Source organism: Salvia splendens, chromosome 14, assembly GCF_004379255.2.
Source record: "Salvia splendens isolate huo1 chromosome 14, SspV2, whole genome shotgun sequence".
Classification (NCBI taxonomy): Eukaryota; Viridiplantae; Streptophyta; class Magnoliopsida; order Lamiales; family Lamiaceae; genus Salvia; species Salvia splendens.
The window spans coordinates 23,313,259-23,441,553 of record NC_056045.1 but is presented as its reverse complement, the minus strand read 5'-3'; the positions used below and the strand labels follow the sequence as shown (position 1 = coordinate 23,441,553).

The 128,295-nt window shown below is 37.1% G+C and overlaps 11 protein-coding genes, 1 long non-coding RNA gene and 2 pseudogenes across 16 annotated transcripts; 11 read left to right on the top strand and 3 right to left on the bottom strand.

The window, feature by feature from the left end:
• The first annotated feature begins 827 nt into the window (after window positions 1-827).
• Window positions 828-2,155, top strand: LOC121764716. Its single transcript, XR_006042612.1, has 3 exons — window positions 828-914; window positions 1,702-1,770; window positions 1,869-2,155. It is a non-coding gene; the product is annotated as an uncharacterized LOC121764716 (long non-coding RNA).
• Window positions 2,156-3,524: 1,369 nt separating this feature from the next.
• On the top strand, window positions 3,525-4,379 carry LOC121764715 (transcription factor TCP11-like). The gene has a single exon (XM_042160729.1). The coding sequence runs from the start codon at window positions 3,742-3,744 to the stop codon at window positions 4,264-4,266; it is 525 nt and encodes a 174-aa protein (XP_042016663.1). The 5' UTR covers window positions 3,525-3,741; the 3' UTR covers window positions 4,267-4,379.
• Window positions 4,380-4,594: 215 nt separating this feature from the next.
• On the bottom strand, window positions 4,595-7,197 carry LOC121764713 (serine/threonine-protein kinase PCRK1-like). Its single transcript, XM_042160728.1, has 5 exons — window positions 7,032-7,197; window positions 6,221-6,556; window positions 5,437-5,694; window positions 5,248-5,370; window positions 4,595-5,174 (listed from the first exon to the last, which is right to left on the bottom strand). The coding sequence occupies exons 2-5, from the start codon at window positions 6,548-6,550 to the stop codon at window positions 4,680-4,682; spliced, it is 1,206 nt and encodes a 401-aa protein (XP_042016662.1). The 5' UTR covers window positions 6,551-6,556; window positions 7,032-7,197; the 3' UTR covers window positions 4,595-4,679.
• Window positions 7,198-18,313: 11,116 nt separating this feature from the next.
• LOC121765346 lies at window positions 18,314-19,159 on the bottom strand (annotated as a pseudogene).
• A 995-nt stretch (window positions 19,160-20,154) lies between these two features.
• Window positions 20,155-23,567, top strand: LOC121764693 (translin-like). Its single transcript, XM_042160713.1, has 7 exons — window positions 20,155-20,510; window positions 20,778-20,874; window positions 20,954-21,069; window positions 21,906-21,950; window positions 22,765-22,790; window positions 23,069-23,204; window positions 23,316-23,567. The coding sequence occupies exons 1-7, from the start codon at window positions 20,165-20,167 to the stop codon at window positions 23,417-23,419; spliced, it is 870 nt and encodes a 289-aa protein (XP_042016647.1). The 5' UTR covers window positions 20,155-20,164; the 3' UTR covers window positions 23,420-23,567.
• Window positions 23,568-27,007: 3,440 nt separating this feature from the next.
• Window positions 27,008-41,156, bottom strand: LOC121764965 (isocitrate dehydrogenase [NAD] catalytic subunit 5, mitochondrial-like). Its single transcript, XM_042160999.1, has 5 exons — window positions 41,036-41,156; window positions 30,475-30,517; window positions 29,454-29,563; window positions 29,310-29,382; window positions 27,008-27,370 (listed from the first exon to the last, which is right to left on the bottom strand). Exons 3-5 carry the CDS (start codon window positions 29,525-29,527, stop codon window positions 27,059-27,061), a joined length of 459 nt encoding a protein of 152 aa, XP_042016933.1. The 5' UTR covers window positions 29,528-29,563; window positions 30,475-30,517; window positions 41,036-41,156; the 3' UTR covers window positions 27,008-27,058.
• Window positions 41,157-42,116: 960 nt separating this feature from the next.
• On the top strand, window positions 42,117-43,822 carry LOC121764375. The gene is made up of 2 exons (XM_042160410.1): window positions 42,117-42,845; window positions 43,751-43,822. The coding sequence occupies exons 1-2, from the start codon at window positions 42,117-42,119 to the stop codon at window positions 43,820-43,822; spliced, it is 801 nt and encodes a 266-aa protein (XP_042016344.1).
• Window positions 43,823-45,232: 1,410 nt separating this feature from the next.
• Window positions 45,233-48,724, top strand: LOC121763568 (synaptotagmin-3-like). The gene is made up of 13 exons (XM_042159611.1): window positions 45,233-45,358; window positions 45,462-45,624; window positions 45,797-45,895; window positions 45,968-46,018; window positions 46,101-46,224; window positions 46,309-46,427; window positions 46,728-46,829; window positions 46,953-47,027; window positions 47,189-47,265; window positions 47,367-47,616; window positions 47,733-48,101; window positions 48,191-48,319; window positions 48,404-48,724. The coding sequence occupies exons 2-13, from the start codon at window positions 45,511-45,513 to the stop codon at window positions 48,530-48,532; spliced, it is 1,638 nt and encodes a 545-aa protein (XP_042015545.1). The 5' UTR covers window positions 45,233-45,358; window positions 45,462-45,510; the 3' UTR covers window positions 48,533-48,724.
• Window positions 48,725-57,422: 8,698 nt separating this feature from the next.
• Window positions 57,423-59,642, top strand: LOC121765911 (29 kDa ribonucleoprotein A, chloroplastic-like). The gene is made up of 5 exons (XM_042162197.1): window positions 57,423-57,864; window positions 58,305-58,406; window positions 58,515-58,814; window positions 59,060-59,166; window positions 59,307-59,642. The coding sequence occupies exons 1-4, from the start codon at window positions 57,490-57,492 to the stop codon at window positions 59,120-59,122; spliced, it is 840 nt and encodes a 279-aa protein (XP_042018131.1). The 5' UTR covers window positions 57,423-57,489; the 3' UTR covers window positions 59,123-59,166; window positions 59,307-59,642.
• Window positions 59,643-71,410: 11,768 nt separating this feature from the next.
• LOC121763218 (cytokinin riboside 5'-monophosphate phosphoribohydrolase LOG1-like) lies at window positions 71,411-73,652 on the top strand. Of its 3 annotated transcripts, none has more exons than XM_042159171.1 (7): window positions 71,411-71,710; window positions 72,044-72,141; window positions 72,258-72,288; window positions 72,739-72,838; window positions 72,925-72,995; window positions 73,089-73,232; window positions 73,305-73,652. In XM_042159171.1, exons 1-7 carry the CDS (start codon window positions 71,591-71,593, stop codon window positions 73,398-73,400), a joined length of 660 nt encoding a protein of 219 aa, XP_042015105.1. In that variant the 5' UTR covers window positions 71,411-71,590; the 3' UTR covers window positions 73,401-73,652. The 3 variants fall into 3 exon arrangements, with proteins under 3 accessions (XP_042015105.1, XP_042015104.1, XP_042015106.1); XM_042159170.1 differs by lacking the exon at window positions 71,411-71,710 and adding an exon at window positions 71,741-71,913 and having other exon boundaries at window positions 72,007-72,141; XM_042159172.1 differs by lacking the exon at window positions 71,411-71,710 and adding an exon at window positions 71,749-71,913.
• A 2,577-nt stretch (window positions 73,653-76,229) lies between these two features.
• Window positions 76,230-79,384, top strand: LOC121764374 (annotated as a pseudogene).
• A 19,894-nt stretch (window positions 79,385-99,278) lies between these two features.
• LOC121765749 (auxin response factor 18-like) lies at window positions 99,279-102,727 on the top strand. 3 transcript variants are annotated; one of them, XM_042161962.1, is made up of 4 exons: window positions 99,279-99,406; window positions 100,148-101,335; window positions 101,496-102,358; window positions 102,444-102,727. In XM_042161962.1, the coding sequence occupies exons 2-4, from the start codon at window positions 100,223-100,225 to the stop codon at window positions 102,511-102,513; spliced, it is 2,046 nt and encodes a 681-aa protein (XP_042017896.1). In that variant the 5' UTR covers window positions 99,279-99,406; window positions 100,148-100,222; the 3' UTR covers window positions 102,514-102,727. The 3 variants fall into 3 exon arrangements, with proteins under 3 accessions (XP_042017896.1, XP_042017897.1, XP_042017895.1); XM_042161963.1 differs by lacking the exon at window positions 99,279-99,406 and adding an exon at window positions 99,428-99,531; XM_042161961.1 differs by lacking the exon at window positions 99,279-99,406 and adding an exon at window positions 99,432-99,690.
• Window positions 102,728-108,328: 5,601 nt separating this feature from the next.
• Window positions 108,329-109,979, top strand: LOC121764373 (serine/threonine-protein phosphatase 7 long form homolog). The gene is made up of 5 exons (XM_042160409.1): window positions 108,329-108,686; window positions 108,788-108,986; window positions 109,067-109,154; window positions 109,234-109,665; window positions 109,734-109,979. Exons 1-5 carry the CDS (start codon window positions 108,329-108,331, stop codon window positions 109,977-109,979), a joined length of 1,323 nt encoding a protein of 440 aa, XP_042016343.1.
• Window positions 109,980-119,206: 9,227 nt separating this feature from the next.
• On the top strand, window positions 119,207-120,667 carry LOC121766177 (aquaporin PIP2-1-like). Its single transcript, XM_042162531.1, has 4 exons — window positions 119,207-119,525; window positions 119,602-119,897; window positions 120,094-120,234; window positions 120,337-120,667. Exons 1-4 carry the CDS (start codon window positions 119,234-119,236, stop codon window positions 120,448-120,450), a joined length of 843 nt encoding a protein of 280 aa, XP_042018465.1. The 5' UTR covers window positions 119,207-119,233; the 3' UTR covers window positions 120,451-120,667.
• The last annotated feature ends 7,628 nt before the right edge of the window (window positions 120,668-128,295 follow it).

The following is a 128,295-nucleotide window of genomic DNA, read 5'->3' as shown; positions in this document are numbered from 1 at the left end:
TTTCAGTGATCTGATAAGGAATTGTTTTTGAAATATCTTTTGCTTGTATGTTGGTTTTTTTTTTTTTTTTTTTTTTTATGTTGGTTGTACTTTGTACCTCCCTTTTTAGCAATTTTTTTGAATAAAGTCACCATAGTTCTTTAAAATTGAATAAGTTTATGGATATTACCTAGATCATCCATGTGGTAACTTCAACACAAATTTGTTTTTTCTAGAAATATAATGAATGGAGTTGTCACAATGTCACCATATTTCTTAAACTTCACATCTTTCTACTTTATAGCGGTTGTCCTCTGAAATGTCTTACTATATAAATTGAATAACATGCTGAAAACATTTTGTAACAATCATTACTAATTAACATGTATCAACAAATACCATTCGTCCGTGTTTGCATTATTAGATCTCATGGTACTTAACGTTTTTGAGTTCTTATACCATGTTGCTTGTCTATTTTACAGCTTTTGGTGGAACGGCATCAATCAGCAGCTGAAAGAACGTCTTGAGAACGATCTACTGAGGTTGTCCATTATGTTACATTCTTATTGGGATGAAAAAATCAATATTCATGTAATTTTGTCTTGTTCTAGCCTGTCTTGTCAAAAAGAAAATGGGGAAGGAGTGAGAAATATAGCAAAATAAGATTTGGGAAGATATCCATTCCATCGTGACTAAGATTACAATTTTTTGCTAAACCATTTCTACATTTCAGATTGATATTTGGTGAAATTGCCAGATTGGAGATGTTTGAGTAGTCCTTGCATGTTTCTTAATTATGGGGTCATATAAGTGCATTTGCTTATTGTTATTGATTATCCACATCCTGACAATAACTGATATTGTTCCTAGGAATCTCCTCAAGCAGCTAGGGTGAAAGTTCTAGCAAGTGGAAACGCAACTGAAAGGAGATTCAGGTTAGATTTATTTGCTTATTTATATCTAATTGGTTTTGAATGTATCCCCGTACTTATGGATTTATGCATGATCCAGGAGTTCAGCGATCTTTGTTGGAAATAAGAATCAAATATTTTGCGTTATTTTCAATTATAATTTTATTGGGTTTTGGTGAGTAGGATAAACCTCAAGGGTAGCTCTTATAGTTTCACAGGAAATTGAGTAGGATAAACCTTGCTGATTGCTCACCTCAACTCAAACGAGTATGAGATCCAATGAAAGCAAAAAAAAAAATCTAAATAGAATAACTCATTGAAAGTGAGAAACAGCATTTCTGAATAGTGAACAAATATCTGAATTTGGAACAAACAAATATGAATGAATCCATGGTTATCTTCAAATCAGATTATCATACACAAGTACCAACAGTGAAATTTAGAAAATTGACAAGATGTCAGAGTGATATCTATTTGAGGTATATGTCAGAGTGAAACGAATAAGAAGCAAAATTATGTTCTTTAACTTGGTAATGCCAAGGACATAAACCAATATTCATGCACAAACGAAGTATCGTGGTCTCCAATGTTTCATGTGAGAAATATAGTTCTCTATTTATACACCTATAAACCACAATCCTGTTATATGTTCAACTGTTCCGAAGTAGGAAGGCTAGATGATACCTGTTGTAGTGATGAATTATTGACATACCATTGAACTGAAGACATGATTTCTTGGCAATAGACAGTTTAGTTGAATGACTGCATATATAAACAAGCCGGCACCATTTACTGACTATTGTGGTTACAGTGTTTGGATAGGAGGCAGTATATTGGCATCACTTGGTTCCTTTCAGCAGATGTGGTTCTCCAAATCTGAGTAAGCTCTCACTCTTCACTAACACCACAAACTTCATGCTTCATATTATTTCTATTGTTGGTCTAATGTCAACTGCCCTGCCTCCTCTCCAATGACAGGTTTGAAGAGCATGGAGCTTCATATATTCAACGGAAATGCCCTTGAATATGCAATGCTTTTGGCATATTCAGTCATTGTTTCTTAATTAATTAGCACTTGACTGGATCCAAGTTCTGCATTATTTGCTAGTACTTTTTGCTACAAGAATAGTACCCCTATGTAACACCGGGAGATTTGTATGTATGTATCCGAGTTTCTGCAACATTCGTCTTTCGCAACTCACGGTTCGTTGTGGAGATGTGTATGACCTTGCAATTCATGTTTATTTGAAGTTTATGTTTGAGTAGCGTTTGAATTTTTCCCTTTATTTTTTTTATTAGGAGTATTTTTAATTTAAACTAAAGCAATATAGATTGGAATTTTAGAAAAAGCTAGTATAAAATTATACTGAAATTTGATTAGAAGATCCTCCGAATGTAAAAAGTATTAATGTCATTTGAGTTTGTGTTTTGTTCTCTTGTTTTACCATATCTTAATTTTGTACGTGACATTTAATATCGATAATGAATCATCCCAAGAACAACAGAACAAATGAGATTGGATGGGTTGCAGAGTCCTACTGAAATTTAATTTCTTGAAAATTGAGAATTTCAACTGATTGATCACTGATTTTTTTGTATTTGTCACTATCGTAGGTGAAACACAATATTGGAAAAGACAAAGGAGTAGGTGGCAAATCTGCAACATTTTATTCTCCATTTTCAGGTTGAATTGACGTTGTATAATTCATGAATTACTGTCGACATTCATACTAGTAATTGTTTCCTGACAGTTAATTTAGTTTGATACATTTACAAGTAGATTATTTATGGATAATTATAACTGTATCGAGTGGTTAAAATTTGATTGAGGCATTCATTATGCATATGACCATGAAACAATCAATCAGTAAATGCAATTCCTCTCACTAGAATTTCTAAAATAATTGATGTGTGTAAATTATTTGTATTTTTCGTGTATATTCATCATACTACAAAAAAAACAAATTCATATATAAATGCTTATGTATTGATTATCTTAAGGGCCGGCCGATAAAGTATACCGCACCGAGAACGTCATACCGCATATTATATTGAAAATTTCGGTATGACAAAATATCATACCGATACCATACTGAATTTTCAGTATGGTTAATTTTTTTATAGCGTTACTTTACTGTTATCGCGGTATACCACACTTTACAATATACCGAAATACGGTATGGTATATCGTAATACCGTTATACCAAAAAAAAAATCTAATTTAAATCCAAAATATTTAAAAGTAGGGTTTTGGAGGATTTTTTTCTCTTTAATTCTATTTTGTATATAAATATATTAATAATACTATGATGTAGTAGGAAGTATAATATCTCAATATATACCGGTTTTCGGTATGGAGGACCGAGGATGTACCGAATATATAGTATATACCGAAAATTTAGTATGTTACAATATATCGTGGTATAAGAAAATTGATACCGTTATCAGACCAAAATTTAAATTGTGGTATACCAAAAATTAATATTTTAATATTTTTCGATACACTGAGTGCCGTATTTCGATACTTTTCCCCATCCTTAGATGATCTGAGTAATGACAAGCGATAGCCATCAAATTAACGTTGTACATGTTTCACACTTTGATTCACAATCGAATAAAAATAGCTGAATTAATTGATTTCTTGGTTGACGTAAACCGCATGACGAGTCATTGTAAATATTTTTTTCACTTTTCACCCGTCAATATTCTTTTATGAGTAGGACCCACGGCCCGGCCCCACAAACCCGTTGCGAGGCCTGGCCCGTTTTCTATTATAAAAGGTGGAGTCAATTTCCTTCCACAGTCTCAGTCTCCACCGCCCATCGCCGTCGTCTAAAACCCTAAAAATAAAATGTCCTCCTCAGATATGATCCTCACCAAATTCTCCGGCGAAGACGACGCTTACCACCTCGCATCCCCTCCTCCCGCCGACAATTCGACGAAGAGAGGCGGCGCCGTCGCCCGGACCTCGCTGAAGGACCGCCACACGAAGGTCAACGGGCGCGGCCGCCGCGTCAGGATCCCAGCGCTGAGCGCGGCGCGCATTTTCCAGCTGACGCGCGAGCTCGGCCACCGCTCCGACGGCGAGACGATCGAGTGGCTCCTCCGCCACGCCGAGCCGTCGATCATCGCCGCCACCGGCACCGGCACCGTGCCCGCGGAGTCCGTCTCCAGCTCCTCCCGCGCCCTCCCCCCGTCCCGCCCCTCCGCCACCCTCCAGACGCCGCTCCACCAGGTCACCCTCGCCGCGCAGCCATCGCCGGCTCCGGCCATGGCGTTGGAGTTCCCGATGCACGGCTTCCGCCACATGCCGTTCATGGCATTGCTGCTGCAGCCCTCCGACGACGTCCACGGCTTGGCCGGAGATACTCACTAGATTTTGTACAATCAGTTTCAATTTATCCACCTAGTTGAGATCTAAGTAATTAAATTAACACATCCTATAATTAATTACTACTATGTTTTTATCAGTCTCCTTTATTTCCAAAATAATGTTGCCCAGAAATATGAAACAGTAGTGTTTTAGCAGCTGTGACACTAAAAAAAATGGAAAATGAAATGCATGATCATATATTAAAATGAAAATTTGCTTTTAATTATTTACTACCACACAATGATTGATGTTTCAGTTGAAGAGTGTGGGACCAGCTCAGGTGAAACTTGATATGGCTATTCAAGGATAGAATCCAATCAGAGGACCACAATTTAGGCAAAAATATTATAGATTTAATTTAAAAATATATATTAGCCAGATCTTGACAGTCTTACTCAAATTTAGTGAGTGTTTGATTAAGTGTTGACTAGCTTCCGTGTGCGAGGACGGGTGGGACGAGCAACGGTCCCGGTACGGTCCCTTACCCTTCTTGTTGGCTCATTACGCTTGAAAGGTGGTGCAACACGGCCCGAGCCTGAGCCTGAGCCTGAGCATGCATCGACGACTTCATTGACCATTACGGCCAGCTCGCTCATCTTGGGCCTTGTTTTGGCAGCACGGACCAAGCAGCGATTAGCGACTATCGATAGCTTCATAGCTGATTTAAGGATGTGATTTCCTTCAGCTTTGAGCCTTGGATCCAATATCTGCTCGAATTTCCTTGCATCCGATAGGTGTGGCTTTATCCACTCCAATAGCTTCTGCTCCTTTTTTGGGCGGTTCCGTTCCAACGGCCGCCTCCCTGTGATGAGCTCGTATAGGAACACACCGTAGCTCCACACGTCGCTCATTGATGTCAGATGCCCGGTTCTCACGTATTCAGGTGCCGCGTACCCCATAGTTCCCACCACCTAGTAACATTTCAATTAAACAATAAATTCTCTATTAAGATCATGATTGAAGAAGCTAAGTTGTTGATCATACAGCGGTGGAGACGTGCGTTCGTCCTTCTTGGGGGCCCAGCCGGGCTAATCCGAAGTCCGACAGCTTAGCGTTCCACTGCTCGTCTAGGAGGATGTTCGATGACTTGAAGTCCCTGAAGATGATCTGAGCATTGCAGAGACCAAAAATATAAGCCTAATGCAATATTTCAGTAGAGAAACAGAAATTGACCTGAAAATCCATTTCCTCGTGCAAGTAGGCGAGGCCACGAGCAGCATCTAGGGCAACCCTCAGCCTCGTAGCCCAGGGGAGGGAGTCGGTGGATCTTGATAGATGGTCAAACACGCTTCCATTAGGCATATACTCGTACATGAGAAGTCGTTGGATTCCCCTCTCATCATCCTCCGCGCAGTATCCAATCAGTTTCACCAGATTCGGATGGTCAACAACGCCAAGAAGGTCGACCTCCGTGATCCACTCTTTGTGACCCTGCAGTGGTGGAATCATTTTTCGTATTATAGGAAATGAATCAAGAAGCTCGTGCAAGTGCAACAGTCGTTGTAGTCGAGAAAGAGTAAGATTCTCCAGAAAAAAGGAATCATTTGCATATTATATTACAGCTTACTATTTCCTATATTTTATATCATCACATGTATCCTCAGTCATCTGCAGAAATTGTATTTTTGACATGTGAACATATCTAGTGCAGATGAAACCATCCATTTTAATTTCGTCTCGACCTCCTACACTTATAATCACCACATACACCCGTAAAAACAGATCTAGTGCTATGAAGTAAATTACTAGATTCTCGGATATTATAGGCATTGTAATCTTGTGACTTGTGAGAGATGTATTTAGGTGAAATTGAGCCAAAACAAGTCCTCTTGGTCAATAGAGGAGCTCGAAACAGCATATAACGTCACAAACACGAGTAAGACACTCTAAAATCGTAATTAACCATCAATTGTCAAAGATGAAGAAAGAAATGCTGAAAGAGAAACAGGGAATGCACCTGTTGTCCTTGTTTACCAAGTTGTTTTATAGCCACGGCAATCTTCTTATCCGGATCTTCCGAGCTCTTGATAAAACCCTTAAAAACACATCCGAATCCACCCTCCCCAAGCTTAGCACTATTACTAAAATTCCTAGTTATTTGCTTCAGCTCCAAGAGGGTAAAAACCTTGAGATTACTCGGTCTCTTTGGCAAATTTGGGGGCCGGTTTAGTCCTCTCGACTGAAGACCAGATTGTCTCGTCTCAACTGAGGTACGTACCGAGTCAGGCTTTCGGGTCTTTGGCTCTTCCTCTTCCTCTCCACCGAATAAATGGAAACACCACCTCATTGCCACCTAAATCAATACTGTACATCAGTGTAGTTGCAGTTATGTAGAAATAAACACATACCATTGAATCAAATCTGAAATTAATCAAGATAATCAAATAGCACCAACAATTTTCTGAATTCAGTAGATTTTCATACGCATTATAATAGAAAAACCAGCAATCATTCAATCCCACTAAGATAGACCTAATTTACAGCAATTTGATCTCATTTGTTTTTTATTTACATATCACAAACATAAGAATACATAAAAAATACTCCTGCTACCTAGTAATAATAATATTTATGGAATTCAGTTTATTCTAAACAGAGGATCTCTGTATCTAAAGCAGATCAAAGGGAACATAATCGGAAACAAGCTTCCATAATTTACAAGGCGAAAGGGCAACCAATTTATGATAGCTGAATAAATGATTAAAATCGACAAGAATTGAAGAAACCCAAATCAAAATCTCAATTTGAAATGTAGCAAGAATGCGCACCTCTTTTGTTTGTTGCAGAAATTAGACGATGGGGCGGAGAAAATTGAAGTATTGAAGGGGAGGAGAAAGACTGTTGGAAGAAATAAATCCTACGCGTTGACTGCATGACTAGAAGAGAGAAGACAAGCTACGAAACCTAAATGAATTTGATTGTGTTTGGACATGTGTAGCGACACACACAGAATCTAGTTCTGTACGGAGGGATAATTTCATGTTCTCTATTGCTATTAGCTATTAGTCTGTTATTACCACTTTTCAGAGAAAAAAAAGTTTTTTTAATTTTTTTTAACGAGGAAATTGAGGGAATACAATAATACTAGTACTATCTCCATTCTTCATCATATAATTGATAAAATAAAAAAGAAAATAAAGTAGAGAAATAAATAAAAAACAGTGTAAATAATATTAGTGGATTGTGAGTCATTAAAATTGAAAATTTCTATTTTTAATGAACGAATCAAAATAGAAATAGTTTCTAATTTTAAGGGACTAATTTAATACTATTAACACTATAATTCATAATCAAGATTGACTATCATTCACTGAGTAAAAATATAAAAGACCGAAATATAAAATATAAAAGGCCAAATTCAAGAAAATATATAAGTTTCATTAGAACATTATTGTATGAATAAAATTGTCCAATATCTATACTCCCCCGTCTAAGAAAAATATCCTATTTGCAGACGTCGCATTTAATGAAAAATTGATAAAGTAAGAGAGATAAAGAGAAAAAATATAGATAAAGTAAGAGAAGAAAAGAGAAAAGAGAAAATAATAGGAGAGAGAAAGAGGGAAAAAAGTGAATAAAGTCTTGAGATAAAATTTCAGTTTGTGATATGAAATTTATTTTTGGTAAACACCAATGAGACTCTGTTTTATGGACATGCGAAATATTAATATGTGATAACTAAGACTAATTCACGACTATAATTTGCATTATTATAAATCCAAAATAGTTAAGGATTGTTGACCATTATCAGTCGCACCATTATAAAATTTGAAAAACATTTTATCATAACACTAGATTTACTCCATCATATCATAACATTAGATTTATACTCCTACAACTCATATAATGACACATATTCCTTTTAAATTTTGTTTGTACATCGCGTATCAAAGTAAAGATAAATTTATGAATAGTTTAATAAAATCCTAGTTACATATTTTTAAAAAATTGAATAAAAAATTGTAATGCGCTAATATCTTTGTCCATTGTCATAACGGTGAAATATATTTATTAATTTAATGTTATGATGATACTTTCTCGATCTCTAAAAAGTAATTTTCCAATTGAAATAGTTAATTGTAATGCTATCAGATACGCGACTCAATCTTGTTATCACAACGAGATCGATTCCGGAACAAGAAGAACGAATACTTGATATGAAAATGAATAAGCAAAAAACAATTCTTGGAGAGTCAATGGAAATCTTGTGTTTTATTTGTGTGGAAGATTACAAAACTCTTGGATGAAAAAATTCTCTTTTCTTTTTCCACAGCTCGGCTCTATTTAACTAACACTTATCTAACAACTAGTTCAAACCTAACGGCTTTCATTTAAAGCTAACTAACTAGTCGCATCCGACGACGTGCATCAGTTAATAACAACTGTCAACTCCGAACTCGTTTAAGTTCGGCCAACACCGAGCACCAACACCGAACTCGTTTAAGTTCGGCCAACACCGAGCACCAACACCGAGCACTGAGCACCGAGCTCAACACCGAACATTGAGCTCGGTTAATCCCTGAGCACGACTACAAACTCGACCAATCACCGAGCATGATTGCAGTTCGTCAGATCACCGAACAGCATATCGGTCCCTAATCGCCGAACAGTATATTGGTCCCTAATCGCCGAACAGTATATTGGTAACCGAACTGAACTGATTGTGCAGTTTTGCCCCAATCCTCATAACAAATCTCCACCTTGGGACATAACTGGACAATCCATAGATTTCATCCATCTTCCACAATCACTCCAGCTGAATCAGATTCACCAAATCCATGCAATACTTCAACTTAAGTCCGGGCAACACCTTTGTTAGCATATCAGCTGCATTGTGCTCAGTAGCTACCTTTTCAATCTTCACTGAGCCCATTTCAACTTCATCCCTCACAAAATGAAGCTTAACATCCACATGCTTGCTCCTCTCATGGAATGTCTGATGTTTTGACAAACATATGGCACTATTTGAATCACATAATACAGTCACAGCTCCTTGATCAACTCCAAAATCCGAGCAGATTCCTTTCAGCCACATGCTCTCCTTTACGGCCTCAGCCATGGAAATATATTCTGCCTCAGTTGTTGAGAGTGCCACCACAGATTGCAAACTCGACTTCCAACTTACAGCAGCTCCATACATGCAGAAAACATAGCCGGATTGGGACTTCCTTGTGTCAATGTTAGTAGCAAAATCAGAATCACAATATCCCAATAGAGGCTGTGCATCAAAATTCTTACTTCCATCAAACAGTATGCCATAATCCTGAGTACCATTCAGATACCTTAGTATCCATTTTAAAGCATGCCAATGCTCCATACCTGGATCTGCCATGTATCTGCTCACAACACTTATGGCTTGGCTGATGTCTGGCCTTGTACACACCATGGTGTACATGATGCTTCCCACTATGTTTGCATATGGGATTTTATCCATCTCTCTTCTCTGACTATCATCTTTAGGGCACTGATTTACACTGAGCTTAAACTGCTGGCTCAGGGGCACACTCACTGGTTTGCTTTTATCCATCTGAAATTTCTTGATCACATTCCTGATGTAATCTTTCTGAGTTAGCCATATCCTTTTCTTGTCTCTATCCCTTATGATCTCCATTCCAAGGATCTTCTTTGCATCTCCAAGATCCTTCATATCAAATTCAGATTTCAGATCACCTTTCACTAACTCCACCTCTTCCTTATGCTCTGCAGAGATCAGCATATCATCTACATACAATAGTAGATATGCCACAGCAACTCCACCTCTTCTCTTGATGAAGACACAATGATCATACAAAGACTTCTCAAAACCGATCTTATGCATGAACTCATTGAACCTGAGATACCACTGTCTTGAACTTTGTTTTAGACCATACAAGCTTCTTTTCAGCAAACACACCTTTCCTTCATTTCCTGGTTGGACAAAACCAGGAGGCTGCTCCATGTAAATTTTCTCTTCGAGCTCTCCATGAAGAAAGGCTGTTTTGACATCGAGTTGCTGCAATTCCCAATTTCTCTGAGCAACAATGGCAAGTAGAATCCTGATGGAGCTATGCTTTACCACAGGGGAGAATATTTCATTATAATCTACTCCCTCCTTTTGTGTAAAGCCTTTGGCCACCAACCTGGCTTTAAATCTGATTTGATTGTTGTTGAAGGCCTCAATTTTCTTCTTAAAAATCCATTTACAACCAACTGTTTTCTGATCAGTTGGCCTCAACACCAAAATCCATGTGTGATTTTTGTACAAGCTATCAATCTCCTCCTGCATGGCCAATAGCCACTGATCCTTCTCCGGACTCCTTATTGCTTCCTTGTAATTTGAAGGCTCATGATAGTCCATCTCCTCAGCTATGGCCAGTGCATAGTGCATCATATCAAAATCCTGAAATCTGGAAGGGAGCTTGATCCTTCTTCTGGTTCTGTCTCTTGCAACCAGTCTCTGTGGAGTCTTGATGTTACTTTCATGTTCAGAGGATCCACCAACACTGGTTTCTTGTGAATTTCTCACAGTATCTGGTGGACTTCTTACAGCATCAGATGAGGATTCCCTCTGACCCTCCACCTCAAACTCAACAGTCTGAACTTGCTTCATGAAGAAAGGCATTTCAGATTCCCTGAAAATAACATCCCTACTGATGATAACCTTCTTATTCCCTTCCTCACAGCACCATAATCTGTAACCTTTAACTCCAACCTGATAGCCTATCATCACACATCTGAGAGCCCTTGGTTCCAGCTTTCCTTGTTTGATGTGAGCATATGCTCTACACCCAAATGGTCTTAATTTTGAATAGTCTCCATAAGATCCATACCATCTACTATCCGGAGTCTGATTTTCAATGGCAGCAGAGGGGCATTTGTTGATTAAAACAACAGCTGTGGAGGCTGCTTCTGCCCAAAATGGTTTTGACATTCCAGATGCTATCAACATGCATCTTACCCTTTCAAGAATGGTTCTATTTATTCTCTCGGCGACCCCATTTTGTTGTGGGTTGTGAGGCACCGTTCTATGCCTTTTAATTCCTTTTCTCTTGCAAAACTCATCAAACTCATGGGACAAAAATTCCAGCCCATTGTCAGTTCTTAGGCATCTCAAAGGCTTCCCCTTTTCTAGCTCAACTGCAGTACACCACTCCTGAAATTTCTTGAAGGTCTCTGACTTTTCTTTCATGATCATTATCCAAACCTTTCTTGAAAAATCATCAACAAATGATAAGAAATACCTGCCTCCTCCAATGCTATTTACTGGTGCAGGGCCCCATATGTCACTGTGAACATATTGGAGAGGTTGTGTTGAGTTATGTTTGCCCACTCCATATGGCAGCTTCTTGTTTTTGCCAAGAATGCATTCTTCACACGATCCAATGGCTCTTTGTATCTCTGAATCAGCCATCTGAATAATGCCTTGCTTTACCAGCTGCATCAGCCCAGTGTCCCCCACATGGCCCAGCCTAGCATGCCAATTGATGGTCTTTTGTGTGTTGTTAGCTGTTCCAGCAACTGCCTCAGCTTTCAGATAATAGAGCACATTGTTTCTGACAGCCTTCATGATCATTTGGCCATCCTTTTTGACAAGCATCTCTCCACCAAAGAGAGTCAATTCGTAGCCATTCTTCTCAAGAAGACCCAAGGATATAAGATTCCTTTTAATGGATGGGATGTATCTTACATCAGTGAGAGTTCTGAAAATTCCATTGTCCATCCTCAAACATATGCTCCCAACACCCCTTACATCACACACATGGTCATCTCCCAGCAACACCGAGCCTTCAGATTCCTTTAAATCTTGGAACCAGTCGAGATTGGAGGACATATGGAAACTGCAGCCTGAGTCCATGATCCATAGCCTTGATAATGGGCTATCCTCCACCACATTGAGAGCTCTTGCCTCTTCAATTTCCTCAGTGATAGCTGCTGTACCATCTCCTTTGTGATTTTCAGATTGCTTTTTCTTCCAAGCAAAACAATTTTGCTTGATGTGTCCTGGTTTCTTACACCAGAAGCAGCTTCTAGATTCCTTTTGATCTCCTTCCTTAGATGATCTTGGCTTCCACTTGTCAGATGGGGGTTTCTTGAATTTGAATTGTTTCTTTGAAGTTGCCTTCACATTGAGGCTTTCAGCAGCTTGATCGATTGGCTTGCTGACACATTTCTGCATTGCCTTCAGCTTTAATGCAGAAAATACCTCCTCCAAAGTCACTTTCGAATCCCTTCCAAGAAGTATTGAGTCTTTGAATTGCTCAAAACTCTGAGGCAGAGCATTCAATAACATCAAAGCTTTATCCTCATCTTTCATGGGATCATCCACACCCTCAAGATCATCTATATACTTTCGAAAATCTTCCAGCTGATCCGCCAGATTCTTGGAGTCAGAAAATCTAAAGTTGAACAATCTTTGCTTGAGATGCAACCTATTGGAGATTGACTTCTCCATATATATTTTCTCCAATTTCTCCCACACTCCCGCGGCATCATCCTCTTTCTGAACCTCCCTCAAGACTCTATCGCTGAGGCACAAGACAATCGAGCTATACGCCTTGTATTCCAGTTCTTGACATTTCGCCGCATCCATCCCTTGAATCTCTTTCTTGTCCGTCTTGGATTTCACATAATCCCAGACGCCTTGCTGCATCAGAACAGCTCTCATCTTCAATCTCCACAGGCCGAAATCATTTTCGCCGGTGAATTTCTCAACGTCGAACTTTGCGGTAGACATTGTTGAATTCGTCGTCCTTCTTCGATTCCCACAGACGGCGCCAATTTGTAATGCTATCAGATACGCGACTCAATCTTGTTATCACAACGAGATCGATTCCGGAACAAGAAGAACGAATACTTGATATGAAAATGAATAAGCAAAAAACAATTCTTGGAGAGTCAATGGAAATCTTGTGTTTTATTTGTGTGGAAGATTACAAAACTCTTGGATGAAAAAATTCTCTTTTCTTTTTCCACAGCTCGGCTCTATTTAACTAACACTTATCTAACAACTAGTTCAAACCTAACGGCTTTCATTTAAAGCTAACTAACTAGTCGCATCCGACGACGTGCATCAGTTAATAACAACTGTCAACTCCGAACTCGTTTAAGTTCGGCCAACACCGAGCACCAACACCGAACTCGTTTAAGTTCGGCCAACACCGAGCACCAACACCGAGCACTGAGCACCGAGCTCAACACCGAACATTGAGCTCGGTTAATCCCTGAGCACGACTACAAACTCGACCAATCACCGAGCATGATTGCAGTTCGTCAGATCACCGAACAGCATATCGGTCCCTAATCGCCGAACAGTATATTGGTCCCTAATCGCCGAACAGTATATTGGTAACCGAACTGAACTGATTGTGCAGTTTTGCCCCAATCCTCATAACATTAATTACACATTATTAGCACAGTATCATTTTTATTTATAATTTATTCAATTACACTGCATTACTAATAATGTAGAGCTCCCTCTCCACTTACACTATCATTTATCTCTCTCTTTCTCTTACTTTACTAATTATATATTAAAACTCACGCGAAACCAATTGTTTATATATACGTTTCAGAAACAGGTAGACTATAAGACAACTTATTACAATCATAAGAGTATTTATTTTGTGTTTAGTTTATTATAGGAAATTCGAATTTTAAAAAGGCCAAGGTCAATTTTAGACCATTTAATTTATTTTAAAATCCAATTTTTCTTGTAATGAACTTAAAAATGAAGTAAAAACGAATCTAATTGTTTTCTTATAATCATTGGTGGATTTAGGGGCGGGAGGGGGTGATCGCACATTCCATGCGACTAGTTTTCCCTTATTCGGACATAAAATTGTCATGTCCGCTTCCTCTATTTATCTCCGACACCATCTCAAAAAAAAAAAAAGTCATTTTCCTCCATTTTTGAATCTGGAATCCGCCACTACCTAATTATATAAATTTTTATGTGTTATGCGTTATGCGTTATGCATTTATGAAAATGTGTTGTCTAACGTGAAATATGGAGTAATATTTTAGTCAAAGTCGCCATGGTTTTTTTCGGTGTAGTTAACATGGTAGCGGCAAGACTTTTAAAATATATTGAGTTGGTGCAGTTGGGCCTTTAATATTTTTTACCAAGTCTTGTGAGAAGACCAATATTTGGTAATGGTAGATGTCTAAAATATTATCTCGAAATATTGACATGTAGTATATGTAAAATAAAGAGTGCTGGTTTTGTTTTGATTATGATTTATGCACACTTTTATTTTTCTTTGCACAAGATGCGTAAAATGACTTTCCAAAAAAAGGTGTACTACTTTTTTATTAAGAACCTTGACTTCATTAAATTGAAATTTGACTGATGAATTATTAACGCACAAAATTTGGTTGACCTATAAAATGGCACATCCTTTTTTAGAATATTTTATTTAGTGATCTTTTTAAAAATAGAAATAGTACTCTTTTTAAATTTTTTTCGATGGCCTAATTTTTTTTTGTTCGATGGCCTAAAATCTTGTGTTAAATGAAATGATTGTGTTTTAGAGCATCCATATCGGCGAGCACAAGCTCGTCCGTCCGTGCCAGCGGCGCGGATGAGCTGTCCGCCACTGCGCTCTTGCCGCTAGCACGGCGCTGCTCGATGCATCGAGCACGTCCGTGCCAGCGAGCAGGCGACGTGGCAGCTTCCTATGCCGTTGGCAATTTAATTTTTTTTAAAAAATCAGATTTTAATTAAAAAATACGATTAAAAATAAAAAAAATATTTTTCCACTTCCCAAAAAATTATATCCGTTTTCTACTCACTTTTAATTTATTTTTCAATTTTTTTCCCCCAAAAATACACATTTTCATCTATAAATACCATCACTTCCACACAAAAAATTCACACCACACTACACAATTCTCATCTAAATTCTCTCATTTCCCTTCTCAATTCACAATCTTTCTTTCACTCTTACTCTTACAACAAAACAATGTCCGGCCACGGCGATCACCACCCCGGCTCCCACGGTTGAAACCCCGATTGGTTCGGTTCACAATCGTTTCCTAGTCTGGAAACGGAATATTCGGCCCCTCCTCAAACCCAAGGTTCGGAAGATCCGGGTGGCTACTAGCCTTACCCGATCGACGACCAAGATGCCCCCAAAGGGCAATACGGGTGGACACCCGAGCCTAGAGCGAGGTCGAGCGGCCCCTCCCAAACTCCGACTCCTCCTACTCGCGGTGTCCGCACGCCGTACACTCCGACGGAGATGGAGCAATTGTTCAAAGCGTTCTTGTCAATCTCCGAAGATCCGGAGGTTGGCACGAACCAATCCGGCGATCATTATTGGTGGCGCAGCTGTCGCCGGTACAATGAAAACCGGCCGGCTGGAACAATCGAGCGCAACGAGAGTATGGTGCGCAACGCCATATACAGAGCTAACGAAGAAATCCAAAAGTTCCAGGGGTATTACCTCCAGGAAGAGCGGTCGGCGGGGAGCGGCTGGAGCGAGGTCGACATCATCAGTTCCGCCTTGTCGACCTACCAATCCATGAACTACAAGCCGTTCAAGTACCTCACATTTGGCAGGAGACGCGGTCGCATCCGAAGTATAGGGGAGGGGTAACATCCTCCTCCAAACGGTCAAGGTCGGTATCCCTATCTGACGCCGGCTCCGAAGACATGGCTAGCCAACTTGTCGGAGCTAACTTGGGTAGCCCCGACGCCGGCCCGAGCGGTTCCCAACGCCGACCGCAAGGAAGGAAGAATGCGGCGGCCAACCGCCGTCGCGCCGCGACTCCATCTGCCCCCGAACCGGCTCCCGCTCCCGCTCTCTATGTGCCACCTCAACCCCCCACCAACTCGTTGTGGGGGGTTTTGGCCTAACTCAATTTGGCCGATATGTCAAATATGACCCCCGAGCAACTTCGATCGCATGTGGTGATGATACGGGGTCTCCAAAGAACATTGGGGGTATTGCCGGATGATGACTAGTCTTCCTCGGAGGCATTTTTACGCTTAAAATACGTAATTTTTATTTTTTAGAAGTTTAATTATGTAATTTTTATTTTTTAGGATTTTAAGTATGTAATTTTTATTTTTTAGTATTTTAATTATGCAATTTTTATTTTTTAGGAATTTAATTATGTAATTTTTATTTTTTTTGTAATTTGTAATATTATTCCGGGTATTTTTAATGTATTTTAATTTTGTGGAAATGTTTTTATTTAAATTGAATAATGGAATGGTGGGACCCTTGTGCTCGTCCTTGCGGAAGAGCACAGATGTGAGTGTTGTGCTCTTGCCTAAGAGCAGACAGAAAAAGTGGGGCCGGACCCACATTCGTGCTCTTTGGCAAGAGCACGGATGTGGATGCTCTTAATGAGATGAAGGGAATATTTTTATTCTTTTAATTCGAATATTTTTTAAAATCTTGCATTCATTATTTCTACTGTAATATGCAGTTTTTAAATTTATATTTATTTATCTATTAAAAACAAATAATTCCATACGCCTATTCTCATACAGAATCAATGCTTGGAATTTGGAAATAATGCGTTTTCTCTATTCTAAAGGTTTCACTTTTAGCAACTATACTCAAATAATTTGTTGGAGTATTCTTGTTTTTACAAGCTAGTTATATTATATGGCGTACTATTTTTGTCCACAAAACAAAAAATAATCTAGGTGGTGTTTGACTTCCTAGATAAAATAGTACCAATATAGTACAATTTAGGATAGAGTTGTAAGATTGTTTTTATCATAAGGATCAACTAATTATCTCATGATTATTTATCTAGGATTGAGTTATGGTATTAAATCTCATGAACCAAACACACTACATATTTAATCTCGAGATACAATCTTGCAAACCGAACCCCTAGGGGTGTGCATTCGGGTTTCGGTTCGGTTTTTTGTCAAAACCGAACCAAAACCGAAAAACCGAATTTAGTTCAAAATCCAAACCGAACCGAACCCGAAAAACCGAAACCGAAAAACTGAAAACCGAACTTAAAAAACCGAAAAACCCGAACAAAACCGAAAAAACCGAAAAACCCGAAAAATAAATATAATATTAATATATATATGTGTAATTTATTTTATTTTATATGTACTAATAGAATATTTATATATAATATAAAATTAATAATACATATAATATATATAATATAGTAGAATTTATTAAAATAATATACTATATATGTAATATAATATAATATATTAAATTAATAGAATATATATATATAATTCGGTTATTCGGTTTTTCGGTTTTTTTCTTCTCCCGAACCGAACCGAACCGAAAAACCGAAATTTTTGTATTTTCAAAACCGAACCGAACCGAAAAACCGAAATAACCGAACCGAATTTCAAAATTTCGGTTTGGTTCGGTTCGGATATCCGGTTTCCGGTTTTTTTGCTCACCCCTACGAACCCCCCTTATATTACTAGTTTTAATACTCCTCTCGTCCCATAAAAATATGTGCACTTTTCATTTCTGCCCGTCTTACAAAAATATGTGCATTCTATTTTTGAAAAATTATATCAATTAAATAATGTATGTCCTACTATTCACTAATTCTACTTTAAGGCCATCCACAATAGGAATATCCCAGCAATAGCCCAGCCATAGCCCAGCCACTGCCACATCATCAGCACTAAAAATCCTCCTGCCACATCATCAAAACAAGCAAATAGCCCAGCAATAGCCCAGCCATAGCCCAGCCACATACTATCCACATCATTATTAACAAATATATACAAAATGAAATAATTAAAAATCACACAATATACGGAATTAAATTTACGACACAAAAACGAGAAAATTCACTAATATTAATAAAATATAAAAAGTACATTAATTAAAAAAATTACATAATTAAAAAAAAACTAATGGCGGTCAATCCTCCGTGCCCATAACTCTTCAATTAAATCCTTTTGGAGTCGAATATGAGCCGCCGTTTGGCGCATGTCGGCGTGTGCTTGTAAGAGGCCGGCTTCATCGTGAGGTACCCCACTCCGTACGTTGGGGGCGGCTACGCCGTGGCTTGGACTGGCTTCATTATCGTCGTTGACCCAATTGGTCAGTTCGCTACCTTCATCTTCGACAATCATGTTGTGCATGATAATACATGCGTACATGATATCAGCAATGCATTGGACATCCCACAAACGCGTTGGACCCTTAATTGCCGCCCATCGAGACTGGAGCACACCAAATGCGCGCTCCACGTCCTTGCGCGCCGACTCCTGCCGTGCCGCAAAGTAGGCCTTCTTCGCATCTCCTGGGCATCAGATCGTCTTCACAAAGACGGGCCACCTAGGGTATATCCCATCCGCCAAGTAGTAGCCCATATCATGTTGGTTGCCGTTGGCGACAAAACTGATGGCCGGACCGACGCCCTGACACTGCTCGTTGAAAAGTGGCGACGAGTTGAGGACGTTGAGGTCGTTGTTCGAACCAGCTATCCCAAAATACGCGTGCCAAATCCAAAGCCGGTAATCAGCTACGGCCTCCAGGATCATCGTGGGATTCTTTCCCTTGTAGCCGGACGTGTAGAACCCCTTCCAGGCTGCGGGACAGTTCTTCCAGTCCCAATGCATACAATCTATGCTGCCTAACATACCCGGGAACCCATGCTGACTCCCGTGCATCCGCAACAGATCTTGGCAGTCTTCGGGGGTAGGCTTTCGCAGATACTGATCACCGAATACTTCTATCACTCCCAGACAGAAATTCTTCAGACATTGCAAGGCAGTCGTCTCACCGATGTGGAGATACTCGTCCCACATGTCTGCCGCGCCTCCGTAGGCCAACTGCCGGATTGCCGCAGTGCACTTTTGAATAGGTGTGTGGCCGGGTCTGCCAGACGCATCGTGTCTGAAGCGGAAATACAGATATCGAGACTCCAAAGCGTTGACAATACGCATAAACAGGTTCCTGGTCATCCTAAAACGACGCCTGAAAAGGTTGGCGTTGAACCGAGGCTCCTGTGCGAAGTAGTCTTCGTATAGGCGCTGATGTGCAGCTACGTGATCCCGATCAATCACACTGCGGCGGTGGACCACTGGGGGAGGTCGAGGTATCGCCGGCTGCAAGGCCCTTTCCATCCATTGGTTTATCGCGTTGGTCGTATAGGCGTCCAATGCCTCGACCATTCGACGTTCGTACTCCTCAGCATCCCCTCCGCTACCACCACTACTACCACCAGCATTACTCATTTTGCGTTGTTGATCTTGAACAGAAATTAAGATAGAGAGAGTACTCGTTAAAATAAGTCGTGCGAATGAAAATGACGAACAAAGCGCGTATATATAGTGTTTCGAAAAAAAAATATTATTTTTTCGCGCTAGGCGGTGCGCTGGGCGATCCGGGCGCTGCAATAGCGCCGAACGGACCGCCCAGCCGACCGCCCAGCGCCACATAACCGCCCAGCGCTGCGCGGTTTCTCTCTCCACTCAGCCGCTGGGCGGCTGCAATAGACCGCCCAGCGAACCGCCCAGCGCCGGCGCTCGGCTGGGCGGTCGCTGGGCGCCTATTGTGGATGGTCTAACTACCATTCTCATCATCTCTCTTGCTTTACCATACCATTCTCCTCATCTTCCTTACTTTACTAATTTTTTCTTAATTCTCGTGCTATATCCATCGCTCATATTTTTATGGGAAGGATGGAGTTAAACATAAGAGGAAAAAAAATGAAAATAAATTTGATAAAATAAAACAATAAGCATTAAAAAAGTTTTCATAAATTGAAATATGTCTAATTTTGATAGAAAAATCAAAATGAAAATTGAATAATTTTTTGCAAAAATTTCGATGGACAAAATTTATGTACGATATCGATATGAAATTAGTTATACTAAAAAAATTTAGTATATCGCATATTTGGCCCATACTTTAATTGATAATTAAACAAATAAATCTTGGAAAAGAAGACCGTATCTCCAGTAAACATGAAAACGGCGTTTCGAAGCGCCATTTGTGCAACACTCGCAATTTTCTCCCGCTCTTCCCTAAACCCTACCCACCACTCCCACTCTCCCATTCTCTTTCACCGCAACCGCCGCGCCGCTCTATTTCCGGCTAAACCTTCTCTTTTCACTTCTATGGCAAGCTCCGACGCTCCTCTCTCACCTACCATCCACGTGCTGGAAAAGCAGTTCGAGGAGTTCCGCCACCAGCTCGATGATTCCGGCAGCTTGCGCGACCGTATTCGCAGCGTGTCTATCGAAATTGAGTCCGCCACCAGGCTCATGCATTCCAGCCTTATGCTTGTTCATCAATCTCGCCCTTTACCTGGTGCGATTTCGTTATTTCCAGCTTTAATTACGGAATTTTCAGTGAAAACTTAGGTCTTATGGGAATAAATTTGTGGCGTTGGAACTGAAGTTATTAATAGGTTCGTAAAATTGAAGTATATACTCAGCCCTAAATCTAATGGTCATTCTAATGTTGCTGATAAAAAAGTTGGAACAGGAAAGAAACTTATGAAATTTATCCTGTGTTCTTATTGTTGCTTTAGCCGTTAGTACTGTTGTTGTTGTTGAAAGCTGGTTTGTTAATTAGAGGTGTTGGAGAAGGCCACGGGGCAGATTGACGCGCTGAGAGGACTATTTAGTAAGCTTGCAGAAATTATGCGTGAATGTCCTGGCCAATATTATAGGTAAGATAAAGATAGAGAACTATCACACATGTAAAATGCTTTCTGTTCGGAACTAACAATTATTTTTGCTGAGCTATAGGTACCATGGCGATTGGAGGAGTGAAACTCAGGCTGTTGTATCAGTTCTTGCTTTCATGCATTATTTAGAAACCGAAAGTCTTCTTTTGCATGCAGAAGCTGAGGAGAAACTTGGGTGTATGTTCCTGTTATTTTTTTAACCCAAAACTTTATTGTATGGTGGTGTACTTAACATGCAACTTGCAAATTCAGTCTAGTATCCATTTTGTATTTTTTTTAAGTTACTTGAACTCTTGAAGTAGTTGTGGAAAATTAAGCTAGTTCCGCCTAACTTCTTTTAGGTGATTATGGTTTGGTATTGAATTATTGATGCAACTTAACTTTGGATATTCTTTCCTTCAGAAGTTTTTTTTTTGTTTTTCCCAATTCACAAGATCCAAATCTATGTTTCTTAAGTGCCATCTCTATATGATAGGTGGAGACTATCTTAGTAGAAGAGGAAATTGTGATTGAAGCTGTTCCAGTGGAGAGTCTTTCTTACTAAAAATCTCTCTTCCTGTTGATCTGCAACATACTACCTTAGGCATATGTCCTGAGATTTTTGGTTAGCACGGGTGGAGAGTCATGTTTCACTTATAAATTTATTCTGCAATAGCTGAAGCTGTGGTTGTGTGATTTTTTTATGTTGCTGCTAAATTTCAGTGTATGGAATCTAAATATCTAATGGTTCACTGGTTTAGCTTAATGAGCAAGTCTCCTGCTTCAGTTTTTCTTCTACTGTAAGAACCTGTGTATCTGTGTCCCGTCTTCCTTTAGCAACGAATTTGACTTGTTAACTTTTGTATTTTTGTATAACCTTTTCCCTTTTCGTGTCAGTTTTTGTGAAGATATTCTTTAGGGCCAAATATATAGTGTTTTAGTGTTTAATTGTTTATTTTCTTGGGACTTTGTCTGACTTACCATTAACTCCAAAGACTGATGAAGTTTAATCCCATTCTTTATCTTTTATCCAGTAAATCCGTCAGAGTTTGGCCTCGATACTGAAGACTATCTCACTGGTAAGCATTAAATAACCATAATGTTGTCTAATGTTTTATAGGTTTTAACTCTGAAAGTATTTTATGCATCTTTTCCATGTTCTATTTCCATCGTTCATTTGGGATTGTTTGATTGGATTCTTCTTTGGGCTGAAGTATTTATCAGTTCACTTCACTAACTGATAGCAAACAAAATAATTCTGGTTGAGCCACCTTATGAATTTGTTCTTGTATATGTTAGGCTGATAGCTACTGTATTTCAGCTTAGAACATTGGAAAGTTTATATTACCACATCCGTCCTCATCCTGCTATAGGAGCTCACTTGTATGCATGGATAATGTCTTATCCTGAATTTATTATGAAAACCTTAAACTATTATTATAGTGCCTTTCAGTCTCACTTTTATTGTGTATAAATTAGGGCTTTGAAAGAATGTTGCTGGTATGGACTACATAACACCGAAGATCATCAAAATTGAATGGCTGAAATTTACTGCTCTAAAAGACTATGATATGATTTAAGGAGTGGTAGTTTGAATTGCCCAGTAGAATTAGTGATATGTTTTGCTAGAATTGCTTAGCAATGACTATTTATGAGTTTGAGATTTTTTACTTTCCTTCAACTTGACTTCTACATCATACTGTATGTTTGAATCTCACATAAAATTTACTAGTTGTAAAGCTATCCCTTGCCTACCTCAAAATCACAAATAATAGCTCTTGTTTCAGAGCAAGGTGTTATCCGGAGTAAAGACACCAATATTTCTTATATAAGCATTCTCCTACTGTCTTGTTTATTTCAAAGTTATTAATATTGATTTCTTTCCTTTTGCAGGTATCTGTTTTATGTCCAATGATTTGGTATGTACAGGCATGAAATTATGTTTAAGAATTTGTTTCTATAAGTTTGGCATGCTTGGGAAATAATGGAATCGTGGGTCACCCTATTACTGATTCCGTATTACTGGAAAAATGAGTTTTAGTATTCAGATGTTGTAAGAGGCATTGATTTCTCTATGAAGAAGGAATAGCTAAATGCTAGGCTTATTTGAACAAGAAAATAGAGGAAATGTTGAATAATAAGCTATGTATTGGTGTTAGTGGCCTTAATAATAAGCTATGTCTTGCCTTATTTGCAGCCTAGGTATGTGGTAAACCGGGTGACTGCTGGAGACTATGACTGTCCAAGAAAAGTATTGGCGTTTTTGACTGATTTGCATGCGGCATTTCGGATGCTCAACCTCCGGAACGACTTTTTGCGCAAGAAATTTGATGGTAAGCCAATTACAGACCTTAGGTGTGCAAGGGCCTAGTGCATTTGTTACTTGTTAGTCCAACTATATGTGTGTTGTTGATATGTACCTAACTACCTATGTTTGTTTCCAGGAATGAAATATGACCTTAGAAAGGTTGAAGAAGTTCACTATGATGTGAAAATCAGAGGATTGGCAACAGATGCAGAATCAAAGGGAGATGGAGAAAAATCATGAACTATATATTTCCTTTTGCACGTGGCTTGATTTCAGCCCTTTTTGTAGTATGATTTTCAATGTTTTCATCTGCATGTTCAAAGACCGCATCCTTGATGATTTTAGTTGGCATTCGAATTTAAAAGAAGCCGCATAAGTATATTCGTAATTGTTGGATGCAACTCGATTAACAGTAGGCAAGGTCAAACAAGGTTAGGAGGCTGCTCATCACTGAATTTATGAATTACACAAATTCAACATGCATCGTACTTGAAGAAAGAGAGTAAAAGATGATTTGACATAATCTGATTGAAAAAGTGTGAGTCATTTTTCATGCACAAATCTGCCCTTACAGCACTTATTCCTATTTTGAAGGCAATATTGCTCCCTATATTTCTTGCTTTTCTCAAGAACGTGACATGCATACTCACCACTTTGCCTCCTGAAAATAATCTTATGCTTACATGGGTTTTCAAAATAAAAAAAAAACACTCGTTTTGTTACTAAAAAATTCTCTTAACATGCTGATTTTTATGTCAATGAGATCTTAGCTATGTTGCCATCTTTGTAACTTTCCACTCTCTGCTAATATTTGCATTATTATTCCTTTCCAGTCTTGTCTTGTGCCGAAACACCTTGAGGCACCAATCAGATGAAAGTAAGATGGGAATAGCTACTGTGCCAACACCCAGTCAATCACTAGTCGGAAAATGATTGAATGTAGCATCATACATCAATTTGTGCATTCAAATACTGTTAGGTATGTGGTCATGTGATTTGGCTCGGGCATGGTTCGAATGAGATGGCTCGGGGTATTGGTGCAGATGCAAGAGACTCAGCAATACATTCTGCGTAAGGAGTTAGTTATAACTAATCTTCTGACTCAGCAGAGGATATAAGTGTGTTAGTTGAGTTAAGCAACAATCCAATCGAGTTCTATCATTCAGAGGGAGAATCAAAAGAGTGTGAGAGGAAGAGAACACTTGTGATCAGATCTTGAGATTAGATAGAGTGCGAGAGTGTTGTTCTTCATTCCATTTTGTGTTTCCCGTTGTAATCTCCATCTAGTATCAGTGAATCATATAGTTTCCCGTGGACGTAGGTTTGATTAAACCGAACCACGTAAAATCCTCGTGTTGTTTCTGTTCTTGTTGTTCTTGGATCCGATCGCCATCAATCCAACAAATACAAAATATGACGATCATCCTGAGATGGAAATTTTTGATTAGTATGTTATAAGTAAATAGTTTCCGCAGTAAAAACAACAAGATTTGCTATTATGTGATATTGATCAAAGAGTGCTATTATGAGAGAGTACCCAAAGCCCAGTTTTATGGTTTATTCAAATGATCAGGTTTGTAGCAATTGGCAGCTGACAGATTGGCAATTAGTGACCTGCAATATTTTTCATTCGAATAAATTGTTTTTTGTCAGAAAACTCAAGGAAAAAAAATTCAATAAATTCTGATAGCATATAGACCTTTCACCACCAAGCACACATACGGCACAAGTGCCTGTAGGCAATTCATCTTCATAGTAATGAACCTGTTCAAACCAGTGAGCTATAATATTATGATAGTGATTATTTGTGTGCAAATTAGGAATCTCCGTAGTAATTAATAATACTAGTAACAATGACAAAATATGTGCAGAAGATAACATGACTATTGCATAATAGTAGAACATATGATGAGAAGATTACGAATTTAAACAATTATTAGGATGGAAGGAAGCTGATTACAACAAGATGATTAGCTTTGCAAATTATGATCAAGAGAGGATGATCATAATAGTTAAAAGACGTTGAACTGATAATGGACTCACATTAACACCAGCCAGCTTTGCATGTTCAAACCAACTGCTGTTTATTCTGTATTACCTCCAGCAATAAATTCTACTTTGAACTTGGACGTCATTTCTTCATACGTAGTGGAGAGAGTTAGACTTACACCCAGACATGAATAATTCTGAGATAACAAATGTCTCGTGCTCTACAATCTTACATTTAAATTCCTAATTCTTTCCATTATCAATTGAACTTCTCCCAGATTCAATAGTAATATCAAATCAATTAACTGAAACTGAGTCCCATTATCCAGTAGCTTTATAAGTTAACAACATAACATATAGCATTACACAGGGACAGTGTAACCATATTGGATTTAATGAAGCACGACTTTAAAAATATACAGATTGTAGTTACCCGTAAATCATCGTCATTATAGAGAATAGTCATAAAAGTCTTTGATGTTTGGTGGTTCGATTTCAAATTCAGTTTCTACTTTCTCATAAGCTCACAAGTTATGGAATTGTTGACATACAAAAGATATTCAGATAAAAACAAACGTATGGAAAGACTTCAATAGTCAGATTACACTACAGAAAAGAACAAAAACAAAAGAACAAATACCGAACTACTCACATCGGCAAGTGCTAATCCTCAGCCAGAATAGCATTGTTCACTTTAACATCGTACCTGTCGAGCAAAGAAGCTAATTGACATATATACAGATTCCAAATCCGACATCTATTAAACCGAGCAGAAATCACACCATCACGCACTCGGCACTCTGACATGCAATGCAATGGCCATAATTAACAAGCAAAACACCTAAGACGTCGGATCCGTGAATCGAAACAACAGTCTTAACAACTACACAATCTCAAGCTGAAAACGCACAAAAACTTGATATAATAACAAAGCAATGCGATATCGGCAAATCTGGAGAAATTACTTGTCTAAGAAGCCTTGATCGACGATGGCGGAAATATCCAAGAGCGGATTCCCCATTCCGAGCAAAATGCCTTCAGACTCCATCTCAACTCACGATTTCAGATCAAAAATTTGGAGAACTGAAAGAGCGGAATGAATGAGCTCACTCTGATTTACTAGTTGGCTTATAGGATGAATACGTATAATAAATACTCCAAATTGGGAGAAGTATTATTTCATGAGTATTATATTTATTCGTGTTTTAAAATTCGGTGGTAGATTACAGGTGTTGTTAGTGGAATATTTTCTGCGGCGGAGATATTGTAATTAAAAACAATTTTCATATCTAAATCACACTTAGGTTGTGCTTTTCATGCATGGCTCCATGCATAACAAGTAGACCTATTTCATTACTAGAAAGTCTAAAAAAATTACTCTGTTCAAGAGGAGTGTGAATGATTTGACGTGAAAAATACATAATTTATCCACGGTATAGAAACAGAATTATTTAACTAATTAGCTATATAGATACCCTTTCAATAATAATCATAATGGGTTTATACATTAACGTATAATTCAATTTAATGGCACGTACGAGCTATGATTATGTGGTAGGGTTTAAGTAAAACCTAAATGACCACCGACACCCCCAAGTTTTGAAATTTTATCTTCTTGGAAGATCACTGACACTGATACTAATATAAAACCGAATAGTTAAAAAATGAAAGCGAATAAATTCAACATTCATAATTGGAAAGATTAGTTCAAGAGGAAGAAAATAGTAATGGTTTCTGAGGAAGAAAAACCAACCCTCAGTAGAGAACAGATTCGTGCAATGCTTACAATAAGGTTATATTTTACCCCATAATTCAGTTGAAGGGAAGGGGCATGGGCTTTTTTTTGCTTCTTATGAGCAAAGAATTGAGGGAGAGATGAGTTATGATGCTTCACAAACTAGTAATGGCTATATCTATATTTGCAGAAACAAAATATAAGTCAACAGCCTCATATTGCTGAACTGCTGCCAGAAAAGAATCAAGATGTACAAGTGCCGGATTCGGGTTAAGAGGTGATCGCAGATTGCATTGGTGAACTCGGTTGGTTGTCGTTGCTTTACCACCAAGATCACCTGTTCTGTACTTCCCTTCTGCTATCGTCTTCAGTACAGCATCCTGAATTCTGTCGGCTTTATGATGGAGCTTCAAATGCCGCAACATACTCACAGAACTCAGGAGCAATGCTGTCGGATTTGCCAAATTCTGCATCAACAACATGGCTTTAGCTAAGTATTCAAAAAGCTCTTGTACCACTAGCTAGTAGGGGAAGAAGAACAAACACATCTTATTTTATTCCAGCTAGTCCCAACATGATAAAACAAGTATGAACATAGATTTTTATCTTGTCAGAACCCGAGTTGCAATACATGCAAAAACTATCGGGCTTTCCAACTCGAATCATATTTGGCAATATGATATATATTGTTGTGACAAATACAGCTCAGATTAATTTTATTTCCGTATTATTTAGTGAGAACTTCTGTCACACCTCAACCACTCTGACGTATACTCTTATAATAAATAATTCCCTTATCATAAAAGCAATTAATACATGTGTCTAATTCATAGAACACACATATTATATAATTTTAAAATTCAACATATATCAATTACATATTTGAAAACATTTTACACAGTAGTGGAACCCTCTCACCCCTCTACATACTATACATTTATCTACATGCAAAATGATGAGGAGGAGAAGGTTGCCAATATGCGTCAGCCACCGAACCTGATAACACGTGAAGTTCCTATGACCCATGTCAGTCAAAACTTTACTGCTATCTTATTCCTGAAAAATTTAGTGGTTTATATGAGCCACAACTCAGTATATATAAATTTCCACATTTAGTCTCACATGATACAAACATCAAGCATATTCTTTTATCAATACATATAATCAGAAGCAATATATAACATAATTTAAAAACAAACTATTTCATATTCATATGCATATGTCACTCTATTCAGTTTATTATTATGTAACAGTCAAGCCTGGTATCTGCCCGGGATTCCTCTATGACCCGAAGGTCTCTCTGTAATTGGACTCATAGACCCCTCTGTATTTGACCCGAAGGTCCCTCTGTATTTGGACTCATAGGTCCCTCTAAAATTTCAGATCCAGTACAAGGCTGTCACAGATCGTCTTTAATCCAATGATTCACATAATCGGTATCATAAACATATCCTTTGCACCAATAACATATCCATATCATATTCCATCAAATTATCCAATATATCTAAACATACATGTCCATTTCAACAATCAAATATTCATATCATATTCGACCATCAAAATCAAATAATTCATAATCATATCAATTTCACACCATATAATCCAATAATTCACTCCAATTCAACATATAACAATCAACCACATAACACATGTAAAACTAAAAGTGTGATTTATACACACCTGATTAAAGGTAATCTAACTGACTTCCAAATTCCTCTTCTCATTCTGCAATCCTTTATCTGTCGAATTCACATGCTCCCCATTTTTCTTATCCACAAATATTTCTTTTGTACCGCTTAAAACTAAAATGAAATTTAAGTTTTATGTTTTAATTTTTCATTCTCTCCCTCTTCTCTTTTTTTGTCGAAAAACCCCTTCTTCCTTTTTTTTTCCAGATAAAACTCCCCCTCCTCCCTATAAATTCATCACCTATATACTACACACGTCAAATGCATGAGACGATATGGCCAGCTCCTCCTCTTATTTTGTCTACACGTGTCCCACTTTATAGCCAAATACATATAACTATATCAAAGTAAACAAGCTACATATATCTAAACACATTAACAATTAAAATATTGAATAAAAGTTCTTATACAAACACATTCACCTATATATATATATATAATATAGTTTTATTACTTTCATTAGTTAACTATTAAATCGGTATATACATTTATAGTACACATACTTAGTTTAATTATCCCGAACATAGTTTTAATATAATACCATATTTTATAGCAATCCATTTATATATCTATACTTCCAATGAATATAAATGCTAATATGTAAAATAAAGCATATTTTGGGTCATGGATGTCACAACTTCAACATGCTCAAAGAAGCAAATTTAACAAATTTGCAGATTAAAATGAGCAGAAGAGAGCGTGTCAAGTTGTTTCCTACCTTTCCAGCAATATCAGGTGCAGAACCATGCACTGCTTCAGCAAGCGCAATCCCTCCCTCGCCAATATTACCGCTGTAGAAGATAGTAGATTAGGTGAGTTGAATAAGTTAACTACGTTAAGAAATGGGACCAAAAGGATATACCTGGGAGTTAAGCCTAAACCTCCAATCAAGCCAGCGCAAAGGTCACTGATAATGTCACCATAAAGATTAGGCATCCCCAACACATCGAAAAGAGCCGGATTCTTTACAAGCTGCACATGGAAATAAACTGAAATTGGAACGGCACCGACGCAAAAGCTTCTCAAAACTCATAAGTATTCATGGGATAGCAGCTCCCATATGATGCTCAAACACGTCTAAATGAAAATTATGTGTCCTTGGTGAGGGTAGATAAAATGCTATTGCTACCATCAATCTGGATGTGTTATAGTTTCAGAAAGACAAAATTAAAGTAGCTTCTCTGCCAGATTTAGATTCAGGAAGATAAATTATGTGCCTGCTCGTCCGCCGGCTCGTCCACTATTGTGGATGCTCTAAGCAACTTTCATAAAATGGTCATAACTTTCTCAATCAGATTTCAGTTCGTCCATCGCGCTCGTCCACTATTGTGACCAGCGAGACGCTCGCGGACGAGCTGGGCGGACGACCCCTCGTCCGTTGTATATCCCGCTCGTCCGCTATTGCGGGCATCCTACGGACGAACGCACGGACGAGCGGTTTTTTTGATTTTTTTTTAAAACTTTATATATGGCTCGTTTCGGTTCATTTTCATCCGTACCACTTGTGTCACGACCGCCCTTCTAGGGTATAATAAATGCGGGCGATCGCGACTTAAACAGACTTAAATATAACAAGGAAAATAGGCTAGGGTTTCATCAATAAGGCTTGACCAACATATTAAACGTGCAATTAAGTATAAAACAAGATGAGGGCTCGTGTTTAAATAATGAGTTGGGCAAGACATTAATATTAATGAAAAAGATTAAGAGTTTGACATTATCCAGCAAGACTTTAAAATATCCAATAACGGAACAAATTCAAGTTCAAGCCCAATTGCTAATAAGTAAAAGAAATATCGCAGCGGAAAACGACCAAGAGAAAGAGTGAAGTCATGTGTGAAGACACGACGACACTCGGAGTTTCAAGACAATATTATCATTACGTTTAATTTGCTCAACACCGCCAACCGCTCGTCGCCGCTCAACCTGCACATAAGGAAAACATATGCAGGGCTGAGTACTTATAAAATACTCAGTGGACTTATGCCGAAAACATTTTTAATAAAGATATAGTTTATCATGCCATACGTAAGTAACCATCGGGGTTTAGCTTTAGAAAGGCCCGAGGCACTCAAATCATTTCCCATTGTAAAATTCGACTGATCAGTCATTTTCCCATAGACAATAGCCATATCTGCCAATACATGACAAGGAATGCGGCCGCAAACCAGGTCACTAGACCGGACAGCCCGTACGCTAGCACACGATCTACCATAGATGTACACTAATCCAAGTAGGGTTTGCGGCCCTACGAGGACCCGAATTCGATTTATATAACAGTGGCAACATCCACATCAGATAGGCACGTTAAAACAAATCACGGCATGATAAATACTTTAAACCACCCTTATAGCTCCACAATCATACGTAAAAGAGTTTAGTAAAAGAAAGCCCACACATAGTGTAGGGTAGAAAAGAAGCCCACCTCGACCGTTTAGATACCAACTATTGCCTTTCCTTTGTTATCACGCTTCGCGCACGAGTTATCACCTTTAGATAATGTATATATCTTATCAGTCATAACCATTGACTTAATATTATGCATGTCCCTATCGTTTTCCCTTTTCCCATCTTTGAACAACACATCATGTCATCACATATATCAATCATGTATATCACTTATAACAACATAGTGTTTTTGTAAAGGTAGAAATCTGGCAGCACTGCGCAACTATTTTATAAAAATTATTAAAAATTCACCCGACTTCCGTTGGGGCTAAAATTTTACCACAACGCAGTAGACTCATCAAATAACTCTCAGTTTAAAAATCATGTTAAAATAACGAAAACGTAATTCACTGGTCGAGAAAATACTTTCTGCCAGAAATGCGCAGTCAACTTTAAAAATTCACCGTAAATTCATCTTTCGTCCAAATGAGTTGAAATTCGCACACAATACAGAAGACATCATGAAGTTTACTCAGGAAAAAGAATCGATCAAATCGGAGTTCATTTGGCCGGTCAAATATATGTCGGAACATACTGTCCGAACTTACAGCTTTTCATGCCTTTAAAAATTCGAATTAGGGTTTATCCCTATTTATTCAAAATCAACTTTTTCATGGTTTTAACACACAAACATGCTCGAGAGAGTCCTTATACTCATGTTTTCGTAACATCATATATCATTCACCATAGATTCATTAAATCATCAAACAATTCATTCAAAACGCAAATCACACATCCAAACACAAATTCCCACCGATTAAATCCCTTAGATTTGAGATCCCTCCACTCACTAGATGCATGAGGGAACAAAAGAAGAGTTGAGATGGAGAGGAATGAAGAATAGGGTCCGATTTTTACCTCTCTTGGACGAAACAAACGGTAGGAACGAATAAAAGTCTTGATTCTTCAATAATCTCTTGGATATTCGAAAGGATCTTGAGTAGAGTGGAAGAACAAGTGTGGGAGAAGTGGAGAAGAGGGAGGGGGCGTGTGATTTGAAGCAAGTAGGCGTGTGAATTGTGTGCTAGGTTTAGGGATTTAGTTAGTCTTTATTTATAGGCTTAAGTAATAGAATATCCCATAATTAATTGAAGATTTAGGAGAATAATCAAATTAAGATTGGAGAGATATGGGGGATGATTGGCGTGAATAATGAGGGAGAATAAGGGAGAATATTTCGAAAATCATGGCTATATAATTAGCCATTGATTTAATTTAGTATTTTCACGGAGCAGAATAAAATAATACGGAGCAAGAAAATCAATAAAAATCCTCCCACAATAAATGGAAACAGGCGTGTGAAATATTCCTTCCACAAGGAATAATTTCCAAAACTTGAATAAAATAAGATAATGCAAGATTTGCTAGGATATTCCAATTAAAACATGGAAAGAAATAATTAAGGGATCCAAATAAATAATGAATAATTTCTTCTCCCACAAGCTAGGAGATTTCGAAATCTCCCTTAGGAATAATAGGGGCCGATTCTTTCATCAAGAAATAGGATAATTAGGCTTTGGATTTAATTGGGTAATTATCCCAAGCAAATAATTAAATCCAAGAAAATAATTCCTCTCCATAAATTCATAGTGGTCGAAAATTCCAATAAAATGGGTAAGGCAATTATTGATGATCCTATTAAAATCTCACTCCCCAAAATAAAAATATAATTTGCGGCTATATTTCATTCCGCATCGATTAATTAAGGCCACATCATCAATTCGACAAGATTGACTATTCCACCTCTCAACTCCAAAACAAAATTAGGTTGCATAGAAATCAAGCAATTAATTCACTCGTCAATTAATCCACATACTTCACGGCATTAAAACATTTAATGCAAAATTTTAGGGTTCGAAAATTAGGGTTCGAAAAGTGGGGCGTTACATCCTACCACTCTTAAAAGAAATTTCGTCCCGAAATTTGGTACTCTCAAGGGAAGAGTTCTGGGTACAGTTCCATCACCTTGTCCTCAAGCTCCCACGTGGCTTTCTCGTGTCCGTGGTTTCTCCCAAGTACTTTCATGTAAGCAACCGGTTTATTTTGTCACGTTCTGGACCTTTCGGTCTAAAGTCATTTGGGGTCTCTCCTCATAGCTCAAGTCCGGGTTCAACGCGACTTCTTCGTAGTGAATCACATGCTTTAGGCCAAATACGTGTTTTCGCAATTGTGATACGTGAAAGACGTTGTGCACGTTTCCAAGGCTTGGGGGTAGCGCCAAACGGTACACAACGGGTCATACTCCTTCTAGAATTTCATAAGACCCGATAAATCGTGGCTTCAACTTTCCCTTGACACCAAAACGCGTTATCCCTCTTGACGAGGATACTTTGAGGAAAGCTTTGTTGCCAGTTTGAAAATGCAAGTAGGTTCGTTGGACATCCGCGTACGACTTTTGTCTGTCCTGAGCTTCTTTGATCTTTTCACGAACTTGTCGGACAATTTTAATCATTTCTTTAACTGCATCAGGTCCAAGTACTCCTCGTTCGCCAACTTCATCCCAAGAGAGCGACGATCTACACTTTCTTCTATACAAGGCTTCGTACGGCGCCATGTTTATTGTTGTTTGGAAACTGTTGTTGTAAGCTAATTCGATCAGCGGTAGCATTGATTCCCAACTTCCTCCGCGGTCGAGCACCACGGTTCTCAACATGACCTCGAGAGTTTGGATCGCCCTCTCGGATTGTCCATCGGTCGGCGGGTGAAAAGTCGTGCTAAAATTCAATCGAGTTCCAAGCTCGCGTTGCAGACTCATCCAAAATCTTGATGTGAGTTTCGAGTCACGGTCAGACGTGATCGTCACTGGGACTCCATGCAGTCGCACTATTTCCTATATGTAGATCTGAGCTAGCTTGCTCGATCCAGGCGTTGCGGGAATCGGTAGGTGAGTCGGTCTATACTTACCCATATGGCAGTATTCCCTTTTTGCGTCTTTGGCAAAGCTGTCATAAAGTCCATGACAATGTGCTCCCATTTCCTCTCGAGAATTTCTAGTGGTTGTAACTTTTCGTACGGTCGTTGATGTAGAGCCTTCACTTGCTGGCAGGCTAAGCAGCGTTCCATAAATGTCGCTATGTCACTCTCCATACAATTCCACCCAAAGGACTCTTTCAAGTCTTGATACATCTTCGTGCTTCCCAGGTGAGCGGTGTATGGAGTCTCATGAGCTTCACTCATGATCTCGTTCTTGAGTTCCACGTTGTTTGGTACGCACAGTCTCTCTTCAAAAGTGAGGGCGTTGTCGGATTCCTCACTAAAACTTCCCGATTTTCCAGTTCTCACTTTAGTTCGAAATTTTCCAACTTTCGTATCCATTCGTTGTGCAACGATTCTTGTTCTTAGATTAGGTTCAACCATTAAAGTGGCGATTCGCGCTTCCACTGTTCCCGGTGCTCTCACCACTTCCAAGCTCATCTTACTAAACTCGCGAACCAGGATTTCTTCTATGGTGAGAAAGGTGGCTAGTTGGGAATGACCCTTCCGGCTCAAGGCATTTGCCACTACATTTGCCTTACCAGGGTGGTAGTTGATGCCATAATCGTAGTCCTTCACCAATTCGATCCATCTTCGTTGTCGCATGTTTAAATCTCTTTTGCTCGAAGAAATATTTCAGGCTCTTGTGGTCCGTAAAGATTTCACATCGAACTCCGTAGAGATGATGCCTCCAAATCTTTAGGGCATGTACTACTGCACCTAGACCCAAGTCTTGGGTTGGGTAGCTCAACTTGTGCGGTCTCAATTGTCGTGGCGCGTATGTGATAACTTTGTTGTTCTACATCAACACGCATCCTAGTCCCACCTTCGAAGCGTCGGTGTAGACTACGTAGTTCACTCCAGGCTCCGGCACAGCTAACACTGGCGCGGTGGTCAATTTCTCCTTCAAGGGTTGAAAGCTCGCTTCAAACTCCGGGGTCCAATTGACTTTGACTCATTTCTTGAGTTGTTGGGTCATTGGTCTCGCTATCTTAGTGAATCCTTCTATGAACCTTCGGTAGTATCCTGCCAAACCTAGGAAACTCCGAGTCTCGTTCGGTGACGATCGTGACTTCCATTGTTGTACAGCCTCAACTTTGGCAGGATTCACTCGGATTCCTTCTGCCGACACGATGTAACCAAGAAAGTTGACTTCTTCCAGCCAAAACTCACACTTGCTGAATTTAGCGTATAGCTTCTCGGTCCTCAACGTCTCCAAGGTGCTTCGTAGATGTCCCTCGTGCTCTCTCTCATTCTTCGAGTAGACAAGCACGTCATCGATGAACACCAAAACGAACTTATCCAAGTACGGATGAAACACTCGATTCATCAAGTCCATGAATACCGCAGGTGCATTCGTCAATCCACACGGCATTACGACAAACTCATAGTGACCATATCTCGTATGAAAAGCCGTCTTTGGTATATCCTCTCTTCGGACTCTCAACTGATGGTACCCGGACCTCAAGTCCATCTTAGAGAATACACCGGCTCCTCGAAGTTGATCGAATAGGTCATCTATCATCGACAGTGGATATTTGTTCTTGATGGTCATCTTGTTCCCTATAATCGATACACATTCTCATCGATCCATCCTTCTTTTTCACAAAAAGCACCGGTGCGCCCCACGGTGAAACACTGGGTCTAATAAGACCCAGGTCCATAAGCTCTTGGAGCTGTATCTTGAGTTCCTCTAACTCCTTAGGCGCCATTCTGTATGGTGCCTTGGACACAGGTGCCGACCCTGGCTCTAGGTCGATTGTGAACTCCAGTTGTAGGTCTGGCGGTGGTCCAGGTAAAGTTTTGGGGAAAACGTCGGGAAATTCTCGTACAACGGCAACATTTCCCACTTTACTTTCTCCTACCTCTTCTCCTTTTAGTTAGGCAAGATAGGAAGGACGCCCCTTTCTTACCATCGTACTAGCTTGGAGCGCGGAGATGATAGATGCTCGCCGGTTCATCAAGATTCCATAGCATAAGGTGGGTTCCTTGCCCTAGGCTTGTAGAGATATCTGTCTCTCCTTACAACGAATCATCGCAAAAATTCGTGGTTAATCAAACCATTCCTAGAATTACGTCGATATCCCTCATAGCCATAACTTGCAAATCGTGAGCGACTAACTTAAGTTCTCCCATGAAAATTTCTATTAACTCTTCTCGTTTTGTCTTCTAACTTCCACACGATTTTTTTCTACTATTCATGGTATTATCACACATTTCTTTTCTCGATCGTATCGCCGTCCCGTGGCTCTTTCTCGTCACCTTTCATAGGTTCTTTCTTGCCGACGATATTTATTTTGTGCAATAAACTCTATGAAGGGGCTGGTACTTCCTCTATAATTTCCTCGCACGATGGTGACCGTAAATACATCTTCTCATATTCTTTATTCGCTTATCGTTCGATCGATCGTTCACTCATATATGTAGCTCGTCGGTTATGTCGATGCTTCTAGTGAGTGTGTCATTTTTGAGCCTGTCCGACTATAGAAACTTATTCCTTGCATATATCCGAGTCGACCACTGCATTTCCCTACTGTCTAGTAACAAGGATTCGAAATTTGACCCAACAGTCTTACTTGGATATGAACAGATTTCAAATTGTTGCAACATTGCTGATGATGTTTTTAGTCGGGAAGGCTCCAAAATTAATCAAGGAAACAAGAACAACAATGCAATGATTGAGTTCCATTGGACTCAACCCGTCCATTCTGAGAATCACATGGTTTAGAGGTATCAAATAAAACCCATAGAGATTTAAGAATTTACTTCTGATGAGAGCTCGAAAGAACATGAGATAGGTCATGGAAACAGGATGAAACTGCAAAAATTCTCAAATTCCATAGCCGACTGCTAGATCACAATTTGCAAAAATTCTGGACAGCAATGAATGATATCGTTCAAACGGGTCAAGGCCTAAAATAATCAGTCGCGGCAGGATTTAGAAACATAGACAAATGTCATGAAGTAGTACAAATAATGGTTCAACAACATCATGAACTCACATCAATGGGTTCGCGGGTTTGTTAAAGACAACTCAAAGTGAATGGAATTTTTCAGAAATTTAACAAGATCAACCATTAAGGAAGAAGAGAACAAGATAGTCTTAACTTGGTGTTGCAGAAAGAAAAATCATTGAGTATGAAGCAATATATGTAGTGAAACCGAGTTAAAAAGAATTTCACTTCTGCAAGAAAGAACTTGCCACATACATGGTTACCGAATAAAGAGGTGAGCTAGTAGTTCCAAGAAGAATATTCAATCCTTTAAAGAAAACAGGTCTGGAGGTGTGATCATACTGAAGGTCATAACTGCAAACGACCTTAGGAATGAAGTTCAATGACGAAAGTTCACAAGGTCAAAATATTGTCCTTACGAAAGATGAATCAAAGAAGACGACTAATCAAGATGTCCAAGGTACGAAGGCAAGTACAAATTTTCAAGACTGAAAGCGAGTCATGACTCGATATGGGAAAAATATAGTGGGCATTACTTGCAAATTGGGAGTCAACCAAGGTGTTTAAATAGACAAGGGCTCACGTTTATTCAAAACGTCCCGAAAAGAACTTAGAATCCAAGTAAGTACTGTTGATTAAAAAAAAATCGTTCATTCTAGCTACGAGGGTCGTACTCCCTCGCACATTTTCACGAGCCTGAACATGGTAACATCGTTCTATGGAATCGTGGATTCCAAGTTGAGATTCATCGTATTGTCGAAATTAATAACAATTTTTTTGATAGTCGCATCTTCAAAGTCTTCTTGCCATGCCACGTAGTTTTCGAAAAGCATTGCCGCTGTACACGTGGTCTTAAGGTGTCGTAAACGTCATTGTATTTGTGTCGCATCGCCACTTTGGCATGGTACGCAAGACTGCATAGTTTTATTAGATCTTAGGTATGATCTCGCCATTGTGAGGATACACCAAAGTTCGAAATATATATATATTCGTTGGTTTTATCACTCAGGAAAGTGATATTGCAGTTGTCAACTTACAACTAAGTTCTAGCACGTTCAGTCTGGCCTACCTCTTAGGCACTCTATAATTTCAAGCATAGCTTGAAGCCTCGTACTTCAACGTCTATCTGATCATTACCTAACTTAAGCTTCATCTGGCTCCTACGTTTGCAGCTAAGTTCAAAAGTTCCACATTCCACTTTAATAGTGGTTCTATACGATACCTCGTACTTCACCGGTCATGATTTTCACCACATAAACGTCATGCATATATTGCACAATCAACACCTTTATTCGTATAAATCATTTGGTGTTCCATAACATAACAAACATCGTACATTAATATATGTGAATAGCAACACTCAGTCAATCAATCATCCATGGAATCGCATTTCATAAATCATGCAGTTCATGTTCATCTGTATCACAATAAAAACTCGCAACTACACGTGTATCATGCTTTGCATTTCACAGTTTCATAGTCATGAAATTGTAACCGCCTAGGCATAAAAGTTTTGTCGTTCATGGAAGCAGCATATATTTTCTTCAAGTAAAAAAAATTTGCAGTTTCGTGGACGTAATAGCAAATCTCAACATCAACCAATACAAGTTCACAATCATACTTCAATATCCAACACATTCAACGCCATCATGCCTCACTGTTAAACAAAAGCAATTGTATAATCTCATAGTGTCTCACGGTGCATATCTTCACAACATTTTCCAAAAGCCATAGTATTTACTTATTTCCCATAGGTGTTTCATAGTATAATCAAGTAATCACACTCATACTTCACGTTTCACAATTCATGAAATTTTCAATCATTTAGAATTTCATCTAGCCAAACTCATAGAAGTCCAATCACATATTCGCCGATTTTCCTTATCGGGGTGTGCACAACAGTATTCATCATTTTTGGCATAGTAGTATTAAACAATTTCATATACATGTATTTTCATCACCCCACACTTCAAACAACATTTTCGAAGATGTCATATTATCTTCGATTTCCATCGAAATAATTTCATTCTCACAAGAGTAATATTCCCATCGAAATTTCCAACATTTCACAGGTTCAGATCAATATAAATTGAGATGCTTGTTACCTCATTCTTCGTGGTTGGGCGGAGACGAGTCGTGGTGTTGAGCCTTCGACGATTATCATTTAGTCAAATTACACATGAATAGACTTTGACTTAACAAGACTCTTGGGTCCAGAGCGGAAAGAACTGAGGCTCTGATACCAAACTGTCACGACCGCCCTTCTAGGGTATAATAAATGCGGGCGATCGCGACTTAAACAGACTTAAATATAACAAGGAAAATAGGCTAGGGTTTCATCAATAAGGCTTGACCAACATATTAAACGAGCAATTAAGTATAAAACAAGATGAGGGCTCGGGTTTAAATAATGAGTTGGGCCAAACATTAATATTAATGGAAAAGATTAAGAGTTTGACATTATCCAGCAAGACTTTAAAATATCCAATAACGGAACAAATTCAAGTTCAAGCCCAATTGCTAATAAGTAAAAGAAATATCGCAGCGGAAAACGACCAAGAGAAAGAGTGAAGTCATGTGTGAAGACACGACGACACTCGGAGTTTCAAGACAATATTATAATTTCGTTTAATTTGCTCAACACCGCCATCCGCTTGTCGCCGCTCAACCTGCACATAAGGAAAACATATGCAGGGCTGAGTACTTATAAAATACTCAGTGGATTTATGCCGAAAACATTTTTAATAAAGATATAGTTTATCATGCCATACGTAAGTAACCATCGGGGTTTAGCTTTAGAAAGGCCTGAGGCACTCAAATCATTTCCCATTGTAAAATTCGACTGATCAGTCATTTTCCCATAGACAATAGCCATATCTGCTAATACATGACAAGGAATGCGGCCGCAAATCAGGTCACTAGACCGGCCAGCCCGTACGCTAGCACACGATCTACCATAGGTGTACACTAATCCAAGTAGTGTTTGAGGCCCTACGAGGACCCGAATTCAATTTATATAACAGTGGCAACAACCACATCAGATAGGCACGTTAAAACAAATCACGGCATGATAAATACTTTAAACCACCCTTATAGCTCCACAATCATACGTAAAAGAGTTTAGTAAAAGAAAGCCCACACATAGTGTAGGGTAGAAAAGAAGCACACCTCGACCGTTTAGATACCAACTACTGCCTTTCCTTTGTTATCACGCTTCGCGCACGAGTTATCACCTTTAGATAATGTATATATCTTATCAGTCACAACCATTGACTTAATATTATGCATGTCCCTATCGTTTTCCCTTTTCCCATCTTTGAACAACACATCATGTCATCACATATATCAATCATGTATATCACTTATAACAACATAGTGTTTTTGTAAAGGTAGAAATCTGGCAGCACTGCGCAACTATTTTATAAAAATTATTAAAAATTCACCCGACTTCCGTTGGGGCTAAAAGTTTACCACAACGTAATAGACTCATCAAATAACTCCCAGTTTAAAAATCATGTTAAAATAACGTTTTTAGGTCAGTCAAATAGAAAACGTAACTCACTGGTCGAGAAAACACTTTCTGCCAGAAATGCGCAGTCAACTTTAAAAATTCACCATATATTCATCTTTTGTCCAAATAAGTTGAAATTCTAACACAATACAGAAGACATCATGAAGTTTACTCAGGAAAAAGAATCGATCAAATCGGAGTTCATTTGGCCGGTCAAATACATGTCGGAACATACTGTCCGAACTTACAGCTTTTCATGCCTTTAAAAATTCGAATTAGGGTTTATCCCTATTTATTCAAAATCAACTTTTTCATGGTTTTAACACACAAACATGCTCGAGAGAGTCCTTATACTCATGTTTTCGTAACATCATATATCATTCACCATAGATTCATTAAATCATCAAACAATTCATTCAAAACGCAAATCACACATCCAAACACAAATTCCCACCGATTAAATCCCTTAGATTTGAGTTCCCTCCACTCACTAGATCCATGAGGGAACAAAAGAAGAGTTGAGATGGAGAGGAATGAAGAATAGGGTCCAATTTTTACCTCTCTTGGACGAAACAAACGGTAGGAATGAATAAAAGTCTTGATTCTTCAATAATCTCTTGGATATTCGAAAGGATCTTGAGTAGAGTGGAAGAACAAGTGTGGGAGAAGTGGAGAAGAGGGAGGGGGCGTGTGATTTGAAGCAAGTAGGCGTGTGAATTGTGTGCTAGGTTTAGGGATTTAGTTAGTCTTTATTTATAGGCTTAAGCAATAGAATATCACATAATTAATTGAAGATTTGAGAGAATAATCAAATTAAGATTGGAGAGATATGGGGGGATGATTGGCGTGAATAATGAGGGAGAATAAGGGAGAATATTTCGAAAATCATGGTATATAATTAGCCATTGATTTAATTTAGTATTTTCACGGAGCAGAATAAAATAATACGGAGCAAGAAAATCAATAAAAATCCTCCCACAATAAATGGAAACAGGCGTGTGAAATATTCCTTCCACAAGGAATAATTTCCAAAACTTGAATAAAATAAGATAAGGCAAGATTTGCTAGGATATTCCAATTAAAACATGGAAAGAAATAATTAAGGGATCCAAATAAATAATGAATAATTTCTTCTCCCACAAGCTAGGAGATTTCGAAATCTCCCTTAGGAATAATAGGGGCCGATTCTTTCATCAAGAAATAGGATAATTAGGCTTTGGATTTAATTGGGTAATTATCCCAAGCAAATAATTAAATCCAAGAAAATAATTCCTCTCCATAAATTCATAGTGGTCGAAAATTCCAAAAAAATGGGTAAGGCAATTATTGATGATCCTATTAAAATCTCACTCCCCAAAATAAAAATATAATTTGCGGCTATATTTCATTCCGCATCGATTAATTAAGGCCACGTCATCAATTCGACAAGATTGACTATTCCACCTCTCAACTCCAAAACAAAATTAGGTCGCATAGAAATCAAGCAATTAATTCACTCGTCAATTAATCCACATACTTCACGGCATTAAAACATTTAATGCAAAATTTTAGGGTTCGAAAATTAGGGTTCGAAAAGTGGGGCGTTACAACTTGTATTAACGAGTTTCACTTCTTCAACTACATTTCTCGACATCCCGAAATGGCTAGTGGTAGTGGTGGTGTGGATGGTAGTGGTGCAGGCAGTGGTGGCTGGGATAGTGAAGCATCGCGGCAAATCTGGGAACAGATACGGGCGTATACGTCCGCTGAGATAAATCGCATGATGAGGACGGTCTTGCAGCAGCAGCAGCAGCAGTCGGCGATACCTCGCCCCATCCAGCATCAAGTTGTAGTACCCCGGGACCACATCGCTGCATACCAACGGTTGTTTGAGGACTATTTCAGCGAGCAATCGCGGTTTGGGGACAACTTCTTCCGGCGACGTTTTAGGATGCATCGAGATCTATTTATGCTTATCGTGAACGCTTTAGAGCGTCGGTACAAGTACTTCCGGTTCAGGAGGGATGCGAGTGGCAGACCCAGACACACGCCTATACAGAAGTGCACTGCTGCAATTAGGCAGTTGGCTTACGGAGGCGAGACCGACATGTTCGACGAGTACCTCTACATCGGCGAGACCACTGCCCGCGAATGTCTCCAGTATTTTTGTCAGGCCGTCATTCAAATATTCGGGGAGACGTACTTGCGGAAGCCTACCCCCCAAGACTGTTGGGAACTGATGGATATGCACGTGATGGTGCACGAGTTTCCTGGGATGTTGGACAACATAGATTGCATGCATTGGGAGTGGAAGAACTGCCCTATCGCCTGGAAGGGTCACTACACGACCGGCTTCAAAGGCAAGAATCAGAAGATTTTCCTCGAAGCCGTAGCTGACTACCGGCTTTGGATTTGGCATGCATATTTTGGGGTAGCCGGAGGGAACAACGACGTCAACGTCCTCCAGTCGTCGCCCTTTTCAACGAGCAGTGCCAGGGCGTTGGTCCGACCATCAGTTTTGTCGTCAACGGCAACCAGCATTATATGAGCTACTATTTGGCGGATGAGATATACCCTAGGTGGCCCGTCTTTGTGAAGACGATCAGATGTCCGCTCGAAGATAAGAAGGTGTACTTTGCGAGCCGACAGGAGGCAGCGCGCAAGAATGTGGAGCGGGCATTTGGTGTACTCCAGGCTCGATGGGCGGCGGTGAGGGTCCAACCCGTTTGTGGTATGACGACTGCATTGCTGATATCATGTACGCGTGTATTATCATGCACAACATGATTGTCGAACAAGAAGGTCCAGAACTGACTAATTGGACCAATGAAAATGTCGTCGGGCCAAGCCACGGCGTGGCCACCGCCAATGTACGCATGGAGATACCTCATGATGACGTCGGGCTGCTCCAAGCCCATGCCGACATGCGCCAACAAGAAGCCCATATTCGACTCCAGCGTGATATAATTGAAGAGTTGGGGGAGCGGAAGAATGCATGTTGATGTAATTGTTTTTTTTAATTGAACTTTTTTAATGTTTTAAATGAAATTATGATTGCATTTTCCTCGTATTTGTGTCGAATTTTGAATTTCGTATTAAATCCGTAGATTAAATGTGAAATTGTGTTGTTGGGAAGTCCTAGTGCTTGTCCTAGTGCTAGTCCCATATTGTGCAGTGGGAAGTCCTAGTGATGTGGCAGTGGGGTGAGAAGTCCTTATGACGTGGCAGAAGGTATTTTTGGAAAGTCCTAGTGCTAGTCCGTGGGGAAGTCCTTGCTATTGTGGATGCTCTTAGTGTTGTCAAGAGAGCGAAGAGATTTTGGCAAAAATTGATGATGTAGAGATATACATGCCTTTTAAAGCTTAATCTCTTTCTCACTTCAGATAAACTTCAAAAATTCACATCTCAACCTTATCCACACCTATAAAATGAAGTTCATTGAGTTCATAATTCACATCTTTCATTCTATCATTTTTTTCATCTTTTAATTTTCTTCCATCTTTTACCTAGACGAAGAACCCTAGAGATCTACACAAGAGAGGATTGTAGATGTGTTTTATATCATCCGGTAGAAGATTCGTCCATTATGGTATTTGTATTAAAATTTTCTATATCAAATCAAATTATGCGTGGTGCTTATTTTTATCTGTGTGATTTAATACACGACTTTTGAATATAGTAGTGGCTTTACATTTGATGAGTCGCGACTCTTTAGTGTGGAGTGAAATTAATCGTATTTTATATTGCTTTCATTTAGTTTTAGTTTCTATTGTTATCTTATCTCTTTTTTTAATCATTTTAGTCTTTTTTTTTAAAAGCTTTTCATTGTAACCGTCTCCATATAGGTTCGATCCATAAATATATTCCCTCCGTTCCTTAGAAATATAAACTACTATTTCTATTGTAGCTTGTCCCTTACCATTATAAACTTTAAAATTTAAGAAACTTTGTTTTCACTAATGAAATGTATCCAATTTTCATTAATAATTATTTAACATTATTTATTTATTTATTTATCTTAATTTATCAATTATACATTAAAAGTTATATCCTTTCAAAAGTGTATAATTTTAAATAACGGAAAGAATATTTTTAACACAATTATTTAGTAATTTAAAAGTATTTTTAGAGTATTTAGTACTTGTGCTTATTTGTATCCCAATTTTCCCATTTTATATCAATTTTGTATATATATTCGTTCTAAAGAAACATAAGAATCACTACTACGAATTTGTAAGCAAAATGACCGACTTGTAGTGACCAAATGATTTTTATTTTTATATATGCTTATCAATATCTGACAACCTCGAATTTTCCATCGAGATTTACGTAATAATAGTAGAATATTACATCTTGTAGTTTGTTGCACTTAGATTTTAATCTCTTGTACATTATCATAGAGTACCACACCTAGGATATTATTTTCAACTTACATACTTATAATAATATTAAAAGGTAAATAGAATAGGATGTTATTAGTCTAAAATTAAGCTAACATATATCTGCATCAAACTGCATTATAAATACACATTACAAATATCGATGAAATTAAAAAGGAAATCAAACATAATTAATCTTAAGAAAGAATCAATCCCTTTTGCAAATCAAGTTGTGCATGTCATCAATTAATGAAATACAAGTATTTCAAATCTCACCCCACCAGTCTCATTCAAACACAATTAAAACTGGACCAATTCTTGATGAAACCTTATTTGTGGCGTAGTCTTGCGCAATTCAACTACCAATTATGACAAAAAACAAATAAAACCTCCATTGCTTGCCACGTTCGCATTTAAAACAAGCTTCCAAATTCTTTGAATCAGTTTACGTCAACACCCGCCTACGAAAAACATCGCCGCTACGCCAGCTGGGACGGAAAAAAATCCAGTCTTTTGATTAATGGTATATTCCAAATTAATGATCCTCTTCTTAACTTGTTGATTTTCACGTTTTTCTCTCTTGTTAAGTTGTTGATTTTTCACGTTTTTTCTCTCTCTGGTTATAGATTGTCGGTGACCATTGGAACAGCTGTGATGTTTCGATGATTAAAGAAGATGGGATTTCTTGAGAGTTTGTTGGAATGGATAGGATTTGGGTTTGGGATTCCAATAGGAATTGTTGTCGGATTCTTGGTGTTTATATACTTCGACCCCACAGATGTAGCCAAGGTAAGAATTCATGTTTCCAGTTCAAGATTCAATTTTTTTTGCTTTTTTGAGATTCTTGAAAGAATTCCATTTGATCATTTTTAGTTAGAAGTTGATATGTTGAAATTTGAACTAATATTGGACTTGAAAATGTTGCCTTTTACTTATATACATTTGGTGTTTGAATTTGTAGGAGGTTGTGGTTAACTCGGTTAATGAATTTGACTCGAGCTCCATAGTTGATATCATGCCTAATCTTCCACTATGGGTGATGAATCCAGATTATGAGAGGGTGAGCCTGTTTGAAATGTTTTTGAATCATGTTTTTGGTTTCCAATTGATTTATATGCTTTGAATTTTGTAGGTTGATTGGTTAAACAGAGTAATCCTTGATGCATGGCCATATATTGATAAGGTGAAGTTGTATTATATGTTCAATGCAAGTTGCACCGGCTTTCTTCCATTTTCGCCTTTCTGATTTCGAGCATTGCCTTCAGGCAGCGTGTGGGATTATTAAGACCACTGCAGAAGCTATCTTTGCTGAGTATATTGGCCAATATCAGATCAAATCCATCGATTTTGAACGCCTTACTCTTGGAAGCCTTCCTCCCAAGATTCATGGTAAGATCTGAATAGTCACTAGTCACCTCAATCTGAAGATGCAATGTTGAATGTTGTTATGCAATTTCGGCCTTTTCCCAACAGGTCTGAAGCCCCAAGATTCTAATGAGAATGAACTAGTTCTTGATCTCGCACTGAGATGGGCTGGGGATGCTGACATTGCTCTAGAAGTAAAATTGTCATCTCTACGACTAGCTATCCAGGTAAGACGAACATCACTAGCTCTGCACTTTCGATTGATTTTGTCATGCAATTTCGGCCTTTTCAATTCTCCTGCATATGCTCATCTTTTTTAGAGTGAAATGAACAGTTGAAACTTGTGAGGTCAATGAAAAAGGGTGTGCTTATTTTGGATAACTGATCATAGTCTTTTCCAGTTCTATAATGATCATGGTATCATTTTTTAACAAGATTTTGTACAAAAGTATGTATAACAACATAATGTGGATTGCACGCACGATGCCATATTTTTTAATGTATCATTAAGCTGATTCTGTGGCCAGGTTGTAGACATTCAAATATCATCAGCAACAAGGATTGTTTTGAGACCCTTTGTACCGTCATTCCCATGTTTTTCCAGCATTGCCGTTTCCCTGATGGAGAAGGTAAGGAAAATCTAAATTTTGTCATTCTCAAGTTCGATTTTTTCTCAATATCGACAGACTTTCAGTTCTCAACTTCTATAGAATTATCTGAACCCACTTGACACACTTGTTGCAAGATTGCAGCCAATGGTAGACTTTGGACTTCGAATCATGGGATGTGATATTATGTCAGTACCCGGTGTCTACCAGATTGTACAGGTGCTCCTATCACTTTGAGCCCCTCTGCATATGAAAAAGATGAAACACATGCTAGACACGATGAATACACCGTACACGCGTGTGATTGTGCCTCGTCTTAGCTGATGAATAGTTGTCACCTGCTGGATTAGTCGTGACACCCGAACTTCTGTTTCTTGCAGGACATTGTGGCGAGGCAAGTCGCTAAGCTTTATCTCTGGCCACAAACGTTAGAGATAGACATCCTTGATAGTTCATTGTAAGTTTTAACATTCTCTCAGAAACTAATAAATGTGCTTCTTATTAGTATTCGTTTATTCAAAATCTTTCACTCTGATTCTTGTATTCGTAAATCGCCAGAGGGGCTACAAAGAAGCCTGTTGGAATACTACATGTCAAGGTTGTAAGAGCACACAATCTCTTAAACATGGATTTCCTGAGCACCTCTGATCCCTATGTTAAACTGAGCCTCACAGGGGAAAGACTCCCTTCAAAGAAGACGACTGTCAAGAAGAATAATCTTAATCCCGAATGGAATGAGACCTTCAAGCTGACCGTGAAGGACCCCGTGTCCCAAGTTCTACAGCTGAAACTCTTTGACTGGGAAAAGGTATACATTACTAGCAAGATGTGCATTTAGTTAATCCACGAAACAAGTGTGCTCGTTGAGTTCGTCTAAAGATTATGTCGTGTAACGCTTCTTTTCTTTTCCTATTCGAATACCAGGTTGGTGCTCATGACTATCTAGGAATGCAGGTAGTTCCACTGAATATGCTCGTTCCATACGAGAAACAAGATATCACGCTTGATTTGCATAATAGCATGGACCCGAACGACCCACATAACAAGAAGCCACACGGCCAGATCACATTAGAGACGACCTTTGTTCCTTTCCTCGAAGACAGCAAGAAATTTAGTTCATCATCTGGTTCTTCAGGAAACGGAAGTTCAAGAAACGGCCATGAAAGCATGTCGCTGAGTGGGACGGGTCTGCTCCTTGTTAGGGTCGTGGAGGCTAAAGACGTTGAAGGGAAGACCAGCCTGAGCAGCCCTTATGCCACAGTCTTGTTTAGAGGTGGCAAACGGCGAACTAAGGTGAGATTTTCACTAATCAATACACTTCAATATATGTTTAGGTTAATTAATAACATTCAAATGTGCAATTTGCAATGCATCATCCGTAGACTGTGAAGAAAACTCGAAACCCTTATTGGAACGAAGAATTCCAGTTCGTGCTAGATGAGGCTCCCGTGAAGGATTTCATTAAGATCGAGGTGATGAGCAAGAGACGGCGCATGGGAGTCATGTGTAAGGTACAACCACCATAACTTCCATCTCCTTGATGTATGGCTCACAATTTTTATCATGATGTTGATTGTGCTGTTCGACATATATAGGAGTCGTTGGGATACGTAGAGATTCACTTGGCCGATGTGGTCGAAAACGAGCATATCAACGAGAAGTACCATCTGATCGACTCGAGAGATGGGATTATACATTTGGACATAAGGTGGAAAGTGGTATAACTGTTTGATGATTCCATCTGCAGATTTTTGTTTTCTTATGAATGCATAGATATGTATATGTTATCACAAACACTCTGAAAATCAAACACAGCAAATGGTGGGAAATACAAAATAGTAGTAGCAATGTGAATATACTTGGTGGGATTTCAATTCAATCTATAACTATAAAAGGAAGTTATTTTACAAAATTAAGTTTAAAGAGCATTGCTTTACAAAATTAACAGAGTCATATTGTAGTGTTATGCACAAGTGAGCCCTATTATAAATAACAGAGTAGTAGGAGTATATAATGTGGAGAGGAGGTAATTCACTAATTTGAGTTGGAATATCCCTTTTATACACAGATATAATTAGGCAATAAGATTAAATGTACTTGTTCAAAAAAGAACATATTGTTGGAAAGAAATCACATGAGATCAGGACGCAATATGTGATTGATATGGAGTCAAGTCATACCATAGATAGAATGCAAATAAATGTAAATTAAGTTTACCATGTATAGAGATAGCCTAGTCTATATAAGCTCTATAATCCTTGTACATTTTTCAGTGAATAAGAATGAATCATTCTACCGATTTCTAACATGGCCTCAGAGCAGTAACAATCCTGGCTTAGAAAAATTTCATCATAGCCGATATATACCAATACCCAACCTGTTTTTAGCCAAAATCAAGTCCAGAAAAACCAATCCTACACCAAAAACATGTCAGACACAGAAGAAGATACAAAACCCAATCAGGAATAGATGAAAACCTTAAGGAACAACAAGAGCATCACCATAGCATTCAAATTAAATGGGAAGAACTACCCCTTATGGTCGAGACTGATCAAGGTGAAGATCGGAGGCTGAGGGGCGTACTCCTACATAAAAAAGACCCCCCAGAACCAGGGAGCAAAGGGTTCGATGAATGGGAAGAGAACGACCTAGTGGTGTTATCGTGGATCGTCAACAACATCGAGAACGACATCATCTCGGACTTTGCTCACCACCAGACATCGAAGGCATTGTGGGACAGCCTCACCGTGACCTTTGAGAATAAGGCGGACAAATATCTCATCTACGATCTGGAAGAAAAAGTAATCGCAATTAGACAGGGAAATCTCGACTTGGAGACATATTACCGGAAACTCCACGGGCTATGGGTGGATATTGATCGCTGCTAGAAACAGCCCGTGACTTGTTGCGACAAGGGAGTTGGTCAGTACAGGGTGCATTCGAGCGAGAAGAGGCTGATGAAGTCCTAACGGGACTGAACCAGGAGTACGACTCAATCCGGCGAGAAATCTTGAAGGAGGAACCATACCCATCAGTAGCGGCAGCCTACGGGTGGGTGAAGACGGAGGCAGCTCGACGTCGAATCATGCCACTGACGTCCACCGCACCCACCGTAGACACCGATGACGGTAACGCCGATTTATCACTTGGGGAGATCGGGCACTGGGGAGATCGGGCACGGGTTCTCCGCATAGAGCAATCGCCAGCCACACCGGAACGGACCATCGCCGCCCCCCCCCCGCCACCAGCCGGCCGGTAAACTGCCCCGACACATCAAAATTGTAGTGTTCCCACTGTCGAAAATAAAAACACACATGGGACACTTGCTTTAAACGATTGGGGTATCCAGAATGGTGGGAGGAGCGACAGAAGGCGAGGGCCGCACAAGCTCAGGTGAAATTCAACGCCGGAGGAGGTGACGACAGAAAACCGCGACGAGCAGAAACCGAAAACCCAAGGGAAACGGCCGGTGTCGGATCGGGAAACCGCCAGGATGGTCAATCCAGCGGCGGCAACGTACGAGGCACCGAAAACCTAGCCGAGTGGACAGAGACGGGAATGGCGGTGCCGCTTCAAGGAGGTAAAGGGTTTGGTTTTAAACCAAACCCTAGAAAGTCTCGAATATTGCAAATATACCCCCAACAGTTTGATGATTTCGAAAATAAACCCCATTTCTTGATTAAATGCACCCCTGACTCTCTGAAATATGAAATTGACCCCACTTATGTATCTGAAAATTCTTTTGCACCCCTATACAATATTTCCGCTGCATTTCATGTCCAAAATATATCTGATACACATACGAGAGGATGAATATTTGATTATGGTACGACTGATATTATGACTCCAGAAAAGAATGATTTTGTTGATTTTAATGATGAAGTCACTAAGACATATATATTCATACTGCTAATGGGGAATTAGTTACTGTTGTGGATTCCGGGACTATTGAGATATCTCCTACACATCGTCTTAAGAATTGTTTATATGTTCCTACATTGTCTCAAAGGCTGATGTCCATTAGTCATGTAACCAAGGAACTGAATTGCACCCTTCTAATGCATCTGAACTTCTGTATCTTGCAGGATATTCAGACGAGGAGAATTCTTGGGCGTGGCACTGAGAAGCATGGACTCTACTACGTGGACGAGATAGCTCAAACTGGTAGTGTGATGTTGGCTCACGGGTCCACGAAACAAGAGGCTTGGCTTTGGCACCGAAGACCAGGACACCCCTCCCCTGGTTATTTTAAACTTCTTTACCCGAACATTTCTATTCCTGCTGATTTTGCTTGTGAAACTTGTGTTTTGGCCAAGAGCCACATACAATCTTTTAAGCTTACAAATACTAGAATGAATTCCATGTTTACTTTAGTACATTCTGATGTGTGGGGGCCTGCCTAGATTATTGGTGGAAATGGTTTAGATATTTTGTGATATTTGTTGATGATTGCACTAGAATGACATGGATTTATTTTTTGAAACATAAGTCTGAGGTGTTTGATAGATTCGTCTCCTTTCTTAAATTAATCCAAACACAGTTTCATAGTACCATTAAAACCCTTATGTCCGACAATGGGAGGGAATTTGTTAACAATGTCATGACCCAATTCTGCAAAGAAAAAGGGATATGCCACCAAACTTCCTGTGCCTACACACCTGAACAAAACGGGGTGGCCGAAAGATAAATCAAACCATACTTGAAATAACTCGAGCCCTAATGATCGAATCCAAAGTCCCGAAACATTTCTGGCCCGAAGCCGTTGCTACCTCTATCTACCTTATAAACCGCCTACCTACTAAAATCCTTCGCATGAAAACCCCGCTTGATATCCTATCCAAATTAGCCAAAATCCCTAACCACCTAAATCTCTCACCCAAAGTCTTTGGATGTACTGTTTACGTCCATATCCCGAAACATGAAAGATCCAAACTATCACCTTGTGCTCCTAAATGTGTCTTCGTGGGGTGCGGGCTGAACCAAAAGGGTTACCGATGTTATGAGCCTCTTACTAAAAAGGTCACTACCACCATGAATTGTAATTTTTTGTAAACCGAATTCTTTTACCACCAAACCCACCTTAGTAGTTAGGGGGAGAGTGATCCAGGTAGTACAGTGGACTATCTAAGTTGGGTTGTGCCAGTTCCAAGCTCTTCGATTGAGGATCCAATAGAACCCACTGTCACTACCGCCGAGCAGGTCTCACCACAAGAGTCATCTCATCCACATCAGAATTCTCCTCCAACGATATCCGAGGTAATTCCTAAACCAGATCCCAGTTCTGTATTGGTTTCCACTGACTTTGTTGACACAGAACCTCTAGAGGAGGAAAATGTTATTGATGGAGACATAAGACGGTATATACTTCCCTCTCGGAGTATAAGAGCACCAACAACCGTGCTCTTGCCAACGAGCACGGTTGTGGGCTCGACCCCACTTTTTCTGCCTGCTCTTAGGCAAGAGCACAACACCTACAGCTATGCTCTTCCGCAAGGACGAGCACAAGGGTCCCACCATTCTATAATTCAATTTAAATAAAAACATTTCCATAATATTAAAATTCATTAAAAAACCGAAATAATATTACAAATTACAAATAAAATAAAAAAGACATAATTAAAATCCTAAAAAAATAAAAATTACATAATTAAAATCCGAAAAATTAAAAATTATATAATTAAAATACTAAAAATTAAAAATTACATAATTAAAGCTAAAAATATCCCCGTGGAAGACTATTCATCCGGCGGCACTACCCCCAATTGTTTTTGGAGGCCCAATATCATGGCCTCGTGCGATCGAAGTTGCGCGGGGGTCATAGTTGACCTATCGGCCATATTGAGGTGGGCCAAAATCCCCCACAACGAGTTGGTAGGGGGTGGAGGTGGCTCATAGGGCACGGGAACGGGAGCGGGTTCGGGAGCATCGCCGGATGGAGTCGCGGCGCGACGGCGGTTGGCCGCCGCCTTCTTCCTTTCCTGCGGTCGATGTTGGGAACCGCTCGGGCCGGCGTCAGGGCTACCCAAGTTAGCTCCGGCGAGTTGGCTAACCACGTCTTCGGAGCCGGCGTCAGATAGGGATACCGACCTTGACCGTTTGGAGGAGCCGCTAGAGGAGGATGTTACGCCTCCCCTATACTTCGGATGCGACCGCGTCTCCTGCCAAATGTTGAAGTACTTGAATGGCTTGTAGTTCATGGATTGGTAGGTGTTCATCGTGGCAGTGATGACGTCGACCTCGCTCCGGCCGCTCCCCGCCGACCGCTCTTCCTGGAGGTAATACCCCTGGAACTTTTGGATTTCTTCGTTGGCTCGGTAGATGGCGTTGCGCACCATACTCTCGTTGCGCTCGATTGTTCCCGCCGGCCGGTTTTCATTGTACCGGCGACAGATGCGCCACCAATAGTGATCGCCGGATTGGTTCGTGCCAACCTTCGGATCTTCGGAGATTGACAAGAACGCCTTAAACAATTGATCCATCTCCGCCGGAGTGTACGGTGTGCGGACACCGCGAGTAGGAGGGGGCGGTCGACCTCGCTCTAGGCTCGGGTGTCCAACCGTATAGCCCTTCGGGGGCATCTTGGTCGTCGATCGGGTAAGGCCGGTAGCCACCCGGAACTCCCGAACTTTGGGTTTGAGGAGGGGTCGAAAATTCCGTTTCCGGACTAGGAAACGGTTGTGAACCGAACCACTCGGGGTTCCAACCGTGGGAGCCCGATGGGTGATCGCCGTCGCCGGACATTGTTATGTTGTAGGAGTGGAAGAAAGATTGAGAATGGAGATGAGAGAATGTAGATGAGAATGGAAATGAGAGAATGTTGATGAGAATTGTGTAGTGTGGTGTGAATTTTTTAGTGTGAAAGTGAGGGTATTTATAGATGAAAATGTGTATTTTTGGGGGAAAAAATTAAAAAAAAATTAAAAGTGGGTAGAAAACGGATATATTTTTTTTGAAAAGTGGAAATTTTTTTTAAATCGATTTTTTTAATTAAAAACCGGTTTAAAAAAATTCAAATGCAATGGCTATTCCGTTGCCCAATTAGCGCCGGCCACGTCACCTGTTCTCTTGCACGGACGTGCTCGATGCATCGAGCAGCGCCGTGCCAGCGGCGCGAGCGTAGCGGCGGACGACGTCTCCGTGCCGCTGGCACGGACGGACGGACGTCGTCCTGCTCACCTTTGCAGATGCTCTAAGGGGAATACCACCGAAGAGATACTCCCCAGAAAAGATTGGCAAGAAGAGTCGCTATGGTGGCAAATTTTGTGCAAGGGAACTTAGCCAAAATGGCCCGAGCCTTTGAGGCTGCATTGTATGAGGAAGAAGAGATTCCACAGTCAGCCGAGGAAGCTATGAAGATTAAGCACTAGAGAAAAGCTATGTTCACTGAGATGAAGGCATTGGTGAAGAATAACACGTGGGTGAAAGGGAAGCTACCCGAAGGAGTGAGGACTGTTGGGTGCAGATGGGTGTCTACTATTAAGAGAAGACCAGATGGTACGATAGAAAGATACAAAGCTCGACTTGTGGCAAAAGGGTACACCCAGACATATGGCATAGACTATGATGAGACATTTTCTCCGGTAGCAAAGATCAACACCGTGAGAGTGTTGTTCTCGATTGTCGCAAATAAGGATTGGCCGCTTCATCAGTTTGATGTGACCAATGCCTTTCTTCATGGAGAATTGCCGAAGCCAGTTTATATGGAACCTCCACCTGGGTTCACGGAAGAATTTCAAGATGGGGAGATCTGCCAACTAAAGAAGACATTGTACTGGCTAAAACAGTCTCCACGTGCATGGTTCGGAAGATTCACCGAAGTGATGAAGAAATATGGGTACAAACAAAACATCTCCGACCATACTCTGTTCCTAAAGAAGAAAGATGGTAAGATCACGTGCCTCATTATATATGTCGACGACATGATTATTACAGGAGATGATGTAGAGGAGATAGCCGAGCTAAAGAAGAACTTGTTTCAGGAATTTGAAATGAAAGACTTGGGTCTTCTGAAGTACTTTCTGGGAATAGAAGTCCTACGGTCGAAGAAGGGGATATTTATAAATCAGAGAAAATATGTATTGGACTTGCTAGCCGAGATTGGGATGCTAGACTGCAAGCCAACGGACACCCCGGTGATTCAAAATCATGGATTACAGATGAAGGAAGGAGCCAACCGACAGATAGAGGAAGATATCAGAGACTAGTTGGGAAGCTGATCTACCTTTCCCACACAAGGCCGGACATTGCCTATGTTGTAGGAGTGGTGAGTCAGTTTATGCATGCACCCCAAGAAGAACACCGAGAGGCAGTTTTGAGGATTGTTCGATACTTGAAGGGGACAACTGAGCACGAGCCCATATTTGAGAAACACAATCACATGGAGATACATGGATTTACTGATGCCAACTGGGCAGAGAACCCGAACGACATGAAGTCAATCGCGGGATATTTTACCTTTGCTGGAGGTAACCTTGTGACGTGGAGAAGCAAGAAACAGAAAGTGGTGGCACTCTCTAGTGCAGAGGCAGAATTTCAAGGAATTAGAAGTGGGTTGACAACGATATTATGACTAAGGAAACTCATGACAGAGTTAGATCTTCGCCCAGTCCAATCGTGTAGACTCTTCTGTGACAACAAGGCGGCAATCAGCATCTCGGAAAACCTAGTACAACATGATCGAACCAAATATGTGGAAGTGGATATGCACTTCATAAAGGAGGACATCGAAGCAAAGATAGTTGAAATGCCATATGTCAAGTCCGAAGACCAACTGGCTGACATTCTCACGAAGGCGGTGAACTCAAAGTTGTTTCAAGAAGTACTAGGCAAGTTGAGTATTGGGAATCCCGTTACTTAACTTGAGGGGGAGTGTTGGAAAGAAATCACACGAGATCAGGAGCAATATATGTGATTGATATGGAATCAATTCATACCATTGATATAATGCAAATAAATATAAATTAGGTTTACCATGTATAGAGATAGCCTAGTCTATATAAGCTCTATAATCCTTGTACATTTTTCAGTGAATAAGAATGGATCAGTCTACCGATTTCTAACACATATTACTCCCTCCGGCTCCGTCCCTCAAGAATACACTCTTTCCTTTTTAGTCCATCCCACAAGAATATACACTTTCTAATTTTTGAAAGTTTTTTCTCTCTAACGAAGTGTGACCCATTCTCCAATAATAATACTTTATTTACTTTTTCTCTCTATCTCTCTCTTACTTTTACCAATTTTACATTAAAACTCGTGCCGACCCCAAAGTGCATATTCTTTGGGGACGGAGGGAGTATTAAAAAATCTATATATATATATTTGGTTTAAGTATAAAAAATGGAAAATCCATATTAATTACATCATGTTTGGCGAATTCTTATTTTGCACGTAATATTTGAAGTTTGAAATAAAATACACCAAGTTTTCCCCGATTATTAATTTAGTCGAAATTGAAGCTGATATTTTAAAACTGAAGTTGACTAGGTTAGTAATTAAGCTTACTTGGTTGAAATTTGAAACTGAAACCAGTTTCAATAATGGCTGAATAAAAAATCAGGACTAATTTTGAAAAATTAAATTTAATGTATTTTATTTCAAAATTAGAAAATTGTGGAATTTGTCCAAACTTGATTATTTTAGGATAATATTCTTAAATGCAATAAGAAGAGAAAGAAATGCATCCTAGTTTATATTAGTATTAACACTTTTGCTCTAAAAGTTAAAACTACATATATTATTTGATTTTGAAAGGGCATCTGTTCAAGACTTCAAGTTTACATTAGACCATGAGTATTTATGATAGTAAAACAAGACACTTGGAACCCATTTTGACCGCCAATATTAGTTTTCTATGTCGAATACTAGTATTTTAAATTTCCTACAAATAACTTGTTTGGATGCTAAAATATCAAAAGTAAAAAACAATGTATTTCATTAAAATAAATATTTTTTTTCTTTATAATCTTTTATTTTTTCATTTATTTTCTTATAAAAAATTATTATTTTTACACCATAAAAAGATGTTATTATTTTTACACCATAAAAAGATGTTGATTTGTGATGAAACAATTAAGAAAAACTGAAAGTTTGCAATTTAATCAAACTTCATGATGAAAATGAATATTATCCTTAAAAAATACTACTCCCTTCGTTCCACAGTAATAAAGACATTTCATTTTGAGCACTCGTTTTAGAAAAATGATAATAAATGATTAAAGTAGAGAAAGAGTAAAGTAAGATAGAGAATATGATAGATAGAGAACAGGGTAGATAGGATATTATCTACCTTATTCTCTATCTTACTTTACTTTTTCTCTGCTTTAACTATTTATTATCATTTTTTCAAAATGAGTGTTCAAAATAAAATGCCTCTATTACTGTGGAATGGAGGGAGTACTTGGTATGTTCTAAACTAACAATTTACTTGAACTTGTATTTTCATTAATATTGAGTATGTAAAATTTAAAGCAAAGCATTCATCTATAAAGTGGACTGATTAGCATATTAAACAGCACATAATATTTTAGTTATGAAAAACAGTATGTCCGCGAAATTACCTTTATCTTGATAAAGATACTTTTATCTCTCCACAAAATATCAGCCTCTCTATCTTCGTTATAAACTGTAGCTCATTCCATCATCGAAAATCAGAAACCTCACCAAAACCTTATCTTTAACAATGGCTGCTGCCTCGCTCCACTCCCTCTCTCTCTCCCTCTCCCTCTCCCTCTCCCTCACTCCGCCAACCCTATGCTTCGTTTCCACGTCTTCGCTTGCTCCCTCTTCTCTCAAACCCCTCGCATTGCCAAGGCCGCCCCTTCTCTCCCTCTCTACCATCGGCAGCTACGCCCACCCAATCCCTAAATTCGTCCGCAACGTCGCCATTTCCTCTGAATTGGGCGAAGAGGTGGAGGAGGGAGAGGATGAAGACGCGTCCCCGCAGCCCAATTTCTCGCCCGAGTTGAAACTTTTCGTTGGGAATTTGCCGTTCACCGTTGATAGCTCTCGGCTTGCCGGGCTGTTTGAACAAGCCGGGAATGTTGAGATGGTTGAGGTATATTTTGTTTTGTTTTCTATCATAATTTCGCTTTCTATTTCCGTTATTCTCACTTTTTTAAATTATTCTTTATGTTTTTTTGTGTGTGAAGTTTCGCTTTTGTTTTTCTTTGTTTTTCTAATTCTAGCTTAAATTATTCACTATGCATAATTGTGTAATACTACTACAATCCAATTTAATTAATTAGGTGCTGTAGTTTGGATATAAAATCATTTTGTTGGGACATATTCATGAATGTCAATGGACTTCGATTTGGAACTGCTTCTGGAAGCTTTGGGGAATGAATATATTTATGCTACTTACATGATTGAATACTATTTTGGATTGAATTTGTTGATTGGTTACTCAATCTCTCTCTGTGTATGCTTGAGTTTACGGGTAAAAAATCGATCTTGAAATGTTTTGATAGAAAAAACAATGTTCTTGAACTTGTGCAGGTTATCTATGACAAGGCTACAGGAAGAAGCCGGGGTTTTGGTTTCGTGACTATGTCCACAGTCGAGGAAGTAGAAGCTGCCGCTCAACAATTCAATGGATATGTAAGCTTCTGAGCTTTGTGTTGCATGCTTTCTTTTGTTGTCAACTTCTTGCTAGCTTTGTTTATGCTGCTTGAGACGATATCTGCCTGCCTTTGTCATTTTCTGCAGGAACTTCAAGGTAGGGCTTTGAGGGTGAGCTCTGGCCCACCACCTCCTAGGGATGAAAACTTCTCGCCCCGAGGACCCAGGGGAGGGTCGAGTATCGACAACACCAACAGGCTTTATGTGGGTAACCTTGCGTGGGGTGTTGACAATCTTACCCTTGAAACCTTGTTTAGTGAGCAGGGGAAGGTTAAGGAAGCCACTGTTGTCTATGACAGAGACAGTGGTAGGTCGAGGGGCTTTGGTTTCGTAACGTATGGTTCAGCTCAAGAGGTTGACAATGCTATCAGATCATTCGATGGCATGGTGAGTACCCTACTTTTATCTACTTACCCGTGCATTCCCCCTACATGTTGAGTCTAGAGCATTCCTAACTGCTTAGGACTTTTCTTGAAATCGATTAATGTTTCTAATCTATGTCGATTTACACTGCTAAACTTGGTGTTGAAGTGTTTATTTCCTGTTCCATTAGCAATCAAATCTAGCATATCTAAGTCGTCGGCGAGCAGACTACGCCTTCTTTTAAATCTTATTGAAATTTCTTGGAGCAGGACCTCAACGGTAGATCTATTCGAGTGAGCAGAGCTGAAGCCCGTCCAAAGCGTGAATATTAATGACTTAACCTTACGAGGTCATCCAACTGGGAAAGCATTTGGAGGTATTTAACTTAATTGTATCAAATAGTTGTTGCATTTATATGAAATGTGAAATATATCTTCAAGTTTTCGAACATTGTGATTTGTTTATCTCATTCAAGCTGAGACTCTTTCCTAATCTCCTATCTGATATCTGCATCAGAATTTCAAGTCTCAAATGCTGCATCCCAAGGTCTCGCCCTCTCGACAAGAATTGGAAGATCTTGGTACTCGCATCGGGATTCACCTACTGGCGTTTAGGCTAATACATGCCCTCCATCAGTACCAACAGGGTCTGGAGTTGCAATCTAAATTTAGAGTGTGTTTCTGCAATGTGTGATTATGCATTGTGGAGAAATTTTTGTGGGTGTGTAATGAATAAGCAGGTTAAGTTACTTCTAGATTCCGACATGAAGCAACTTCCCTTGTAAGAAGTTTGCATACGATAATACCCAATTCTTTTTTATGGCAATTCTTAGAAAATTGATATCTTTCTAAATGTGATGAATTAAAGATTACATTTGTGGGTCTGGTTAAGCTTGTATTGATTTGGACATGGTTGTTGATTCTTGAATCTGGGCTTTTTTGTGAAGCCATTGATGAATCAATTAAGGGCCCAATGGGCTTCAAAAATAGAGAAGATGTAACTGGTTATAGTTTATAGTTAGTTTAAACAATAAGATGCATAGTAAAAATATGAATAATTCATTAATTTTAGAATGGAGTCCAAGAATAGTTAAATTTGGAAAAAGCAACGACTTAAGATGCTCGGATCAAATGCTATGGCAAGATAAAAGGGCTTAAACATATCAATCCTACCCAATTAAGGAAAAAGGAAAAAGGAAAAGGTTTAGTTTGCTTGCAATTTTAAAATACATGAACAAATAGAACATTGACAAATCTCAGAGCTAATTTTGAGCAGACACGGCTATAAATCATATCATAATATTTAAGAAAATATATTTTGTTCATTGTAAGAAATGGTAATGAAGATGCAACTAAAAAACATAATAATATTAATTTGACTTTAACGTTACTTTAAATGATAACCAAAGTTAGCAACAACACAGAGTAAGATGGTGATGAGAAATAAAAGTTGGGTAAAACTGTAAAAGTGAGGATAAGATTATGAATTTCCAAACGTAGTAAGATTAAATAGGAAAGTAAGGCTCCATAAATAGAATATAATTGTGCTTTGTGTATGGGTGTGACAAGCAGTCACATATTAGTGTTTGGACTTTATGAGACCTGATCAAACCTATGGATACCCGACAAAGTTCTACGTGTCGATCTATCATTCCAACTTAGTGTAAATGTTAATTGCACCAATCTTGGCCTTCCACGTCATCTAATTAACATCTTATCACTAAGAGCATCCACAGTGGGACGGACTTCCCAAAAACACCTCCTGCCACGTCATAAGGACATCTCACTGCACAGTGGCGAACATCCCGACGGACATCCACAATAATAAAAATTCACAAATTCACCAAATTAAACAATTTACGAAATTAAAATTTCGACACGAATACAGAGAAAATGCAATCACTTTATTTAAAACAAAAAACATACAGTACATAATTATTAAAAAAATACATAGTTAAAAAAATGAAATGAAAAATGCTCATTTTATCTTCAAAAAGTATAGAGAGAGAAACTTGTTAAAACAAGTGGTGAATGAAATGAAGTTCAACGAGCCGTATATATAGAGTTTTTTTAAAAAAAAAATTAAAAATCGGGACGTGCGTCGGGAACTCGCAATGGCGGACGTCACGACGGACGTCATCGGAAATCCGCGGAACTCCGGTGTCCGCAAGCGACGTCCGCGTCCGCCTGTCGCTCGCCTAATGGCGGACGTCCGGTAAGCCAGTCCGACGTCTGCCGCGACGTCCGCCGCTGCAGATGCTCTAATATAATGCTCAAATACTTTATTGTTCAACCTATAAAATTCTCTCCATACAACATCTTTTATAGACAAATCATATTGTAGAAAAATATGAACGTCTTGTCCATAGTAAATATAAATGAATACACGAAATATATGTTAATGGCGTAGCCAAGGTACACGATATAGATAATAGATTATTGGTTATTTAAAATGAGAACTATGAACTATTTTTGTTCAGTAGATATTACTATAATCTAATGATTTATGTACATGTCACGTGGCATTTTTTTGGATTATTTTTATGCGAAAAAAGTAAAATTGTCTACCAAAGAAAAGGTCAATACGTAAAATGATTTGTGTGACATAAACTGATATCGATATTATATATACAAAAAACAGTATAACGCATACACTAATATTGTATGTTAAAGAAACTGATATTCTATGTGAAAGAAACTCATTTACTGAAATTTGACTACTTTTAAAAAATATATTGACGTATATAATGCATAACGAGTTTGTGTAATGTTGATTGCATAGTGTTGTGATGCAAACCTTTACAATGTTGCAATGCAAATGTTGATGTGTATAATTTATAACGAGCTTACGTGTAATGCAAATATCAATTCAGATTATTTCAAGCCAAGAAAATATAAGCCATTACATGCTATTAAACACATTTAACAAAACAATTTTACTAGTTGTAATATCATTTGGTATTGTGTTTTTTTACTCCCTATAAGATACCATGATACTACAAACTTTCCTTCTATATAATGTATGTTAGTATATACATGACGATGTTGATTGTATGATGCAAGCACTTAGATGATGTAATTCGAATGTTTTGTACTATATCATATGTGAACAGGGGCGGACGCACGTCGAAGGAGGGGAGGGAGGGCTTAAGCCCTCACCCAAAAATTCTTAAACTTATCTCTCCACCCTTACCTAAGTAATGTTATTTAAGACTAAATCATCAGAAATTGTAGGGAAAAAGGGCAGAACAATCAAGAAATAAAAAAATGCAGATGATGAAATATAATTATTATTATTATTATTATTATATTTTTCTGAAGAAGATGACTTGACTCAAAAAGTTAATAAATTATTATTATTATTATTATTATTATTATTATTACTATTATTATTATTATTATTATTATTATTATTATTATTCTTGTAAAATGTGTCCAGATGTTATGCTCTTTACTAGGAGGTGTTTTTCGGCTATTGAATTAAATTACACTGCAACAACTTCTTAATACTTTTACTTTCATTTAGGCGTGTTAAGTGAATTTTAATTTAATAACTTAGTTTTCCATTAATAAATTCTAACAGATTCTAAATTTTATTCTCCACCGTATTTTTTTCCTTTTTCTTTTGTAAATAATCCAAGCAAACTCAAAATTTGTTTTCATAGTGACTTTAAACAATAAGTTAATTTTTCTCCTTTTTTTCTTTTCAATTTAATTATGTAAAAACATTTTTTCTGTATTTTATTATATATTTTTATCACAAAAAATTCTCTACCCATTTACAAAAATTTTCTAATTTTTTTTTGTGGTATGTCCACTGTCATTTGTATTTATGGAAATATTTTCTTCAATTTTTATCCTTTTCTCTTGTACTTTTCCTATTATTTCTCTTTATCTCTATATCGTTACTAATATGTATTAAAATTTGCTCCGTTCACATATAAGACTATTTCTCGTTGACAGTGCTAATATATATAGTAATGCTCATACCAACAAAAAATCATGCGTCCACCCCTGTATGTGAATAAAGTATTGTAGGAGTACCAGAATTTTGTGGTTGTATAGGAACATCTGTATCACTACAACGAACTTCATGCATAATATAACATCTGTCATTTGTATCATTGCAAATTGAAAAATACAATATATTTTTTTGGCATAATTATATATATACGTGGAACTTAGGTTACTATACACATTGCAATGACAATTGAACTGATTTTTGACCTTTCAAAAATAATTTTGATTGTGCCCATTCCATTGACCAATAATAGTTGTGTGGCATATTCTGAATTTTTATTATTCTTATATGTAAAACATCAATTTTATTTGTCTACAAACCGTATTTCATAGTACTCCATTAAGAGTACTATTTTTTTTACTGAGCACGTGGTTTTTTATTTACTCTTTGTCAACTTTATATACACTTAAAATTAGTTAAAGCTTGATGACTACTCTTTTAGTTAATATTATAAACTCTTGAGGAATATTGGTGTGCATTAAATTATATGCTGAAATCAATTATCAACTTTAGAAATGCATATGAAGCGCAATATGTTCAAATATAATTAAATAGTAATTATACAAAAAAGTAATAAAGCATAAACTCAAAATTGATGAAATAATTCATGAATGTTACGAACTACTCTCTCTGTTCTACAGTAATAGAGGCATTTCATTTTAAGCTCTCGTTTTGGAAAAATGATAATAAATGGTTAAAGTAGAGAAATAATTTAAAATTAAGAGGATATTTGTTTGAAATAAATACTCCTATTAAAGTTTTTTATATCATATTTAATTATATTTGATCATTCACTAAATTTATTTTTTTATAATATAATTAACTATATTCATAAATATGTGTTGCATTATTTTAACTCAATTAGTGGTAAGACCGGTCCAATCGATTGAACCATGCCATAGATTTAAGGGTTCATGGTTCAAATTTTTAAATATTGATAGTGATATTTTCTTTCAAGAATTGTTCTTAGTTGCCACAAAAGACTAAAATGAAACTGAGGAGTATATCGATAGTACACATAGTCATATTGGTAATACCTGTCTGGCAATTTACCCCGGCTTCATTTTTGAGTTAAAAAAAATTAAATTATGACATTTTAATTTTTATAATTAGCTTGATTGAAGTTGGAATTATACTAGTGGAATATGGAATCTTTGTAAAAATCCGTATAGGTGGGACCACATATTGCACAGGCAAATAGCATGCGCACAGTACTCCGAACTATCATGCGCAGTTGCGCACAATAAATATGGATATATATATTTATTAAAATTAAAAATGGACGGATATTTTATAACGGCAGTGATGAAATGCAAATTATATATATTGTATAAACTCTAAACTTTTTAACCCAATATTAACACAATATAAAATTTCAAGATTTTTTATGTCAACACGGTATTAACCGTTGACACTGTGTTGATATTTTCTGTTTGATGTTATTTTGTAATTTATTGACATTTTGTAACAGTCAAGATTATAGTATTGAATTTGTACAATATTTAGAGTTTGTATTTAATTATATCTCTATTTTATAATGATATTTAGTTGTTATGGAATTTGAAAAAGAGAAAAAAGATACTCCTTAAACCGTATACTCTTTTTGATAGCAATGTAAATAACTAAATGTAAAACCTGCTAGTTTAATTTTTTATTCCGGAGACCTTGAATTCTATTAAGGTTATCTCCAATCATTTACGCCAAATTCAAACTCATTTGTGAGTATATATCACACCAAAAAGTAGTTTTACTCTAACCATTTTTAGGTATTTGTCTCACAAAAATTTTGCAGTAACACCAAATATAGTGTTAATCCGTTGAAACACTCAAAAATGGGTTTGGGTATGGGGCATGCTTGGAGAAATTGTCTACACCAAAAATGGGTTTTGGTATATGATTGGAGATAGTCTAATTCATTTTTTTTGCAGTTAACAGAGTATTAAATATTTGTTTTAATTTTAAATTGCATAATTTATACGCATAGAATATAGTAGTAGTAATTATTCTTTGACACCAAAAATGTGACAACATAAAACAGAAAATCTAAATGTAGCCAAACAGCCACTTCATGAATGTATTTCATGGTTTTGGAATCTCTCTTGAAACTCCATAAAGTTAAAACAAATTAGTGGCGAAAAGCTATAGCTGAAGTAGTACCATTATAGGATAATACTTATCCATAAAATTATCGATTCCTAAACTATAGTAGTACCACTGTAATAATTAATTAATTATGTATGTACATGTTATTGTCATTTTCTTATCATATCCTAGTATATTCTAGAACAATTCATACCTCCTGGCTTTAAGTCATATCGCGTGCTAATGTTCATGTATAGCGTATATATACTAAATTTTGATCAAGTGTAAGAGCACCCACAACCGTGCTCTTGCCAACGAGCATGGTTGTGGGCCCGACCCCACTTTTTCTGCCTGCTCTTAGGTAAGAGCACAACACCTACAGTCGTGCTCTTCCGTAACGACGAGCACAATGGTCCCACCATTCCATTATTCAATTTAAATAAAAACATTTCCACAAAATTAAAATACATTACACGTACCCGGAATAATATTACAAATTACATTAAAAATTACATAATTAAAATCCTAAAAAATAAAAATTACATAATTAGAATCCTAAAAATTAAAAATTTCATAATTAAACTCCTAAAAATTAAAAATTACATAATTAAATTCATAAAATTAAAAAACCCACTACTCGTGGCCGAATTTCGCACACATGTGTTTGATTAGGTCTTCTTGTAGCTCAACGTGGGTTCGGATATCGCGCATTGTGTGCCTTGTTTCGATCCTCTCACCCACCTTCGTATGCACACCTCGGCGTGGGGGAGACCTTGCGCTTGAGCTTCCGGCTTCATCCTCGTCGTAGAAGCTAGCCGCCCTCAGTCCTTCGTCGGCTATAATCATGATGTGTAAGATAATACACGTGTACATGATGTCGGTGATATTTTTCACGTACCACAGCCAAGCCGGGGCCTTCACAATGTTGAATCGGGCTTAAAGGACCCCAAAGGCTCTTTCGACGTCTTTCCGCGCGGACTCTTGACGCTGCGTAAAAAGAACCCGTCTCGGGTCTTGCGGGTTGCTGAGCGTCTTCACGAAAGTTGACAACCTTGGGTAGATACCATCGGCGAGATAGTAACCCATGTGGTATACATTTCCGTTGACGGTGAAGTCGATTGCCAGTGCTACACCATTCAACACATCATTGAAGAGAGGTGAAGAATAGAGCACGTTCAAGTCGTTGTTGGATCCGGCAACATCGAAATATGCATGCCAAATCCATAGGCGGTAGTCGGCGACCGCTTCAAGGATAAGTGTTGGGCCGCCGCCTTTGTGGCCGCTTAAGTGTTGCCCCCTCCAAGCAGTCGGGCAATTCTTCCACCTTCAACGCATGCAGTCAATGCTGCCAAGCATTCTGGGAAAGCCATGGACTGATTCGTGAAGACGAAGAAACCGTTGGCAATCATCGGTGGTGGGTGCCCGAAGGAATTCATCACCGAAAGCTGTATGAATGCCTTTGTAAAAAATTTAAGACAAAGGATTCCAGTGGACTCACCGACATGCAAATACTCGTCGAAGAGGTCGGCCGTTTGCCCAGTAGCGAGTTGTCGGATGGCACACGTATACTTCTGCAACACCGAGAGACTTTGCCGACCGACTGCATCTGGACCTGTTTGGAAGAATTCAATACGAGCGGACAATGTGTTGACAATACGCATAAACAAGCGCTTTGATATGTGAAAACGGAGCCTAAAGTAATCTTCCGGAAACCACGGCGGGTCGGCAAAATAGTCGGCAACGAGCCTATCGTGGGCTCCCTCCCGGTCACGATGGATGTAGCGGCGAGTTGATCTAGTTGGTTGAGGAGGAGGAGCGGGAGTATTCGCTGCGACATATGCTTCATAAGCGGCACGATGTTGTTCGTAGTATTCTTGTTCTTCGCGCTCCGCTTCCGCAATGAGATGAGTGAAATCCGTTTGAGGTTTTGAGTGAGAGATGAAGGTGTAGATAAGTTGTATGAAAAATATGAATGAGAGATGAATGAGAGATGGTTTGATATGAAAAATGGATGATGAATGTGTGTATTTATAGATGATTTTGGGGGAAAAAAAATCAAAAAAATACAGAAAACGGGCAAAAAAACGGCCATTTTTTGGATTGGGAAATAATTTTTTTATTTTTTGGTATTATTTTTTATTTTTAAAAAAAATTAAAAATGATTTTCCAACGGATATGCCGTTGGCCAATCACACGCTGCCACGTCGCCTGCTCACTGGCACGGACGTGCTGGATGCATCGAGCAGCGCCGTTCCAGCGGCAAGAGCGCAGCGGCGGACAGCGGTGCCGCGCCGTTGGCACGGACGGTCGGACGAGCGCTTGCTCTCCGTTGTGCATGCTCTAACGAAATTTGAATAATGAAAAATGAATAAAAAGTAGTACTAGTACAATCTAACTTAATGTAACAAGTTAGCTAGTGCAAAATCGTACAATCTAAATAAAGCTATTATTAGAGCATCAGCAATGGTGGCGTCCGTCCCGACGTGCCGAAATTCCGCAGCGGACGTCCGCCATTGTGCATGGTATGTACGGATACGGAATTCCGCCGAGGACACCGCAGTTCCGCGGCGTTACGCGGAATTCCGTCGCGGTGGGCGTGCGGACGTCCGCCATTGCGTTGACTCCCACGGACGTCCGCGCGAAATTTCCGTTTATTGCATTAATTTTTTTTATTTCTACATATTGATAGATATTATTAAAGAAGTATGGCAGCGGAGGGGTCATCGTTGATGTAGTTTTTAATTATTGAAATGTTTTTTTAATTTGGTGAAATGTACTTTTCTTTTTTTTATTTAATGGAATTTTTCCCTATTTGTATCGAAATTTTAATTCCGTAAATTGTTTAATTCCGGAAATTGTTTAATTTGTGAATTTGTGGTTTTTTTAATTGTGCGAAGTCTTTCGGGAAAGTCCTTGGGGATGTCCGCCAATGTGCAGTGGGAAGTCCTTATGACGTGGCAGTGCAGTGGGAAGTCCGTACGTATGACGTGGCAGGAGGTGTTTTTGGAAATTTCGCGGGAAATTCCGTTGGGAATTCCGCGCCACTACTGATGCTCTTAGTCTTTAGATAAAAAAACTTTAATAAACTGCATATAAATTCAAAATTTTAGTACTACTACTATTTTATCTTAGCATACATTGCATGATTGAACAAGTTTTTATAGGCGAGCACATTGTGGTGGTTGGAATGTTACAAGCACATATATGGTGCTCCTGGTGCTCGTGTGTTTGAAAAAGATTTCATAGACTCGAGCAATTTTCGGTACCTCATAGTTCCCTGACTTAAATTGCCAAACTGAGCACGTTGACCGTGCTCAGTATTGCTCGCAAGTTAACAACCCGATTTATGATATTGCCGAGCACCTTCGATTGTGCTCGGAATGTTGCCGAGCACTGTTTAAGGTGCTCGGTAAACGCTCTTTTTTTGTAGTGCCATATATTACTAATTTTTTCGATCTACTTTCTATTACATTTTTTAAAACTTATGCTGAGTAATTATTAATGATGGATGGAGTATTATATTTGGAAGTCCATGAATTAGGAAATCAAGAAAATGCCAAAATTAGAGTTAGGTGATGTGGTACCACCCACATATGCTACTTCTAGCTAATTTGTTAAAGAAGATAATGTGTGGTGTACACTTTTACTATGCGTGATAAGATGGCGATACATGGAGTAGTAAGCAACGTTTTGTTTGTTTTAAGATTTAAAATTATTGATAAAACAACAATCTACTATAATGTATATACAATCATACATAGTAACTTTGTGTAATTTTCCTAATCTATTATTGGACTAAACTACTCATCTTCTTATCCAACAATTCGTATTGCAAACAATATTTTAGGTTTATTTAACTAATAGATTAATTAAAGAGTGAATTTTAAAAATAGTCTTTGAAAGATCTACTTTTGCATCCTTGAAATTCCTGAATAAGGATAAATGTCTTCAAAGTATTTAAAAAATGAAAAATATCTAAACCTGTCTTTATTTTACAATTTGTCCTTGAACCCTATAGAACGGATAAAAAGGACTTTATTTCATTTATTTAATTTCAATTTCTCCCATTTAGTTCATGGAGTGAGTGAACTGCAACTGATCTTTGAACAATATATGATATATATTTGCGGTGTTTCATGAAAATAAATTGCACCCGAGGTGTCTTGATGCATACAAGACTTGGAGGCTAAACAAGTTTCTTTTGGTATTTATTTATTTTCTAGTTAGTAGAATTAGTAGATGGAAAGATATAAAAAAAAAATTTCTACTAAATTAGGGTTTATTTTCTAGTTATTTCCTACAGGTCTACATGTCTAATTATTAATTTGTAGAGTTATTGAAAGTATATGATATTCGTATGTTTTAACTTTTCAACTTCTCTCCTCTCTATTCTCTCTCTCTTTTGTTCGCGGTAACTTTCATCTTTCTTATTTCATTACATAGTTTTGATCTTAAACATTTTCTAAAGTTTTGATTTTTATTTTATTCGGTTGCTTCATTTTTTCTTAGATAGAAGGCACAACAGATTGAGAAGGTGATGAATTCAAAATGAAAATGCCAGTAGTGCCATTGAGGCTGTAAAGGGTAAAATAGGGCAGAAAAAAAAGAAATAATACCTCAAATGAATGAAATACTAACTCAACATCAAACTGTTTGATACTATTATATGCCAGGGGTAATTATGTCAATTAACACATTGATAAGTAATAGTAATCTCCCTAACCTTGCGAGATATGGCTCAGTTTACACACTTTGCGTTGTTATAATATAAGTTCAATGTTATAATAATGCAAATTCAGTGCCATAGAAATAATGTATCCCATAAGTTTGTTTAATAAGATACATTCAATATTAAAATAAAGAGAATTCAGTAATAAAGTATTTTTAATTTTAATTTTATTTATTTAGGTTTATTATATTTTGGACAACTTTATTTATATAATAATGTTCCAACGAAACTATACACATACACAATTTAATTAAATCAAAGTCTTGTACGTACTATATTTTAATTTAATGGATGGGATTCAACCTTAGTCGTGTATCAAATGAATGGTTAACACAACATTAAAAAAGTGGGATGAGGGACATCATGCTAAGTGTGAGGAATGGCGTCGCATCAAATAAAAATAAAATGTTTCCTATGAATGGAGCATAAAGGTCTCAATGTATAACCGCACGAATATATAAAAATATAAAATATTATAGTAGTAATTGTAAAGTTATGATGATGCACAGTGCTCTATGGTGACCAGTGACCACATCTGATTTCTTAAATTTTACCCATCTCCCCTTGCCCATCCCTCTCCCTCTCCCTCTCATATTGTTTAGTTTAGACAATAAATTAACTCAGGTAAAAATAAGAACCCCATGATTGTGATGTTTTTACAGTCGATATGAAAAAGTTTTTTATCTTTTACCACAATCCCAATGCTGCTATCTTCCTTCAAGTGGGATCAGACACAAATGACATTTTTCATGTTTTCTTTTCTTTAAAAGTAAAAATACTAGTACAAAAAATTGGAGTAAGTTTCTTTGGAAGTAAGTAAATGGCTGTTTTGTGCTTTAGGAACTTGAGAGTGCTTAACAAAGAAAAAATTAATACTACTACTTACAAATGATACTCTTACAAAACCGTAATTTTAGATTTATAATCTAATTTAACTATTTTAAAAAATGTTGAGTTAAAGAAATACGTCGATGGTATTGCAAGTAGAAGTCTACTTTAACTTTAGTAGCAACAATTAAAGCTAACTTAGTAGCCACAGATACCTCTAACTCTATTCAACAGGAGTATAAAACAACAGGATAAATGTTTCACTGTATTAATATGAAACAAAATATTTCATATTAATACGTTCCGTTATTTTTATTTAAACGACGTTAACTTTGTACTTATGTGACACACAATTGTAAAACAATGATGAAATTTTTTGTATGAGTTATGTATTTACCCCTAAAACAACCGTACGTTTATTTTAAGTAACGAATGCCGCTGTTTATATTTTCGTTTCAAATAGTCAACTTCAATTTTATTATAAAGTAAAATAGAAAGAAAATAACTAAGATTGTAAAAGTTTGTATTTAAGGAATCGGAGCAGAGCCCGTACATTTTTTCAACTAATTAACTCTAATTAATCTTTGTATAATAAATATCGTGACACCGTTTTTCTTTTGTAATTAATTATTTTTAATTGGCTCTAGCCTTTAGGGTTATTACTTCAGAAGAATCTCATTCTTCACATTGTACTTTCAAAATGCAATTGAAACTTTTAAGAACCTAAATAAAATTTGAAACCCCCACATATTATTTCAATTTGCACACACCATGTCTGGCTGGGTCAATGAATTTCCGAAATTCTAATTATTAATTTTGAATTGTGTAAAAAGAATGAAGTGATTGACACGTGGCAGGCCCCAATGCAGTTATTTTTGCATTTGTAAATGAATTAGGCTCTAATTTAATTAGTGAAGCGCCAATAAAGATGAAGCATATGGATTCCGTATGAAACTTGTGTTCTCTCTCTCTCTCTCATAAAAATAGAGAGAAAGATAGTGGTGGTGGTGTATATATAGAGTGTGTAGAAGAGAATTAGAGATGGCCTTTGAAGAAAGTTTGTTTCTTTTATTTGAAGCTGTGACTCACATTCACGTTTACAGATAAAAGACAGAACAGAGAGAGAAGGGAGAAAAAAAAAATGGAGAGAGAGAGTGAAGTGAAAACATCAAAGTTTAAGACGATTTGCGTCTTCTGTGGGAGTAGCCAAGGCAACAAAGTTAGCTATCAAGAAGCTGCGATTGAACTCGGCAACGTTTTGGTATTTTTTTTTTTGCAATAATTCAATCCTCTGTTTCTGATGAGCAATTTTTTGGTTTTGTTTTCATGCAAATGTGTTCGTACATCGAGTCTTTTTCAAGCAATAAATAATGTACAATATCTTTTCTTCTCTCTCTATATTGAAATGACTATTGAGACATTTCATGGAGATGGCAGAGAACATTTCTTCTCTTCCTTAAAAAGGTAGAAACATATAATCTGAATGCACACCTAAAAAAGGCCACACTCCCTGACCCTCTGTTTTGATTCTTGTTACATTTTGCTCTGTTTTTGAAGTCAGAAAATTCCTAACATGTTTGGGGTGAGTTTCAAGGTTTCAAGGAGCATTGATCTAGTGTATGGAGGAGGCAGCATAGGCCTAATGGGGCTGGTTTCTCAGGCTGTCCACGACGGTGGCTGCCACGTCACTGGGTCAGGATAAGCCTCTTTTAATCACCTCTGTTGAAAAATGAAAACCAACAATATTTGGTCTTGCATTTTTCCTCACTAAAAACTGATTTTTGTCTTGTTATTGTCCCCATTTGCAGAGTGATTCCCAAGACGCTCATGCCTCGAGAGGTATGTCTGTTGTGGTGTTTGAACAATTCTTGAAACCACATTTTATTTAGAAGAAATTTACTACTCCTGCAATTCTTGATAAATTCTTGATTTCAGTGTCTTTGATGGTTGTTGTTGGTTTGTGTTTGTTTTCTTTGAATGACATTAGGGCCACATGTTTCTTGCTTTTCTGATGAAGTGAAAGGTCCTTTGTTGTTGCTAACCTTATCCTGACTATACTGCAGAGATTTGTTTTTGTAAAAATCTACACATTTTTGGACTCCCAAATTCTCTCTCTGAATTTTCCATTTCTGTTCATCCCTTATTTCCTGTCTTCTGTTGTATTTTTCTATCAACAAATGCTTCTACAGTTGTTGAAGTTAGAACTTCAGTTTCAATTTTCTGGAATAGTACACACACACACATTTGCTTGCTTGCTTTATGGAATTTTGTAGTACTTTTTTTTGGCAGTTAACTGGACAAACAGTAGGGAAAGTGAAGGCAGTTGCAGACATGCATCAAAGGAAAGCAGAAATGGCTAAGCATTCTGATGCTTTTATTGCCTTACCAGGTTTGCCACAACCAATTCATGGTTGTATAGTATTTGAAATTGTTTTGTGTTGATCATTGATCATCAACCAATTGATTATTGGACAGGTGGTTATGGAACTCTGGAGGAACTGCTTGAAGTTATAACATGGGCTCAGCTCGGGATCCATGACAAGCCGGTACTATTCATTTCGAACTCTAAAATAATTGATCCTTAAAACTGGCCAGGCCAAGACACTAAAGGGGGGCTATCTATGATACTCATTTTGCAGGTAGGTTTGCTGAACGTGGATGGATACTACAACTCGTTGCTCTCATTTATCGACAAAGCAGTCGAGGAGGGCTTCATCAGCCCCAACGCCCGCCACATCATTGTGTCTGCACCAACAGCCAAAGAGCTTGTGAAGAAGCTAGAGGTATTGACTTTTCTTGCCCTTTGCTCACATTGCTACTAATTGACTTTAACATTCTGTTTTGGTGATGTGTAGGAATACGTTCCGCGCCACGAGAGAGTAGCTTCGAAACTGAGCTGGGAGATAGAGCAGCAGCTAGGCTACTCCCAGAGTTATGATATTGCCAGATGACTTCTTCTCACCATACACAGATTTTCATCTTGGAATTAGGCCATGGAAGAAGCTAACTTGGAGTTTTTGCAAATCTTTATTAATCTAAGGTTATTTTTGTAAATTTCATGGGATCTACTTACCTTTAAATTAGTTATTTTATTTGCCTAATTAGTCTGGTTTGCAAAGGTTGTAACTAGTAACTACTACTACTACTACTATGACATTGTGTAAGACTCCATCTAATGTGACCTTACTACTATTCTACTCTCATTGCAAATCTTTTGTTTCTTAAAAATACTAAAACGATGATATGTATGAAAAAGAATATTCAAGGCACAAGGGATATCGAAAACGAGTAAAGAAGAACATGAAAATGAAGATAAAAGTTATGGGCATTGGTTGTGGTCGGTAATGATGGATGGAATTGATATTTATTTTGTTGAGAATGATGAGTTTGTTAGACAACATAAGTGGTCCAAGTGCCCCATATTGTATGTTTGGGGAAGAAAGCGAATTGATGAGGACCATTGTGTTTAGTTTTGAAGAAACGTGTATGGGTTATTCTAACTAATTATTGTGGCTCTCTTGTTATGAAAATTGGGACCATCACTTTTGGGCACCAGACAACATTCAATAACTCTTTTGGGGCTGTTTTTTTTTTTGTATCTGACAAATGTGGTTCTCTTTTTTTATCTTTGAAATTTAATATTTTAAGTCTCCAAACATGAAACACATATTATAAATCCTTTGTCTAATGGGAATATTCATACTCACTACAAATTACAATGTGTAGAAAATAAACATCCACGTTTCCGATTAGATGATAAAATCGTGGATTAACTATAGTTTATGGTCGCCAAAATATTCCAATTATGAAGAATAAAAACATGGGATGCCCTTTGTACAATTAGTTGCGAAAATGGTCTACTTTGGAATTAAGAGTGATCTCTAAATATTTTTTATTTTCCACTAATATTACTTACTTAAGGTCAATAAAATAAACTGAAAGTATACTTGTATATATTTTTATTGTAATTTACTTTTTTTATTACATATAATTCAATTGCTTTTCACAGAATTTTTCATCCCATTGTTTTTTTAATAGCAATATTAAATTTCAAGATCATATGAATATAATTATTATTTTGTTATAAAGTGTTCTCCTGCACCAAAAATTAATTTTTACTAAATATCCAACAACTTTGATTTTCACAATTCCCTTTCCTGTTAACTTTTCATATAATTAGAGGCTTCTGTTTATCTATTTTACAGTAAGTCTTTTAAAAGGAGAAAAAGAAATCATCCTAAAATTTTTACTAAAGACCAAATTATAAATTGAATGAAATTTATCTAATAAGAAAAATACATAAAGATAAAACTACAATCGAAATAGAGAATTATAGATTTATAATTCATATAAGAATGTTGAGAGTATATTGGTTTATATGAGTAGGCTTTCATTTTATTTGTTGGCGTTACATATACAAAATTGAATTTTGAATCATATATAAAACATTTTTTTTATCTTATATAAATATTTTTTTACACAGTAATATAATTAGTGGTTACATTGTATGTCTTTATACTCCATTACATAACATAGTTTGTTGTGTCAATTGTAATAATATTGTTTTAATTCAGTTCATTAGATATTGGTTAGAATAATTCATACGCGGTCTCGTGTGTAAAACAAAAGAGAAACATATTAAAACATCAATTTTAATTTTAAAGTGGACCATTTTTTTGCAAGTAATTACATAATTAAGCATTCTAATAAAAATTTGATATATAAGAAGCGAAATAGGAATTTAAATTTTTGCGGCATTCTATTCTAATTTGAACGTTTCTTGGATTTTGAATGGAATGAAATGAAGCATCACAAATTCACAACCAAAATCATCATCAACAGTTTAAACAAAGCACAGTCATCAAAATGTGATGCTTAATTGCTTTGCTTTCAAATTTTGATCTCTCAAAATTTCTCAAATCTTCATAATTTTCTTCTGTAGAACTTTCTGCAACCACCATGCCCCGCCCCTTCAAACGCGCTGCAATCTCCGATCAACACAGGCGGCGGGAGATCTCTTTCTCCCTTCAAAACGACTCTGCCGCGCCCGATTCCGATTTTGAAATCGTCGGCCAGTTTTGGTGATAGAGAAGCAGTCAACCCTAAGAGGATTCGAAGCTCGGCGATGGTTCACGAAGCAGAATGGATGATCGATGTTCCGGACCGCTTGAATTCGGACTGGTATTTGCTGCTTAGCTATCTCCTTATTTGATCCACTTTTACTTCAATTCTTCTCACTGTCTTTTGTTTACATGCGATTATGAATCCATGTCCTTATTATTTTGTCAAACAAGATTGAAGATTGCTTGCTTTAAAAAAAGAGGAACTAAATTATATGTGATTCTAATAATCTCATTCAGTTTGTGGAGATATTTTCAATTTTATAGCATGAAATGTTGAAATTAGAGGAACCTTTGTCGATTGAATGGCAAAATAGATACCTGCATTTATTTGAAGGTTTGCTGAAATATCTGATGTGCTTATGAAGGTGCATATTCCGAATTTTGTGAAGGTGTATGTATGTGCTAGACCGGCTGGGAAACATTGTTTGTGGTGTCATCTAACAGTGTAACGGTTAGTAGGTTACGAAATGGTTGTTTGCTGCATCGTTTTCCATCTGCTTTACCCAATGGTGCCAGTACCAATAATAGCAGCAGGTCTGGCCAATCTTATTGTATACTTGACTGTATATTTCACGAGGTAGTAGATTTCTCGTCCTCTCATGGTCTTATTCGTTGAATGTGTCATACGATGTGATGTGTTAGTGTTACATAACGTGACTGCAAGCTGATCACACTCACTACGTAATTGACATGGTTTGCTGGGCTGGAATGCCAATGTATGAATGCACCACCGAGTTCAGATTTTTCTGGTTGAGCAGCAAGCTTGCTGATTCTGAAGCTTGCAATGATCCTTCACCTTACCATGAATGCAGGTTCATGACTCTGCTCATATACAACTGCGACAAGGAGGGTCTAAAAGCAGCTTATACTGGGCCAGTGTCTTATGTGAAGGATGGGCTCTTGTTCAACAATAAGTGAGATTTTCTTCATCTTTTCTTACGACTGGTAGAGCCGTAGAATCAGTATTTCTTTTGTAATCACTTATTTGGTATATGAGCTGCATATGGTTTTTTTTTTTGCATATAGTTTTTTCACCAAATAAACCTCTTCTGTGTGCTGAGCCATTTTTTGTCCAACTTTGTTGCATGACCAGAATGAAAAAGATCAAAGGACTAGGATAGAATCACAGAAAGAAGGAAAGGGTTACAAACAACCTTCACTACTAGAAATAGACTAACACAATTTTCTTAGGTATTTACTTTGATTGATAAGAAGTTTAATGAAGTTCAAATTAATTAATTCGACAAAGTACACACTGTAATAGCTAGGTTTATGGTTATCAATCCATCCTTCAGTTCAGTCAAAGTAAACGCCTCCTTAATGCAGATGTGAAACGGAGAGAAAAAAACGAGAGTTGACTAAACAAACAAAAAGTAAATGATAACCTTCACAAGTAGGAATAGACTTGCCCAATTTTCTTATAGAGCTTTTTGTGGTGCATTCTCTTTCTTCTCGATTTCTGATCATTAATTCTGATTCTCTCAGACATGCACATTATGAATCAGGAAATACCCCTTTTGGTATTAGTCTGGAAGGATGAGAGTTGTAGCCAATATGTTCTTGGTACAGAAGCTAGTAATGGAAAGATTTCGAATCAGCAACATGTATATCTTTATCTTATCACTTGCTTCAATGCATAGAATATTATGTCAGAGCTTCTTGTTGCACTTTATAAGGTCTATTTCAGTATCCTGCTTCATAATATGAGGTTTGAAATAGATAGGCAAGCTTACTCGAAGGGCAGTCTTGCATTCAACCCTTTCTACCATTTATGGGCTGTTTATTGTTATCGCCCCCATGTTGATATAGAGTAAATTATCAAAGAAAAGAATATGTAACATTCATCTACTCTGATAGATTCTCAGCAAGTAAAGTCACAAAAGAAGAAATCATTGCATTTACATGTTTTTACTTTTTTCTCTGTATATTTTCTTGTGCAAGGAACCGCTTTTATACCGACATTTCTGTCAGATGATTCTAGAAAAGTTATTTAGTGAGTAGTATTTCTGCAATATCATCTTAATACATTTATTTAGTGAGTAGTATTTCTGCATTATCATCTTAATACATTGCATGTACAATATGCTTCCGAAACATGTTTAACAATTACTATTAAGAAGTAAATGGCGGGACATTTCTGTAAATCCAACATTCCCCGGTGTTCAATTATCAGTTAGTGTTGGAGACTTGGAGCTACTAGATTACGGGAGACTGGCTACCTTCGATATCCTCCTGTTATATTTGGTTGCCTGGACAATGATTTCGATGAAAATGTTTGTTAGAATTTTTTTCTCATATTACATAAGTAAAGAAGTTTCTGCCATTGTACATGACTGAATTTAAAAAATGAAATTCATTTCCAGAGGTTGATTGATAAGTTAATATAAAAGACCTTGATAAAGCTAGAAACTTCTAATAAATTTTATATTTCTACCTTTCAAAGCTAGAAATAGCTTTAATTGAACTCCACTATGGCTGTTGTAGATAAACTAGAAAGGCAAACAAAATATCCATGTCAGCCACTGCAATATGTTTACTACTTTGGCAGAAATTGCTGATATTTAGGGCTTTATGTATTTTTTTCCCATTGTACAAATACAATGGGAAAAGTTCTAAAAAAACAAGATGTGGAAGATGGGAACACTACTGATTTAAACTTTTCAGACAGGAATTTGGACTAGTGATCTCCTATGTTTTTCCATCAATGAAGGGCCTTTATGTTTCAAAGATGGGAAACTAGAAAGAGCGGATCTTAACTATCTTGGGAAACCTAACCGTGCTCGAGCATTTGCTGATAGTTTGTCGATGGTAAGTGGACAATATAAACTGGTTTTCTTTGTATTCACGTTTTCACTTCTACATAAACTGGATAACTATGTCACTGCATTTCGTTGATCCAAAATATGATCTTACAAACTTTTTGTGCATAACTTGTCACCATAAAGATCAAGCAATTTTTATTGGAGTTGAATTTATTCATCACTGAAAAATTGTTTGTTTGTTTAGAATATTTCAAGTACATTGCGAATGACGGTACATAACAAGTAAAATCCTATTTCAGACTGTTATTGATCATGGATATGGGTATCAGACAAGTGACTGGATACAGATTTTTATTTTCAGTCCTCTCTCGCGTGTTCTGCAAATGGATACTGCTTGTTTCAAGAACATTCTAAAGCATGTATTCATGTCATTGACTTGTTTCAGGTCATGTTCCAGTACGCAGCTCGGGATTATCCTCTCAGAATAGAGCATCTTCTTGCATCGTTGGATTTATCTATAACGAAGGAGACGTAGATATGGTTGGTTGAAAAACTGGGTGGTATGCTTTGCAGTGATATCTGCTGGTGAGGAGGAGCTAACTCAGTCTTAGTTTTGAAAGATTTTTTTGTGGTGTTGAACGCATGTATGATCTCCAAAGCAGCTTTCTTGTTTGCTGTAAATTATGGGTGCTTTTGAAGATATACTAACTACTATTTACTCCATCCGTCCACGAAAAATAGAGCACATTTGCCATTTTTGGTTGTCCATGAAAAATAGAGCACATTTAAATCTCTCTTGCTTTTTTCCCTTCTCTCTTACTAATAATATGGATCACATATTCCTCTTACTTTTTTCCCTTCTCTCTTACTTTACCAATTTCACATTAAAACTCGTGTAATTCACAATGTGTTCTATTTTTCGTGGACGGAGGGAGTATAAAATTAGTCAGAGAGTCTTAGTTATTGTCAAGTCAAAGGGGAAAAGAAAAATCAACTTTGATATTTATGTAATTTGTGAACTTTAATGATGTTAAAACATATTGTGAGATATTATTATATGTTACAAGCATGTACAAATTAGATGTATAAAAAACAAAGTTTAATTTATTTGTTTGATAAACAATTAGCCTATTACTATTAAGGAGCATATCTAATTGATTTCATAAATAGGCTACTGCCTTTAAAAGACCTATTAAGGATAACTGATATGCCTTAATTTGGTGAAGTTAGACTCTTTTTTGGACTTTCAAATATATAGAGTCAAAAAGCCACGATTAAACACAGGACTAATAATACGCTATTAGCCTATTTGGGCCTTTTGAGTTTTGGGTACCAATGTATTTGCAACAATTTCTTTTTCTATTTTGAACTATATTTGTAACATATTTCATAAAATTCAGAAATTTTTAATTTTTATATCTCTTAGTCCAATGGATAAGATGATTGAATATCTCTTAGTCTGAATACTAGTATCTATTTTCTTTAATAAAAATTATAAAAAGAAGAAGAGATCGCACCATATGCATGATGAATGGACTCTCATGCCAGATTTAGGTGAAAATTAAACTAAAATCCGAGTCATTACAGAAATAAATAAATAAAAATATCCCCCAATAATCGATTTTGCAAAGTCGCACCTTTATTTTTGTTTGAAAACTTCTGATATCATAATTTACAATGAATTGTAAATAGTGTAACATAATTTATTTGCTATATAAGGCTTAGCTTGCAGTAGAGCCCAAATTGTGAGATCCTATATAGGGGAGAATATAATAAATTTGATGCATATATATATATATATGGAGTATTTCAATGGTGTAAGACAAGAGAATAAAATGGTATGGACAGAGATTGGTTATATAGGTGGGGAACCAGTGAGAGACAGACACGTATTGTAGGGTAAGAGGGCCCTTTTTGTTGTCTTGTAGCTGTCCTTTTAATGTGCCCCGTTTTTCCGTCCCACCGACGAACCAACTACCATTAAACCTTTTCCTCTTTGCCTTCGTGACTGCGTCACAATTCAGTCGTTTATTATTTTATTTTCATAATTCTATTATTTTAGTTTAATACTCTCTCCGTCTTCAAAAAATATGCACTTTGGGTTCGTCACGGGTTTTAATACAAAATTGATAAAAGAAGAGAGAAGTATAGAGAAAAAGTAAATAAAATATTGTTAGTGGAAAATGAGTCTCGCATCATTAGAATGAAAAGAGTTCCAAAATTAGAAAATGCATATTTTTATGGGACGGACTAAAAAGGAAACAGTGCATATTCTTATGGAACGGAGGGAGTATATTGTGTTTGACAAAATATTATGATTTGGTCTTTTTTTTCTTGAAAGTAATGACGATGTTAAAATTAATGGACAGAGCTATTTTTCCAAGACCAAAATGAACTAATTAATCCATAAGTATGAATCTTTTGAATGAGTCACTCGAATCCAATTCAACTCAGCCTCAAATAATTGGATTTGTAATGAGTCAAATCTTACAAGGACTCTAAAAGAATAAGGCTACTCAAATCCATTAATTTTGTATGCGTTTGTGTCGGAATTTCGTGTTGTGTCGGAGATTGTCAACCTTAATATTTATGCATAAAATTTTATTCTAAAATACGCAACAACCTCCATATATAATCTTGTTTTTTGAATTTATAATTACTAAATTTGCAATTATTTAAAATAAAATTTGATTCCGTACAAGGATATTGGAAAAAAATATGCATTAAATAAAGATGGTAGCTAAAAGAATAAATTAAATATTCCTATTATGTTATATTACCAAAACTATGTGCAGAGCAGTGCATGCATTCATAAAGGTTGCTCCTTATTAACAACTTCATGAAAACGAATATTTTGACATCAATCTCTGTTCACATTAAATTTCTTCAATCACACTATATTGATCAATCCCCTTTGGCCGAAACCAACAAATTAGTGACCTCATCCAAATAAACATATATCTAAGAAACAAAAGGAGGAAGTTTTAGTGATGCAAGACTGAATTATATCAAAGTTAATAACGTGAGTATTTGAAATTCTCGTGAATGCTTGAAATTAATTGAAAGAGTTATATGTACGTAAATTATTCTCTATTTCAATAAAGATGACTGAAAATTTTCTTTTTATCTTATTTTTAAAAATGAAAATATTATGTCAATTTTATTTTATCATGTCTTAATCCTACTTCATTTAATACATAAAACAACACCGCATAAGAACTCTAGTCATCTAAAATTGAAACTATCATGAATGACGCCTTTTTTTAGTTTATTATTCGATCAAATTCTTTATTAACTTTAATTGAGAGTTTATAAAGGAATTGTTCGATTAAAATGTATTAAAAAATATTTTTAAAAAATTTAAGACAAAATACATTATTATTTTAGGAATAAATTGGTAGTAATTAATAGTATGTCCTTGTTAGTATATTTTTCATCTAATCTAATTACGGGATGTTACCCCACTCGATAAACTATTTAAATATTGGGCATATTACCACTTACGCCCACCAATATTACAAAGTTACTCTTAATCTAATCACCTCCCTCTCTCCACTCATCACACACTAACAATTCCTTAAAACACATCGTCACTAAAAGTGATGAAGCTATCTTGGGACAAATAAAGTACTCCTACATAGGTTAATCTTTACTACTAGTACATTACATGGATTAAAATTTTGAGATGTCCCCTTGATAACTCCCCTAGTCTCCTATAGTTTCACCTAATAACGGTCAAAAAAAAGATAAAAGTTCTTTTAACTATATGAACAAAAAAATTATAATTTTATATGCTATAGATACTTTTAATCCAATTCACATAGCACCAAAATAAATAAATAAATAATAGTATTAGCTTGTAGTTGAGAGGTACATTAATGATAAAATGTAGTTTAATTGGTAAAACATTTCTCTCCAATCAATCGATCGAGGTTCGAGTTACTTACGATGAAATGAGAAATTATAATTGATTTTTTTATGATTTTTCCTCTCGTACAAGTGGAGATCTATAAGCTCATCTCACAACCACTTCTCCCCTAAAAGATCAAACACAGAGGTCGTAAAATAAGTTACTACTCCTTCCGACAATCAAAATCTAACACGTTTTGTCATTTCTGGATGTGAGAATTTTTTTTGCAACGTCTTGTTCATATGAATAGGATAAAATAAATCAAAGGTCCATTATGAGAAATTAATGGGTGGGAGTGGGACTAATATATTTGCCGAAAAGTTGGGTGGTGACCATAAGTTTTTAACTAGAATTAATTAAGTGGTGTTTTATATCTACAAAATTAGTTGCACGTAAATTTTTTCCAGCCCCACCTCTCCTTTCTGTTTAACTTGTTTCATGTGCATTACACTTATACGTCTTGTGTTCTTATAAATGCAACACTTAATATGACAAATGAATGCAATATTTATTGTTTATCTACATATACATGCGGCATGCCTAAATTTGTTCATGGTATTATTTTTCTGGTTTGATGATTATTGAAAAGAATAAGTTTTTAATTTCCTTTTTATTGTTCTCTTTACACAATTCAAAAGTTAATTTTAAAAAAGGACGTGGAGGTAAAAGTATAAGACCCCATGTCCCGTATAAAGTTCATTGGCATTTATTTTTTTGCTTTAGATAATTCATTTAATTCCTATTAGTGACAAGCCTAGGAAGCCTTCAATGCAACTTAGGTGCACCTTTAAATTAAGAGTGAACTACATAAAAAGTCTCTGGCTTTTCTATTTGTAACACTGCAGGTCCCTAACAAAAAAATATCGCTAGACAACCATAACCTTAAACATAATCACATATCGTGTTTTTTCTGACTATATTGCCCCTAAGGGCATTCCGGTCATTTGAGTGAACATTCTGACAGTGGCGGCCTGCTGCATGCTGCGACTTCTACTGTTCCTGACACAAGTGATGGTTGGGTTGTCGATTGGACATATTGTGTTCACATCATATTTTAATATGTTTCTGTAAAAGTATTTGATGTGCTTTGCAAAAATGAAATGAAATGGAGTATTTTCAATTCTAATGTCTCCTAGCTTAAAAAAAATGTGGAAAAACATTATGTTTAATAATGTTTGCAATTGACCTACATATAAATATTTAGGTATACATATAATGTATTGTTGATATTGTGCATACATGTCTTGAATTAATTATGTGATTAAGTATGTGCTGATTAAGATTCTAAATATGAAAGTTAAAATTAGGTTCATCACATCATATACCACATTTAATCCAAATCAAAGTATATCACTATATGGTACAACCACAACTAATACTTAGATTTAATATAATTTTTTCGGCTGATTTTGAAGTAGCAAGAATAATCAATGGCAGTGGCAAATGATGGTGGAGCAACGCCAGCTGACCAATGGCACAACAGAGGCCACGCAGATTCCGATTCTTCTGGAGGGCTATTTCGGTAATTCATCTCATTTCTCCCAAGACTACAATTACACGAAACTAAACAAACTGATTTTTCTTAACTGAATCGCCACAAAGCGAAGAGACCAACATTTCAAGGGAAGAAACCCACAGCTCCGCTGTATACCATTCTAGGGAGAGAGAGAGAGAGAGAATGTTGCCGCGACCCCCCGCACATCTACATCGGACCGCCGTCTCCAAAATATTATACCGTTGGGTTTAATAAATTTTTTAAGATTGAATCTTATAAAAATTATTCAGCTATATAGATAGGATTCATTATTTAATTTCAATAAAATGTCACATAATAGTAATACTGATTGACTCAAGAGTATTGTTTTTCCATTTATAAAAAATTAATTTCAATAATCCAAAATCTGAAAATAAGGTAATTGCTCTACAAATCTCTTAACTCAACAGAAAAAGGGTGATTTGACAAAAGTGTCTGGCTAATGTCTGCAAGTCTGGTAGGTGTGTGCATAGTAGGCTTGCAAGTTGCGGTAATATGACTGAAATGCCCTTCAAGGCATTTGGGTATTTTGGTCCGAAAATTGGCTACAAATACAAGATATATGATTATGTTTAAGGTTGGAGTCTTGTGGCGGTATTTTTTTTTGTTAGGAGCATACAGTGTCACAAATGGAAACGTCAGAGACTTTTTATGTAGTTCACTCTTAAATTAATTGGAATCTGGTACATTGTGAGGTTATCCAACAATATTTCTATTGACAGGCAAATCATTGCAGGAAAAATTGAATGCTATTCATTCCTGTACTTCAGACCACAATTCAAAATCAAAAAAATTCTACTATAAAATTTACATTCTACGAATTTCACTGTCAGTGCCCGTACACGATTATACTCGAAATATTATTAGAAATAGGCAATTAAATTTTGATAGGGTCGTAATTCGTAAATGAAGGATTCCCATTTTAATCACCTTGATCAAATCTAAGCTCAATTTTAGTACTTTGATATTAGTCCTTTTATTATCCACATGATTTAGATCGCTATATAAATTGGAATTAAAAAATTATCCCTCATGACCTCAATATTTTTAAATCATATTTCAAGCTCGAACAAATCACGAGATTGGAGATTTGATGAAGTTAACAATCCTTATGAAGTAGAACTTCGAGACATAATGATTAAGTGAGAATTCAAGAATTGTAGAGACTAAAGACAGATAAAATATATTCCATTCGTCTTACTAAATATGTCTAATATATATTCTTGAGGATGTGGAATTTATTTTTTTTCACTTTTCTCTCTCTTTTATTTTATCTCTCTCGCGTATCCTTGAGGATGTTTAGTAGTAAATCGGTAATGATTATAGAGCGATGATCAAATTTGTGATGAGCATCAGTTAGAAAGTGTTTCCTGTAAGCCATTTTTACCAACTTCTATACCGAAATCACAATCTAGATTCGTATTAATTCAACCATGTCAAATATACTGTAACAAAGAGATATAACACCAACCTCCATCCATGCTTATTAATTTGATGTAGGGTTGGATCCACTATTTGATGTTTCCCCTTAAGCTGCTATTGATGTTTTCCTCTTTTTGACCTTAAGACTTCAATGATTCTTTTGATGGATAAAGAATCAACAACTTTTACTATATGTATATATATAAGAACTGAAAGTATATATATAAATATATCGTGACTAGCTTTCTGTGCATATAACTGTTAATGTGTATTGTGTATTTCCTTTTTGGTGTGTCTTTGTAATGAACGAAACATCCATATATATAGGCACTACACAACTCTTCACTAAAAGTTGCATCTGTTCGCATATAATCTTCCATGCATCAACCGACATCTATAAAGAACAGACGTGACTGTTCATTATTATAATATCTTGATTTACTAACTAAACCAATTAGTATAATATATATACTCAACTGTCGGTCACGTTTCATGCATTAAATATGCACATACACGTTAACATACACATATATTTACATGAAAGTTAGCACATACATTTATTTATATATATAATCAATTATATATATACATGTTTCTTTTCGCATATATATAATTATATATATATTATAATATCATAATTAGAGGTAAGAGAGGAGGGTTATCAATACACCCGATTCTAATTCACTAATTAAAATCGATCCATCACGGTATCGCCTTTTATATTAGAATTCCATATTTTAATATGAACTTAATCTTTATAATTAAACCGATAGACACATAGGTCACATAAGAATATAAATATTCTTACATTCTCCCACTTGACCTTTGTGTCGACTTGATGGTTTAATTTCCATAATGTGCACTTTTATATTAAGTTCATAAATCCTTTAAATACCTATAAAATTAGACTTAATTGAATCATGGTGGTCACAGATCATTTAGTCGACATGATTCCTTCCATGTATTACAAATCAATTCTAACTTTATATGAATAAACCTTTCATTGAGATGTACTTTAATTCTCAATACAACATATGTTATCTAAACAACCATACTGTATACAACTTTAATGATAACATATAAACAAGCAGAAACACAACTTTTATTGAATTCACAAGAGTGTTTACACAATACATGAGTCCACAACTAAAATAGCAAGGCTTTATCTATAATACCCATACGCTCTACATGGCCAATAAACATACTGGGTGGTAGTCCTTTAGTTAACGGATCCGCTACCATCATATCCGTTCTTATATGCTCAAAATACACCCTTTGTTTCTGCACTTCTTCTTTAACCGATAAGTATTTCAACTCCATGTGCTTAGCACCCTTCGAGTACTTATTGTTCTTTGAGAAGAAGACAGCTGCGGAATTATCACAATAAATTTTCAGCGGCTTGGCTATGGTGTCAACAATTCCAAGTCCCGAAACAAAGTTCCGCAGCCACAATCCGTGAACTGTGGCTTCAAAGCATGCCACAAACTCTGCCTCCATAGTAGAAGTAGCAATGACAGACTGCTTAAAAGGAACAAGTATCCAAACGTCGATTTTCTGGTATCAACGCATCCGGCATAATCTGAATCTGAATATCCAACCACCTCTAGATGATCGGATCTTCTATAGGTAAGCATGTGTTCTTTGGTGCCTTGCAAGTACCTGAGAACCTTCTTCGCAGCCTTCCAGTGGTCCATACCGGGATTACTTTGATAACGACCCAACATACCAACCGCGAAGGTGATATCTGGTCGTGTACATGTTTGAACATAGTTCAAACTCCCAACCACTGATGCATAGGGAATCTTTTCCATTTCCTTACGCTCCAATTCATTTTTCGGACATTGCATTAAGCTAAACTTGTCTCCCTTCTGAATTGGAACAATTCCTGCGGAGCATTTATCCATTCTATATCTCTCTAAAACTTTATTGATATAGCCTTTCTGAGACAGACTTAACAATCCTTGTGATCTATCCCGGAATATCTCTATTCCGATCACATAAGATGCCTCACCCATATCCTTCATTTCAAAGTTTAAAGAGAGATACTTCTTTACATTATGTAGTAAACCCATGTCATTTGCGGCTAGCAAAATATCATCAACATATAGGACTAATATTATAAACTTGCTCCCACTGATTTTAATGTAGATACATTTATCAACGATGATCTCTACAAAGCCATATGAAACAATGATATCATTAAACTTTATATACCATTGTCTGGAAGCTTGTTTGAGTCCATATATTGACTTTCTCAACTTACATACTAAGCCTTCTTGCCCTTCTATCATGAATCCTTCGGGTTGTTTCATGTATACCTCTTCTTCTAGTACTCCATTAAAAAAGGCCGTCTTTACATCCATTTGGTGAAGCTCCAAGTCATAATGAGCCACCAAAGCCAATACAACTCTTAAAGAATCTTTCTTTGAAACTGGAGAGAAGGTTTCTTTGTAGTCAATGCCATCCTTTTGAGTGAATCCTTTGGCAACAAGGCGAGCCTTGTACCTTTCAATGTTACCTTTCGAATCACGTTTTGTTTTAAAGATCCATTTACAACCAATGGCTTTAAAACCCGTAGGCAATTCTACTAAGTCCCAAACATTGTTATCTCTCATGGATTTCATCTCATCCTTTGTTGCATTTAACCAATTTTCAGAATTGTCACTTTCCATGGCTTGTTGGAATGAGATAGGATCTTTATCAATGCTCAAGTCACATTCACTTTCAACGGAATATACCACATAGTCATCCGATATGGCCGATCGTCGTTCCCTTACTGATCGCCTTAAAGGTTCTATTGGTTCATCATTTCTTTCTTGAATTATGACTGGTTCATCTTCAATCTCAATAGGTGGGTTATGCACTTCATGTTGTTCAATAGGAACAACAATCTTAGGTGCAACAAAAGGTGGATGAACAACCTTTTCTTGAACTTCATTAAAGTCCACTTTACGAGGTTCATCACTCCCACTAATTTCAATGAACCTAGCATTACCCGTCTCAACTATCCTCGTACTATGGTTAGGACAATAGAATTTATATCCTTTCGACTTATCTGGATAGCCAATGAAATATCCACTAACCGTATTTAAATCCAGCTTCTTTTCATGCGGATTATACAACTTTACTTCTGCGGGGCAACCCCAAATACGTAAATGCCTTAAACTCGATTTCCTTCCCGTCCACAGTTCGAAAGGTGTCTTCGGAACTGCCTTACTAGGAACCCGATTAAGCATATATGTTGCAGTATTTAATGCATAAATCCACAACGAAAGAGGTAAATTACACCCACTTAACATGCATCTAACCATATCCAAAAGTGTACGATTCCGCCTTTCCGCTACACCATTCTGTTGCGGAGTACCAGACATTGTATATTGTGCACAAATGCCCTTGCTTTCGAGGTACTTTGCAAATGGACCCGGACATTGTCCAGATTCATTAAATTTTCCTTAGAATTCACCACCTCTATCTGATCTCACCACTTTAACTTTTCTATCTAATTGCCTTTCTACTTCATCTATGAATATCTTTAAGACATTCACGGATCAGCCTTTTCACGTAATAGATATATGTGACCATACCGTGAGAAATCATCAATAAAAGTGATAAAATAATTTCTACCATCCCACGAAGGTGCATCAAACGGACTACAAATATCAGTATGAATTAATTCAAGAAGTTGAGAACTTCTTGTGGCTTGTTTCTTTACTGTGTTTAGTTTGCTTCCCCTTTATGCAATCTATACACATATCTAGATCACTAAAATCCAATTGAGGAAGAATATCATTCTTTACCAACCTCATCATCCTTTCCTTGGATATGTGACCTAGTCTTTGATGCCACAAGAAAGCCGAATTTTCACTTGACACACTACGTTTTATGCCTCTACTTTCAACATTAAACAATGATTCAGAAAACTTTGCATCAAGATTGAAACTGTAGAGTGAATCAAACAAAGTACCACTTCCATAGAAGTAATCATTTCTGTACAATGTAAATACACTATTTACAAACTATTTTAAATCCTAATCTATCCAACCTACTAACAGATACAAGATTTCTAGCACAATCTAGTACATAGAGACATTCCTTAAGATCTATATGACATCCTGTGTCCAAGATCAGTCTATAGGTCCCGACGCATTTAATTTGTGCCTTAATCCTGTTCCCCATGAACAAGTATTGTTCACTTCCTTTTATAGGTTGGATCGTACTGAATCCCTGTTCAATGTGAGACACATGAGTAGTAGCACCAGAATCTAACCACCAAGTATTATTAGGCACTTCAATAAGATTTGATTCAAAGCAAATGAAACTATTATGTTTACCTTTCTTATCGAACCATGCCTTCCTTTTTGGACAATCCTTCTTGAAGTGTCCCGGTTCTCTATAGAAGAAACACTTCCTTTCCTTTTGGATCTTCTTTTCGGGGCCTTTAGGAAAAAAAGACTCTTTACGTTTGTCCTTTTTACTTGCCTTTACCTTACTGGTGCTTGCTCCTCCATGACTCATTAGATTCACAACTTGGTCACCCATCTTCTTTAGTCTCCCTTCCTCTTGAACTAACATGGCCTTTAGTTCTTTAAGGTCCCATTTATCTTTTATGGTGTTATAATTCACCTGGAACTGGCCAAATTCAATAGGAAGAGAGTTTATGATGAATTGAACCAAGAACTGTTCATGAACCTCCATTCCTAAGGTCGTGAGCCTTGCTGCCATGTTTGACATGTGTGTTACATGATCGTGAATCGGCTTAGACCAGTCAAACTTTCTTGTAGTGAGCTCACTCATTAGGCTCCCCACAATTGACTTGTCGGCCAATTTCGATTGTGAACACTCCTTTATCTTTTCAATAAATTCCCTTGCACTCTCTGTCTTAGGCATAGATGGCTTGAAACTTTCTGCCATCGTCATCCTCATAAGATTGAGACTTAGCCTGTTTGAGCGCTCCCAAGTCTCATAACGAGATTTGTCTGTTTCGGAGCTCTCTTCCGTGATGGCTGTAGGCTCATCTTCCGTAAGTATGGCATGGTCAAGTGACATAACACCCAGTGAAAACCGGGTCTGTTCTGACCATTCACCATAGTTCTGCCCATTGAATTTTACGACAGAGTTTGCAGATGCATATATATTAGACGAAGCTGCAACAATTATACATGCTTACAATTAGAGCTTTGAACTTTAAACACCAATTCAGATAACTGTAATAACATGTATTCAAGCAACCTTTGGGCAATACTTAAAACACATAATACTTTCATGTGATGCTAGAATATACTTTAATGATCAATCACATCACAAATAAGCATGTTGCCTTTGGGTATACATACTACATGTGACATTGTAGACAAGATTAATCCTTTTCGTTTTATTAACATACAATGATCCACCTTTGGGTGATCTCCAAGTATATATCTAATAAAGTTATTGATCAATCAACTTTCATGTCATTTAGCATCCTTTAATCATGATCAATAATTTAAATATTTTATTATTTTTCACTAAATAAATGTAATATAACAAGACCACTTTGGTGATAAACAAGTTATATATTATTTAAATATTGAAATCTTTAATGGGTAGAATAGCCTAATATTGTTTTAATATAAAACAATTACCCAATACACAAGCGGAAGCATATTAACCAAAATCGAAAAATCCAAAACCATTCAATTTCGATTTTGAAATCACATAAATGGTGAATTAACCAAATCTAGATTGGCTCTGATACCAACTGTATGCCATTTTTACCAACTTCTATACCGAAATCACAATCTAGATTCGTATTAATTCAACCATGTCAAATATACTGTAACAAAGAGATATAACACCAACCTCCATCCATGCTTATTAATTTGATGTAGGGTTGGATCCACTATTTGATGTTTCCCCTTAAGCTGCTATTGATGTTTTCCTCTTTTTGACCTTAAGACTTCAATGATTCTTTTGATGGATAAAGAATCAACAACTTTTACTATATGTATATATATAAGAACTGAAAGTATATATATAAATATATCGTGACTAGCTTTCTGTGCATATAACTGTTAATGTGTATTGTGTATTTCCTTTTTGGTGTGTCTTTGTAATGAACGAAACATCCATATATATAGGCACTACACAACTCTTCACTAAAAGTTGCATCTGTTCGCATATAATCTTCCATGCATCAACCGACATCTATAAAGAACAGACGTGACTGTTCATTATTATAATATCTTGATTTACTAACTAAACCAATTAGTATAATATATATACTCAACTGTCGGTCACGTTTCATGCATTAAATATGCACATACACGTTAACATACACATATATTTACATGAAAGTTAGCACATACATTTATTTATATATATAATCAATTATATATACATGTTTCTTTTCGCATATATATAATTATATATATATATATTATAATATCATAATTAGAGGTAAGAGAGGAGGGTTATCAATACACCCGATTCTAATTCACTAATCAAAACCGATCCATCACGGTATCGCCTTTTATATTAGAATCCCATATTTTAATATGAACTTAATCTTTATAATTAAACCGATAGACAAATAGGTCACATAAGAATATAAATATTCTTACATTTCCAAGATCAATTTGGATTTGTAGTTCGATAGTCGTGGAATCATTCGGATGGTCAAGCAAGATAGCCATGAGGAGTAAGTGATAAAAGTGTAAGGAGAGTGGATGGGGAGAGGGGATATTATATATCATCTTGTTTTATATCACTTGGTGGTCATTTTGTAATATTAGGTATGAAGAAACTTTAGAAGTTACGAAACTTGAAGAAGAAAATATTTATTTGGTATGTTCGTATATGGAGAAGAAGTGGTATCCGAATTTCCCCTTCTCAGCGGCAGATGAGGTGGGTGCTATCACTGGCTGGACTGCACATTGAAATCAGTTTCTCTGTTGACCCCTTTCTATTTTCTGTTGTCTTTCTCTTCTCAATGTCAATGCTGTTATTTCTATTTTAATGTTTTGGAGTTTATGGTCTCCTTTAGAATGTGGAATAAGTTTTTGAATGAAAAGGTGAAAGTATGTGTGAAATTAGTGAGGCATGTGCGATGCTAAGGTAGGTGTAGTGTGTGTAAGAACACTACACATTACATTACGCACCCACAAATAGTGGCACTATAAATGGAGGGACGAAAACGAAACCAACCAACATTTCATATGGCCCATTCTCTACGTTAACTCATATTCTAATGTCCCATTATTTTTTATTATTTTGTCTTCCTAATTTAATTCATTTTATGATTGTAAGGAGGTTAGGCCAAAATAGATCCACCTCCTTACTACATTTTTTTTATCATCAAACCACGTATGTTTATGTACTTTTTTGATGTATTGCACGTTAAGCTAATTTATTGTTTATTGTAATAGAATGCATAGTTTGAAACTTTTGTTCAATCATTTTATACTTTATAGAATCAATTCTACTATGTTTTATCAGTTTATCTTATTTTTCAAAACAAGTGACTTCCCCAATCCACTTCGTGACTTCGTATCGCACTTTTATTCTATTTTTTTCATTTATTAATTTCAAATTTTCATGCTTTAGTGTAACTTTAATATTAGTATTAACTAAGATTCATTAACCCATGTTAGGATTTATAATTTTTTAAAGTTAATATTTCTTTTCTTAGTTAAAATAGATTTTTTTGGAGTATATTCCATAATTTATTAAAATGAAATTTTTTGGTTAAAATATTAATCATGATGTATTATATAATAATAAATTCTTATTTTATGTATGTAATTTGGATTCGATTTATGGTATGTATATAATTGTTATTTTGCTAACACATTATTTAATCAGAATATACCACTTAATTAATTATCACTAATTATTTCCATTCAAAAACTATCATTTGTAGTATTGCATTCTGTTCACGTATATAAATTGAAATTTTTTTATTGGGGGAGCTGTGAGTGCTGCTTTAGTGTTAGTGGCTGTAGTATGAAACATAATAATAACTTGAAGACCACAGTTTCATACCTTATAATTATTTCGAATAATTTAGTCCATTATGTGCCTTTTTTCAGATACTAGCACTACTGTTAAACATGCTATTAAAAATACTGAAAAATATTTTTTTACGTACACGATAATAAATCTTGTCAAAATACTCATGTACAAATATTTACTAATATTTTAGCTTATTTTTAATGTATATATATAATTGAAACTCTTGTTATTATCTTATACAGTATTTGATGTGTGCATTGAATATTTACTGTTAAATTAAAATAAATTGAGATTGAATAGAGAATGTGAGAGATGAATAAAAATTAAATAAAGAAGAGAAGAAAATGTAAAGAGAGAGAATGGATGAGAGAGAAATATAATATAAAAACCAAAATATCTGTTAAAATTAAAAATGACCAAAAGGGTAAAAATGTCTAAAAATAGTGTAACAATACCTCAAATGAAATGAAGTCATTGTCCAGACAACTCTGATGAAATATTTTTTAATAGGTACTGAAAAATGGGCAAATCATAATTTCTAGAGATTTTTTTTGTAGTTTACTAAAAAATAAAATAAAGTGAGTTTATTATAAGTGATGTTAAGATTAATAAAAGTAGCTCCATGTAGGTCATTTAACACGCCGTGGGACAATTTGTTACACAGTAATAAATAAAGTTAAACTCGGAGAAAACCAAACTTAAATTTATGAGAGTAGTACTCTTGCGTCAAACTGCTTTCATTTATGAACATTACATCCACACACAATTTAGTAATCAATTGATTGTGCATTTACTAAGGATCCGTTTAATAAGCTAGTAATGCCTACATATAGATATTTATATGGTCATTTCCAAGTGTTTGATATCATATTTAAGTTACAATCTCGCCCCTTGTTTATCTCGATGACCCATCCGAACCCGCAGATTTGCCCCCAAAATACAGTGATATGTATCTCACAAATTTGATCGGATAACATATCTCCCTCAATTTGTTTACCTAGAAAGTAAAAATTTCTCCTTCGTACCCTTGCGTCAATCTTCAACCATATACTCTAAGAAATTTTGCGTCAATTCTTCGTCCAAGTAAATCTGTATCCACTCTTCCTTCTTCCGAGTAAATCTGCGTTAAAATGAACAAGCAAATCCAAAGTCCATTACCAAAATTTTCATTCGGTGCTCATTCATCACCAAATTTTATCTCTTTTTTTTTGTAATAATGAAATTCTTTGTGAGCTATTCAATTTGTTGCCTTCTTGTGATGATATTATTTTTATTTGTTTCCTTCAATTCAATATAACCGATGAATTTGTTTGATTTTTGGAACAATTTTTTTCTCATATGTTTTTGAAGATTTCTGTTTGTGGCTTATAAACCCTACACGTGTGATTACGTACACTTCTTCTCTAGGATTTGTTTGAGGCTTTCTCACAATTGAGGTGAACTCATTATCTTCCTCCCACAGTTGTGCAATGTTCTATTTCTTTGTGCAAATATTAAAGCATTACTTATTCAATAATTTGATTTATCTTTGTTTTTGTATTCTATAACCTACAATTAGGGATGTTAATTTAGCCCGCAACTTGTGGGCTGGCCCGAATAGCCCGCCAAATTTATAGGGTTAGGGCTGAAAATTTTCAACGCGATAAAATTACAGCCCGATTAGCCCGCACCCGATTAACCCGCAACCTGTTAGGGCCAGACCCGAAAACCCGATGGGCTGGCCCGAAAACCCGATAAAATTTCTATTGTTCTATTTGTTTGACTCTAATTCGACACCTTCCATTTTATAATATAGATTACTGAAAAAATAAGTTTCCATTTTATATATTAAATATATAAATTATATATTAAGTTTTTATTAATATAATAATAGATAAATGAATTAGAAACTTCAAATTCACTAAAAAATATATTTAAATTTCTAAACATGCTTTAAAATTTCTTGATGTTTATGTTTTATTTTGCATAAATCTCAAATATTAGTATTTGATCATATTATGTTTGAGTTTAAGCATATATCTCAAATTTATCACAACTAAATATTTTACATTTTATAAATATAACTAATTTTCACCATTATTTATTGGATTGATCGCATGTTAATATTATCGGTAGCAACCCGATTAACCCAATGGGCTAGCCCGAAACCCGAGCTTTTAGGGTTAGGGTTGAACTTTTATAACCCGGAAAAATCACAACCCGATTAGCCCGCACCCCGATTGACCCGCAACCCGAATAGGTTTTGTCCGAAACCTGGTGGGCTGGCCAGATTGACATCCCTACCTACAATCTATTGTGCGGAATTCAGGAATATGATGATTATTGGCATTTAAAAACTTATCATAGTAAATTTATTTAATTTTGTATAGGTCTGCCTTATATGTTTGAGAAGTTAAATCATTTGTAAGTGAATTACGGTCCAATATATAGGCGAATTATTGATGTTTTACGTGACAATGTTATAGAACGAGCCGCCTTGAGAAATAAGGAGGGAAAAAAGAGAGCCAAATATGATATTTTTTTTTGTTCCCACCTAGATTATATTGGAAATAAGATTTAATCATGTCAACGCAATAAGGACAATTTAGGAAATAATTGAATTTAATTAGGATAAATTTGTCATTGCATATTTATTTCTGATTTCATAACTTTCCTATCAAACAAAGTGGGCTTATTAGAAAATAAATTAACTAGGATATCAAACATGTGTTATTAAAATCATATCTTTCCCTAACTTGGTCCTAAATTTTGGTCACTAACTAACCTAGGTATATCCCACATTACTTATCAAACAGACCCTAAATGTTTGGTTAAATATGGTTCGGTAACGTTCCAATTTTAATGAGTAGAGGGTAAAAATGCTTTCCTAGTCAACAATATTTTTGAGGGGGGATTTTCAACTAATTGGGTTAATTAATAGTATTAGTACTATATCAAAAGTAATTGAAAAATCCGGAATGATTTCGCAAATCTTGATTTAAAGAAGATATTTAATAAATTTACATGTGAAAAAGATAAAATATCAAAAGCATTTTGTTTTTTTAATGATTTTGTTGGATCATCTTTACTACTCTATTATTATTTATAACAAAAATATCAAATGTTCTCTATTGAAATTTTAAGTAACAAAACAAATTTTTTTATAGTTTTCATAGTTACTTTCGAACGTGATTTCTATAGTTCTATCAAAACCAATTCAACACAAATCTCATAGGTATACCAAACACAATATAAAAATTAATAACTTGGATTAAATTGATTACTAAATTTTAGTAATTGATTTTTTTCACTTAATTTTATGACACCCCATAATTTACATAGGGTTTCCTTATCTAAGTGACGTCTAATTCTACTCATTAAAATATTTTCCATACTCCCTATTATTTTGACAGCCGGAATCGATGTTACTAATTTTCTATTCTATCGATCAAAATCAATATTATAGTTTAATCAATTTTCTCCGAATAATATTGATGGAGATTTTTCAATTCAGAAAATGAGATAAAATAATATAAACAGAGAAAATCAGTAAAAATCGCAGTTCTGCAAATCACATAGCCTTTTGCTTGGTTTAGAAAATCCTATGAAGCTCCAACTAAGATAAATTAGATATGTTTGTTTGCTCTTTCTTTGGTCTCTTGCTTTGTTGTTGTGCTGACCTTTGACTATTAAATTGTTACTTAGTGCGCTATTTTAGTTATGAAATAGTAACATGTTTCAAAATGAAGTTATCGAAGAATTCTATATAAAAAAATGCTAATAATTTAACAAAATCACTATTAATGTTTATTCTTGAGCTTACCCTCGTCACTTCATACTTATTTTTCATTCTTTTTTGGGTTATTATTTGTTCAATAAGATATCTACCGACGATCCAGTAACTATTTATTATGCTGCTTTCTTTTTTGGGTTATTATTTGTTCAATAAGATATCTACCGACGATCCAGTAACTATTTATTATGCTGCTGATTAGTAGACACCTCAAATGATAGGACACTGATCCTAGTGGTATTCACTATATACTTATCTTTCATTTTTTGCCGCTAATCTTTACCCATTTCATTCTTGAGCTTACCCTCATTACCATTCTTTATACCTACACTTTCACACATATCTTATCTTCTACAACTAATTTTTCCCCTCAATAACCTAACTAAAAACATACTACTCCCTCCGTACTAAGGCCACCCGCAACGCGTCACGCGGGTGGCCCGTATTCCGTCACGAAGGAACGAGACGGCGGCGTGACGCGTTGCGGCCCCCCGTCTCGTCCCCAGCCCGTTCCGTGTTCCGTCACGGCGTGACGAATGGCGAGACGTCTCGTCACGTGCCGAGGCGACGTGGCGCGCCCCGGCGCCATGCGTGACGCCCACTCGCCGGCCCGCGAGTGGGCATCGTCAAGCTGATGCAATATTTTATTTTTTAAAAAAATTCGAATTAAAAAAATGGTAATATTACCGTTTATAGTCGTTTTCCATTTTTTAAAATATTTTTTTTACTCTATAAATACTCCTAATTCATCATCATTTCACACACAACTACACACATATTCTTCCCAAATCATCTCCATTTCCTCTCCAATTTTCATCTAACATCTCATCACAAAATGTCCGGCGACGGAAACTCCGGCGGTGGCGGCTCTGGCTGGTGGGATCTCAACGCGTTCGGCGACTGGGGGAGCATGTACAACACATTTGGTGGTTCCGGTTCGTTGACGCCGGACACTCATGGTTCGTCGACGCCGGGGGGTATCAACCACCCAATTTTGACGTGGATGCATACGCCCGTCCCTCCGCCCCGCGGAATTCGCAGGGATTATCCCAGATTCGGGAGGATTCATACGTTGAACCCACTCCGGAAGAAGGCCGAGGCGGTGGAAGCTCCAAGGTGGAGCCGGAGGCGGCGGAGGAGGAGGATCTAGGCCGGCATCCGTACGGCCCTAAAGAAACGCTGGCGGTGTACAACGCCTAGATCAGCGTCTCGTGCGATCCCATCGTCGGGAATCAACAACCCCGGAAGTGCTTTTGGGAAAAGGTCACCGAGGCCTACCACCAGATTAAGCCGAAGGGGTCCCGTCTCCGCACATATAAGATGCTCCGCTCTCACTTTGACCGAGTCGACAGAGAGGTCAAACGATTCAGCGTCATCGACAAGAATGAAGCGGCTCATTACCAAAGCGGAGCCACAGGAGCCGACATTCTGAGGTCGGCTTTGCGGGTCTACTATGACGACACCGGCAAACAATTCAAATATGTCGATGTTTGGGAGGTCGTCAAGGACGAGGAAAGGTGGGCCGGCGGTGTGCGGTCCTGCACGGGCTCGACCTCGAAGCGCACGAAGCACACGGCGAGTGGACAATGCTTGTCTGGTTCGGGCGGTTCGGGCAGCGGGCCACAAGAGTTTGCCTCACAGGAGGTTGAGACCCCGGTAGACGATGCTGGGGGGTCCTCCCGTGGGCGCCGTCGGCCGCAAGGGAGAAATGCGACGAAGGCGGCTAGAGGGAGGAGGGGCCGAGCCGAATCAAGCCAGGCGGGCTCGGGCTCGGGGGGACCCCCAACTCCCTTATGGCCATGTACATGACCGCCACAATGACGAACACTTCCCGCATGACGCCCGTCAAATACCAAGCCTGGCTTAACGGAATTACGTTTATGGTAGCACAACTTGGCGTTCCGCCTCCTCACGGCTTCAGTACACCTCCACTGCCCTTCGGGGGATGATTCGCCGGCGGAGTAGTTTTTTTTTTATTTTCCATAAAATTATATTTTAAATTATGTTATTTTTATTTTTTTAGGATTTTAATTGTCTTTTATTATTTTTTTTAATTTTAAGTTGTATTTTTATTTTATGTTGTAATTTTATTTTATTTTTAATGAAGTGTGTTTTTTTAATTGAATTTGGTTGGAAATAAAAATAAAAAATGAAATTGAATGAATAGTAATTTAAGGGAGGATAAGAGACCGGGATGCAGGTTCCGTCCCTTAATTAAATGATGGAGTAAAAAAGTATAGTGGGGATTGCGAATAGTTATTTAAGGGACGGTTCAGTGACATCAAGAGTTGTGAATGGCCTAACACTAACCCCGTTGTGGGTGCCTTACACGTGCAATTTATTACACAACCAAAACAAGAAATACGATAATTAGAAAAGTGGTAAGTTTGTTTAATGGTGGAATCTAAAGGTGCATCAGAAGTTTCTTCAGATCCGATAAAGAAGGTCAGAAATATTACTTTATTATTTTTGTCTTCATATAGATTCATTTTAGTCTTCCTCAAATATCAGAAACTAAATTCGGTAGCCGATTATCGTGTTTTATGAAATAATAATCGAAGAAAAAACCAGTAAGTCGGCTTAAAGACTGTTTCTTTCTGTTGTGAAACATTTACATATATAAATATCTAGAGAGAGAGAGAGAGAGAGAGAGAGGGAGATATGCGAATGGAGTTGAGTGTAAGTACGGGAGAAATGAAGAGGAAGCTCAAGTAGAAGAAAATCAACGGGTTCTCATCTTTTTGCTTTTTAACATATGGAGATTTTCGTTTACTCTTCCCAATTCATCTGAACAATTGTTCTCGCTTTCAGTTTGATTTTGTTTTTAGCTTGAATTCATTGCTTTATGGTGTGAATTTGGAGGAGGGCGTGGAAAAAAATGTTCAAAGATTTCATCTTTTGTCCTATTGGAATACTGTTGGGTTCGTGTGTATATGCTAGTCAATTTTTTGTCTTGGAAATGGTATTTATTGTGGTCTAATAAGCCATTAGTTCGTTGCCGGTACATAGAATTCTTAGCAGAAATCAAGATTAGCAGTGGTCAAAATTTGATGAAAATGAGATTTTGGTCATTTTCTTGACAATTAATGTTCAATTTTCGACATTTAGGAATTCGATTTCCATGTTGAGCTTTTAATTGAGAAACCGTGTTTTTTTCTGATTGATTAATTCATTCAAATTTTGTAGCCAATTTGTGTCTGAAGATTTTGAGAGGAAGGCTTTGACTGTTGTTGAATCTTGATATAACGTTGTTTACTTGAGATGCTTACGTTTATGGAATCTAAGGAGAGAAGCAAAGAGAGTGAGAAATGTTTGGATTCTCAGCTGTGGCACGCCTGCGCCGGTAGCATGGTGCAAATGCCACCGGTGAATTCGAATGTGTTCTACTTCCCTCAAGGCCATTTCGAGCACGTTTCTGGTAGTCTTGATCTTAGGAATTGTCCGAGGCTGCCTGCCTATGTGTCTTGTAGGGTGTCTGCAGTTAAGTTCATGGCTGATCCTGATACGGACGAGGTTTTCGCCAAGATTAGATTGGTCCCGGTTGAAGGGAACGAGGTTGATCTTGATAAGGATGGTGCTGCTGAGGTTAATGGCCTTGAGAGTCAAGATAAGCCTTCCTCGTTTGCCAAGACGTTGACACAGTCTGATGCCAATAACGGTGGAGGCTTCTCGGTGCCTAGGTATTGTGCGGAGACAATCTTCCCTCGTTTGGATTACACTGCTGATCCTCCGGTGCAGACCATTCTGGTCAAGGATGTGCACGGGGAGGTTTGGAATTTTAGGCATATCTACAGAGGGACGCCCAGGCGCCACCTCTTGACAACGGGGTGGAGCACGTTTGTGAACCATAAGAAGCTCGTGGCAGGGGATTCAATCGTGTTCCTTAGGGCAGAGAACGGTGACCTTTGTGTTGGGATCAGGCGTGCCAAGAATGGGATTGGTGGTGGATCCGAAGTGCCATCGCAGTGGAGTCCTGGTGGTGGCGGCTGTGCCTTGCCATATGGAGGCTTTTCTATGTTCTTTAAGGAGGATGAGAGCAAGTTGAGTCGAAATGGCGGTGGGAACAACAATGGGAGTTTGGTAAGCAAAGGGAGAAGAGTGAAAACAGAAGATGTTATCGAAGCAGCAACGCTGGGTGCTAATGGAAAGCCCTTTGAAGTGATTTACTATCCCCGAGCTAGCAATCCCGAGTTCTGTGTGATGACGTCTCTTGTGAAGGCGGCCCTTCAAATTCATTGGTGCTCGGGGATGCGGTTCAAGATGGCCTTTGAGACAGAGGATTCTTCTCGCATAAGTTGGTTCATGGGAACCATATCATCCGCGGTGGTTGCTGATCCTGCTCGATGGCCCGATTCCCCTTGGAGGCTTCTACAGGTGTGACTCATTGAACTCAAATCTTGTAGTGATTTCTGTTTTCAAATTGTGAGTTACTTGTAATTATAAATTAATGTGATTGAGTTCTTGTTGAGATTGTATGGTCTGTGTCATAATACTTATATTAAGCTTGTTCGATAATGGATGTGAATCGTTGTAGGTGAGGTGGGACGAACCCGATCTGCTTCAAAACGTGAAACGAGTTAATCCTTGGTCAATCGAATTAGTATCAAATCTTCCCAACATCCATCTATCCCCTTTCTCATCTCCTCATAAGAAGCTAAGATTACCACATCCTCCTGATTTTTCTATCGACGGACATCTTCCATTCCCGGCCTTCACCGGCAGCCACCCTCTCGGGTCAAGCTACCCCTTCGGTTGTCTCACAGATAACGCTCCTGCTGGCATGCAGGGAGCCAGGCATGGTCAATATGATATAACATTATCCGACCTCCATTTCAGTAAACTACGATCAGGTCAGTTTCCACCTGATTCTCATCGACCTCTTGACAGAGCCTCTATACCTATCCGGCCCTCCAACCCCTTTGTCTCTCAACCGAGCAACGATGAGAACATTTCTTGTCTTTTAACCATGGGAACAATTTCAATTCAAGGATCAACCAAGTCTCAAAATCGGAAGGAAGCCCCATTCGTGCTTTTTGGTCAAGAAATACACACGGCGAAGCAGATTTCTGTAACCTGCTCCAGTGACACTGTTTCCACTCGTCGTACTGTGAATAGCTTGGATGAATCCGGATTTTTTCCTAATAGGAACGATGCACGTGAACGGTCATCGAGCAAGTGGTTTCAGTCGGAGCTAAACATAGAGACCGATCACTGCAAAGTTTTCATGGAATCTGAAGACGTGGGCCGGACATTGAATCTTTCGTTGCTTGGATCGTACGAGGAACTGCACATGAAACTGGCAAGCATGTTTCGGGTCGAAATCACGGAGATTGCAAAGCACATCCACTATCTTGATGACACAGGTGCAGTGAGGCAACTTGGTGAAGAACCATTTAGGTAAAGCTAGATAATTATTTTATGAATTTCATTAATGCATCTATGTCTATACACACTAAAAAATCTCTGTTTTATGATGTTGCAGCAAATTCTCTAAAACAGCAAGAAGGTTGAGAGTTGTAGCTGATTCTAGCAGTGATAGTGTAGAAGTATAGAGATTTTTGAAGAAGATTTATTACTACAAGTGTTGTTAGTTAAGTTATGTTGAGCTTATTCTTTAGAAAAGTGTGAATGGATGTGTTTTTTTTTGTTTGTGTTTGTTGGATTCTTTTTTCTAGTGTTTGTTTGCCTAAGGCAATTCTTGAAAGATGACCCTTTGTAACTTCAAACTTGTTTCTTTAAGCTATTTATCTTGTGATTTATTTTGTATCTAAGGAGTTGTAAACTAAGCCACTAGTTCAAGTGAAAAATAGACAGATATTCCAAGTTTTGGTTATGAAAATCAAATTGGAAGGATGTGGTTGGTAATTTTTCGATTTCTTTTTGTACGTGTAAGTTAGTAATTTTTCATGTTGGAATAAGAGAATTTGTATATAGGCTAACGCAACAAATTAAAAGCGTCATAAATGGACGAAATTATTTATAAAACAAAACATTTATAATCTTTTGGAGTCATTTATAATCTTTTGGAGTTTAGTGGGTAAAATTAGGTAATTTGTAGGAGAGAAGAATATAGTATGAATGTGTGTGTGGAGATACTTAGCCTAGAAGTGTAGATTATGATATATGAAAACGAGGTGGAAGGAAGTGATAAATTAAAAGGAAAAAAACAAGGCATGCGTGTGGGTAAGAAAATGAATTAATGGTGTATACAATTATATGTAGAGAAACACAAGTCGCAACCAAACCTAGACTTTTTGGATAGTTTGTGACATCAGATTTCCCGGTTCAACCGCCGCAAGTCTTGCTAATGACTATATTAATCAATATTTAATCCCAATTTCCATGCTTCTTCTCAGTTGTTTATCAACTAAACTCATTTTTTAAATGCATGAGTTTCTCTCATTTGTTCAAACTTTTGTAGTAAAAAAACGCCCCCAACTGTAGTAAGTATTTCCCAATAAAAACATGGACTACATTTCGTCCTCTACTTTTACAATCAAAGTCTTAATAAGTGATGTTAGTAGACATACAAAATCAACAAACTGTAAAGGGTGAAAAGGCCAGTAACATCGTTTACTAAGTGCATGTTTGGTAGGAAAGATAGATAAATAAAATATGATAAGAACAGATCATGTTTTATCATTCATTCATACATATACATAGAAGAGTTATCTACCCTACACAAAATACAGTAATTTCTTATCAACAAGCTCACTTTAAGAGTTTCAGTAATTGTTTTTGCAATTTTTAAAAGAATAATATGGGTAATTAAGCATAACCTGATTCTATTGCTAAATCAGTAGAGGGGCTGTGGAAGTAGGTAGGTATACATAACCAAAACCAATTTACATATATCATATGAATTATGACACTGAAATTAATATATAAGACCATGAAAAGAATAGAATAGAAGGAGACAAACTTAACTACTATTTCCAAAGTTTTGTTTTATTAAGGAAAGCCTTTATAAGTACAATTGTTTTCAGCATATGCATTCCAAAATTTGTGCCATAGTTTCTACCAAAGCATAATCGGGATCTGTAATATTTTTATTTTAATTTGCAATTTTGTGAAATATGTTTCTGTATCTTCATACACGAATTTAACATTGGAACTTGATTTTCATGGAAATTAAGTAATCAACATGATCGAGAATCAATCATGCATATGCTGTTTCGGTATTCTTCATGCAGAATCAGACGTGCAGTGGTGCACTCTACACATATATACTAAAATCTCAATAAATCGAGTAAATCAACACTCGAGACTACCTAGATTTTTTTAATTAAACACATAATTGTGCCACATTAAAGATCCATATTTTCCATCAATTTTGTACATGTATGTCAGTATGGATCAATTAATAGTAAGTATAAATTTGAAAAAATTAACATATAATGCAGCTCATTTGCTAATGTTATAGTAGTACTATACTTTTGGATCGCTCTCATCATTATCAAGGCAAATCTAGCTATAGGACTTATTAGGTTTTGCATATAAAAAGAATAGAGTCCTTCACTCCAAGGTGCTGCTATACTAAGCTTATTGATTTTCATGACATTATTGACTTATTATTGCCATATGACTCAATTCCACTTATTGGAATATTCGTGATTTGGGCTTGCTCGAGACTCAATTTTGTATGCTGGGACTTATTTTTAGGCCTATTTATTGTTGGGGTAAATCAAATTTACTTTTATTTGGCCCATTGATTTTCTTTCTAAATATGATGGTCCTAGAAAGGGTCAGGGAGCAGTTCAACAAAGCAACAATAAAAGGAACACTAGCAATGACACGATAGAGATAGATGGTCAATAGGCACCACACATAACAACACTTTCCATGCTAAGATAAATCTAAACGACAATAACAAATAACACCAAAAAAAAATCCAACAACAGTCAAAGGATGAAACAGCACCACCTTAATTATTCCAAACGGCCAAAAACCAACACATCAAAACTCCACGAACAAGCAAAATGAAGTTCAAAGCTGACTTTGTTTCCATACAGATCATGCAACTATAAGAAAGAGGGATGTCTATATCTTCTTATCAAATTTGAAAAACACGACCCTCATCCAGCTATGAAAGTGCGCGAACGGATCTTAGATTTCCAACTATTACAAATAGTACATGTTGATTAAATGGGTTGTTATGTTGGTGGACTATTATTTGGGCCTTGGGATTAATTTTGGCCCAGATTGTTTGGGCTTCTGCTTTGCCCTAGCCCATTTACTTGGATGATATACACCCCTCACTCCACTTCACCGCCTCATCTTCTGCCTCTCACTTCTCTCTCTCTACATGCTTTCTGGCGATTTAGTTTCCCTGGTGTTTCTTCTTCTCTGATGATTCTCTGAGTGTTACACGATGGTTTATCACGAGTGTTTGAGTGATTAAACGTGTGTGTGGGTGGGAGATAAGCAACTGCTTCGGTTGCTTGGGTTCCAGAGAAGTTAGAGTTTCTTGTTGAGAGGTTTCTTGTGAAGTGAGGTTCTGAGAGTGATAGATCAAGTGTAGTGGAGTGGTTTGGGGTTGGAATCCGTGGTTTGTGAAGTGTTTTCACGGTTGGATTCAACGTTGCTCCCTTGGATCGTGGTTTTGGTGAATAGATCTGTACTATTAGCGGGTGGCTGAACCATAGCTACAAGATCTATGCGATTCATTTGATTTCTCTCTTTTTCCCTGCATTATTTGTTTAGATCCGAGAGGATCTTGTATTTTGCTACTAACTAGGGTTTCTATTGTGCAGGGTTCTCGGTGGTTCTTGGAGCTTCTGGTCCAGGAGTGTTGTGTTCGAGATCTTAGCTAGTTACTGTTGTATTAGCTTGTATTTGTTTGTAATATCAGTCGCTTGGTTGATAGTTTGACTGAGCTATCTTGTACAAGACCAAAGAGGTCTCGGTAAATAGTGAATCCAAAGTAGTATGATCCCTACAATACAAGTAGCAAGAAAATACACACCCAAAGATAGTACGATCAACAATTTCCGTTTCCTTCTTGCATAAAATGTACTGGTCCTAATTTGTAGAGCCTCTCCTATTCATAAATTAAACCTTATCCATGTACAATAACATTAAAACAACATAGAACATTATTGTCTAATATTAGTTGTATTGAATAACCCACTCTAATCAATCATATTATGTTTATCCAAAATTTGAACCATAAAATAAATGACAGACAAAATATTGACATGATGAGTAATAAAGGTTTGGATAAGCGCCATTGTCAATAGCTTGGCCACTTGTTTTCTTACCTACCGATGCAATAACAAGACCAACTAATTTTGTCTTAATGATGCAGCCTTTCCTTCTCAATAAGTAAAAAAAAGTCCATCTTTCAATCTCTCCAATCTCCAAATAACAAAGAAAAGGCAAAGGTTAGTTTTTCGTTACTTCCCACTTTTTCTAACACCCTAGAAACAATAACAATAATAACAAAAATTTTTGACCACTTAACACAGGTATATATGCAAATCAGTATAAATAATTATCCTCCAAAGTTTTTAATGCGTGTTTAGTTTTATTAAAGTCACGTTGAAGATTTGATACATTACAAATTAATTTGCTTTAAAAGTCCAATTCAAGGTTTCAAAACTTTTATGATACGGGTAATAAATTAAAATTTAAATCTAACATGGACATTATCATTATATACGATTGGCGCAACACACATACATGTTTTAGTAGAATTTTCTTCATAAATAATTTGTTATCATTTTTTTAATTAATGCTATTCTGTTTATATAAATCAAGCCAATTTAATTTTTTTCTGACAATTTTAACCATAGAAAATACTAGATACTATTAATTGTTTTAATATCGCCACATATTTCTTGGCCAAGTCAATTTTAATTTAATTACAATGAATGATCACATGTAGATCGTGGATGTTACCAACACAAAACAATCTAACTGATTATCATAATCTACATCAATCCTTAAACCACAAAAACTCCAAGTAGCTAAACTAAGCTAGCTAATTATAATACTAATAAATAATTTAATTTTCAAAGCCAATTTGTTTCCAAATGGCATTTCTAACAAGAAAATCGGATCCGTGGAGGAGTCTACGACTAGAATAACGAAAATATACTCATTTTATTATTTCTTCCATATATGGGAAAAACGACACCCTCGTTGGCGTGTTATTAAGTAAAAACGCCAACACGGTTGGCGTTTTACAATTTCCTCTGATTTTATACAAATACAGTTTAAAGTGTAACACGCCCACTTGGTTGGCGTGTTACAATAAAAAAAACGTCATCTGTGTTGGCGTGTTTAGCAAATTTTGGATAAAATAAATCCTAAAATATAATACATACTCGCCTATCCCGCTGGCGATTTATAATTAGAAACGCCGACAGGATTGGCGTGTTTAAAGAAGAGACGCCAGCCATGTTGGCTTGTTTCGATTAAAAACGCCAACACGGTTGGCGTGTTTAGACAGAATCATATATCAGCCTCTCCTCCCCCAAATCGCGAAACTCACACCACACACATCGCGATTTTATCCAAGCAGCGCCCTCTTCGTCGCGATTTCGCCCTCTTCTCTGTAATTTCGCCCTCCCTCCATCAATCGGTGCTATTCTTCCCCATTTTCGTAGGTTAGTATGCTTATCTTTTGCATTATTAGAGTAATTGTTTGATAGTTATTTAGGGTTTGTAATGAGTTGTAAATTGAGTTGAAATATTGTGTTGCATTATTATTTAGCATATTGGCTTGTTTGAAATGACATTATTGTTGATTAATAGTTGAGATATTGGTGTTTAGTTAGGGGGTAAATTTGATTAAAAACATAAACCATAGTGTTGTTCTAGCTTAAAAATTGGGCAACTTGATTTGGTTTATGTGAGATTTTAAAGTGGTGTTGCATTATTTGGGTTTAGGTGTTACATTATTTGATATTGGGTTCAATAATGACAAATTATTGAAATTGTTTAGGTTGTTGTATATTGTTTAGTTTGAATTGTTAATGTTGTGTAGGTGAATTGTGTTATAATTTTGTGTAATGTTGTGTAGGTGAATTTGTGTAATGTTGTGTAGGTGAATTTGTGCATTTTTGTATTGTGCATTATTTGATATTGGCTTAAATAGTATCCAATTGTTGAAATTGTTTAGGTTTGTGTATTGTTTAATTTGAATTGTGAATGTTGTGTAGGTGAACTATAATATCATCTTCAAGTTCTCGTCGAAGACTCTTATGTGGTCCTGAGGACCCTTCCGTCTTGTATCTTCAGAGACAACACGTCTCTAATAATATATGGGCGGGAGTTGAAACAGAAGACGTCCGCTGCAGAAGATATGAAGGAATAATTTGGGATGTTCTCATACACCCCCGTGTATTGGCAGTAGTAGACGAGATGGGGTTCGGCGGCGTATTGAGGTGTGGTCAACCGAAGGACATTGACCACCATCTTATTACCGCGTTGATTGAACGCTGGAGGCCAGAGACTCATACGTTTCACTTTCCATACGGTGGAGCGACAGTGACTTTGGAAGACGTGGAGGTCTTATGGGGCTTCAAAGTTGACGGGGATGCTGTGACGGGTTACATCCCCACTAAAGATGTCAGCTATTGGATACAACTGTGTTTGGATTATCTTGGATTTGTACCAGATACAGTTGAACTGAAAGAAATGGTTTGGAAGCAGACAAGCTTATCAAATCAACTGAGGATTGAGTTGAGTGATGAACACGACCAGTACATATATGTTCAACGTGCTCGAGTTTATTGTCTGTTGTTACTTGGTGGTCTGATGTCCTGAACGCCTCCGAAAATAAAATTTCATTCTTCTACTTGTAATTTTTCATGGATGTAGAACTATGTGCTAGCTATAGCTGGGGTGGTGCGACTCTTGCTTGTTTGTACCACAATTTATGTGAAGCTGCTCTTGCTAGGAGGAGCGATGTCGGGGGAGCGTGTACTTTGTTACAGTTGTGGGCTTGGGAGAGAATCCCAAATATAAGATCGAAGATGCTAAATCCCGTACATATAGACTACGCACCATGTGCTGTCGCGTAAGTTGTTCACTAATTAATTTTTTAAGTATAATTTTTATTAATTTTCGTGTTATTCGCTCATAATTTAATTTTTTTAGATGGGGTGGTCCGACATCATATGTAAAAGCACTTGGGCATTGCATTGAAAATTTCAGAGATCAGTTCTCCAGAATGCACGCCAACCAAGTAAGTTATGTAACCTAATTTGTTTTTTTGTTTGCTGTTTTGATTGAATTTGTTTTGACTAAATTTGTTTCATATGTAGTTTATTTGGAGGCCTTATGTCATGCGAAACATGCCGGACATTTGTGTTGACGGTCGTCCTATATGGACGTCGATCACAACTCTTAATTGCTGGAATATGGTTGAGCCACACTTGCCACAACGAGTGTTGCGACAATTTGGGATTGTCCAACCGTATATCCCGCTTGTCAACCGGTTCCACGGATCTGATTTTGTGAAACGGGATCGTCATGGCAAATCTGGCCGAAATTGGGTTGAGTACCACGCCAATCATATACAGGATTGGGACAATAGGCACAACATGGTGTGGACTGATCTGGAGTACTCAAATGAGCCTATTGCAACTGATGAATATATAGATTGGTTTCGCCGGATAACTGTGGTGTACTTAACTAAACCTGGCGTGCATGCTCAAGAGGGCTTCCATGAAACGGCATCCTCTCATAGCTACGCGGTAAATTGAAACAACTATTAATTATTTAAATTCATATGATGAAATGTAATTAACTTTGAAAATTGTAGGTGGAGACGCTACGCCACTTTCTAAGTGGGCAAGACATGACAGGACGACCGGATTTGTTCACAATTTCGAGGATGGTTGAAGATGGTCTGCAGATATCTGGGGAGACTGAGATGATGGACTACCGTCCTTCCCAGCGCTCTGAGCTGGACATTGACATGCCCGTGAGGCAAAAGGGAAGCGACGTGGAAAGAAGAAAACTGCTGGTGGAGAGTCGTCATCTTCAAGGATGGATGCTCATTTGGTAGATGATTCCGATGAAGATTTTATGCCTCCACCTCCACCTAGATCTGCAGTTCGAGGTCGTCATTCTGTCAGCCACACTGGTGGTACATGTGAAGATATTAATCTCAGTGATGTCCACCATTCTCCACCTCGGTCTTCCGTGCGAGATGACTTTTTTGGGGTGGATTTAGATAATGTCGTTGTTGAAGATACTCATCCCTATAGACTCCCTACTTCCAGAATCGGGAATGGAATCCGTGGCCTGTTTATGCGGAAAAGTTGAGACGATTGAACTAAACAACAACTATTTTTGTTTGTTTATTGAGTTGAACATTGTAATGTTTATATTTGATAATTTTACAACTTCTCTTTCTATTCGTATTTATATTTTTGAAGTGAGAATGATTGCAATATTCTGTTTTGAGCATTGTAATAAGCAAGATCGGGTAGAAACGGTTGGTTGAAATGGAAGCAAACATTCTGACTAAACATGCCTACACGGTTGGCATTTTAGAGAAAAACGCCTACGTCGTTGGCGTGTTTACAAAAAAACGCCAATTTGGTTGGCGGTTTACACTTTGATGTTTCGTCTGAGATTTTAACCAACGCGATACACCCATTCTGTATTAACTCGCCAGTCCCGTTGGCGTTTTAGTAAACACGCCATCTTGGTTGGCGTTTTATAGAAAAATGCCAACCTCGTTGGCGTTTTTACCCAAAAATACCGTCTTGGTTGGCGTTTTACACTTTGATGTTTCGTCCGAGATTTTAACCAACACAATACACCCATTCTGTATTGACTCGCCAGTACCGTTGGCGTTTTTATGAAACACGCCTACACGGTTGGCGTTTTAGAGAAAAACATCGACGTCATTGGCGTGTTTGGGGGAAAATGCCAACGCAACTGGCGTTTCAATGCAGAAACGTTTTCCTCCTTTATAACACATAACATACCCTACAAAGCCACCATCGCAATACAATACATTATGTAACATAGCCACCATCACAATGCAATACATTATGTAACAAGATGAATACTACATAAGTCCACACAAAATACCCCAAGTCCAAATAGTAATCAATACATAAGTCCAAATAGTTCTCAAATGGTAATCAAAACATAAGTCTAAACAATCAAGAAGTCGGGCAGTTGCGCCTGTCGTGACCAGGTTGACGGCATTGTTTACAACGGCGTCGGGCTCATGGCTGGTCAGCTTCATGGACATCCATCTGATTAGGAATCCTAGTTGTACGGTATCGACCGCGACTTCGAGGCATTAACTGAGTTCATGAACACTGCAAAGTCCATTCAGGCACGTCCCAATAATCTGGGTGTCTAAGTGGATTGAACACCCTAGAATATTGGTGTACCCAAACACTTGTATGGTATACGGGATTAACAAGCGATATCATGTTGTCGTTTCTAAACCGCACATCTGCCGCTGCATGTGAACACGAAAGTCTCCACATCTGCCACTTTTGACATTTGCAGTTCGACTCCAAATACAACAACTTCCACTTGTTACCACCATTTCCCCCAATTCGACGTCTTGTTCGAACCACATAAATTTCTCGAATTGAGCTTAGTGCTCTCACATTATGTAACTGACATTTTGCTTCATTTTTTAATACCTTTTCATGCGCCCACGGGGTAAGTTGTGTCGCACACTGTCTTGATGCAATTGCTCGCTCATTGAACAATTCTATTGTCCTCCAAAATGTCATATCAATGCAAGCTTTGATTGAGAGTTCTCTTGCGCCTCTCAACACATTGTTGTAAGATTCCACCATATTAGTAGTCTCCTCACCCCATCTTTTGTGTTTGTCGTACGCCAAATTCCATTTTTCTTTATCCACGGTATCAAGGTACTGCAAAGCCTCGTTGTTGACGTCTCGAAGTAAACGACGTCTTTTCTTAAACTTGCACTTTTTGGTAGCAATACCCATTTTCCAAACCAATTTTTTAACCATGATACCTTTGTGATTCTGCATAACATTCTTTCTAACATGTACCAAGCAAAACTTGTGATTACCTTTAGGTTCTTCTTTCCATATCGGAGAATTCATTGCATCTATGATTCTCACATGTCTATCAGATATTACACATATTTCATGCTTTGCTACATGAAGTCTAATGTGTTCCATAAACCAATTCCAACTTTCTTTAGTTTCCTCATCAACAATGGCATATGCAACAGGCAAACATTTCTTATTAGCATCAAATCCAACGGCAATAAGAATTTTACCTCGACATCGTCCACGTAGATGAGTTCCATCAACTGTTAAAACTGGTTTGCATAGTTGAAAAGCCTCCACAGCTGGTCCAAAAGCCCAAAATACGTACTTGAATACCTTGTTCATACCGTGGCTTAATCTGTCATCATGCAACTATTCGACAATTGTACCAGGATTTTGTCTTTGCATTTCATTCAAATAAGACGGTAAAACTTTGAATGACCACTCCCGTCCACCATATACAAGCTCAATAGTTGTCCTCCGAGCATACCATGCTTTATTGTAACTAATTTTCACATGAAATCTATTTTCAATATCCGCCACAATAGCTCTTACCTTGTAGGTAGGATCGTTTTCTATCTGATGTCGAACACTCAATGATATCATGGACGACGAAAGATTAGCGTGCCCATTATAATTACGGTCCCCCATACAAGTATGAGCAGTGCTAAACACTCTAATTTGACAGTGTTCATCATGCTTTCTCAATATTGCTCGACACTCCCACAAACATTTCGGTAATGACTTATCTTTCGGATTTCCTTGTGCCACTTACAAACTGCATGTCATCTCTTTCCTTTACTTTTTTTAAAAAAATTAACTCCTATATAAGGGAGGAAATTACAAATAAACTCCTATACTATAGATAGGAGGAAATTACAACTGATGTCAAGAGGACTCGAACTCGGCACCTCATGCAATAATGTCTATAGATAGGGCTCGAACTCGGCAACAAAGGCCCTGGACATCTCTTTCCTTTACTTTCAGCAACTGTATATTGTCGGATTTTTTTCAAATGCCAAAAAAGTCACAGCTGTCTTCAATTCCAACTTCGTTCTAAATTTAGTATGCAAACCGACATTGCTAGGATCTTTTTCACTCCAATAATGCACACTGGAATAAGCAGGCTCAAAGTGTTTTGGATCAAAACTATCATATGTACAATGTAAGGTGCGACGCTGTGGGAACTGTGGAACTACTCTTCCTCCAATTGCTCTTTCTTCAACCGCTATTTCTCCAACCACTGTTTCTTCAACTGCTGTTTCTCCAACTGGAATGGATGTTCTTGAATCAACAAATTGTTCATCATCAGACGGATCACCATCTGAGTCTGTACTAACACTGTTTACATCTTCAGAATCATAAGGTGATTGTGGATCAAGAAAGCCGGCTTTATCAGGACCTATAATGTCATCAACCACATGACAATTGTCACTATCCTCTAAACGCACGCCTCCAACATCAAAATCTTGTGTTGCAGCGAAACTTGGTTCTTGGGCTCTCGTAGACGTACCAACATCATAACTTATGACATGATGACTTTTTTTTATCAAAGACGCCCTTTGTGGGTGGGAGGTTTTGGCAGACCCCTAACCCGTAAATAAGATCAAAATGTAATGTTCCGAAAACATGATCTTAGCCCAAAAGTGACTAAGATCCAAACAAGAACATGAAAAAGAAAAGAAGAGGTCCCACAAGTCGGGATCCTCTGTGCTATCACTTGGAAAAAAAGAAGACTAAATACACAATAGGGAGAAACAAAAAAAGATCAAAACCAACCACCAAAGGAGCTAAATCAACCCACATCTCTAGGTCGGAAACGGAAGTTAGGATATCCCAGCTGGTCCATCCTAACTAGCGCTTTCAGGTATCGAGGCGCAGAGATTGGATCGAAGTATGTAAGGGCAGTGGTCTGGACCTCCCTACCTGCCAGAAAATCAGCAGCCCGATTTCCTTCTCTGTAGATGTGTGAGAATCGAACCTGCCGCTGAGCTGTCATGCTTCGGATCAAAGCCATATGGTGTCTAAAATCCGCAGAGCCAAGGTGCCCAGATGACAACAAACTTACCAGAGCCGCTGAGTCCAGCTCTATCCAAATGTGATTAGAAAGCTCCATAGCCATCTCCAAACCCCGAAGCAGAGCTAAAAGCTCCGCCTAAAAACTCGATGAAGCAGCCACCGGAGCACAGAAAGCCCGCAGAAGGCCTCCATCAGGACCACGGACCAATCCTCCCTTCCCTGCGGCCAGTGTCGATGTAGAGAAGGCACCGTCTGTGTTCAGCTTCACCCAAGGTGCATTAGGAGGATGCCATAGGACCATGAGCGACCGCAGAACACGCTGTCTGGGAGAGAAAGACATGAAATCAACCGACGGCGAACATCCCCTCCAATGAGTCGAGGTGATCCTGCTGGCCAGAACTAGCACATGCAGATGATGAGTGACCTGCCAAATAGCATGTGAATGACGAAAAGGACGACCGCCATGCTTGCAGCTGTTCCTCTCCGTCCAAAGAAACCAAGCAATCAAACAAGGAACAAGAAAACTAATATGCATGGCGAGAGCCCTCTGGAAAGAGGACCTCTGCCAGTGACCTAGTCTAAGTGCAATATCGGTGCTCGTGTACTCAACAAATAATTCAATTTGACCTCCTGTAGCCATACTCTCACTGAACATTAGTGGCATGCAAACTTCTTCTAGTAGAGTACCTATAGACGTGACTCCGGATCCAACGCATGTAGTACGTTTCCATATTATTTGAACTTTGTTTTCAAATATGCTTATCCCCATCCTTTCACAAATTGTTTCCACAAGCTTATCATAGGAAACACTTTCATCCAACATAATGAATCCTTTTGAAAAAGGAGGATCATATGAAATAACTGCTCTAGGAATTATCTTTCCACCCCAAAATCATCTATAAATACACACATTCATTATCAAATAATCTCTCATTCATCTCTCATTCATATTTTTTCATACAACTCATCTACATCTTCCTCTCTCACTCAAACCCTCTCAAATGAATTTCACCGATATCATGGCGGAAGTGGAGCGCTAATATCGTGCCGCATATGAAGCCTATGTCGCTGCCACTACCCCTGCCCCTCCTCCTCGACCAACTAGATCAATTCGTCGCTACATCCCTCGTGACCGGGAAGGAGCCAACGAAAGGCTCATTGCCGACTATTTTTCCGACCAGCCGCGGTTTCCGGAATATTACTTTTGGCGTCGTTTTCGCATGTCAAAACGGTTGTTTATGCGTATTGTCAACACATTGTCCGCACGTGTTGAATACTTTCAATCAAGTAGAGACGCAACCGGTAGGCAAAGTCTCTCGGCGTTGCAGAAGTGTACGTGCGCCATCCGACAACTTGCTACTGGGCAAACAACTGACCTCTTCGACGAGTATTTGCATGTCGGTGAGTCAACTGGAATCTTGTGCCTTAAAAATCTTTCCGGCTGCGATCGTTCTGCTTTCGGTGAGGAATTCCTTCGGGCACCCACCAACGATGATTGTCAGCGGTTGCTTCGTCTTCACGAAACAGTCCACAGTTTTCCCAGTATGCTTGGCAGCATTGACTGCATGCATTGGAAGTGGAAGAATTGCCCGACTGTTTGGAGGGGGCAACACTTAAGCAGCCACAAAGGCGGCAGCCCAACACTTATCCTTGAAGCGGTCGCCGACTACCGCCTATGGATTTGGCATGCATATTCCGGCATTGCCGGATCCAACAACGACTTGAACGTGCTCTATTCTTCACCAATCTTCAATGATGTTTTGAATGGTGTAGCACCGGCGATCGACTTCACCGTCAATGGAAATGCATACCACATGAGTTACTATCTCGCCGATGGTATCTACCCAAGGTGGTCGACTTTCGTGAAGACGTTCAGCAATCCGCAAGACCCGAGACAGGTTCTTTTTGCGCAGCATCAAGAGTTTGCTCGGAAAGACGTTGAAACAGCTTTTGGGGTCCTTCAAGACCGATTCAACATTGTGAAGGCCCCGTCTCGGCTGTGGTACGTTAAGAATATCGCTGACATCATGTACACGAAGGACCGAGGGCGGCTAACTTTTACGACGAGGATGAAGCCGGAAGCTCAACTGCGAGGTCTCCCCCACGCCGAGGTGTGCACACGACGATGAGCGAGATGATCAAAACAAGAAACACAATGCGCGATACCCGAACACACACTGAGCTACAAGAAGACATAATCAAACATATTTGGCGAAATTCGGCCACGAGTAGTGGGTTTTTTTTATTTTATGAATTTAATTATGTAACTTTTAATTTTTAGGATTTTAATTATGTAATTTTTAATTTTTAGGATTTTAATTATGTAATTTTTATTTTTTTTGTAATTTGTAATAGTATTCCAGGTATTTTTAATGCATTTTAATATTGTGGAAATGCTTTTATATAAATTGAATAATAGAATGGTGAGACCCTTGAGCATGTCCTTGCGGAAGAGCATGGATGTTGGTGTTGTGCTCTTGCCTAAGAGCAGAGAGTAAAAAAGTAATAAAAGTGGGTCTGGGTCCACATCTATGCTCTTTGGCAAGAGCACGGATGTGGATGCTCTTATATATATGAGTACTTATTCTAGCTCTCCATGATCTGAAAAGTCTAGTGTTGGGCTCATATATGTAAATGAAGATACATCATAATCCCCCCGTCCACGAAAAATATGACACTTTTATTTTTTGCAGTCATTTTGAAAAAATGATAATAAATAGTTAAAGTGGAGAGAAAGTAAAGTACGAGAGAGAATAATGTAGAGAAGTCTCTTGTCTATATTATTCTCTCTCTTACTTTTCTTTCTCTTCACTTTAACTATATATTATCATTTTTTCAAAACGATTGTAGAAAATGAAAGTGTCTTATTTTTTATGGACGAAGGGAGTACATAAAAACCACACACCCAAGAGTTCAATAAGCAAACAAGAATGCAACAATTATAAAATATATAGGGTTTGTTTAGTTTGCAAGATTATATTTCATGATTAAATATATATAGTATTATATTTGGTTTACGAGATTGAATCTCACAACTTAATCTTAGATGAATAATCTTCTAATAATTAGTCATAGTCACTCCCCTCCAACTAAAATAATTTCACAAATTAATCTAATATGAATTATTATATGACAATTAGTCATAGCAAACGAAAGGTACAATAAACCGAAAAATAGTAAATTAATCTTGGTAGTGATTAATGATACTCCCTCCGTGGAGGGCCCATATTTTACTAACTAATGTATGGTAAGTAGGGCACATATTTTACATTTTTACCATGTATAGTAAGTAGGACCCATATTTTACTAACTAATTACACTCACATATTATTATCAAACTAATATATAAAAGTAGGACTCGTATTCCACTAATTTTTGTAACCGAATTTTCTTTGCATTTTTAAAACCCATGCTGAAATTAAAGTGGAAAATTATTGGGGGACGGAGAGAGTATTATTTTTGTGGAAAAAATGTGGCTCTCAGTTTTAATGAACTGAAAATAAGTAAATTAATGCATACTTAATCAATATTCAACTTGTCAATTAAAATGAAAAAGTTGACGCCTTAGTAATTTATACAACTCATTTAATTGATACAAACTAACCTGTAGTATTAAATCTGATACAAGTTTTATGTTATGGTCGTGATTGGTTAATTATACAATGCTTCCAAGATTATTTCACACTTATAATATATTTCTTTAATTAGATAATGCTAAATTAAGCATCTGCATATAAATATATGCACCAAGTATCTGTCATTCGTCGTGACATGAATTAACCATGCAATCAAATTCAATAAGTTATTCAATATTTTAAAATTTTAATCATTAATAAATTGTAAGTCTTAAACCATCCAGTATTTGTGAGTTGTATCAACCGATACACAAATAATTGATAAATTCTTTATCTCAAAAGTGACGAAGGAAAACAAGATAAGAAAAGAAGTATGTGATGATTTAATAGGCAATATATTATACTATTAATTACCGACCAAGTAACCTAATCCACAACCAATAAATACAATTAGAATTTAGAACAAAAGAGTTTGTTATAAGAGACCGCCATGGCGCCATCTCATTGACATTAACGCGATGGAGTTTAATAGCCAAGAAATTAAATATATGAAAATTGTCTTGACTTTGTTTCGAAGGATCGACGATGAAGAGCTACAAAATTTCATGAATGTGCAAATAAAATTAATAATACTTAATTAATTTCAAACAATCCATTTGCTTAAATTTAGATTATAATTAATTATTTAATTAGTTAAATTTAACACAAATTACTATTGGTTATCGACGGGTTGAGATATGATGCGGTGGCGGCGCACTGGGCGTGAGTTGGCAATTCGATAATCAATTGATACATCCACGGTTTGTAACTTTATTCTTTGAATTTATAATTGTCAATACGTGATTAACTTAGTTACCTAAAATTGATGTTTATTGCAGCCTAACTTTTGTTAAAATTATTATAAAAACATATTTAAAAGACGTTTCTAAATTAATTTGTTTATATACATACAAAACAAAAACAGAAATAAATAATACTAATATTTTTATTAAATTCTTCAATTTGATTACTAACACATTTTTATCCCTATATCGATTCTTACATATCTATATACTTCACTCTTATCCATATAAGTCGATTCTTACATATCTATTCGACACTTTGAACTTGCTTTTAGGAATATATCTTACTTGAGCATGTGATATATAAGAGCGATTGAATAATTGCATAGCTGGTATGTTAAATAAGACAAAAACACGTATTAAAATTCATTTAAAATAAATACTACTATTATTATTATTATCTCTATCCATGAAAAATAATCATGATTATTCCATTTTAGCCATCCATTAAATATTCTCATTATTTATATATGTTTTTGTTTTGTAATTTTTCTCTTTAATAAAGTTTATTTTTTCACTAATAATAATATATCAATTATCTTTCTCCAATAACTATCTTTTATTTTATTAAATTTTTAATGTGAAAACATCGGAAACGCAGAATTATTGAAAAATAGTTGGGGTTAGAGGTAGGGTCGCATAGATTATGAAAATGGAGTAAAAAAGGATGGAAGCTAATTTGTTTAGGGGCGGCAAAACACAATCAAATTAATTACTAGTATCAATAATTTCTCCGACTTCATATATACATACCACTCCAATTCCAACCCACAAAACACAAAAGAAATTAAACAAAAACTTAAAACAATTTAGAAGAAAACTGAAATGGGCAAGGACATTGAGGTGGGAGGTGAGCACGGCGGCGGAAAGGACTACCAAGATCCTCCCCCGGCGCCTCTGATCGACGTGGAGGAGCTCGGAAAATGGTCGTTTTACAGAGCCATCATCGCCGAATTCATCGCAACCCTCTTGTTCCTCTACGTCACTGTCCTCACCGTCATCGGCTACAAGAGCCAGAGCGCCGCCGACCAGTGCGGCGGCGTCGGGATCCTCGGTATCGCCTGGGCCTTCGGCGGCATGATCTTCGTCCTCGTTTACTGCACCGCCGGAATTTCCGGTCATCTCTCTATCTAAGCATTTTATTATTTTATTTTTAATTGAAAATTTCAAAGTCTTGATTTATAGAATTACAGGCGGTCATATTAACCCGGCGGTGACGTTCGGGCTATTGCTGGCCCGGAAGGTGTCGTTGGTACGGGCGGTGTTGTACATGGTGGCGCAGTGCTTAGGTGCGGTGTGTGGGTGTGGGCTGGTGAAGGCGTTCCAGAAGGCCTACTACGTCAGATATGGTGGCGGCGCTAATGAGCTGGCCGATGGGTACAGCACGGGCACCGGGGTTGCGGCCGAGATCATCGGAACATTTGTTCTCGTCTACACCGTCTTCGCCGCCACTGATCCTAAGAGGAATGCTAGGGACTCCCATGTTCCGGTGAGATATCATATCTTTATACTTTGTCACCCAATAATGTTTTTCTATTTTGGACTATCTACCTAAATTAGTTTTTATAAAAACTCGTGATGTTATAACAAATTACAAATAGATAGTATGTTCCATTTTGTTATTGAATTTTTTTTAACTTGCATCAATTCGAACTTATATAAGTATATTTAAATCTGAATGGTAGGTTTTGGCGCCACTTCCAATTGGATTTGCGGTGTTTATGGTTCACTTGGCGACCATCCCAATCACGGGTACTGGCATCAACCCGGCCCGGAGTTTCGGAGCCGCCGTCATCTACGGGAAAGACAAAGCATGGGATGATCAAGTATGTGTACATATATTAATTTTGAATTTATTAAATAATCACTTGAATTATAAAATCTTAAAAAAAAACTGATCATATATTATTTTCAATCAATTCTTGCAGTGGATATTCTGGGTTGGGCCCTTCGTGGGAGCAGCCATCGCTGCAATCTATCATCAGTTAGTTCTTCGGGCCAGATCTTCAAAATCTTTTGGATCTTTCAAGAGTTCTTATTAAAAAAACATTTCTGGGACTTCGAATAAGAATTTATCTTTCAAGATCGATTGGATCAATTGTAAATTATTAGTGTGATATCGCAAACGGGCCGTGGTTTAAATGGCCCGAATGGTGATTTTTTTCTCTACTGTTTTTTTTTTTGTTCTATTTCGGGCCTTCTCCTTTTGATTTTTGATCTCGCTGCTTGGAGCATCCAAGTGTGATGTTGTTGCAAGTGCACTATCCTCAATTTAATGTGTAAATTTTTTAAGCACTTGTGTTTATATTGTTTGCTATATATGTTGTTTAAATATAACGAAATTGAGATGATAGATTATTAAAATTTTGTCAGTCCAGGTTGGCCCAATAAATATGCAAGGCCCGAATTTGATTACTTTCGGCTGTATTAAGGCCTGATAAGCTTCGGGCCTCACCCAAACTATCAGTTGAGAAACCCAATTAAATTAGCTTCTTAACTACTACTTCTAATGTCATATTCCTCTATCGGTCTATCCATAGAGATTACCCAGTAACCAACTCAATATAATTTTATGCAATGTTATTTTGTAAGTTAAATAGAAAAAGAATAAAATGGAAAGAATACTATTTTTAAGAAATATGTTATTTAAAGTGAAATATCTAAAAAAAATGTATCAATTAGAGTGGGATGGAGGGAGTACATAAGTATTAAATTTATAATCCAAATAAAATTTTCATGCGAGGAAACATGTAAATTTTGGTAATTTTGGAAAGTGAACTTTATTAAGGTTGTGTATCTATAAATTTCACTAATACATAAATTCAAATTTCGAGTTATATATTATACTCATTATGACTAGTGAATTGATCTCAAAATTTCAAAACAATTGATTCAAACTAATACATAAATATGAGTTTAATGAAATTTGACCGAAGCTCATTTATTCCCTAGAATAGAAATAGCCGCTTTGAAATAGAGCTGGGTCTAACAAACTACTAGTTTCTTCTCTAGTATTACGTGAAACATTTTTAGTAATTTATAAATTCATAATTCCAATAAATACTCAAATTGTACTATTTAGTTTAAGTAATCATTTTGAATTTAAATTTTGAATTTTATTTTACAAAATTAAAACTGTTGTATAAACAAACACAATAAGCCTGTTTAGTAGGGAGTACTACTTATCAGTTTTCACTCTATTTAAGTCACAACTTGCTTTTCATTTGAATTTATTGTAGCATCCACAAGCAAATATACTACACATTACCAAAAGTATTTGTAGTAACTTAATGTTATAAACATGCTATTGAATACCTTTTTCTTAAATATAATTTTGTCAAAATATAAATACTTGCTATATATATGTACAACTTATACTATGAACATTTTAGATAATGATGATCATTTATATAGCACAGTCTTTATTGACAATTTTAGGTAGTATCGAACCAATCAATAAATATTACTACAGCATAAAAATTAAGTTCAGATATCTCAAACTTATAATATCAGTCTTCATTTATTCGAACTTCCATTTCAAAATCCTTAAAGAAAAATAAACAATTATAGAATGGGCGTTACCTATAAATTAGAGGTGGCAATGCAGCTACCACTATAAATGTGCATGGCTCTTCTCTACCAAATATCCCACCCATCTCCATACCACAACCATAGATTTACCTCTCGAATTAAACACAAGATTCTAATAAGGCGGCTGCTTTTACAATAATAGTAATAGCCTACTCATGAAGTTAATACATGCCCCATGTATACTATTCTCATACATTGAAATAAGTAAGATTGTTAATTATATATGTATTACTACCAAATTTTACAAATTAAAACGTTTCTTTATAATATTACTCCATAGATACTCATCTTTAACAATATATAAACATAACCTAATCCTGCTAATTAGGCACCAGCATCACATGGTTATGGTCCAACTAACCATGGTCAATGATTGTCGTTAATTACGACAATATACATGTTTTCATAACTAATTGCATGAGCATCCCTGCAATTAGTTACGAAAACACATGAGAATATGTATGAGAGAGAGCGAGAAAAACTCTAAAATACAGAATCCTAGTGTGAATAGATGCTCAAGTGTAAACCTTATGAGTCCATGAAGAGATGAGCCCCCTTCATACCTAATAGACAAAAATGATATGATGCTTCATTTTCAGGTGAAGTCAATCTCAATATATTACTAGCTAGTATTACCAGTCTTATCCTTTACACACACTCCATTTCCCAACTCTAAGCCTAGCTACTTCCTTTGTCGTCAGCTGATTGCAAACCGATCTTTCTTGATTGCCTATAAATATGACAGGCCAATTTGGTAGTTCCATTTATAAGGCTTTGATGGTTTTCCAGAGGTGTATGTGTTGCGCGTGCCTGGCTCCTTGTATGCCATTTGCGGCCCCCCTCCCTAGGCGGAAGGCCGTCGTGAATGGCATGTGTGGAGCCATGCATGCTTTTCTCTCATCTCTTCATCTTGTCTTGTTTAACGAAATATACTAATTTAGAATCTATGTTCTGTAATCAGCTGCTTTTTTTCCTAATAATAGATACCCTCTCATTATTCAATGAGAAAAGAAGTGGCTCTTTAAACTTGGTGGTCGATCAACTCACAATTCAGGTTATGTTGAACTTGATTATGGTTACAATACATATATAGTAGTATTAAGTTGAATATGATGTTTGTTTTAGTACTTTCTGTGTTATTTCTATTAGTTCATCCAACACCAGAGTGATGCTATGATTATCCTACACGTTTCTAAGACTATATGTCGTTTATTCACAGTTAATTTTCAGTCTAATTTATAGTGATTTTTTTATTTAAAGAAGTATTTTTTTAGAATTTTTCATAATAAATAGCGTTTGAATGAGATTGAAGCACAAAAATCAAGACGATTGATGAAATTTGAAATAACAATACCATGTTTAGGGTCATTAATCATGTGGAATTGTGATCCATGTGAAAATTTCAAAATTTTACTTAAATTTATGAAGTAGATAATTCCAAATTAATTACAAAATTTTGATATTGTCGATCATTAAACATAATCTTTGAACTGCCGCAATTTAGACTTGAATTTAGAATAATAACTCTGATCATGATATTATGGAAGTATTCATCTTATAGGCAGTTCAAGTAGATTGAAAAATACTATAAGAAAAAAGTATAATCTGCAGCAACTAGTTAATCAAATAATAGTAATAAAATGAGAAAGGTATCATCTAAATCGTAACTTTTGGTCGATTATTCCACAGTCCACACAGATGTAGTTGTGAATCGAAGCTACAAAATCCAAATAACGAATCCCTCAAATTCAAACGTTATTATATGCAAAACTAAGAAAAGAAACCCTCAAATTAATTAAAATGAAAAAATAACATCATTTCAGATCTACCTAGACGATAGATGTTACAAAGAATCGACGTTTAGTCCCCAACATGATGTATGGCTTCCATACATACAATTTGATAGAAATCCATGAGTTCCATCCTAAAATCAATTGATGATAGGAGGAGGGGCCCATGAGACTTATATACTAGTTTCAGTTTTCTCTTGACACCGATGTGGGACAGTTATATGTTATATTTTTTGTTTCAATTGCCAACACAATTTAATAAAAAAAAATAGTCCTCATGGTAAAAAAAAGATTGTGTGGTGAACTTGATTGTAGTCGATAAAAAACTATGACTAAAACACAACTTTTCCGATTCATTTAAGTCATACTCCTATGTGGCCAATCTCAAAGTTTTCAAATCAAATAAATTAAATGATATATACTCTCAAAGTTTTCAAATCAAATAAATTAAATGATATATACTAACTTTTGTGCAATTAGCCATTGTATTACAAAACTAATTTTTGATAGATTGATGGTGTCGTGAAAACTGAATTTTTGATTCAATACTCGTGCAATTCACCGCAACATAGAAGTCGGATTAGAGCACTAATGCAACCGTTAGAGCATCTTCAAAGGAAAGAGTAAATTAAGAGGTAAAAATAAATAAGTACCATATTTACTTTTTCTTCATAAAATTTCATGCTCTAATAGAAAGAATATTTGAGGATGTATTATACTGAGTAAAAATTTCATGATCATTCCATACCAAGTGGCATGATGATGTGGTATACCTCACCACTAATTTATTGACAAATGAAAGTAAAAAAGGTCTCACATGCTGTCAAGAAAGGAAAAGAGACTAAACTACATACTAAGAAAGGAAAGAGGAATAAACCATTCTATTTTAGGTAGAAGAATCAAGATTAATAGGAAATTGATACAATTAGAATAGATTGATCTTTTCCTTAGTTATCTCATATCTTTACCTATAAAAGGGGATGTATTGTACACAAATTGTAACAAGAAAAAGAAATATAATACAATGTCTTCTACTACCAATCTCTCCTATCTCGATTACCATCTTTAAGACATGCCACGTAAATTTAACTTCAATAACTAAACTAACGGCGCTCCCTTAATCAATTTATGGAAGGTGGCATAATCCTAGTATTAGATATGGAATTGTCGTGTCCTATAATTAGCTTGAAATATACTCCAATATTATATTAACTTCATAATATAATAGTAATATGTTACCCACAAAAAAGTAATCATACTATTTCATTAACTTTCCAGTTATAATTGTTTGATTGTAGTACTATATTAGGATTTGATAGGTAAGAATATTTGTCTTTGTTTTATATTTATATAAATGAAAAATTTATAGAAATAAAATTTATGACTATAACTTATATTTTCTTAGCAGTAATAAATTATACTAGTTTTCAATTATTAGCAAGTAAAAATTAAGAAATTTTATAAATTAAGAAAATCAAAAACTAAAAATAAAATATTCTTATGTGATTCCAAATAGAATAGCTTGTAGATCACCGAAAAGTATAATCTTATGAAGCTTACTCGGTACCAGAAAGGAAAAATAGGATACTCTTAGAAATGACCCGGGCCCTAATCATCGAATCCCATATCCCAAACTCCTTTTGGCCCAAAGCCGTAGCCACTGCAGTGTACCTCCTCAATCGACTCCCGACCCATGCCTTACACTTAAAAACTCCCTTAGACTATCTCTCAGCCTATACAAGTATACCATCATCTCTTACCCTCGAACCAAAAGTGTTTGGATGCTCAGTGTTAGTCCATATTCCGAAACAAAACCGGTCCAAATTCTCCCCAAATGCTGTAAAATGCGTGTTTTTAGGGTACCGAAAAAACCAAAAGGGATACCGATACTATGACCCCAAAACACAACATCTCCATACCACCTTGAATTGTGACTTTGTCGAGTCCGAATACTTTTACCACCAACTTAGCAGTCAGGGGGAGAATAAGAACACAGACTCGCTAAGTTGGCTCCATACACCATCATCCCTACCTATCCCAAACCCAAACCAAGTCCCAAAACAAGCCCTTACTCCTCCCAGTCTTATGCCAGAATCTGCACTAGATGTCGGCCCGCTAGAGGGGGTTAGCATACACGCCGAGCCGACCTCATCCCATGTAGAGCCCGAGAGGTTCAATGTTTCTACCCCACCATCATCTCCGTCTTCAAATCCTGAGGTAAGCTCCAGTACCCATAACAGTTCCCAAGTTAACACTGACAGTGTGAGACAGGAAAATAGTGAGGCTCCACAGGAGGATCCAAGCGCGAGTAGATCGAGTGGATACTTACCACCCAGGAGTACCCGGGGTGTACCACCAAAACGGTACTCTCCAGATTGGCAGGGGAGGAAATCTAGATACTCAATAGCAAACACTGTTCGGGGGCAATACACAGAGATGGCCCGGGCTTTCGAAGCAGCGCTATACGAAGAAGTTCATATTCCTAAGTCTTGGGAAGAGGAAATAAAGCATAAGCACTGGAGAGAGGCCATGAAGAAAGAAATGGATGCTCTAATGAAAAATGATACATGGGAAAAATGTAACTTGCCAAAGGGAAAGAAACCTGTAGGTTGCAAATGAGTGTTCACTATCAAACGACGGGCAGATGGATCAATCGAGAGATATAAAGCGAGATTGGTGGCAAAAGGATACACCCAGACCTATGGGATAGACTACGATGAAACTTTCTCCCCAGTAGCTAAAATGAGTACAGTTCAGACCTTGTTGGCCGTAGCAGCCTGTAAAGACTGGCCATTACATCAGTTTGATGTAACTAACGTCTTTCTACATGGAGAGTTGAAGAAGAATGAGGAAGTGTATATGGAAGCTCCCCCAGGATTCTCGGAAGAGTTTGGAAAAGGACAAGTCTGCAGGCTAAGGAAGATGATGTACGAGTTAAAACAGTCACCCAGAGTGTGGTTCGGGCGATTTTGCCAAGCCATGACAAAATATGGCTATAAACAGAGTAATGCAGATCATACTATGTTCTTGAAGAAAAGGGAAGGGAAGATAACATGTCTAATCATCTATGTTGACGACATGATCATCACGGGTGACGACATCGAAGAAATTGAAGGACTGAAGAAGAGTCTGTCACAGGAATTCGAGATGAAAAACCTTGGGACAATGAAGTACTTTCTGGGTATCGAAGTCCTGAGATCGAAAAGGGGAATCTTCATGAGACAGAAAAAATATGTCTTGGACTTATTATCAGAAACTGGACTACTCGAATGTAAACCTGCCGAGACTCCGATCATGATGAATCACGGACTGAAAATTACTGAAGGGGCTACAATGACTGATCGAGAAAGGTATCAACGCCTTGTAGGGAAACTGATCTACCTCGCACATACAAGGCCGGACATTGCATATGCTGTAGGAGTGGTGAGTCAGTTCATGCACAAACCGCAGGAAGAACACATGGAAGCTGCCCTCAGAATTGTACGGTACCTAAAGGGGACAACAGGTTATGGCATACTGCTCAAAAGGAAAGAGAACTTGGAAGTAGAGGGGTACACGGACGCTGATTGGGCTAGTAACCCGAACGACAGAAGATCTACAACGGGATATTTCACCTTCGTTGGTGGAAACTTAGTCACTTGGAGAAGTAAGAAGCAGAAAGTGGTGGCATTATCTAGTGCAGAAGCAGAGTTTCGTAGAGTAAAGAGTGGAATCACCGAGATCTTATGGTTGCGAAGATTACTCACAGAGATTGGGTTCCCTCCGAAAGAGAAAAGTCGACTTTTTTGTGACAACAAAGCGGCCATTAGTATCTCGGAAAATCCAGTCCAACATGATAGGACCAAGCACGTGGAAGTCGACCATCACTTCATCAAAGAAAAGTTAGATAGGGGCATCATCGAACTTCCATTCGTTTGGTCTGAAGAACAACTGGCGGATATTCTAACTAAGGCGGTACATGCCAAGGTCTTCAAGGAAGTTCTGACCAAGTTAAGTATCGGAGATGCCGTTACTCAACTTGAGTGGGAGTGTCAAGAAAGGAAAAGAGAATAAACTACACACTAAGAAAGGAAAGAGGAATAAACCATTCTATTTTAGGTAGAAGAATCAAGATTAATAGGAAATTGATACAATTAAAATAGATTGATCTTTTCCTTAGTTATCTCATATCTTTACCTATAAAAGGGGATGTATTGTACACAAATTGTAACAAGAAAAAGAAATACAATACAATGTCTTCTACTACCAATCTTTCCTCTCTCGATTACCGTCTTTAACACATGCAACGTAAATTTAACTTCAATAACTAAACTAACGGCGCTCCCTTAATCAATTTATGGAAGGTGGCATAATCCTAGTATTAGATATGGAATGGTTGTATCCTATAATTAGCGTGAAATATACTCCAATATTATATTAACTTCATAATATAATAGTAATATTTTACCCACAAAAAAGTAATCATACTATTTCATTAACTTTCATGTTATAATTGTTTGATTGTAG

Excerpts from the sequence above, each read along its gene's own strand:
- LOC121764715 (XM_042160729.1), top strand. The coding sequence starts at position 3,742 with ATGTCCTCCTCAGATATGATCCTCACCAAATTCTCCGGCGAAGACGAC.
- LOC121764713 (XM_042160728.1), bottom strand. The coding sequence starts at position 6,550 with ATGAGGTGGTGTTTCCATTTATTCGGTGGAGAGGAAGAGGAAGAGCCA. Across the intron at positions 5,371-5,436 it reads ACGAGGAAATGGATTTTCAG|ATCATCTTCAGGGACTTCAA; the intron begins GTCAATTTCTGT and ends TGCAATGCTCAG. Across the intron at positions 5,175-5,247 it reads GAACGCACGTCTCCACCGCT|GTGGTGGGAACTATGGGGTA; the intron begins GTATGATCAACA and ends AAATGTTACTAG.
- LOC121764693 (XM_042160713.1), top strand. The coding sequence starts at position 20,165 with ATGAAAACGGCGTTTCGAAGCGCCATTTGTGCAACACTCGCAATTTTC. Across the intron at positions 20,511-20,777 it reads TCAATCTCGCCCTTTACCTG|AGGTGTTGGAGAAGGCCACG; the intron begins GTGCGATTTCGT and ends TTTGTTAATTAG. Across the intron at positions 21,951-22,764 it reads TACTGAAGACTATCTCACTG|GTATCTGTTTTATGTCCAAT; the intron begins GTAAGCATTAAA and ends TTCCTTTTGCAG.
- LOC121764965 (XM_042160999.1), bottom strand. The coding sequence starts at position 29,527 with ATGCCTAATCTTTATGGTGACATTATCAGTGACCTTTGCGCTGGCTTG. Across the intron at positions 29,383-29,453 it reads GGTTTAGGCTTAACTCCCAG|CGGTAATATTGGCGAGGGAG; the intron begins GTATATCCTTTT and ends TATCTTCTACAG. Across the intron at positions 27,371-29,309 it reads CACCTGATATTGCTGGAAAG|AATTTGGCAAATCCGACAGC; the intron begins GTAGGAAACAAC and ends TTGTTGATGCAG.
- LOC121764375 (XM_042160410.1), top strand. The coding sequence starts at position 42,117 with ATGGCTAGTGGTAGTGGTGGTGTGGATGGTAGTGGTGCAGGCAGTGGT. Across the intron at positions 42,846-43,750 it reads AGAAGATTTTCCTCGAAGCC|TGTTGTCAAGAGAGCGAAGA; the intron begins GTAGCTGACTAC and ends GGATGCTCTTAG.
- LOC121763568 (XM_042159611.1), top strand. The coding sequence starts at position 45,511 with ATGGGATTTCTTGAGAGTTTGTTGGAATGGATAGGATTTGGGTTTGGG. Across the intron at positions 47,266-47,366 it reads GACATCCTTGATAGTTCATT|AGGGGCTACAAAGAAGCCTG; the intron begins GTAAGTTTTAAC and ends GTAAATCGCCAG. Across the intron at positions 48,102-48,190 it reads GTGGCAAACGGCGAACTAAG|ACTGTGAAGAAAACTCGAAA; the intron begins GTGAGATTTTCA and ends CATCATCCGTAG.
- LOC121765911 (XM_042162197.1), top strand. The coding sequence starts at position 57,490 with ATGGCTGCTGCCTCGCTCCACTCCCTCTCTCTCTCCCTCTCCCTCTCC. Across the intron at positions 57,865-58,304 it reads GGAATGTTGAGATGGTTGAG|GTTATCTATGACAAGGCTAC; the intron begins GTATATTTTGTT and ends GAACTTGTGCAG. Across the intron at positions 58,407-58,514 it reads CTCAACAATTCAATGGATAT|GAACTTCAAGGTAGGGCTTT; the intron begins GTAAGCTTCTGA and ends CATTTTCTGCAG.
- LOC121763218 (XM_042159170.1), top strand. The coding sequence starts at position 71,750 with ATGAGCAATTTTTTGGTTTTGTTTTCATGCAAATGTGTTCGTACATCG. Across the intron at positions 72,996-73,088 it reads TCGGGATCCATGACAAGCCG|GTAGGTTTGCTGAACGTGGA; the intron begins GTACTATTCATT and ends CTCATTTTGCAG. Across the intron at positions 73,233-73,304 it reads AGCTTGTGAAGAAGCTAGAG|GAATACGTTCCGCGCCACGA; the intron begins GTATTGACTTTT and ends GGTGATGTGTAG.
- LOC121765749 (XM_042161962.1), top strand. The coding sequence starts at position 100,223 with ATGCTTACGTTTATGGAATCTAAGGAGAGAAGCAAAGAGAGTGAGAAA. Across the intron at positions 101,336-101,495 it reads CCCCTTGGAGGCTTCTACAG|GTGAGGTGGGACGAACCCGA; the intron begins GTGTGACTCATT and ends GAATCGTTGTAG. Across the intron at positions 102,359-102,443 it reads CTTGGTGAAGAACCATTTAG|CAAATTCTCTAAAACAGCAA; the intron begins GTAAAGCTAGAT and ends ATGATGTTGCAG.
- LOC121764373 (XM_042160409.1), top strand. The coding sequence starts at position 108,329 with ATGGGGTTCGGCGGCGTATTGAGGTGTGGTCAACCGAAGGACATTGAC. Across the intron at positions 108,987-109,066 it reads TACGCACCATGTGCTGTCGC|ATGGGGTGGTCCGACATCAT; the intron begins GTAAGTTGTTCA and ends TAATTTTTTTAG. Across the intron at positions 109,155-109,233 it reads CCAGAATGCACGCCAACCAA|TTTATTTGGAGGCCTTATGT; the intron begins GTAAGTTATGTA and ends TTTCATATGTAG.
- LOC121766177 (XM_042162531.1), top strand. The coding sequence starts at position 119,234 with ATGGGCAAGGACATTGAGGTGGGAGGTGAGCACGGCGGCGGAAAGGAC. Across the intron at positions 119,898-120,093 it reads CTAGGGACTCCCATGTTCCG|GTTTTGGCGCCACTTCCAAT; the intron begins GTGAGATATCAT and ends TCTGAATGGTAG. Across the intron at positions 120,235-120,336 it reads ACAAAGCATGGGATGATCAA|TGGATATTCTGGGTTGGGCC; the intron begins GTATGTGTACAT and ends CAATTCTTGCAG.